Source organism: Castor canadensis, chromosome X (genome assembly GCF_047511655.1).
Source record: "Castor canadensis chromosome X, mCasCan1.hap1v2, whole genome shotgun sequence".
Classification (NCBI taxonomy): domain Eukaryota; kingdom Metazoa; phylum Chordata; class Mammalia; order Rodentia; family Castoridae; genus Castor; species Castor canadensis.
Window position 1 is genome coordinate 99416213 of NC_133405.1, and position 122335 is coordinate 99538547.

At 43.6% G+C, this 122335-nt stretch overlaps 2 protein-coding genes across 4 annotated transcripts; one reads left to right on the forward strand and one right to left on the reverse strand.

Annotated features, from left to right (window-relative positions):
- The first annotated feature begins 2866 nt into the window (after window positions 1–2866).
- On the forward strand, window positions 2867–57086 carry Znf41 (zinc finger protein 41). Of its 3 annotated transcripts, XM_074062844.1 has the most exons (6): window positions 3099–3226; window positions 28191–28294; window positions 30041–30273; window positions 40392–40518; window positions 40762–40857; window positions 44539–57086. In XM_074062844.1, the coding sequence occupies exons 3-6, from the start codon at window positions 30229–30231 to the stop codon at window positions 46587–46589; spliced, it is 2319 nt and encodes a 772-aa protein (XP_073918945.1). In that variant the 5' UTR covers window positions 3099–3226; window positions 28191–28294; window positions 30041–30228; the 3' UTR covers window positions 46590–57086. The 3 variants fall into 3 exon arrangements, with proteins under 3 accessions (XP_073918944.1, XP_073918946.1, XP_073918945.1); XM_074062845.1 differs by lacking the exon at window positions 28191–28294 and having other exon boundaries at window positions 3092–3226; XM_074062843.1 differs by lacking the exons at window positions 28191–28294; window positions 30041–30273 and having other exon boundaries at window positions 2867–3226.
- A 17520-nt stretch (window positions 57087–74606) lies between these two features.
- Znf157 (zinc finger protein 157) lies at window positions 74607–117016 on the reverse strand. Its single transcript, XM_074062860.1, is given in 6 exon segments — window positions 74607–76513; window positions 76515–76704; window positions 78039–78131; window positions 78408–78534; window positions 114596–114774; window positions 116630–117016. Coding segments are annotated over 5 exon segments (1515 nt in total). The 5' UTR covers window positions 114668–114774; window positions 116630–117016; the 3' UTR covers window positions 74607–75480.
- Between the last annotated feature and the right edge of the window lie 5319 nt (window positions 117017–122335).

Genomic DNA, 122335 nt, shown 5'->3' on the forward strand with positions numbered 1-122335 from the left:
GCACACATCTGTCATCCCAGCTACTCAGAAAGCAGAATTAGGAGGATTGTAGTACAGGCCAACCTGGGCATAAACTCAAAACTCTACTTGGAAAAATAACTAAAAGCAAAAAGAGCTGTGGGTATGGCTTAAGTGGTAGAGAGCTTGCCTGGCAAGTGCAAGGCCCTGAGCTCAAACCCCAATACCGCTCCCCCCCAAAAATTAAAATATTCAAATAAATGTTAAATCTATCTTTCCAGTACTATCTGGAATAAGGAAGGGTGATCATGCAAGACAGGATAGAGAGAAGCCGTAAGAGAAAGCTTAGACATTTCTGATCATTGTTCTAATTATATATTAAATATATCTATAAAACTCAAAGAACAAAAAATAGATATAGCCAAATTTCTTCCCCCTCCAGAGGCTGTAACCTTTCCTAATCCCACTGTTATTAAACCCAAATGTATTTACTGGCCACTTGAAAAGGGGCCCAGTGAATGGTGGACAAGTTGTTGGGGCAAGGAAAAAGATTTAGTTGGTAAACCAGCAGAACTGGATAGATTGTGAATTAGTAACCTAAAAACAAAAAAAAGACAACATCTTGCAGGGCATGGTGGCAAGGGCCTGCAATTCCCACTCTCAGGAGGCAGGAGGATCTGGAGTTCAAGGCTAGCCTAGACTACAAAGGGAGATTTATCTCCCTCCCCACCCCTGGAAAAAGAACCATTTTAACTCAGCATGAAGTTCAAACTTTCATTTTTACACAACAGGGAAAGAAGGACTTAGCTTAGAGAAGAATTGGTAACTGGGGACTGCTAGGTGCTGCTCAGGCTCCAGTGGTATGGAAGGGTACTTTGTGAAACCTGGGGGTTGCCCCCTGTGAACCTTGAAAATATCTTAGTTATCCTCATCTTGGTGTCATGAGTACAGAAGGAGAAGAAGAGCTGGGCGCTGGTGGCTCACGCCTGTAACCTAGCTACTCAGGAGGCAGAGATCCAGAGGCTCACAGTTCGAGGCCAGCCTGAGCAAATAGTTCATGAGACCCTATCTTGAAAATACCCAACACAAAAAAGGGCTGTTGGAGTGGCTCAAGTGGTAGAGTGCCTGCCTTGCAAGCTCAAGGCCCTGGGTTCAAATCCCAGTACACCCCAAAAAGGAGGGGGGCAGTTTCAGATCCGTTAGTTTTGTAATACCAGCCCAGAGAAACTCTTCGCATACATGTTCACATATAGAGTTGAGCAGAAACGGTCTGACCCAAGGGTTAAAGATAGATACAACATGAAGGCAGAGATGTCAGGAGTTTTCACCCTGCTTTAGTTCTCCCATCAGACACTGCACAGGTGCAGTGAAGAGTCAGTGCTTTTGACAAGTCCCAGAAAAGTAACAAGGTAACCATTATCACCATCACCCACACATCTGAGCTGTTCCCTGCAGCAAAGCTAGTGGGAGACTACTAATATATTGCTAAGCCGTGTGACCTCCAAAATTAGTGATTTTGAAAGTTCATTGAAAGCAAGTAACTAAGAGCAAGTGAAGCTAGAGGGCTTAGTTTTTCTGTTTCACCACCAGCAAAATGTGAGTTCAGAAGGCAAATTCCCTCCAGCCCTGGATGTTGGTGTTGTCTTTAATTTTCACCATTCGGAGGGCTACTGATGTTTAATGACCTTAATTTGCATTTTTTGCATCTTTTCCCTGTTTTTTGGCCATTTCCTCTTCATGTCTTTTGTCCAGTTTTCTTTGGATTTGTCTTTTTCATATCAGTTTCTAGAAGGTCTTTGTACATTGTCATATTAACCCTCTGTCAGTTACATTGCAGTATTTCCGCCTTACTTCCTGCATTGAATAAAACCCTCTCTCTCTTTCTCTGCCTCTCTCTTTCTCCATGGTTAACAAGCAGAAGAAAATCATAAGGAAAGATACACGTATTTTTGTGAGGCTGAGGGTGGAACCCAGGGCCTTGCACATGCTAGGCAAATGCTGTACCTCTGAACTGCATCCCTAGTCCTTGGTTTTTTGAGATGGGCACAGGATTAACATTTTAACTTTTTATTCCTTTTGGGACATGAAGCCTGGTGTCATAAGTGTAACGTTTTCTGTGTTCCCTCTATATTCTTTCTTTGAGACTTGGATTCTGAGAACAGAACGTGAGGGATTGAGCTGGGTGAAATGGCAACATTGCCACCTGGGACCAAAGGCCACCGAACATGTCCGCATAAGCCACCTTGGTTTCCTTCCCCTAGAATAAAACCCTGATCATCCCCTACGTTCCAGGAGGCTCCGATTAACACTCGAAATAAAAAGCACCCATTCCCTTGCCTTTGAGTCTTGGAGCATTTTTGCAAATTTGATAATGAACTTCAAAGTAATTCGGGGCTCAAGGAGTGGAAGGTGGGGGGGTTGGCTGAAAAATTAGCCCTCGAAACCAAGCACAAAGGCACATCAAAGAAGTGCAAATTAATACAACCAATCCAAATTCGGATATTCCGAAGAGGACTTTAGCCTTAACGCTACTAAAGGTGCAAGGTCCCAAGAAAGGCTAATATCTGCAGTTTGCAAGTGAGCTAAGGTGCTGCACCTCTGATGGCACCCACACCCATGACTCCTCCACGGACCCTAGTCCCCGCGCCCACAGAGGTTAAACTGTCGCGGTCGGCGGCTTCCACTTCCTGGCCTACGTCTGACACATATACGTCCCCCTCTCCCGCCCCCGCCTCCTAGGCAAGTGCACAGGTTCGGTGACAGCGGAGACGCCCAGCGAAGTGCGAAGGGGGCGTGGCGGGGCTGAGGAGGGGGCGTGGCGGGGCTGAGGAGAGGGCGTGGCGGGGGCGTGGTGGGGCTGGGGAGAGGGCGTGGCGTGGCGAAGCTGGGTCCTCCTCCGGCCCGCTGGGGGAGGTTGTGGGAGACATTTAAACGAGCCGCGGCTCCCTAAGGGAGGCGACCCAAGGCCTCAGCCCCCCACCCCCCAGGCTGGGAAGCAAAGCGCCCCGCCCACCTGCGCCTCGGAGGTCACTGAGTTCCCAGAGCTGAGGCGGAGGGAGGGTGCTTCTGTCCCCAGAGAAATGCCACTGAGGACGATGGGGTGGGGAACCGCGGGCCGCAAGGGTGAGGTGACCATCCTTCCAAGATGGCGGCTCCCGTAGAGACACTGGCAAGGTGCCAGCTGTGTTCCTTGCCTGACAGAGTCACCGAGGAAAATCGGAAAGCCCGCGTCTCCGCCGGCTCACGCACGCGCACGCAGCGAGACCGTGTAAGTGCACCAGGTGTGACGGGGGCGAGGCCGCGCTCCCTGTCGCCGACAAACCAAGGGTTCCTTCCAGCGCTTGGGGACCTGGGGCTCTGCGGGTGACTTGAACTGGCAGATTTAGGACAGTGAGTCACTGACATGAGATAAGACGGGGTGATGGGACTCTGGGGTGAGTGACGGAGCTGCTCTGAGGTCACTTACGGGGAGAGGCAGGTGCAGACTGGGCTTGTGGGTGAAATGATGGGGACCTTGGGGAAAGCGAAGGAGGTCTGAGGGACACGTGACGAGAACCTTGCAGTAAGGGATGCAGGGTTGCCAGGGTAGGTGGCGGGCTGTCTGAGAAGTGAGCGTTGCCGAGTCGGGGGTGTCCCTGTGGGACGAGGTGTGACATTGGGCTTATTGGGTGGTCCGGGGTTTCTGCGGGGTAGGGGATGCGTTTATTGGGGGCTAGTGAAGGGTCTGTGGAATCAGATCCGCAGCTTCTTGCGGTCGGGGCAGCTTCTTGGGGTCAGGGATAGGGGGTCCTTTTTTCAAAACCTACTTATTTCAAAACCTACTTTTAACCTGGTGGGTCCCTCTGTACCTCTGCTTTCTCATTAATATCTGCCTTGACTTCAGTCTTTCTTTTCCTTGTTTTTTCCCTTCTTTTTATTTTATTTTTCTTAATTTTCATTTATTTTACGGTGCTGGGGATTGAACCCAGGGCCTCGTGCATGCTAGGTGAGTGCGCTCCTTCTGGGCTATATCCTGTTCACGTTTACCTCATTACTATTCAGTCATTTGCTTTTATAACATAAGCATTAAGTTTATGATTTTTCTCTAAGAACACCGCAGCCACTGCTTACTTCTATTGTGTTGGAATTTCTGTTGCGATTTTTCTTCGTGACTCCTGCATTATTTAGGTAGGAGATTTGGAGTTCCCAGGTGTTGAGAATTTTGTTACTGGTTTCTAATTTGTGGTCAGAGACTGCCATGTGCGTGATCATTACGTCTAGGGATGGATATTTTCCTACTTCTTTTTTCAGTGGTACTGAGGTTTGAACTCAGGGCCTCACGCTTGCTAGGCAGGCGCTCTATAAGTTAAGCCACTCCTCCAGCCCGGGACGGATATTTTTAAGTTCAATACATACCACCAAATCATTTTCCAAAAGTTTTGTGAAATTGAAATTCCCACCAGCAATATATAAAAGGGCTCATTCCAAAATCCTCTCACACTGAATGTTGTTTTTATTTTCCCATTCCGAGGGCCAGATAAAATGCTAGCTAGTTTGCTTTGATGTTCACTTTCCTGACTAGTGATCAAATATTTTCCATATTTATCAGCCATTGAAATATATTTTAATTTTTTTCATATCTTTTACTCTTCATTCCTTTAAGTGGTTTGTCTTTCTTACTAATTTGTGAATATTAACCTTCTGTTATTTATTCTGTCTTCCTTCCTTCTTCCTTTCTTCTTCCTTCCTTCCTTCTCTTCTCCCTTTCCTGCTGCCTCCCTCCCTTTCTTCCTCTTTCCCTCTTTCCATAGGGTTTCACTTTGTAGCCCAGGCTGGCCTCTACTGTTTGATCCTCCTGCTTTTACTTTCCAAGTGCTGAAATTACAGTTGTGTACCGCCATTCATGCCTGTAACTATATATATTTTTTATCTTTCTATCTTTAATTTTTAAAGGTGTCATATACAATTAGAAAAATTGTAGACTTGATTTGAATAGCTATATCTGTCTTTCCAGGTTCTGGTTCCTCATTTCATATCTTTTCTAGTGAATTCTCATTTCATGCTTAAATAAATATATGCCTTAAATTTATTTTAATCTTCTTAAAGTTAAACTTTAATCCAACTAGAATGAACTCTGGTGTGTGGAAAGAAATGAGACCACTTTGTATTTTCCTTTTAGACAGCCAGTTTGCCAGTATCAGTTGTTGAATGAATATCCTTTTCTAATTCAATAAGTGTCACTTCTGTCACACAAATCCCCAAATGTATATTGTTTTATTTGTGAGCTATAATTTGTTCTTCTGACAGCTGTATCTACTTCCTTTAAACATTACATTGACTTTGGAAATAATTTTAATATCAGGCACTATGTTTCTTCCTCACTGTTTTTTTTGCTCATAAGAATATTAAAACCATTTTATCTAGTTTCAAAAATAACTCTTACAACCATAATAATTTATACTGTTCTTATTGTAGGCTCAGCATCTTTTGAAACAGTTCATTCATAGTACTAGGATTTGAACCCAGGGCTCTGTACTTGTGAGGCTGGTGCTCTATCACTTAAGCCACACCTCCAGCCCCCAAAATAGCTCCCTCTTAGATATCTTACTTTTGTTTTTGTCATCATTGTGGATAGCATATTTTTTCTATTTTCAAAGAGAAAATCTATTGATTTTCATAATTTTATTTCTTACCCGATCTAATTGTCAAATTCTCATATGAAAGGGAGTTGCTTTTCATAGCCTCTTTTCCTAGATATCATATCACATCCAATTAAAAGGACTCGACCTTCCTTTCAAATATTTATTCTAGAAAATTTATTCATTTTCTTTGCATTCGCAGAATGTCAAGCACAGCGTTGAATGGTACTTGATAGACCATCTTGTTGCTGATGTTAATGAAAACAACTTGAGCGTGCATTTTTTTTGTTGTTTGTTTGTTTGTACTGGGGTTTGGACTCAGCTTGCTATGCAAATGCTCTACGTTATTCCCATTTCTGTGCTTTGGATGTGGGTTTGTTTGTTTGTTTGGTGCACTGGGGCTTGAACTCAGGGCCTCACACTTGAGCCACTCCATCGGCCCTTTTTGTGTTAGTTATTTTTCAGGTTTTTTCCTGGGCCTGGCCTCAGATCATGATCCTCCTATGTACGGCCTCCCACATGACTGTGGGACAACAGGCACATGCCACCATGCCCAGTTTATTGATTGAGATGGAGTCTCACTAACTTTTTGCTCGGTCTGGTCTCAAAGCAGGATCCACCTGATCTCTGCCTCCTGAGTGGCTGGGATTACATGTGTGAGCCACAGGCCTGAGATACTGCTTGGCATACTTAAACATTTGTTAGTTGAAAGTACAAACATTTCTTGAGTACCTACCCCAAGGCAGATACTGGGTTTGGCTCAAGTGGCAGAGTGCCTGCCTAGCAAGCATGAGGCCCTGAGTTCAAATCCTGGTGCCACCAAAAACAAGAAAACAAAACAAATCAAAAGGAAAAGGTTACATTGTATGCATTAGAAGGCATTCCCCACTCCCACTCTTACCCCAGCATGGTAGCCACTAACCTACCTTCTGTCCAAGACATTTTATATAAGTGGAATCATAAAATATGTGGTCTTTTATGACTGTCTTCTTTCACTCAGCAAATGTTTTCAAGGTTCCTCTTATAGCATAGATCAGTACTTTAGTCCTTTCATTAATTTTTATTGTAGAACACTCAACCTAGGGTTTGTCCTTAACTAATTTTTACATGCACTAGACAGTATTGTTCACTGCAGGCCCAGTGTCATACAGCAGTCTCTAGAGTTTATTCTTCTTGTATAAGTGAAACCTTGTCCCCATTTCTGTGCTTTGGGTATAGGTTGGTTTGTTTGGCAGTACTGGGATTTGAACTCAGGGTCTCACACTTGCTAGGCAGGGGCTTTTACTACTTGAGCCAGTCCGCCAGCTCTGGATGTGGTTTTGATGTGTCCCCACACATTTCATGTGTTGGAAGCTTGGTCCCCAGTGTGGTGGTGGAACCTTTAAGAAGTGGGGCCAACACGAATAGCCAAGGTAATACTCAGTCAAAAGAACAATGCAGGAGGTATCACAATACCTGACTTCAAACTATATTACAAAGCAATAACAATAAAAACAGCATGGTACTGGCACAAAAACAGACATGAAGACCAGTGGAACAGAATAGAGGATCCAGATATGAAGCCACACAACTATAAGCAACTTATCTTTGACAAAGGAGCTAAAAATATACGATGGAGAAATAGCAGCCTCTTCAACAAAAACTGCTGGGAAAACTGGTTAGCAGTCTGCAAAAAACTGAAACTAGATCCATGTATATCACCCTATACCAAGATTAACTCAAAATGGATCAAGGATCTTAATATCAGACCCCAAACTCTTAAGTTGATACAAGAAAGAGTAGGAAATACTCTGGAGTTAGTAGGTATAGGTAAGAACTTTCTCAATGAAACCCCAGCAGCACAGCAACTAAGAGATAGCATAGATAAATGGGACCTCATAAAACTAAAAAGCTTCTGTTCATCAAAAGAAATGGTCTCTAAACTGAAGAGAACACCCACAGAGTGGGAGAAAATATTTGCCAACTATACATCAGACAAAGGACTGATAACCAGAATATACAGAGAACTTAAAAAACTAAATTCTCCCAAAACTAGTGAACCAATAAAGAAATGGGCACGTGAACTAAACAGAACTTTCTCAAAAGAAGAAATTCAAATGGCCAGAAAACACATGAAAAAATGCTCACCATCTCTAGCAATAAAGGAAATGCAAATTAAAACCACGCTAAGATTCCACCTTACCCCTGTTAGAATAGCCATCATCAGCAACACCACCACCGACAGGTGTTGGCGAGGATGCGGGGGAAAAAGGAACCCTCTTACACTGTTGGTGGGAATGTAGACTAGTACAACCACTCTGGAAAAAAATTTGGAGGCTACTTAAAAAGCTGGACATCGATTTACCATTTGATCCAGCAATACCACTCTTGGGGATATACCCAAAAGACTGTTACTCCAGAGGCACCTGCACATCCATGTTTATTGCAGCACTATTCACAATAGCCAAGTTATGGAAACAGCCAAGATGCCCCAGCACTGACAAATGGATTAAGAAAATGTGGTATCTATACACAATGGAATTTTATGCAGCCATGAAGAAGAACGAAATGTTATCATTCGCTGGTAAATGGATGGAATTGGAGAACATCATTCTGAGTGAGGTTAGCCTGGCTCAAAAAACCAAAAATCGTATGTTCTCCCTCATATGTGGACATTAGATCAAGGGCAAACACAACAAGGGGATTGGACTATGAGCACATGATAAAAGCGAGAGCACACAAGGGAGGGGTGAGGATAGGTAAGACACCTAAAAAACTAGCTAGCATCTGTTGCCCTTAACGCAGACAAACTAAAGCAGATACCTTAAAGCAACTGAGGCCAATAGGAAAAGGGGACCAGGAACTAGAGAAAAGGTGAGATCAAAAAGAATTAACCTAGAAGGTAACACCCACGCACAGGAAATCAATGTGAGTCAATGCCCTGTATAGCTATCCTTATCTCAATCAGCAAAAACCCTTGTTCCTTCCTATTATTGCTTATACTCTCTCTACAACAAAATTAGAAATAAGGGCAAAGTAGTTTCTGCTGGGTATTGAGGGGGAGGAGAGGGAGGGGGCGGAGTAGGTGGTAAGGGAGGGGGTGGGGGCAGGGGGGAGAAATGAACCAAGCCTTGTATGCACATATGAATAATAAAAGAAAAATGAAAAAAAAAAAAAAGAAGTGGGGCCAAGTGAGAGGTAGTTGTCACTGGGGCAGCCACCCTTAATATAGTTCTGCAGGGACCTCAGTTAGCTCCCATGAGAGAGAGTTATAAAAGAACAAGCCTGCCTCCTGATTCCCTCTGACTTCCTGCCTCACCATGTGGTCTCTTCTGCATGCACTCCCACCATGGTGATGCCTTCTGCCATGAGGCTCTCACCAGAGACTTTCAGCCTCCAAAACTGTGAGCTGAATAAACCTGTTGTTTTTACATTACTCATTCCCAGGAATTTTGTTATGGCAACAGAAATTGGACTAAGACATCTGTTGAACAGCAGCTCCCCATTTCCCCTTCTTCTTAGTCCTTGGCAGCCACGGTACCACTAGATGTCTTCATGATTGACTGTTTTACAAGTAAAGTTCCAAAAACTCTCAAAGATACCAAAATCTACAAATGCTCAAGTCCCTATATAAAATGTCATTCTATTTGCCTATAACCTCTTCCATATATTTTAAATCATCTTTATATTATACTCAATATGAAGCAAATGCTATATAAATAGTTACTATATTGTAGTGTTTAGAAAATAATGACAAGGAAAAAGTGTGTCCATGTTCAGAAACTTTCCAAATCTTTTCAATCTGTAGTGGTTGAATTTACAGATGGGGATAATTATACTTCATTCCTTTTTATTCCTGTGTAATATTTCATACCACATGTTGGTATGAAATTTATCAGTTGATAGACAGTTGAGTTATTTCTACTTCTTAGCCATTGTGACCAATGCTGCTCTCAGCATTTGTGTACAAATTGTATAGATAGACATTTTCTCTTGGGTGGATATCCAGGAATGAACTTGTTGGTATGGGGAAGTGAGACAGAATTTTACCTCTCCTCTTGTAGGGTTTTTGGGGGCTGGGCCTGAGAAATTGAGGTAAGAGAGATCAATAGGAAGAAAGCATACAAATTTGTTTGATATAAATTTTAAAAGCCTTCATAAAGAAGTGAGAGCTGGGCTTGGTGGTACACGGCTATAATTCCAGCACTTGGGAGGTAGAGGCCAGCCTCGGCTCTATCATGAGCACCCATCACAAAAACTAAAAAGAAGAAAGAAAAAGGAAAGAAATGAAGTCCTGGGCTGGGAATGTGGCTCAGTGGTACAGCACTTGTCTAGCACGCATAAGACCCTGGCTTCCATCCCCAGCACTGCAAGAAAAATAAAAACAAAAAACCCAGAGAAGTAGAGCCAGTCACTTACAGTAAGTTGTAAAACAGCAACTCAATTGTGTGAGGAGTCTTAAAAACACAAGAGTTATTTTATAAAATGTGTGCAAAATTTCCTGAGTCACAACTTCCGTCCTTGGCGGATGCTGTTGGTTTAGGAAGAATGCCTTTCACATGGAAATTTCACCTGCTCTTAAGAAACAGAAGGTAGGTCAGAATGATGTTGTACCTGTGGGGTTTTGTTGTTGTTTTGGCAGCAGTGGTATTTGAACTCAGGACCTTCACTTGCTAGGCAGGTGTTCTACCACTTGAGCCACTCCACCAGCCCTTTTTACTTTAGTTATTTTTATTTACTTTTTGGTGGGATTGGGGTTTGAACTCAAGGCTTAGCACTTGCAAAGCAGGTGCTCTACCACTTGAGCCACACCTCCAGTCCATTTTGCTCTGGTTATTTTGAAGATGGGGTCCATCAAACTATTTGCCCAGGCTGACCTCAAACTGCAGTCATCCTGATCTCAGCGTCCCAAGTAACTAGGATTACAGGTGTGAGCCGCTGGTGCCTGACACTTTAGTTATTTTTGAATAGGGTCTCACATTTATGCCTGGGCCAGCCTGGACCACAATCCTCCTGTTTATACCCCCACACATACCTGGGATGATAGGTACACACCACCACGCCCAGTTTTTATTGATTGAAGGGCTCTCTAGAACTTTTTGCCTAGGCTGGCCTCAAATTGTGATCCTCCTGATCTCTACCTCCTGAGTAGCTAGGATTACAGGCATGAGCCACCTCGCCTGGCTATACCTATTGTTTTTCAAGTGCTTTTAATTCAAAATAGTCACTGTGTCAAGAGCGGTGTATTTTTAACTCCATCACTGGATCACATGATACCTTTATATTTAACATTTGAAGAACTGTCAAACTGTTTTCCAAAATGGTTGTACTTCTTGCTATCCCACCAGCAGTGTACGAGGGTTCCAATCCTTGCTAACCCTTGTTACAATTCTTTTTTTAAAAAAACCTCTTGCCATCCTAGTAGGGGTGAGGTGATATCTCATCATAGTTTTTGTTTTTGCTTTGTATTGCTGGGGATTGAAACCAGGGCCTCATATATGCTAGGCAAATACTCTACCACTGAGCTACAACCCCAGCCTCCAGCTTTGATTTGCATTTCCCTAATGACTGCTGATGCTTGAGCATCTTTTCCTGTACTTACGGGATTTTAATATTGCCTTTGGATAAATATCTATTCAAATCCTTGTCTATTTTTTGAGAGAGTCTCCATATGTAGGCTGGGCTAGCCTAGAACTCATTCTGTAGCTCAAATTGACCTCAAACTTGCAATTCTCCTGCCTCTACTTCACAGAGGGCTGGGATTATAGGTATGTACCACAATACTGGGCCCTTTGTATATTTTTTAATTGTTTGTCTTTGTATGATTGAATTTGAAGAGTTCTTTTTTTTTTCAACACTGGAGTTTGAACTCAGGGCCTCACTCTTGCTAGACAGGTGTGCTTGTCACTTGAGCCACTCTACCAGCCCTGGAAGAATTCTTTATATATTCTGGATACAAGTCCCTTATCAATACATGATTTGCACGTATTCTCTCCCATTCTGTAGCTTTTTACTTTCTTAATGGTATCCTTGTGGCTTTCATATGTTCCTATTTTAATTTGTATTTTTGTTAGGAATGATGCCTGAGTTGTGTCAGAGGCTTTTGGACGTTATGGCCTTATGGTGTTACTGCCTTAATTATATACATATATAACGTGGATCCATCTTTGTCTTCCTAGAATAATTCTGTGTAGTGGAAGGCAATTCTTACTGTGACTTACACTTGAATTTGCACTAGCAATAACTAGTTAGTAATATTTAATTTTTTACCATTAATCCCCACTCCCAGTCATCTGCTGTACTGGAGATCAACTCTGAGCCTTTAAAACTAGGCAAGTGCTCTCCCACTGGGCTATTCCCCGTGAGTCTCACTATGTAGCCTGGGCTGGCCTCGAACTTACTATATAGCCCAGGCTGGCTTTCAACTCATGATGTTCATGCCTCTGCTCTTCCCCATTCCCCACGCTTGGATTACTGTCATACACCACCATGCCCAGCTCCTTTTTGTTTGTTTCTTTTTCAGACAAGATCTTATTTTGGGGCCCAAGCTGGCTTCCAATTTGCCATCTTTCTATTTTAGCCTCCCCAGGGGTGAGATTATAGGTGTGCACCACCACACCTGGCTGCCTGTGCTCTTTTTTGTTTTGTGATGTATTTAACAAGTGTTGGTATTAAGGTTATGCCATTTTAAAAAGGAATTCAGGAGTTTCTATCTTATGTGTTAAAGTGGTATAGATATAATCTTTAAAAATGATAAAATAAAAAATGTATAGATATCTTTAAAGTTCAGCTATACATACATTTAGAACTAGTGTTTTTTAAAATTGTAAATTTTAATGATTTTTTTCTGATTACTGGTCTTTGAAGATTTCTATTTTGGGAGGAATTCATTTGGGTAGTTTACATTTGCTCGGGATTTTATATTTTCATGGAGCTTTCACGTAGTATTTCATTAACTTATTTCGATCACTTGTGTGCCTGGGCAATAGATCCTTTTTCATTTCTGAAATTGTGTGAACGTGGGTGTGCTGTGTGTGTTTTATCTATCTTTTCCTTTCTATTTTACCTTATCATGTTGCTTGTGAATATTTTGTCTTTTTCTAACTTCTTAGTTTTAACACCTAATTTATTTATCTTTGACTTTTTAAGTATTAAAGACATCTGAGACTAATGGATTTTTAAATATAGCTTTTAGCTATGTCTCAAAATTTGGTATGAGGTTTATAATTTTGTTGTCAGATTTCATCTTCAATCTAGACATGTTCAGAGAGTATTTCCTTTACTTTTCTTTGGTGCTGGGGATCAAACCCAGTGCCTTTCACATACTAGACAAGCACCCTACCATTGAGCTATATCCCGAGCCCTATTTCTTAAACGAGATCTGGATTTTGCAGTTTGGTTATCTTTTTATTGTATATTTCTGATTTTATAGGATTACAGTTAATATTGCCTGCCAAATTTCTAATTTTATAAGATACCAAGTTTTTTTTCTTTGAGTCTAAGTCACAAAAAATTTTAAAGATGCTTGTAAATGATACTAGGAGTATAAGAGAAGAGAGTACAATTGTCCCTCTTCATGCAGGAGGGATTGTTTCTAGGACCCCCTACAAATACCCAAAGCTGTGATGCTCAAGACCCTTCAATAAAAGGGTGACATATTTGTGCAAAGCCTATGCAATCTTCCCTGTACTTTCACTGGCCCCCAGATTACTGGCAATACCCCATACAGTGTATCGGCAAATAGTTGTATACTCTGTTGTTTAGGGAATGGTGATAAGAAAAAAGTGTACATGTTCAGTATAGATGCAACCATGGCTGTCTCTGGAGATCAAATTCAGGACCTCATACATGCTAGCAAGTGCCATACCACTGAGCTATGTCCTCATTTTATTTTTTTGGCGGCACTGGGTTTGAACTCATGGCCTCACACTTGCTAGGCAGGTGGTCTAGCACTTGAGCCACTCTGCCAATGAGCTATATCCTCAGCCCTGAAGAGTGCTTTTGACAGGCCCAGAAGACCAAAATTCGTATGTTCTCCCTCATATGTGGACATTAGATCAAGGGCAAACACAACAAGGGGATTGGACTATGAGCACATGATAAAGTGAGAGCACACAAGGGAGGTATGAGGATAGGTAGGTAACCCAAAAAAACAAGATAGCATTTGAAGTCCTCAATGCAAAGGAACTAATGCAGAAACTTTAAAGCAACAGAGGCCAAGAGGAGAAGGGGACCAGGATCTAGAGAAAAGGTTAGTTTAAGAAGCATCAACTTAGAAAGTAACACATATGTACGTGGAAGCAATACTAGGAATCTCCCTGTATAGCTATCCTTACCTCAACTAGCAAAACCCCTGGTCCTCCTTATTAATGTTCACACTCTCTCTTCAACAAAATTAGAGATAAGGGCAAAACAGTTCCTGCTTGGAAGTGAGGGGGTGGGAGTGTGAGGGAGGGGGTGGGGGGAAAGGCGGGGGGGAAGGGGAGTAATGACCCAATCATTGTATGCACATATGAATAAAGGAAATTAAAAAAATAAAGAGTGCTTTTGAGTCTATGAATACAGAGGGATGACTGCATAGTCATTAGGCACAATAAAGCTCTGTGTCTTGAATTTAGCCTATTGATTATGTATTGAACCCAGGTCTACCTGATCCGTCATGTTACAGGAAAGATACAACAGTCTTCCAGCATAATTATGACTCTGAGACATTTTGTGGTTGCTGTTACAGTGCTAGAACTCAAACTGTACCATTAAACTTTTTACATTGAAATAAGTATAGGTTCATGGTACAGAGAGGTTCTGTGTACCCTTCACCTAGTTTTCTAATGGTTGCATCTTAATAAAATCATAATATAACATAAAAATTTAGTATTTGACACTGGTACAAGGTATGTCCATAGTGCTATGTCATTTTGTCATGTGTGTAGATTCACTTAACCTCCACAATAAAGAAACAGAACTAGCCAGGCATGGTGACACAAGCCTGTAATCCTAGCTTCTCAGGAAGTGGAGATCAGGAGGATTGCAGTTCGAGGCCAGTGCAGGCAAAAAGTTCACAAGACCCCATGTCAACCAATGGCTGGGCGTGCAGCTGTCATCCTATCTATTCAGGAAATGAAAATCACAGTCCATGCCAGCCTGGACAAAAATAAGAACCTATCTCAAAAATAAGGAATGCAAAAAGAGCTGGTGGAATAGCTCAAGTGGTAGAGCACTTGCTTAGCAAGCACAAGGCCGAGTTCAAACCCTAGTACTTCCAGAAAATGATACAGAACTATTACGCTTTTATAGTCTTTATCCCTGTACCACCTACTCTAACCCCTGGCAACCAATTGTCTGTTTCCTAGCTCTATAATTTTGTCATTTTGAGAATGTTATATAAATGGAAGGATACAGCGTCTGACCTTGTGAGATTTAGGGGGTTTTCACCTAGTAGAGTTCTTACAAATCACCCACGTTGCTGCCGGTAACAATAGTTCCTTTCTTTTTACTGCTCAGCAGTGTTCTATTTTACAGATAAACTAGTGTGTTAAATATTGAGGCTCACTGTGACCATTTCCAGTTTGGGGATATTACAACGGTCTTGGACAGGTCTTTGTGTACACATAAGATTTCATTTCTCTGGCTGAATGTTAGGTCATATGATGATTATTTTAGGTTTTAAAGAAACTGCTAACCTATTTTTGAGAGTGGCTGTACCACTTTACGTTCCCCCTGGCAATGTATGGGAGATCCAGTTTCTCTGGATCCTCTCCAGTATTTGTTAAAGAGCAGTAATCACAGAGAAGAGAATAGTTGAAATTTACCATTTTAAAAAGGCACCAGTTCTAAGTGTGTTTACAGCTGAACTTTATAGAAGGGGCCTATGTCATTTTAACACATAAAAGGTAGAAATTTTCTGAACTTCTTTTAAAAGCTAGCATAACCTTAATACCAACATTTTGTTAAATACAGTGAAAAACAACTATAATTTTTAGGGGTTTCTATGCATTTGTATTGGTTTTGTTTGTATATGTTGAATGACCCTAAAGGCTTTTGCAAGTTAATACTTCTTTATTATTTTATTATTAAAAGCAGTCTCCCCTTTTTTGTTAATCTGTTGAGTGCTTTGGTTCTTAATTTCCACCTCAATAATTACACGTCCAGACCCACTTTCATTTTTTTTCATTTGCCTGGCATATTGGTTATTTTAAAATCCTTTTTGCAATATAACATCGTGCAGGAGGGGGTACACTATGCATGCTTAGCTTGGTTTTTAACAGACCGAACAAACATGCCTACCCACCACTGAGATAAAGAAATATGCATTACTCACTCTCTAGAGGCCCCCTGGTGCTCTTTTGCAGTCACCAGCCTCCTCCTAAGGAGTACCGAAGGAATCCTAGCATCTGCTAGTGTAGATTAATTTCATGTTTTGGACATTTATATAAATGTAATCACACAGCAGTGTTCATTACTGTGGTTTCTTTGGCTTGATACAATGTTTGTGAAATGAGATCCATGCATACTGTGTGTAGCAATTTGTTCTTTCTCATTGCTAAATAGTATTCTCTCATATAAATACAGTCACGTAAAGCGTAATGACATTTTGGTTAACAGTAGACTGCATATATGACAGTGTATACCATATAGCCCAAGTGTGTGCTATATCCCTTGTAGGTTTGTGCAAGTGCACTCTATGGTGTTTGAACAATGACAAAATCAACTAAACGTGGTTCTCAGAACAGTCTCCATTGTTAAGTAACATCACTACAGCACAACTCATTTATACTGGTTTATTCATTCTGCTGTTGGTGGGCATTTGAATAATTTCTAGTTTTGAATAAAGCTACTATGAACATTTTTGTTCTTGTTGCTCTTTTTTTTGGTGGTACTGGGGATTGTACGCAGGCCTTGCACATGCGAGAGAGGCCCTCTGTCATTTGAACCATGCTCCAGCCCTTTTTTGGCTTTAGTTATTTTTTAGATAGGGATTCATATTTTTCTTAAGGACAGCCTCAGACCACAGTCCTTCTACTGTACCTCCCAGTAGCTAGAATCAAAAGAAAAGTTCCATCACATACAGCCTGTTGATAGAGATGGGGTCTTGCTAACTTTTACCCAGGCTGGCCTTGAACCTTGATCCTCTGAATCTCTGCCTCCTGAGTTGCTGGGATTATAGGAATATACCACCATACCTGGCCCTACACTTTCATTTGGTAAACGTAAGTTCACATTTCTCTTGGGTGCATACCTAGGAATTAAAACCTTCCATGATAAACAAAAACTAAAGCAATTCATAATGACTAAACCAGCACTAAAGAAGATACTCAAAGAATTCTACACACAGAAGAGGAAGATAATACAACCATGAAAAAAATAAATCTCACCAGATGAATAGATAAACAAACGAGGACTAGAGAAGATCAACACTACAAAAACAACAGAATGACAGGAATTACTACACACCTTTAATAATAACTCTGAATGTTAATGGCCCAATTCCTAATCCAAAGACACAGATTGGCAAACTGCATTAAAAAACAAGAGCCAACCATTTGTTGCCTACAAGAAACATACCTCACTGACACAGATAATCACAAGCTTAAAGTGGAAAGATGAAAAAAGATTTTCTAAGCAAACACAGTCCCCAAACAAGCAGGAATATCTATACTCATTGTTAGACTGAAAGAGGCACAGGATAGATAGGCGGGAGGCAGCACAAATGCCAGCGCAAACACAGGGTTTATTATTCCGGAAGAAACCCTGCAGAAGGGATCCCCAGCAAGAGAACTGGAGCCTACCCTGGCTTACAGACTGGGAGTAGATATAGGAGAGGGGTCTGGAGGGGAAATTTTGCTGGGTGGGAAAATTTTTCCTGAGTTAATGATTGCTAGGGGAAGCTAGAGGAGGTAAGTGGTAATAAGGTAGATAGGTTGCTGACCAGCTCTGGACCTCCTGGCGAGGTGAGAGTTTGTCATTTCGTTGAGACTAGGTATGGTCCTTCCAGTAGGTGGTGGGTGTTTCCAGTAAGCTGCCCTACAAGGGTAGGGGTTCTGATCCTAACATGGCTTCCCTTTGTTCACTCTAACATTCCTGCCTTTTGAAATACATCTATAAAAGGGAACGGATTGGGGTATTCCTCTACCTACTTCCTGCTGAACGAGGATGTTGAGGTCTCTTAAAGGGCGGGAGTATTGGCTGGGTCTTCTTGCTTTAGGCAACTCTAGTGGGCCTGTTGGAGGAATAATCTGATTATGGGTAGTATCCTCGACAAATGCTTGGAGCCTCTGGGAAACAAAGCAAGAAAGCATTTGAAAAAGACAAGGTCACAATGAGGAAAGAAATAAGGGGTCCCAGCAGAGGGAGGACCCATGGCGCTCACTTAGCCCAGGAAGGCCACTGTCCCCAGCTGTCCATTGTTTGTTGTTGGAGGTTGGCAGCTTGTTCCTGAAGTGTCTTAACAGCATTGCAAATGACCCTGGACTCGTTGACATAAAAGCAACATTCTTCCTGTAAAAAGAGGCAGGTTTCCACCTTTTCAGCAGTTAGGAGGTCAAGAGCCACAACAGTTTGGGAGGACTACTCCTGCCAAGGCATCAAGTTGGTTTTTGGAGGGTGGAGATGGGCTGACTTAATTCATCTAGGGTGTTGGTGAAACTACTTGAGAGTTGTTGAAAGTAGAGCAAGGAAGTAGTTACTCCTGCTATCCTGGTCCCCAGGAGGCAGAGATTCCCAGGCCAACAAGGAGAGGGATGATCTGTATGGCTCTTTTGGCTCAGGCCCCTGAGGGTAGGGAGGTTAAAAGGGGAGCTGACTGACTGATTATTAGGCAGTGTGCCTGTATCAGGGGTCTGGCGTATGAGAGCACAGGTGCTGAACGAGTTAGCAGGTAAACAGAGAGAGAATGAAGTTTCACATAGGAAAAAGAAGCCTGGTGTGCACAGACAGAAGTCATAAGTGAACGTTGCCAGCAAAGAGCGTGTCTCTTTGCCCTTGTCCTGTGTGCCCCAGAGGGGAAGTTTTTGTCTGATTCCCAGATTGAGAAAGAGCTAGACAGCACGGCCCCTGTGAGAGGTTTGTATTGGGCCTTTCGATCAATTCCTATTTTGGGGGTTAGATCAATAAAAGTGTTTTTAGGGGGTGGGAGCTGTTGAAGAAAGTAAAGGTAAGTAGGTTTTTCAGGGTTGGGCTCTGTTTTGGGAACAACCAAAACACTGCTGGCAGCATGTGGGAGAAGGCCTATGTAAAGGAATGTCGCCTTTGGGAGATAAAGTGAGACATGCCCTTAAATACACATGGGCCAACGGTTAGCAGCATGAGAAGGAAAACTAAGGGATCCTGGGGTGCAGACATTGGCTATAGGTTTAAGTAGACAAAAGAACTGGGGGCAGGGGACAAAGGTATGTATACTTAAACAGTCCCAGCCACAGGTAAGACTGGGTTGGTCATTGTCTCAGTTCTGGTTTTGGGAGAGGTTCCAGAATTTTTATCTGGAGGGTGCTCCATCCTGAGCACAGTCTGTTGTTGGCGGTAGTTTCAGTCCCTTGTCATAAAGATGTTATCAGTCATTTCTGTCCTTTCTTGATTTCAAGAAGGCTGCAGGAGAGAATGGTTCAGAACAAAGAGATACAAAATGGAGAGATGCCATGCTTTTTCCTGCTTTTAGTTAATCTGTGGGCCCAAGTAAGGAGTCAGTGCTTTTCAGCAAAAGTAGTTTAAGTACCTCTTATAATCTTTTATGTTTGAACATTTTTAATTTTGAGGGAATTGGGGTTTCTTGGCCAGTAATAAATCAGTACAGAGGACAGGGACATATAGCTGGTAGCTAAGTCAAAAGTACTTGTTATTTTAAGTCTAAAACTAGAAACACTTTTGTAAAGTAGAATACAGAGTAAGTAAAAGTCAGAAGACTCCCAGTTAAATAGACTGTGTAGGGGAACCGATTTTAAAATAACCCCATGAGCATAGACAAGGTACATCTGGAGCCAGCGAAAAATAGTCATTTTTATCTTTACTTAAATAGAAGGCCTTGGCCAAAAATATGAGTTTGCCTTCTGTCAGAGGTGACTGCAAGGGCTTGAATGTCTAGTAGCCCTGCATAAGATCACTTCTTTGAAGCCTCTTGGCTTTAGTAATCTTTTGTGAGGTCTGGCACAGGTGACTTCATCTGAATTATGACAGCTTTCCCCTCTTGTCTCCAAACCGTTTGTCTCTGAACAGTCTTCTCTGAAGAGTTTGTCAATTAACCATTTTTGTTAATGAAAGTCCCTTGTTGCCAGGAATAGCTTTTCCCAGATATTTTGATCAGGTCCCACGTTGGAGGGGGAGGCATCAAGCAGGTCAGGTGGTAATCAGTGCCAATTAAGACTCGTTTGACCAAATTATAAGCAACAAAAGAGGTTTACAAGAAGTGGGCTTACCTGGGATCCATTCTGAGTTCTGTCTTGGACTATCGATGATATCCTGACATCTTAAAAATTCTGCAGAATGTCAGCAGACAACAGTTAAGTTTTACAAGGAGAATACAAAAGCCGACAAAAGCAAATATCTAAAAGGCTGACTCAGTTGAAAAATAAGTGCTTGTTTGAGTCATTTTTGTGGTTTGATTGCAAATGCTTCAGAGAAGAACCTAAATTCTGAATAAAAAGGCTTAGAATATCCATGATTAAAATACTGAAAAGTAGTTTAGGAATTGTCAGAACATTTAGTTATTTCCATTGCAGACAGCATTTTAGGAAAATAATTATGACTGACAGCATTAAAACAGCCACACTAAGTGCTCCTTGTTACAATTAGGAACATATGGACACAAGCCTGCAAAAGTCTAGCATTAATAAAATTTGAATTTGGAGAACATCTATATGGTAAAGGTTTGTTCCTAAGAAGGCTTATATGTTTGGAGAGTATAAATGCATTACAAAGGAGTCAACAACAATTAGCACCCCAGCTACATGGATGTCATATATACATATTAATTTAGTTTTTTCCCTTGGGGTAAAATTTAGAAATTTTGGCTAGAAAAGATAATAGGTGCAAATGACACTGACAAAAGTCAAAACTTTAGTAGATCCCTTACAAGGTAGGGGGACAGTGCCCATAATCCCAAATAGCCTTATTTTCTACTGCACAAGGACATTTTATATACATGGTAATATTTACTTGGCTGAGACAAACATAGGCCAGGTTTTAAATAGCAGGATTGCCCAAATGGCAGGGTTTTTCTGAATGTTACTGATTACAAACAACAGAACTGCCAAACGTTTCATTAACCATTTTATGCTAAAGGTTTAGATGGAATCCTTTTGGGTAAAAGAGAGCTTCAGCTGGTCATTTTACATATGCTAAATGGATACACTTTTAACTCTGCAAATTTTGTACTATATTTAGATAAAGTCTAGACATACAGCTCTACTTACTGTTAGTCACAAATCTATAGTGTACTAATTGTGTTAGAATTGCCTGAAATAATAGTTGTTTCATCACAGTTATAAAGTGGTCATTTAAGAGACCTTTATATGAGCAAATACTTTAATGAACTCTGATTTAGTTAAGGTTTAGTTTCTTAAGTATTTAAAAACTTGACAAGATCAACAGAAAACATGAGTTAATTATTTTGATAAACTCTTTCTTTACTGCAGTTTTTTACAGATGTTACTCAGAGCAGAACAGTATTAAGGTAGCCTTGTTTTATGGACAGAGAATCAGGTTCTAGTTTAACATGACTCTAGAAAATCTTTTCGGCAACTCTTAGATTATAGTCAACTTTAATAAAAATCTTTTCCCAGTAAAACAAAATACTCTATTAGCCTTATATTTTTAATATATAGACCCAGGAAGAAAGGCAATCTTAAGCCATTTCTCAACAGTAATTTACAAGAATACATTTGTTAATAGATCCAACTGTAAAAGAGAGTTGAATGTAAATTACACGTATGACAGGATGAAACAGATGGAGGTTACTGTCCATAAAATAATACCTATATTTTAGTTAGACCTGGTTGACATAAAACCCTTGAAAAACTCATTTTTCTTAAAAGTAGCAGTGGAAGAGGTGGAGGAGAGAAAAGAACAGAAGTCTTTCATTTTTTTACATTAACTGAAGATGTTCAAACACACGCATATGCAAAAAGTTTTAAATTAGGCATGCCATAACAAAACAAAAACTTAGATGGAGAATTGAAATTTCCTCCTTGGTCCCTCCAGTTGTGTGCATGTCAGACTGAGGGCATGGGTCCATAACCCTGACTGCATGGTGCCTTAGCCAGAAGAGCAGACAGGCCATTCCAGGGTCACCTGGTTATGACCTGATCCTTCTCCTGGTCTTGACATGTCTGCAATGCGAAAATGGTCTATCTCAAAAGCAAGACTTAAAGAAAACTGTTAGTAGAGTGTTTAAGCAGATTTAGAAGCTTAGTTTTACATGGAAAATATTCAGGAGGTTGGGACAGAAAGCAGCTCCAATCCTCAGCCACATCTCATTTAGATTTCCAATTGATTTTATGTTTATAGTCCAGGAACCATGTGAGTCACTCAGGAGGCTGAAAGAACTGACAATGTGACTTGAGCAGGACTTTTCTTTTCCTTTCTCCTCGTCCATTTTTGTCTCTGTTGTCCTCACTCAGATGGCCAGTCTGGGAGAGGAGACAGGAGCAGGCTATGGAGTAGGAGGGGGTGAAAGAAACCTCCATCATGGCTGAGACAGATTTAGAAAGAAAATTTTCAAAGTTAAACCCTTTATATATCTTGTGAGATGAGAGAAGAGGAAAGGATGGCAGAGAGTTGGGTTGAAGTCAGAGGAGGAGGGAGTTTTTTAATGGAAGACAGAGAAACCCGAGAGGAATTTTCCATTAGGAGGAGAATATGATAAGGTGATCAAGACTGACAGAGTCTAGAGCAGAGATAAACAAAGGCTTAGATATAGGGGGACCTTGGACCATGTCCCAAGTATTGCAGGTTTTTGAGATTGTGCTGAAAACTGCCCTGTTTGGGTCAATGGTTGTTGGGTCCAGACTGGGTTACAGTAGACAATTTCAGTTAGAGCCAAGGTCTGAAGGTTTTGGAGGACACATCCCAGGAGACTGTCCTTCAGGGGTTTGGATGATTCTGGTCCATTTTTGTGGAAAAGGTGGTGAGTAATCCCCACAGTGGTCCTACCTGGTAAGACAGACATATCAGAGGGCAGGAATGTCCTCACTGCTAACTGATAGTCTATGATATGCAGTGCACCTGGATTTTTTCTAAGTGTCCTTGGAAAATATCAGGTGAGTCCACCTAGTTGGTGGATGGAGGGAGTCTCTTGCCTAGCTGGGGCTTTGCTGTGGTCTACAGTAGTCCATAGTAAGTTAGGCAATTAGGGAGAAACCTGGACGGAGGGGAAACTCACCAAAATTAGAAGACCGGTGTTGGATGGAAGTCCAGCAATGGTGAAGTGGCCCCTGGCAGAGCCATCAAAGAAAGGAAGAGAAGAAAAGGGTGGGAGAGATCCAGTGATGAAAGGCAGCAGTGGATGGGGGAGGATGGTTCTAGCCTCTGTTTAGGATCTGGGAGTGAGCCTGAGAAGAGCTACGGCTTGTCCATTGCTTCCCAAGTTGCAAGAGTGGAGAGCTGAAAGCCCAGTCTACAAACTCCATCCTGGGTTTTGGCACCATCTGTTAGACTGAAAGAGGTGCAGAATGGATAGGCAGAGAGACAGCTCAAACACCAGCACAAGGTTCATAATGGAAGAAACCCTACGTAAGGGGTCCCCAGCAAGAGAGCTGGAGCCCACCCCTGCTTACAAACTGGGAATAGATAGATATAGGGGAGTGGTCTGAAGAGAAATTTTGCTGGGCGGGAAAATTTTTCCAGAGTTAATGATTGCTAGGGGAAGCTAGAGAAGGTAAGTGGTAATAAGGTGGGTAGGTTGCTGGCCAGCTCCAGACCCCCTGGCTTGGTGAAAGTTTGTCATTCCCTTGAGGTTAGGTATGGTCCTTCCAGTAGGTGGTGGGTGTTTCCAGTAAGCTGCCTGCAAGGGTGAGGGGTCTGATCCTAACATGGTTTCCCTTTTGTTCACTCTAACATTCATATCTGACAAAGCAGACTTCAAACTAAAATTATTCAGAAGAGACAAAGGTCACTTCATTTTGATAAAGGAACAATCCATCAGGTGTTTTTAACAATTATAAATACATATGCACCAAATGTTGGCAAACCCAATTTAATAAAGGAAACACTACTGGACATTAAAACTCAGATAGACCTCAACATGAATCTAATACCCCACTCTCACCAATATATAGGGCACCCAGACAAAAAATCATCAAGAAAACTTCAGAATTAATCAGCACTTATAGATCAAATAGACTTAATAGACATCTACAGAAAATTCCATGCAACAGCTGCAGAATACATTCTTCTCAGCAGCCCATGGAACTTTCTCCAAATGATAATATTTTAGAATATAAAGCAAGTCTTAATAAACATAAGAACTGAAATACCTTCCTGTATTTTATCAGGCCACAATGTAATAAAACTAGAAATTAATAACAAGAAACTACAGAGAATGTTCTAACACATGAAGCCTGAACAATTCACTTTCAAACAGTGAGTCATTAGAAGAAATAAAAAATTTCCTAGAATCAGATGAAAATGAAAACACAAACTTACCAGAATCTTTGGGACATAGCAAAAACAGTGCTAAGAGGAAAGTTTATAGCTATGAATGCCTACACTAAAAAATAAGATTTCAAATAAATAACCTAATTGTGCATCTCAAGCTCTTAGAAAGACAAGAACTAGCCAAACCCAAACGCAGTAGATGGGAACAAATACTAAAGACTAGGGAAGAAGTGACTGAAATGGAGACTAAAACCAATACAAAGAATCAATGAAACAAAAACTTGTTTCTTTGAAAAGATAAACAACTTTAGCCAAACTCTCCAACAGAAAGAGAGAGAAGACTCAAATTAATAGAGATAAGAAAAGGGACATTACAACGGATACAATGAAATCCAAAGGATCATTAGGGAATACTTCAGAAACCTATATTGCAATAGACTGGAAAATATAGAAGAAATGGATAAATTTCTAAGTGCATTTGACCAACAAAATTGAGTCAAGAGGATATAAACAGCCAAACAGATTTATAACAAGCGATAAAATTGAAGCAGTAATAGTCTCCCAACAAAGAAAAGGCTAAAACTAAATGGATTCACTGCTGAATTCTATGAGACCTTTAAAGATCTAACACCAATGCTCCTTAAGCTACTCCTTAAAATAGAAAGGGTAGGAGCACTACCAGACTTATTCTCTGAAGCCAGATAAAGACACAACAAAAAAGAAAATTACAGACCTATCTCCCTGATGAACATAGATGTAAAAATTCTCAATAAAATACTCACAAACCAAATTCAACAACCCAATAAAAAGATCATACACTATGATTAAGTTGGTTTCATTTCAGGAATGTGAGGATGGTTCAACATACACAAAACAATTAATGTAATACAGGATATAAACAGAACCAAGGGCAAAAATCACATGATAATCTCAATAGATGTAGAAAAAGAATTTGACAAAATTTAGCATCCCTGGGCTGGCAGAGGGAAGTGGTAGAGCGCCTGCCTATCAATCACGAAGTCCTAAGTTCAAACCCCAGTATCACCAAAAGAAAAGAAAAAAAAAAATCAACATCACTTTATGATTAAAACCTTGAAGAAAGTAGGAATAGAAGGAGCATGCCTCAACATAATAAAGGCTTTATATGATAAACCTTTAGCCAACAACATATTAAATTCAGAAAAACTGAAACCATTTCCTCTAAAGTCAGAAATGAGACAAGGGTGTTCACTCTCTCTACTCTTATTCAATATAGTGCTTGAGTTCTTAGCCAGCACAAAAAGGCAAGACAAAGAAATAAAAAGGATACAAATAAGAAAGGAGGAAGTCAAAATATCCCTGTTTACAGATGATAAAATCCTATACTTAAAAGACCCTGAAGACTCCAATGAAAACTCTTGGATCTGATAAACACTTTCAGCAAAGTAGTGGGATACAAAATAAACATAAAAATTCAGTAGCTTTTCTATATACCAATAATGAACAGGCTGAGAAAGAAATCAGGAAAAACAATCCTATTCACAATAGCCTCAAAAAATTACATACCCAGTAATAAACCTAACTAAGGGTGTGAAAGACCTCCATAATGAAAACCATAAAACATCAAAGAAGAAATTGAAGAAGACACTAGAAGATAGAAAGACTTCCCATGTTCATGGATTAGCAGAATTAATATCATGAAAATGACTATACTGCTAAAAGCAATCTACAGATTCAATGCAATACCCATCAAAATTCCAATGTCATTCTTCACAGAAATAGATAAAATTCATTCTAAAATTCATTGGGAAGCACAAATGACCCTGAATAACCAAAGCAATCCTACGCAAAAAAAGCAATGCTGAAAGTATCACAATACCTGACTTCAAATTATACTGCAAGCATTAGTAACAAAAACAGCATGGTACTAGCACCAAAACAAGCATGCAAATCAAAGGAATGGAATAGAAGATCCAGAAGCCCACACAGCTACAGCCAAATGTCTGAATTTTGACAAAGGCACCAAACACCTACATTGTAGAAAAAAACACTCTTCAACAAATGGTGTTGGAAAAACTGTATATTCACATGTAGAAGCCTGAAGCTAGACCCCTATCTCTCACTGCACAAACATTAATAAAAAATGGATTAAAGATTTTAATATAAGACCTGAAGCTTTAAAACTACTAGAGGAAAACATAGGGAAAACCCTTGGAAATATAGGCATAGGTAATACTTTCTGAATAAGACTCCAATAACTCAGGAAATAAGACCAAGAATTGACAAATGGGATTGCATCAAATCAAAAAACTTCCATACAGCAAAGGAAACAATTTCCAGGGTCAAAAGACAACTTACAGAATGGGAGAAAATCTTTACCAGTTATTCATCAGATAAAAGATTAATATCCAGAGTATATAAAGAGCTCAAAAAATGAAACAACAAAAGAACAAAGAATTCAATTAAATTAGCAAATGAATTAGACAATTTTCAAAAGAAGCAGTACAAATTGCTAATAAGTACATAAAAAATGTTCAACATCCGCAGCTGTAAAGGAAATGTAATTCAGAATGTCATCTCCCCCAGTCAGGATAACAACCATCAAGAGAACAAACAAGACCCAAGCATTGTATGCACATATGAATAATAAAAAAATAAAATAAAATAAAAAAGCAAACAACAACAAATGCCGACCAGGATGTGGAGGAAAAAGGAACACATTATTGGTGGGAATGTAAGCTAGTGAACCCAGTATGGAAGTTCCTTAAAAAAACTAAAAGTAGAGCTATCATACAATCCTGTTGCACCACTCTTGAGCGTATATCCAAAGGAAAGGAAGAGAGCATACAGTCGAGATACCTGTACACCCATGTTTATAGCAGCATTATCCAAAAAGTCAAAATATGGAATCAGTCTAGGCATGAATGGCTGAAGCAAATGTGGAATGTATACATAATCGAGTAGTATTTTGCCATAAAGAAGAATGAAATTATGTCATTTATAGGAAAATAGATGGAAATAGAGGTAATCATGTTAAGCAAAATAAATCTGACTGAGAATGACAAATATTGCATGTTCTCCCTTCTATGTGAAATCTAGTCCTTAAAAACGAATGACAGGAATGTGAAACAGGAACATTTTGGGGGTGAATGCAGGGGGAGGTGAAAAGAGAGGGTGAAGTGGGGATGAATATGATCAAAGTGCTTATACACGTGTGCTAGAGTAACGCAACCTATTAAAATTACGTTTAAAAGGGGGGAGGGGGATGAGAAGGTAACAGGAGTGAATTTGTAGGCATGTGTGGGAATATCACAGGGAAATCCCTTTGTGTAGCTAATGTATGCTAATAAAAAAGATCATGGGTTGTGCTTTTGTGTGTGTATATGCACACACTTACATACACAGAGTATTTGTCCATTTGCAACAGCATAGATGAACCTCTAGCGAATCCTGGGCATTGTGCTCGTCTAGACCATTACGCTAAGTGAAGCACCCCAAGATGAGTTTTCCACTTAGTCATAGCCTTACTTACTCTAAATGCCCCATTGCATTACCTTTATTTACATTACCTTTATTTACATATAATTATATACCAATTGCAAGAGTCATTTTTCAAAACTCTTCCTCCATTTTGAAGTTTCTACTACTATTCAGTTTATAATTGTTTAGACATTCCCCTGAGTATTTTGAGCTATGAATGTTTAAACATGAAATTCTTTCATGTTTAAAATTGTGTTTCTTTTGCTCTGACAGAAGAATGATGTGTAGGCAGTGTGAGGTTCAAATTCTGGAGTCTTCCGTTCTTTCTCTCAATTTGTAGATATTTTCTTCTAATAGATTTTATTTATTATTTTATTCTTTTTTTTGGTGGGACTGGGGTTTGAACTCTACTGCTTGAGGCACACCTCCAGTCCATTTTGTTCTGGTTATTTTTAAGATGTGATCTCAAGAACTATTTGCCTGGGCTGGCCTTGGACTGTGATCCTCCGCATCTCAGCCTCCCAAGTAGCTGTCTTGCCACTGGCGCCTGGCAAGACAGCAGTTTTTTGTTTGTTTGTTTGTTTTGTTTTGCAGTACTGGAGTTTGAACTCAGTGCCTTGTAGCTGCTAAACAAGCGTTCTACACTTGAGCCATAGCCCAGCCCCTGTTTTCTTCGAATATAGCTTCTGTTATTGCAAGTAAGTTTTCGTGGCATTATGATCCCTTTTTATTGAAAATGACATGTTGCTTCTGCCTGGAACTGTTTTAAATTTTCTTTTTGTCCTTTAAATTCAATGCCAAACCAAATTTGAAGTTGATTTGGTTCCTCTGGGAGTCAAGGATTGGGGGGATTTGTGTGGGGAGGATCAGTGATCCAGTAGGACTAGATAATCTAGGGCTTCTATCTGTCATTCTGGTGGAAGCTGTGAGTGACGATTTGGGGGAATCCTTGAAGGAAAATAATTGAACATATTTGTGGGGAAGTGATCGGGACCTCTGAAGAAATTCTTGAGGTTTCATAGGAGTTGGAGAGGTGAGTATCTGAGGTCAGTGATGTGGTCTATGTGAGTCTGTTGATGGGGCACTAAGGTGGTGAGTGAGTGATTGCAAGCCTGGGATCACTGAGGAGTCACAAGTCTTTGCAAGTCAGTTTTGAGGGCCAGTCAGAGTCATGGATTGGTTGATGGGTATTTGTTATTGCAAGACTGTGTAATTTGGTACGTGATGGGCTGGAAGGTCCATTCCTGAGGGGTTTAAGGGTCACTTATTCTATGTGTGGGTTGGAGTTATGGGGTCCTATAGGAGGTTAGCTTTGACCCCCAAAGTCTCAACTATTTTGTCTCCTGAAGCAGATTGATGTTAGTTTCCTATTGAGAGTGTTACCTACATTGATGATTAGTTGGGGAGCCTGTGGAAACCAACTGACAGCACCATTTGTGACAGTTTTTGTCAAATTTTGTCTAATTATTTAGGACCCTGTGTAGACCTTCTCATTTTCACAGCTCAGATTGGAGTTGCTAGGGAGGGAGAAGGGTACATTTAAGTTTTCATCTTTGATAGGAGAGTGGGCTGTGTAAGCTACCCAGAATGTACACTGAATTTTCTACATGTGACATTGCTATCCCTCAGCCCGAGCACTTTAAAGGCAACACGGCACAGAAATGTTTATTGGGACTCTGCCACATACAGAATACCAAGGCATTTTGTAGTCAGGCATAGCTGGGCTTGAGTCTGTCTTCTCCGAGTCCTGGTAATCTGGGTGACTATATGACCAGCTCTGTTTGATGGTGTGTGGGAATAATAATCGTAGTAGTGCCACGTTCTTAGCATGAGTGTGAAAATTAAATAAAGAACTAATAAAATTCATCTTGCACTGTGTGACAATTGCAACATTTAATACTAAGTGTGTATTCTGGGGCCCACATAGGTGTTAGCACTTCAAATGCATTGTTTCATGTAACTCTGAAAACCCTATGAGATTAGATATTTTCATGGTGGGCTTTTTTTTTGGTGGGACTCGGGTTTGAACTCAGGACTTCATACTTGCAAAGCAGGCACTCTGCCACTTGAGCCACACCTCAAGTCCATTTTGGTCTGGTTATTTTGGAGATGGAGTTTCATGAAACATTTGCCTGGGCTGGCCTTGAACCGCAATCTTCCTCATCTCTGCCTTCCGAGTAGCCAGGATTACAGGCGTGAGCCACTGGCTCCTGGTTTCATCATGATTTGAGATGAAGAAACTCAGTTTAGAGTGACTTGCCAAGATTCCAGCTAAGAAGAGCTATATATCTAACCACCATTCATCTTACACCAAATCTCATGACTTTTCACCACATTCTATGCCAATACTGGCATTAGTTTTACTGGACTTATATCCAGCACTGCAAGCTGCCCCTTCTTGCCCATTGCAAGCATAGCTAACCATATGCACACTGTCTTTGCAGCTTTCTTGGTGCTTCAGCAGAGTTGGGGGCCAGACCCCTTAGTGGAGACTGGAAAATCTTCCTGCCAATCCAGGTCTCCTGCACCAGCAGCCCCAGTGAGTCCACAGATGCCAGCCCAGCTTTAAGTTCCTGGGAAGGGCCGAGACGTCAGCAGGAGAGTCTGAGGCCAAGACCCAGCGGGCACATACATGCCAACCAACGGGGCCGCAAAGGGACATGGCAGCTCACGTGAGGTGAGAGGGAGAGGGCGCCGGGAACAGGAATTCACTCAGTGAGGAGACACGCTTGACCAGTCACAGATTCTGGCCTTTCTGACTCTGAAACAGATCAGAATCCTCCCACCAAGAGTGAAACAGATCAGAGTCCTCCCACCAAGAGTGAAACAAATCAGTTTGGCCCCACAACCTGGGGGAGGGAACGGGTAGCTCCTGCAGGCTGTCTGAGGCTGGGGTGGGACCTGACACTGGACATGGACTGGGAGACAACCCCCACCCCAGCACAGCCCGTCCTTCTCCATAGGTTCTTTGTATATCTTCAGCTGGTCTCCACCGTACTCTTACTCCCCCTGAACTCTGGGGAGCTGCTGATTTCTCCTCTATTCTTTTAAAGTGCAGAAAAATCCTTTCGCTTGAAACTTGCAGACTGGCAGGGTGTTAGGACGACCATAGTCTCTAGGGCCTGCCAGGCCTCCCTCATTTTCAAACAAGAACAAAATGGCCTGTGGAGGTGTGTGATTAGCCCAGGCTCTGAGGTTGGCAGTGACAACACTGGCTTGGAGCCAGGTCCTCCGACTGTGTCCCGCCCTCTCACAACACTGCAGCAGAGACCAAGTTTCCCACCCAGAATCCCTTTGAGGTCATGTGAGCAGAGGAAGGCCACAAGGGAGCCAGACCCGGCCTGTAGCTCTCTCCTTCAGACCTTCTCCTGGATGCTGTCACCTGGGGGAAGGGTTTACTGCCACAGGGGCTCAGGGTCCTGTGGCCACTCGGTTAATATTAAACTTTTAAAAAATTACTTTGACTTTTGTCATTTCATGATAAAAGCTTAGGAATTACAGGGTAGCAAAAAGAGAATGGAAAATTACTTGCACCTCCAGCATTAGCCAAAGTTACATCAACACTGAGCCACATTTCCCTTTGATTGTTTTTTCCTTTGCATGTGCACGTGTGCATATGCGTGGGTATATGTGTAGGGCTGTGAGTGTGCGTGCCTACCACACACATATACAGGCTGAAAAACGGAATCATATTATTTGGCTACCTCTTGGGGATTGAACTCAGGTCCTGGTGCATGCTAAGCAGGCACTCTACCACTGAGCCCCTAGTCTCACAGTCACCTCCTTTGTCACTCAGCAGTATACATAAGTTTCTAGGTGGCAAATATTTTTCTCCATACACATAAGATATTCATAAATTAACCATAACACTATTTGTTAAGTTTATTTATGGTGTACAATGTGATATTTTGAGATGTCACACACATCATATGGTATTATTAAATCAAGCTATTGAACATATCTATCATTTCACAATCTTACCTTTCTGCAGTGTGGACATTTAAAATCTGCTCTTTATCAATTTTGAAATACAGCAGTCTCCTCTTACTCTTGACAGATACATTCCAAGACCTCCAGTGGATACCTGGAACCTCAGACAGTACCAAACCCTACATATACAGTCATGTGCCACATAATGACATTTCAGTCAGCAGTGGACCACATATGCCACAGTGGTCTCATAAGTTTGTGTCGCCTAGTGATGTCATAGCTGTCTTTATACAAGTACACTCTGTAATGTTTGCACAGTGGCAAAATTGCCTAACAATGAATTTCTCAGCATATGTTCCTATCATTAAGCAACACTAAGTGTACTATGTTTTTTCCTATACATACTTACCTATGATAAAGGTGGATTTTTCTGAGACAGGGCCTTATGTAGCCCAGGCTGGCCTTGAATGCTCATCCTTCTGCCTCAACTTCCCAAATTCTGGAACTACAGACGTATGCCACCACTCTTGGCTTTATAAATTAGGGTACAGTAAGAGATTACGAACAACAATAATAAAACTGAACAATTATAACAATATATTTGTGATAATCCTTTTTGAATGTGGCTTTCTCTCTCTCTCAAAATGTGGAATTTTCCACTTACTATTTTTGGATTGAAGTTGACCATGGGAAACTGAGACCATGGCAAGGGAAACCACAGATGGGGGAGGAGAGTACAATATATATTACATTATTACTGACTGTAGTCACCATGCCATGCAGTCAGTCTCAAAAACTTGATTCCTTCTGTCTAATAAAAGCTTTGTATGCCTTGGCCAACATCTCCCAATCCCCTCCACAACCAGTCTACTGGTTTTTTTGTTTTTTGTTTTTTTGGAGTCCTGGGAATCAAACCCAGGGCCTTACACATGCCAGGCAAGCACTGTGCCAGCGAGCTTCACTCCCAGTCCCTAGTCTACTATTAACATGCATTTAGTGTGTTTCTGGTTTTCTAATGTGAGTAAAACTGCTAAGGTAAAATTCCTACATTTAAATCGTTTTGCCCAAGTTATTAAAATTATACTTTTGAGTCAAAAGTATAGGAGCATTAGCTGGTAAGTAAATGAACACTTCACAGTAGTACACTTTCACCTCATCTTAGCTCTGCTCAGTTGAGAATCACTGGCCACACATTGGGGCCACAAAAATATGGCTATCCCCTGTTCTGCCGATGGCCTCTTAACAGACAGTGTGTAGGGATTTCTAGATGAATGGTTCTGGGCTCTGCAAGGCACATTCTCCATTTATCTTTTCTCTTCCAACCACAGATCATTTGTCCTTCTCAAGAAGAGATAAAAATGGCCAAATCTCTGGTGAAATATTAGTTATTTACTTGCTTATTAGATTCTCAATTTTATTCATTAGATTCTTGATTTTTTTCATTAGATACCAGGGAGCAGGATATATGCAGAGATACTAAGAAACCATTAAAAATGCTCCCTGTTGGACCAAGATATAGTGACTGAAGCCGAGGTGAAGCAAAGAGGTCAGGAAGAAAAGGAGGACACATAGGTTTAGAAGGAAGAAGAGACAGCTGGAGGGAGCATGGAGCACTTACTGGAGATGGAGCACAGCCCAGGGCTCCAGGTGGAACAGAGGGCATGGGAAACATGAGCCAGCCATTGGGTAGTAGCCAGAGACCACAAACCAGTTGTTGAGAATGGAGAAGTAGTCAAGTCATCGTTGGGGAACAGGGAAGAGCAGGAAGAACAGTCAGAAGGATCTTGAAATAGGAGGGAAACAGGAAGTGGATAGCAGTCCCTTGAGGGTCCAGCAACTTCCAGCGGAACCAAGGAACAGTTCCTAGGTTCAGAGGACACTTTAAGGGTGTGGGGGGGGGAGGGGGAAGGCAGCAGAGATACCGGGAAATAAAGAATGGCAAGAAATGGGGACTGTGACCCTGAGAATGGGTAGCAGGTGGAGAGACCAGGAGACAACTGTGGAGGGACCAGAGAAAGGCCAGAGCCTGTGGAAGAGTGGGAAAGAACAGAAGAGCTTTCAAGACTGTGGAATCACCCAGGTTATCAGAGTTCCGTGCAGTATTCACTGACATTAAGGAGCAGGAAAGAAGCCAGGGAGAGACTGGGGAGTAGCCAGAGTTCCCAGAAGTAGGGTGAGCAACCATCCTTGCTACCTGTGACTAAGGGGACATGGGACTTTGAGTGCTAAAATAGCAAAATTCCTGGGCAAATCAGAACAATTGGTCATCCTAGCCCAGAAACAACCAGAGGAACCAGTCGGTAGTCCAAGGTAACATGAATAATGGAAATGGTGGAAGGAGAGAATTCAGTCATGGCATAGAACACACAGAAGCAGTGGGCTTCAGCAGTTCAGAGCCTAGGCTAAGGAGCCAGCCAGCCTGGCACTACTCAAAGCATGCTCCATGGACCAGATGCATGAGCATCACAGGAGACTGTGTGTTATGATTTGAGCTTTTTTTTTTTTTGACAGTACTGGGGTTTGAACTCAGGGCCTCATGCTTGCTAGGCAGGCGCTCTACCACTTGAGCCCCTCCACCAGCCCCATGTGCTATGATTTGAACAAAAAATGTCCCTCACAGGCTCATGTGTTGAAGGCTTGGTCCCCAGCTGGTGGCACCGTTTTTGGAGGTGGTGGAAATTTTGGGAGATGGGGCCTCGATGTAGGTCACTGGGGGTGGTACCTGGTCTCTTCCTGCCTCTCTGTTTGCCTTCGGGCCATCCTGAAGTCAACAACCTCCTCCACATGCTCCCACCACCACAATATACTGCCTTCCTCAGGCCCAAAGTCACAGAGCCATGCAACCATGAGCTGAAGCCTCTGAAACCGTGAGCCAAAATAAATCGTTCCTCCCTTAAATTGTTTTCTCAGGTGTTTGTCACTCTCTTTGACTGACACAGCATGTTAGAGATGTATGTAAGGAACTGTCCAAGGACCCAGAGAAGAATCGAGAAACTGAAGAACAGTCATAGGAATCCAACAGGAAGAATAAGTAGAGCTCTTAGGCACCAGAGAACAACGAGGTGGCCTAGGGCGGCATTGGATGATTGGTGCCACAGAACAGGATGTGCTGTAGGGACAGGTGTCTGAGAGAACACAGGGCAGTGAGACACAACAGGAAACAGGAGACGTGGTCAGTTAGAGGGACCTAGGTAGAACCAAGGAAGTGATAAATAAGAGAACAGAACAAGAAACACCTAGAGGGAAGAGTAAACAGAGGGACCAAGGAAGACTCAGGAAAAGAAATAGTCAGAGTGGGGCCGCTGAGAGGGGGCAAGGGCCGGCAGAGGGAACAAGGAGAAATCTGGGGAAAGACTGAGAGCCAGAGGGAGGGGGGACCAGCTGCAGGGGAGCAGGATCAGCCAGAGGGAGCAAACTGTGCAGAAGACATACTGGCTACCAGCTTGTCAGAGCCAGGTGCCACAGAGCTCCCTGGCACACATGGGACAGGTTTATTACTTACAGACAGCAGGAAGGGACAACAGAAGCCTGGGATTCATTGTGAGCTGGCCCTCCAAGGCTGGAGAAAGCTTCCCAGAGTGAGTGGAGTGGAGTCTAGTATCCACTGCATGCACCCAACTTGCACCCCAGCTGAGGGCCTCCAGAAAGTAACTCACTCTGGGTTTTATAACCTGGGGCAACCCCCAATTCACTGGGCATTGAAGGACATCCCGTTCTAGGGGGGACTGGAACAGAGCCCAGACTGTGCCAGGCTGTCCATTCCTGTCTCATGATGTTGTATTTCCAGCACACTCTACACTTTTTTTTTTTGCAGTACTGAGGTTTGAACTCAGGGCCTGAGACTTTCTAGGCAGGTGCTCTACCACTTGAGCCACTCCACCAGCCCTTTTTTATGTTGGTTTTTTTTGAGATAGTGTCTTGCGAACTATTAGCCTGGGGCTGGTTTAGAACTGAAATCCTCCTGATCTCTGCCTCCTGAGTAGCTAGGATTACAGGTGGGAGCCACCTGCACCTGACTCCAGTTATTGTTGAGAACTACAAGTGAGAGAGGGAGGGAGAGTTGGATCAGTGCAAGACCACCCAGAACACTGGGTGCAAAAAACCAGGGCATCCACATTCAGGGGGTACCCAGTCCTAGCTGAGGGAACAGTGAGCCAGGCCCTCACTGTGTATTTCCAGCTAGGCCTGAAAGCACCCTGGAGACCTCTCTGCTAGGCCTGGGGCTGAGTGGTGTGGTAGGGCAGGGTCTCACCATGGAGGTGATGTAGAAGTGTCCTGGGGCAGGAGGCCTGAGTCTCTAGCCAGCTGCAGGGTGGGCCAGAGCAAGTGACCAGGGGATCGAGGACCAGGGCAGTAAGTGGCCGGGGAGGTACAAAATGTGCTGGAACTGAGATGACCCTGGAGGGAGACATTGCTGTGTGACTGGAGGGCAGTGAGGAGCCGGGGCTGGGGGATGACGTATGTGCATGTAGGGACACTCCATCGTAGAAACTACCCAGACAAATGAAACTTTTTCGTATGTAGCAGGTGAGGCTGGAATCTGGGTGTCTGTGCTATCAACTTCAGACCCCAAACCTCTCCAAAGCCCTTCCCACCATCCCACATCTGCTTTCCTGGCCTTGGTGGGCTCCCAAGCTTCTATCTTGGTGGGAAACGGGATCAAACCCTGGCACCCACGGGCAGTGTACTTTACCAATATTCTTCTTGCCCCTGTCAATGTTTATAATGCCTGACATGGTTTGTGAACACGTTCCCTGTACATGTAGCCTTGGTGGCTTCCAGGGAAGGAGGGACAAGTGAGTCTGTCACCTGCCAGCTGGGTCAACAGGCAGGCAGCAGCAATTGCTAAAATACTGAACAGTACAGTTAGTAAGTGTTAATCAAAGTTAAATCTAAAAAGGAGAAAAAATGTTTACACAGTCAGACATTAAAATATGTTAATAATGCATGTGGATTGGTGAATAGCCACTTCTCCCCTAGCCACTGAGGCTCCTCCCCCATGGCACCCACACCAGCAAGGAGGGTGTCCCCAGAATGAGTGCTCCTGGGAGCCCTGACCTCCAAGGCTGTCCCTGGATGACTATGTTTGGGTGGTGAGGGGGCACTCAGGTGTGTTGTTGGGGGCCCAGGTCCTGCTCTCAGCAACCTCAGGGCTTGCACTCTGGGGAGCTGGTGGGTGAAAAAGTTGGGGCAGAGCCTCTGGGAGATCCCAGCATGCTCTGTACTCCTCAGTACGCACTGACAAGGGGAGGGCCCTCGGGGCTCTGGAAGGTTCCTCATCTCATTATGCAGATCAATAGAGCTTCTGTTTGCTGCTTAGGTGTCTTTTTACTTGTGTAGGAAATCCTAAATCTCTACCCTAAACTAACATTCACCTGTATTTTCTGAAAGTTTAAAGGTTTAATTGTCACTTCTTTTTGTTTGACAATAGTTTCAAAATTAAAGAGATGTTAAAAGGAATAGCACAAAGACAAGTATATGCCCTTCATGCAGAGTCACCCAGTCCTTAATGTGTGCTTTCATGGGGTTCCCAAGTTATGTTTGCCTGTGTATTGAATAAGTATATGCACGAGATACTTGAACACTTTGATTTTCTGAGGGCCGGGGATAGAGCTCTTGCCTAGCATGGGCAAGGCCCTGGCTTCCATTCTAGCACTGCAAAAATTAAAAATAAATAAATATAAATACATACTTAAATATTTAAATAAGTTAATTAATAATATTTAAATATGTGTTTATTTTTGGAACCATCTGAAAGTAATTTGCAGATGTGAGTCTCCATTACTCCTAAGTACTTTAGTGTGTATCTCTTACAAATAAGAATATTCCAGGTCTGTTGTGGGTGGGTGGGGGGGGGGGGCGGGTGGTGTGGGGCAGCTGCGGGACCAGTGTGACAGCATATCTGTGTCTGCAGCCAGGGCCCACGCGTGGTGCCTGAGCCATGCTGCTCTTCTGCACTGGCTATGGGAATGGGCTGATCATGGACCAAGGACAGCACTGCCACTCTTTCGCCTGTAGCAGCACCTGCCCCTATGTGCACAGCCTCACTTGAAAGGCATCAAGCCACGAGTGTGCGAAGCTGAATGAGGCGGATGAGGTGCTTGGGGGAGCCCAAGCCAGTGACACTTTCCACAAGTGCTGCGGTGCTCAGTGTGGACACTAGTGGAGGGATGAGGGCCCAGCTACTCCAGCGTGTCCTTACCTTGTCCCCCACAGGGCTTCCCAGCAGGGAGTATGAACCGTGTGTCCTGAGGGTCTTTGCTGGTGTAGTGGGAAGCTAACTGTTGGAGTGGAGGACCAGGGCATCAGGAAGTGTGGCATATCCACCAATTGGTGAGTGAAGTCGCTAATGACCAGGGAGTTCGTGTGTGCCTGGGAGACTCAGAAGGAAGTGCACTCTGTTTAAGGGCCTGCTAATTCTTCCCGCTAACTTTGCCAGAGCTAGTCTCAGACCATGATCTTCCTACCTCCACCTCCCAGTAGCTGAGACTACAGACATGCACTACCATTCCCAGCCTCCTATCTCTCATTCCTTTTTGCAGTGCTGGGGATGGAACCCAGGACCTGGTACATGCTAGGCAAGTGCTCTACCACTGAGCTACAGTCCATCCCGTTTGTCATAGTTGTTCCATGATTTCAGCATCCATCAATGGTTCGCCTTTAACAGTGAATTACTATATTGATTTTTTTTATTGTCATTCCATCTACACTTATTAGTTGGTATTTCATCATAAGGAGAAGTATTTCTTGCTCTGACTGCTGAAAGCACAATTTGATATGCCAGGCACAACGAGCACACCTTGATTTTTAAATACCATTTGCCACTAATAGGAACTAATGCTTCCTGGAGAAATAGCTAACTTCAGGGCTAGTACAAAGTACAAAATGATCCTGGAAGAACTTATGATAGAAAGGAAGGAACTGCTCAAGAAATGGGGTCCTCTTCAAAGGACTCTATCACAGCCTGATAGAGTTCGCTGTGGCCAAATGTGGGACGATTTGTATAGCAAAATCAATTTTTTTTGTGGTACTGGGATTTTGAACTCAGGGTCTTGCACTTGCTAGACAAGCATTCTACTCCAGCCCCAAATCAATTTTTTTTGGTGGTACTAGGGTTTGAACTCAAGGTCTATGTGCTTGCTAAGCAGGTGCTCTACCACTTAAGTCACTCTCCCAGCCCTCAAAATCCATTTTTAGAAGATTCAGGGTCTCGCTATGTGGCCCAGGCTGGCCTTGAACTCCTGGGCTCAAGCAAGGACTTCTGCCTCAGCCTCCTGAGTAGTTGGAACTATAGCCATGTACCACTGTACCCAGTTTTGCTAAATCCATTTTATAACATGTTTATCACCTTAAAAAGAAGACCCCACACCCTTTAGCCACCCTCTCCTGTCCTACCCCTTGCCATCTCCCTGAGCCCTAAGCCACCACTAATCTACTTTCTGTCTCTAGAACTTTCTTTATTCTAGGCATACATATGAATGGGATGAAATAATGTGTGGCCTTCTTTCACTTAGCATGTTTCCAAGGGTCATCTATGTGGTGCCATGTATCAGTACACCATTCCTTCTGATGTCTGAGTAATACTCCATTGTCAGGTATGCTACATTTGCTTTATCCATTCGTCAGTTGGTCCACACTTTGAATTGTTTGTGCCTTTTGGCTATTATGAATAGTGTTGTTCTAAACATTCACGTACAAGTTTTGGGTGGACATGTATTTTCCTTTATTCATATGTGGACTCCTAAGAGTACATTGCTGAGTCAGATGGCAACTCTGTTTCATCCTTTGAGGAGGACCAAATGTTTTCCAAAGCTGCTGCGCCATTTTGCACTCCCACCAGCAGGGTCAGAAAGTCCCAGTTTCTCCACATCTTCACCAATACTTGATATTATCTGACTTTTTGTTTTTGTGGTCTGGGACTTGAACTCAGGGTCTTGAGCCTGCTAAGCAGGCACTCGACCACTTGAGCCATGCCTTAGTCCTTTTCTGACTTTTTGATTCTAGCCATTCTATTGAATGTGAAGTAGTGTCCTGTTGTTTACTTATTTATTTGTTTTGAGACAGGGTCTCATTATGCAGCCCAGGCTGGCCTTGAACTCACAATCTTCCATCCTCAGCCTCCCAAGTGCTAGGATTACAGGCATGTGCCACCATGTCTTGCTTCTTGTGGTTTTGAATTGCATTTCTCTGATGAGTAATGCTGTCAAGCATATTTTCATGTGTGTATTGGTCATTAACCCATCATGTCTGAAGGGTCATTTTGCCAGATACAGAATTGGGGGCGGACAGTTCTTGTCACTTTGCACTTGAAAAATGTGCCACTTCCTTTTCTTACGTTCATGGTTTCTGATGAGATAGCCAATGTCACTTCATCTTTTTCTTGTCGGTAATGTGTCCTTTCTTCCTTGCTGATCTTGCGATTTTGTTCTGTCTTTATTTCTGAAGTCTGATTATACTGCATCTGGGAATTTCCTCAGTTTCTTGAGTCTCCAGGCTGACATTTTGCCAAATTGGAGAAATTTTTCAGCCATTATTTCTTCAACTACTGTTTTTTTGTGGTACTGGGGATTGAACTCACAGCCTCGTAAAGAGAACCTCAATTAACTTTTTTTTTAACCAGAAGAGTTAAAGAAGGCCCGCTTAAATCCTCATTTTTGATAAAAGAATGACTAAATGAGTGAATTAGTACACGAGGAATGTCATGATACTTTAATAACATTTTCTCACAAAAATATAAAACTAGCTATTTAGTGAAAATTCCAGATGATACAATAAAAAGCATGAAAAATAACTTCCACCTGTCTTCTTCCATCCTCCTGCCCCCATGCTGACCATGTCGCCTTGAACAGGATTGTGTTGTTACAGGGATCAGTGTCATTTGAAGACGTGACAGTGGACTTCAGCAGGGAAGAGTGGCAGCACTTGGACCCTGCTCAGCGATGCCTGTACTGGGATGTGACACTGGAAAACTACAGCCACCTGCTCTCAGTGGGTAAGCACAGGCACCCTGTGCATCTGCTGGGGACCTCAGTGGCCATTTCCACTCTCAGCTGCAAGTACACTGGGACATCTGAGGTGTGTGACAGTGACAGCCTTGACTGGGGCTGACATTCTATGGTCCCTGTCACCCCTGTGATTATTACTCTGTTCCGGGTGAAGCATGGGTCCTTTCCTGAAGAGCAAATGGAAAGTGTCATCCATCGAAGGCCAATCCTGTCTCATGTCCTGTTAATAGGGTACCAAGTTCCCAAACCAGAGGCCATCTTCAAGTTGGAGCAAGGAGAGGGGCTATGGACGTTGGAAGGGGAAGCCCCACATCAGAGTTCTTCAGGTAAGACAGTGTGACCCAGGCAGATGGGGGACATGGAAGGAAATCTCACTTTTCCTAGAAGAGGCCACTGTCTTTTTTTTTTGTTATGCATATTTTACAATTTTTTCTTTTTTATTATATTCATATGTGCATACAATGTTTGGGTCATTTCTCCCCCCTTCCCCCCCGCCCCCTCCCTTATCCCCCCAACCACTTGCTACCCAGCAGAAACTATTTTGCCCTTATCTCTAATTTTGTTGAAGAGAGAGTATAAGCAATAATAGGAAGGACCAAGGGTTTTTGCTAGTTGAGATAAGGATAGCTATACAGGGAGTTGACTCGCATTGCTTTCCTGTACATGTGTGTTACCTTCTAAATTAATTCTTTTCAAACTAACCTTTTCTCTAGTTCCTGGTCCCCTTCTCCTATTGGCCTCAGTTGCTTTAAAGTATCTGCTTTAGTTTCTCTGCATTTTTGGGTGTTTTACCTATCCTCATACCTTCCTTGTGTGTTCTCGCTTTAACATGTGATCAAAGTCCAATCCCCTTGTTGTGTTTGCCCTTGATCTAATGTCTGCATATGAGGGAGAACATACGATTTTTGGTCTTTTGGGCCAGGCTAACCTCACTCAGAATGATGTTCTCCAGTTCCATCCATTTACCTGCGAATGATAACATTTCATTCTTCTTTTTGGCTGCATAAAATTCCATTGTGTATAGATACCACATTTTCTTAATCCATTTGTCAGTGGTGGGGCATCTTGGCTGTTTCCATAACTTGGCTATTGTGAATAGTGCCGCAATAAACATGGGTGTGCAGGTGCCTCTGAAGTAACCTGTGTCACAGTCTTTTGGGTATATCCCCAAGAGTGGTATTGCTGTATCATATGGTAGATCAATGTATAGATATTTAAGAAGCCTCCAAATTTTTTTCCAGAGTGGTTGTACTAGTTTACATTCCCACCAGCAGTGTAAGAGGGTTCCCTTTTCCCCACATCCTTGCCAACACCTGTTGTTAGTGGTGTTGCTAATGATGGCTATTCTAACAGGGGTGAGGTGGAATCTTAGTGTGATTTTAATTGAGGCCACTGTCTTGTAAACACTCTGAGGATAACCCATCCCGAAGTTTCTAAACTTTTGGAGTTGCTTGGAGATAAGACCCCATCAGCCACTCAGATATTGAAGTGTCATCTCCAAGTATGACTTTGTCACATCTGTTGTCTTCTTTGCTTGGCTGTCTCGATCTCTATTCCATAGATGACATCTCACATCTCACCCCATCTTATCTAGGACTTTTTACTCTTCCTACTCCACTCCTACCCCAAGTTTAGATTCTTCCCCATACGTCCAGCTTTTTGAAAATTTCTTCTCTTTTATTCGAATTCCACATATCCATCCCTTGTGCTTCCCACCATGGCCACTAATGTGTGTGACCCATGACTTTGTGTGATATTCAGTTAAAGCTCATGCAATGGCTTGTGTCAGAAGGAGTGCTGGGGATTGAACTCAGGGTCTCACGTGTGCTAATCACACGCTGTGCCACTGAGCTGCACCCCTTGCAATGGCTCTTAATTACCCCAACACGTAGGGCTTTTTTCCTCATCCTCCATCTCACAGGAACTCAGAGAAAAAGCACAGGATTTTAGATGGCAAGGCAACAGAGGCTTTTACTTCTATGTTTTTAGAAAGTCTCCTGAGTTAAAAGCCTGTTTCTTTTTTCAAAAAACCATTTTTAACTTGACCAAAAAATGATATATATTTATTATATACAACATGGCGTTTTGAAATCTGTTTACATTACGAGCCCATTTGTCATTGCATAACTTAGTATCTGGTCAGGAGAGAGAAACCACACACTGATTTTGGGTAAGTTTAACATAAGGATCTTTAGCTATAGGAGGATTGGAGTAACAAAGTATTAGCTAGCAAAGAGAACCCAAAACAATAAAGGAAAAGCAAATATAAGGCACAGTCAATTCCTCTAGGGCTGTGGGGTAGTCCATTTCCTGTTATGATAATGAAATATGTTAGGGTGGATAACTTACAAAGAGACGACGCGAAGTCCAAGATCAGACTATCTTGTGGATTTAGCCTCTGGTGACGGTCTGGGTCACCACATGGTGGATGACATCGTGGTGAGAGCACATGTAAGAGGGATAGATCACATGGCAGGGCAGAAGCCAGACAGAGACCAACAAGGGATCAAACTTCTTCTTTTATAACAATCCTCTCATGGAGAATGCCTGCCAGGGTCAGTGCCCACAGTGACCCAGTCACTTCCCACTAGGCTCCACCTGTTAAAGGTCTACCACATCTCAACACCACCACACCGAAGACCAAACTTCCAACACAGGAATGCTTAGGGGGTACACTTAAATGACATCTGAACCATAGAAGGCTTCTTTAGGGTACCCAGGGAAGAGGCTCACTTGCTTCCCAGGGATGAGATCCAGACCTTGTTGGTAGGGCACAGTCACAGCTTGTGGCTTGGCAGAAGAGTTGCTCTGGTGCCACAGTGCCAGAACTTGCTGGAAACCTGCCCTCTCAGGTTCCAGAGAAAGCTCTGCATGGGGAGGTGTGTCACTGGAGGTGTTCTACTATACATCACCTGAGAGGGGTAATGGTATTAGGTAGTGGATACTGCTGGCCGCAGTACACTACAGGAGCTTGGAGCTAGAGAAGCTACTAGCAAAGCACAAGCTGGGTGCTGAAGAAGTCGTCCATGTATACTGTAAGAGCTGGGTGCCAAGGGGTGCATCAGGAGCCAGATGGTACAGCAACCTGCATTGCAGGATCCCAGTGCTAAACAAGCTTTCCTGGTTGGAAGACAGCTGGAGGAGCCTGCTGAGCGAGCCCCCAGAGCCACCTCCTCCTGCAGTGCCTGTCCAGCAGCCTCCACTGACACAACTTACCATCTCCTGGGGAAAATCAAATATTTAAGGAGATCCAGATTTAGTTTTGTGGAGCAGATAAGGAAGGGTGAATTTGGAGCTGAGAGGTAATAAATTGATAACTACTTATGTACTCCTCCATTTTCTGAAGTGAAATGTCAGAAATATATAATAAACTTAAATTTGTTAAATTTGGGGAGTTAGCGGTAGGTATTTTATTTCCTTTCAGAAGCATTTTCAAGCATCTGTTCAAATTCAAAAGATTGTACATTCTATTTAGAAAAGGAAGACAACTGCACAGTGTTAATAATCTCAACCTTTGTGTATTAGTTCTTTCTAGTATAACAAACTATGCCAAATAAAGTCTCAATGTGAGTGGTACCATGTCTGCTTTATAAATTCATAGCAAACGTAAACTTCCTGGGGGTGTTCTGAAATTGGAGCTAATATTGAGGATAATACGTTTTATGTATGCATAGAGGAGCAAAACAGCAAGGCAAATCTAAATGTGTATTTTCTCTTATATAAGAATTCTGAGATGAATAGGTCCAATTCAGCACGTTAACTCATGCTTGTGGGTCTTTCAGAGACTGTGTTCCAAGTCACTGCTCTGCCATTTCTTAGGGTACTGTTGTGAGCTACACCATTGATGTCGGGTCACTGTGGGGTCCAGTGGGAAGGGGGAAGAGGGAAGAGAGATTTGCCCACTGTCTTAGTTGTGCCTGGAACAATGCATTTCACTTCTGTTCACATTCTGCTCTTCACTGTTAATTGTTCTTTGTGTCATTTTCATTTTTGCCTTTTCTTTTTAGGTGAGGATATTGGGAAAACTCAACAGCAGGGAATTTCGGGACAAGTTTCATTCCACTGCGAGAGAGTTGGTCAACCCACAGGAAAACATGTATTATGTTCCATTTTAGAAGAACTATGGCAAGAACATGACCAGCTGGAGGGATGTCAGGAAAACCAGATTAGCCCGTTAAGTCATGTCAAAGTACTGATTGAGGACAGGGCCTATGGATGTCAAAACATTGAAAAAATCATTCATGTGACTAGTAAACTTGTTCCTTCAATTAAAAGACTCCATAAGTGTGACACTTTTAGAGTAAGTTTGAACCATACTTTAAACTTATATAATCATAATCAAACCACTACGGCAAAGAACCTTGATAAGCAATTTGGACATGGCAACAATTTTGCCCATAGCTCTTGCCCTACTAAGAACAATACTAACACAGGATCGACTTCCTGTGAATATGACCAATGTGAGAAGCACCTCAGCCATAAGCAAGCTGTCATCTGCCATCAAGAAATTAGTACTGGAGAGAAACTTCCTGCATGTACTGAATACATACAGGGCTTTCCCCAGAAGGTACATCCTTTTGAACATCAGAAAATTCATGTTGGAGTAAGGACCCATAAATGCAACCAAAGTGAGAAACTCTTCACCCAGAAGCCACAAAATGACATACATCAGGGTGTTCACCCAGGAGAGAAACCCCACCTTTGTACTCAGTGTGGGAAGGCCTTTACCCTCAAGTCAAACCTCATTACACATCAGAAAATTCACACTGGGAAGAAACCCTTTAAATGCAGCGAATGTGGAAAAGCCTTTTTCCAGAAATCAGATCTCTTTAGACATCTGAGAATTCACACAGGAGAAAAACCTTATGAATGCAGTGAATGTGGAAAGGGCTTCTCTCAGAATTCAGACCTGAGTATCCATCAGAGAACTCACACTGGAGAGAAACACTACGAATGTGGTGAATGTGGGAAAGCGTTCACAAGGAAATCAGCGCTGCGCATGCATCAGAGAATTCACACAGGAGAGAAACCTTATGTGTGCTCTGAATGTGGGAAGGCCTTCATCCAGAAATCACACTTCAATACGCATCAGAGGATCCACACTGGAGAGAAACCTTATCAGTGCAGTGACTGTGGGAAATCATTTATTAAGAAGTCACAACTTCATGTGCATCAACGGATCCACACAGGAGAGAAACCCTACATATGTACAGAGTGTGGCAAGGTCTTCACTCATAGGACAAACCTCACTACACACCAGAAAACTCATACTGGGGAGAAACCCTATATATGTGCAGAGTGTGGGAAGGCTTTTACTGATCAGTCGAATCTCATCAAACACCAGAAAACTCACACAGGGGAAAAACCCTATAAGTGCAATGGTTGTGGAAAGGCCTTCATATGGAAGTCCCGCCTCAAAATCCACCAGAAATCTCATATTGGAGAGAGACACTATGAATGCAAGGAATGCGGGAAGGCCTTTATCCAGAAGGCAACGCTAAATGTGCATCAGAGAATTCATACTGGAGAGAAACCCTACGTGTGTCCTGAATGTGGGAAAGCCTTCATCCAAAAATCGCATTTCATTGCACATCATAGGATTCACACTGGAGAGAAGCCTTACGGATGCAGCGACTGTGGGAAACGCTTCACTAAGAAGTCCCAGCTTCGTGTGCACCAGAAAATTCACACAGGTGAGAAGCCCTACATATGTGCTGAATGTGGAAAGGCTTTCACTGACCGGTCAAATCTCATAACACACCAGAAAATCCATACTAAGGAGAAGCCCTATAAATGCAGTGACTGTGGAAAAACCTTCACCTGGAAGTCACGCCTCAATATACATCAGAAATCCCATACTGGAGAAAGACACTATGAGTGCAGTAAGTGTGGGAAGGCCTTCATCCAGAAAGCAACACTAAGTATGCATCAGAGAATTCACACGGGAAAGAAACCTTATGATTGCACAGAATGTCAGAAGGCCTTCACTGACAGATCGAATATCATTAAACACCAGAAAATGCATGCTGGAGAAAAATGCTATAAAGCCAGTGACTGAAGCAGCCTTTGCCTGGAACTCACAACTGGTCTGTTTCAGCTAGGTCATCGTGGGGCAGGAATGGCAGATGCTGCAGCCTTCGTACGGGGGAAGCCAAATAGCCTCAGTCAAGTAGAAAGACAAGTTCCAGCCTCACCATGATTTGACACACAGTCATATGCGTAGAGAGACCCTTTATTTTTACTTATTTTTGAGGTGCTGGGGATCAAACCCAGGGCCTCATGTATACTAGGCAAGCACTTTGTCACTGAGCTACATCCTCAGCCCTTAGGGAGACCCTCTGGCTAGAGCATCTGAGCAGGAGCCATGTTTGTTTACCTGATTGATAAGGGGCTCTCAAGCTCCTGAAAACAGTAGAAATAAAGACCTAAGGTTGCTTGCCATCTCTTATGTTTCACCACTTTTTTTGGTGCTACTGAGTATTGAAGTTAGGGCCTCTGGCAAGCGCTCTACCATTTGAGCCGCACCCGGCCCTCTGTCTGACTCTCTGCAAAAGGAGCTTATAAATGCAGCACTGATTAGTTCTTCATATAGTGGGACATAAATGCACTCAATATCGGCCAAAATGGCTTCACATTTCTAGGCTGGGGAGAACAGTTTTCTTTGTCCAAACACTTGCAGTCAAAGCCAAAACTCTCTTTGGGAAAGTCAGTCTATAAGTAGAATCTGAAGTGTTTGTGATCACTGACATTTAAGACGCAACAGATTCGCATGAAAAACTCTTCTTTCTCTTCTCTTTGGGAAGCCACTATGGTATATTTTTTAAGCACAACAGAATTTTTAAACGTAAAATTTGACTTTACGGATGGGGAAAAATACATAGTTCAGCCCATGTTACAGGATCACTTATTAAAGGCTGCATATGCCTGAAGGTGACAGTTATTCCCTTATCAATGTCCTGCATGCCTTCTAACCTCTGTCCCCTAAGCTGTCATTGTAATCTCCAGCCCATAGGCTCCTTGCCCCCTTTTTAACTCTGCCCTTGTACCCTGGATTTTCAGTGCTGTCCACTGACACCTCTGCTTTCCTTGGAATTTCTGTCTGAAAAGATTCTTTGAAAACTGGATTTCAATATATAAAGTTTTGTTTTTCTTTCTATTTTGTTAGGCTGTATTCATTTTCTACATGCACATTAAGGGTGGCTTTGTGTAGATAGCTATGGGTGGGGATGTTGCATTGTGGTTACTTATTCTAAGATGCAGTTTTTATAGTTGGGTAACAGAAGAACTTCTCTACAAAGAAGTTCTTTTTTAAAGAATTGATTTATAAACACTTTCTCATTTAAACGTTTTCCCCAATACTCATGAGAGAAAAGGCTTTCTTTCTCGCATGCAATTTTATTTTACTTTATTTTAAAATCTTTTGTGTGTATGTGGTGCTGGGGATGGAACCCAGGGCCTCAAATATGCTTGGCAAGCACTCTGTCACTGAGCTACATCGCCAGTTCTAAACTCTTTTCATTCAAATATAATGCACACAGCAGATACGCATGTCATGAGCAGGCTCCGTGCATCACAGACTGAGCATGCTCAGATCCTGAGACAGAACAGGACAGCACCCCAGAAGCCCTCCCTGCACTCCCAGGATCCCCCTGCCTCCACGCCAAGGGTAAGTGCTATCCACACTGCGACAACACGGGTTCATTTCACCTGTTTTGTAGTTTATATAAATTGAGTCAATTCTATTTCATAAAATCAGTGATAGAATCTTTATTGTCTTTCTTCTGTCATTTACATTATGAACGTGAGATAACTCATTGTCACCATGTATCCCATTGCTGCTGCAGCTTGGGGCTAGGAACAGTGCTGCTTTCTACTGGGAACATGGGTACGTAAGGTAGAGATGCAGGAGTTGAACTGGCGGGCCATAGTGTATCCTTATGTTCAACTTTATAAAACCAGTTTTCCAAAGTGGCTGTACTAATACGCACTCCCACCAACACAGTAAATGAGTTCTCGTTACACCACATCTTTGCCAACATTTAGTATTTTGCATCTTTTTTGCTGTAGCAATTATGGTGGGGGTATGGTGGTATCTTGGTGCAGCTTGAGTTTTTATTTCTTTGTCCTCCGACCATTGTAGTATCTCCCTGGGACAAACAGATCAGTTCTGACTGAGACCTAAGACCCAGGCATGTTCCTCCGATGGCTACACCATTTTACATTTGCACCATTGATGAAGGAGGGTTTTAGTTTCTCCATATCATTACCAACGCTTGGGGTTTGGTTTTATTTTATTATTATTTTTTGTGGCGCTGGGGTTTGAACTCAGAGCCTCACGCTTGCTAGGCAGGTGCTCTACCGCTTGAGCCACATCCCCAGCCCTTTTTTGTTTTACTAATTTTTTGGGATAGGCTCGCGTCTGTCTCGACCTCTGTCCTCCTGCCTATGCCTCCTGAGTGGCCAGGCTGACATGCTCATGCCACCATGTCTGACTTATTGGTCATGATGAGGTCTCTCTAACTTTTTGCTCCAGCTGGCCTTGAACCATGATCCTCCTTATCTCTGCCACCCAAATAGCTGGGATTACAGACATGAGCCACCAACCTAGCTCAACTCTTGTTTTACCTGTATTTTTAAATATCTTTTCAAATCTTTAATGTCCTCTGTCTATTATTAATTGGGTTTTTTGCTTTCTTACTATTGATCACTGAGAGGTGTTTGTGTGTGTGTGTGGTGCTGGGATGGAACCCAGGGCCTTGAACGTGCTGGGCAGGTGCTCTACCGCTTGAGCCATGTCTCAGCCCTTTAATTTTTGAGATAACTTTCCCTGGGCTGGCCTTAAACTCGTGTCACTTCTTGCCTCTGCCTCCTGAATAGCTGGAATTACAGGAGTGTACTACTGTACCTGGCTGAGAGTTCTTTATATATTCTTGGTATAAGTCCATTATCACCCCATTAATCTTGCAAAGATTTTCTCTCATCTCTGGGTTATCTCTTCATTCTGTCAACACTGTCTTTTGAGGAACGGAGCTACTTATTTTGATGGAGTTGAATTTTTCAATTTGTTCTTTTATGGATTGAGCTTTTGGCATTGATGCTAAGAAGCCTTTGCCTACCAAAGGTCATGAAAGGATATTTTCCCTGTGTTCTCTTCTAGAAGTTTTTGCAGTTTTAGGTTGTATGGCCCATGATCCATTCTGAGTTAATGTTCACATGTGCTGTGGAGATGAGTCCAAGTTCTTTTTGTCTGTTTGTTTTATTTTGGATATGAATATCAAAATGTTTCCACAGCATTTGTTTAAAAGTATTATCCTTTCTCAATATTTTGAGAATATTTTGTCAAAAATTGCTTTTACTAAACTGGGTGTGTGCCACACAACTATAATCCCAGCATAGGAGGCTGAGGTAGGAGAGTTACAAGTTCCAGGCCAACCTGGACTATATCGCAAGACCCTGTCTCACAAAAAAGTCACTTTTCCAGAGATAGATCTTCTGGAATGGTGAAGTCAGGAGCTCATCCTATCTCCTCCCCCAAACGACTGTAAAACTGGAAAAGCAGTTGCCAAAAACAAGCATTGTAGAACACTCTAGAAATTCACCAACGTCAGATCTAATTGGAAAGAGCTTATTGACAGAAAAACCAGCAAACTTTGGTGAGAATGGCAGAGTGTGGCATTTAAACTTGGAGCTGCTTCCCTCCCAAGCTCTATGGCATGCTAGCTGCATCAGTCAGCTTTTGGTTGTGGTGACCAAATACCTTGGAGAAGCAACTTAAAGGAGGAAAGGTTGATTTTGGCTCATGGTTTCATGGGTTTCAGTACGTGCTCATGTGGCCCCATGGCTTGGGCCTGTGACTAGGTAGCACATCATGGACACAGGAGCATGTGGTGGCAGAAGCTGCTCACTTCATGGCAGCCAGGAAACAGAGAAAGGAAAGGATAGTGCCCCAATGTCCCCTTCAAGGGCACATTCTGCTAGGTTCAGTGAGGCTGAAGGGAGCTGACCTGACATGGGGCACCACGGGAAAGCTCCATGTCCAGGGATGTTGTCACAGACATTGCAAGTGTGGTAGCCAGTGTTTGGGGAGGGCCAAACGCACAGCTTCCTGAGGCTTCAGTGTTGTTTGGGTAGGTAGCACACCAGCCAGACAAACACTGGACAAGGAAGTATGGAAACTGAGGCAGCAAAATAGAGCATGGGGAGATGCTCCACATTTCGGGATGTGGAAGGTATGCGTGACCACAAGAGAGGGCCTGCTGTTGGCTCATCTCTGGTTAATACAAGACCTGTACAAGAAGTGAGTGCTAGCACAGACTCACAAACAACTTAAATGTGTGCCCAAGCTCACACACATGCTCCCCTGTGGAAGCCATAGCAATTCAAGGTGTAGACATACAACTTCTGACCAATCACTAGCTGACACTAAACTAGGCTGACCTACCAACGACCCCAACACAACTGGGTATAAAAATGAAAAGAATTGTTTAAAAACTGAGACATCACCCCCCCCCACACACACACACATGCACACACAAATTGTGGGCCTCTAGGGAAAGGGGAAAACAGTTACCAGAAACTTCTCTGAGAATGCCTGTGTGTTACATTTAATAGATACAGACTTCAAACCAGCTATTATAAATTTGTTCAAAGAATTAAAGGAAAGTGTGATGACAATGAATCACCAAATAGACAATATAAGTAAAGGGATTAAACACTTTTTTCTTTTTTCTATTTTTTTGGGGGGTGGAGGGTACTGGGATTTGAACTCAGAGTCTCATGCTTGCTAGGCAGGTGCTCTACCAGTTGAACCATGCCTCCAGTCTTTTTTGCTTTAGTTATTTTTCAGATGGGGTCATGCATTTTTACCTGAGAACAGCCTTGGATTATGATCCTCCTACCTGTGCTCCCAAGTAGCTAAGATTATAGACATAGGCCACCATTCTTGGCTTATTGGTTGAGATGGGGTTCACTAACTTTTTTTTTGGCCTGGTGTAGCCTCAAACCCCAATCTTCCTGATCTCTGCCTCCCAAGTAGCTGGGATTACAGACATGAACCACCTGGCTTTTTTTCTTTAAAACACAAAATAGTAACTCTTACCTTGTAAAGTACAATATATGAAATGTAGATTTCACAAGACGATTGACAGCAGATTTAAATCAGCAGGAGAAAGAACCGGCAAACTTGAAACTAGATTATCCTGGTCAAAGAACAGACAGAATAAAAAACGGAGAAAAAAAAGTCTTTGAGGTCTGAGGATACCATCAGTCATACTAACAACCACAGAGAGGAAGGGAAAAGTGAAAGGGGGCCAAATGATTTTGGAGAAATAATAGCCAAAATACTTTGTAAATCTGAAGCTAGCCAAGCATGGTGATACACACCTGTAATCCCAGCAATCAGGAGGCTGAGGCAGGAGCATTGTGAGTTCAAGGTCAGCCTGGGCTACATAATATCACCCTGTCTCAGAAAGAATAAAAAAAGAAAGAAAAAAACCATGAATCTACACCCAGTGCCCTCTCTGGATCACAAAGGTAGATCTTGGTGTTGCTTTGCCACATGTGCCATTTGTCTTTGATCATTCTTCCCCTTGGGAGAGCAAGAAGGAGAGAATGCAGACTGAGTGGTTAAAAAAATGAGTCCAGAAGCTAAGATGTAGCTTAGTGGTAGAATGCTTGCCTAGCATGAGCAAGGCCCTGGGTTTCATCCCTGAACAGTGAAAAAAGTAAAATAAAATACAAAATAAAATGTTGAAAGAAAAAAAACTATCACCCAATAATTCTGTATCCAGAAAAACTTTAACAATGTAGGTAAAATAAAATTCTCACTGGGCATTGGTGGCTCACTTTTGTAATCCCCAGCTACTCAGGAGGCAGAGATAGGAGGATCTTGGTTCGAAGCTAGCCCTGGGCAAAAAGTTCATGAGACCCTATCTCAAAAATACCCATCACAAAATTATCTGGTGGAGTGGCTCAAGGTGTAGGCCCTGAGTTCAAACCCCAGTACCTCAGAAATAAAGCCATTCTCATAAGAACAAAGGCAAAGATGATTCATTGCTATGTCATCTGCCTTTCAGGAAATAACATTAGAAGGTAACTCAAGTCCACACAAAGAACGTGGGTAAAGGGAAGTACACATGTAATTTAAGAAACAGTAAAATGAATTTTTCCTCTTTTTAAAAAACTAATTTAAAAGACAACTATGTAAGACAATGACTGTGAAATGACTATTGGACTTACATAAAGATGTAATACAATGGTGCAAGGGAAGGGGAGGGAGGAATCAGTACTGGAGAGAAGTTTCTAGACACTATTAGAATCCAGGTTTTTTTTCAAGTCATGATACATACTGTAATCCCCAGTGCAACAACTGTACATCTGTGTGTTTATGTGTGTAATCAAAAGAGGAATTAAATTATACATTATTAAATATCAGTTTGACAGAAAAAAGAAGAGGAACCAAAAAGATATGGGACTTAGGGGAAAAACATGAAAATGGCAGATGTAAATTGAACCATGTCAACAATTATATTGTAAGCAAGTGTGCTAAATGGTCCGATCAAAATACAGGGTCATGCTTATGTGTAGCTCAGTGGTGATATGCTTGCCTCGCACAAGAGGCCCTGGGTTTGATCCCAGCACTGAAAAAAATGGCAGACACTGTCAGATTAGGACAAAGATAGGGTACCACTATATGCTGTCTCCAAAGGGGACACTGTAAGGTGGCTCTCGCCTGTAATCCCAGCTACTCAGGAGGCAGAGATTGGGTGGACATGATTCAAGGCCAGCCTGGGCAAAAAGTTAGAGAGACCCCCATCTTAACCAATAGCTGAGTGTGGTGGTGCACATCTGTCATCCCAGTTATGCAGAAAGCATAAATAGGATGAGTCCAGTCCAGGCCAAACCAGGAAAAAATGTAAGACCCTATCTCAAAAATAACTAAATCAATAAAGGACTGAGGGGATGGCTCAAGTGGTATAGCACCTGCCTAGCAGGTATTAGACTCTGAGTTCAACCCCTGTACCACCAAAAAAAAGGAGCACACTTTAGAATCAATGTTACAAACACTGGAATTAAAATGATAGAAAAATCTAGCATGTGAAGAAAGCCACAGTGGCTATGCAAAATTTATGGCAAAATAGATTTTTGGATGAAAATTGTTACTAAACCACAAAGGGTTATTTTTATAATGATACAATGGGTAATTCATCAGAGAGAGAAAAAAGTTTTTGTGACAGGGTCTGGCTGTGTAGCCAAAGCAGGCCTTGAACTCAAGATCCTCCTGCCTCAGCCTCCCAAGTGCTGGGATTACAGACATGCATTACAACACCTACCTTCCACTAGAGAAATAATTTTTAAAATTATATGTGTATAGACCTCTTAACAATGGAGCCACAACACACATGAAACAAAACTGATAGAAATGAAGAGACAAATTCACAATAACAGGTGGGAGAATTCAATGGCTTAGTCTCAGGAATCGATAGAACTCGTTATAAAATCAGCAGAGATACAGAAGATTTGAACAACACAAGTAAGCAACCTAACTGACATCTGTAGAATACTTCACCCAACAGAAGAATACTTACTGTTTTCAAGTGTGCATAGAACCTTCTCCAGGATAGAGCTAGACAATAAAACATGTCTCAAAAAGTTTAAAGGACTTACATCCTACAAAATATGGGTTTTTTCACTATAACTAGAAATGAACAAGAGAAAGAAATTGGGTGAATCCATTGGGAAATTAAACAACACATTTCAAAATAAGCCGTGAATCCAGAAGAAGTCACAGGAGAAATGAGAAAGTATTTTGAACAGCGTGAAAATGAAACTATCGCATACCAAAATTTAAGACATTCAAATAAACTGGTGCTTAAAGGGAGATTTATGGCTATGCAGTGAGTTCAAGTCCAGCCTGGGCTACTGTAGCAGGGAGGAGGGCCAAAAAAAAAAAAGCAAGTCTGTGTTCTGATAATGTAGCAGGGGGGAAGGGATGGCACAGCAGAGATAAAACCTAAAAATCTAAACGTGAAAAAGGTCACATAGACATGCAACCATAGATGGGTTAAACCTTGCCTTTTGCCTCTGTAACCTGCTTGCAAGGATATATAAGGTGAAACCCCTTTGTTCTTGGGGCTCAACTTTTGGATGTCAATCTGCTGAACCACTGCTGGCACGCTAATAAATATTGGTTCCTGAAAAGCCTTGGTGTCCTGTGTCTATGTGCGAGATTCCCTTAACACTACAAGCAAGACCCTGCCTCAAAAAAATTATAATGGCCAGGCACTGGTGGCTCACAAATATAATCTTAGCTGATCAGGAGGTAGAAATCAGGAGGATCGAGGTTTAATGCCAGTCCTGAGACCCCATCTCGAAAAAATTCATCACAAAGAAAGGGCTAGTGGAGTGGCTCAAGTGGCAGAGTGCCCACCTAGCAAGCATGAGGCCCTGAATTCAAACCCAGCGCCACCAAAACAAATTATAATGATTAAAATGGAAATTATTGCAATAATGATAAAGAAAATAAGTGAAAGCATCTGAGAGTAATATCACAGAGCAGAGAAAGGAGGAAGCCACATGTGGCTCCTGCTGTCACAGCCACTGCAATACAGTGAGAGATTGACAGGAACTGGGCGACTCTGCCTTGCTGAGGAAAAACAGCTAAACAAGGGCAGAAGAGCGCCTAAGAAGCAAGACACAAGAGTGACGCCATTGTAACGTGTTCTGATACATGTCATGACTGAGTAGGGTTACACCAGAGTGGCAAGTCTGCTCCACATTCAAAGGTCAGTCAGTGCAGTTCCCCATCCTGGGGGGCTGTTCCCGGGCACTGTAGTCCTTCATCACCATCTGTCACACCTAAGTGCATGCCATCACCCCACTGGAGACTCTCTGGGCAAGGACATGACCTTTTGAGACCTCAGAACTGTCTTTCCAGTTATGAACCAAGGTGGACAGTGATGAAAGCGAGCAGCAGTTCTGTTGAAGAATGGTCTGTTTGGGGCTCGGTGCAAAGGAAGAAGTGCACATGCTGACGCAGAGACAGGTGAGAATTGGGAAGGCAGCCCAATCACAGTAACACTGGCAACGTGGAAAATGCCTGCATGGCCAACGCTTTCCCTTGAAGGCTTTGAAGTACCACCACTTGTGAAGATATGGTTGACGTGTGGTTCAGGGCTGTGGACAGCACTTAGTAACAGTGGAGGAAAATGTAGAGTCAGAAAATGAAGAGGAGGAGGATGTGAAATACTTAAGCATCTCTGGAAAACCATTTGCCCCTAGGAATTATAGTAAAATTCCACAGAAGCAAAACTTGCTTGGTGTGGTGGTTCATGCCTGTAATCCCAGAACTCTGGAGGATGAGGCAGAAGGATGGAGAGTTTAAGGCCAGCCTGAGCTACATAATGAGACCCTGTCTCAAACAAAAGGACCATGAAGGAAGGAAGAAATGGAAGGAACTAGTTGTGTGTGGTAGTGCATGCTTGTAATCCCAGCTACAAAGGAGGCAGAAGTAGAAGGATCCAATGTCTCTGTCATTTTGGTGTTCACATATATTGTCTCTTATCATTCAATTTGGTATCTTTGTGGTTTGGGGTATGACCCAGTGATTTTCAACTGAAAGCTGAACATCTAAGATATGCTAAGACTTTGGATCTTATTTAAGCCTTAAGCCCCCCCCCCCATTTTCTTTTTTGTTTGTTTTTGATTTTTGAGATAGGATCTCACTATCTGTTCAATCTGGTCCCAAATTCCTGGCCCAATGTCTCAGCCTTCGAGTAGCTCTGGGAGCACAGGTGTGCTCCACTGCTCCCGGCTTAAACCTTCCTTTTAGCTGGCTTTTTCTGACAGGCAGGAAAGGCGAAGAAAGTGCAGACTTGCTAATCCCAGGGGACAAATTCAGGATCTCCACTCAGCCTCTGTTGAGAACAGAGGGGGTGCCTCCCTGCTTCTGTTTGCCTGGGCCTCCATTGACACTTTCCTGTGGGGAGGGGTTGCAGGGCCTTCTTACTGGTCTCCACAGGCCTCCAAAGGCACCATCGTGTGAGGAGGAGGGAGGTGCCTTGGTACTGCCATGTGTGACAGCAGGTCCAGGCTCTCCATGTGGTCTCTATGGCACCGTAAAGGGGAGGACTTGTTACCATCCAGTGGGGGCAAAGTCCCAGCTTTCTAGTCAGACTTTTCTGACAGAGTTTGGTCAGACCTTATAGCCTATCAAGAGTAAAAACAGGGCCAATGGAGTGGCTCAAGTGGTAGAGTGCCTGCCTAGCCAGCGTGAGGCCCTGAGTTCAAGTCCTAGTACTGCCAAAAAAGAAAAAAGAAAAAGAGTAAAAATAAAAGCTCCTACTTGGCGCTTGTGGTATGGGTGGGTGTTGGGATGCATTTTTCCATACTGTTTGCTTGCAATAAAGCAACTATTTTCTAAAAGTGTACTGTCTTTCTGGGCTGCATGCTCCCTGGTCTTTGATTAGAGAGAACACTTTTGTTGGGTTTTTTTTACTTTTTGGCTGGAACCTATCGGCATTTACAGATCTCCAGTTTCTCCAGCATGTAGTCTGTAATAAATGAAGTGAATAGAAAACCCACAGAATGCACTGTCGCATCTTCTTTTGGATGCTGGGGTCTCTGTTCGGTCTACCTTCTTTACTTCACCTTTCAGAGTTGTTGTGGATCTTAAATGGCCACAGAAAGCTCAGTGCTGAAGGCTTGGTCCCCATGCAGGTCAGAGGTGGGCCGTTAGAGAGTGAGTACATGATGAAGGCTGTGAGCTCATGAATGGATTCATAACTTAATGGGCTCTTGGGAGGTGGTGAAAATTTTAGGAGATGGGCCGAGCTGGAGGAAGTAGGTCATTAAAGAGGATGCTTTGTTCTCTCTCTCTCCCTCCCCTTCCTCGCTCTCTTCTTCTCCCTCTCCTCCCCCTTCTCTCCCTCTCTCTTCCACTCCCTCTCCCTCTTTCTCTCCCCCTCCCTCTCTGTCCCATCCCCTTCCCCTCCTTTCTCTCCTCTTTCCCCCTCTCCTTCTCCCTTCCCCTCCCTTGCCCCATGTGGACTGCCAAGGAATGTTCTCCAGTAGGTGAAAATAAATAAATATGTTTACCTGGTATTTTCAGTGTAAAAAAATTCCATAGACAGGAACTTGTAAATTGGATTGTCAATGAGAGACACACCCACTAGTATTAAAAACGGACATTTGTCACCAGCAGCCATCCCTGGGTTTGTACTGAGGGAAGGGGCATTTACAAATATAGATCCTGGCAGTGAATGGCCATCTGTCACGGGTATTGCTGTGGTGTGTGCCAAATTACAGCTAATAGAGATGAAGGTGCCATCCTTTTCATGTCCCTTCCAGTGAAGGATGGCAGCTGTGTGAGGGAGAGTGACTGCTTATAAAAGGACCATAACATGTTTTGTATTGGTTATTGGGGATCCCTTAGTTGTTAAGAAGCCCTGTTCTTTTTATATTTGTCTACTAGAATGGATGATATTGTATGTGTATTTTAGTCTGTATAAATGTTAACTGTCTTGTCTTCTGCCCTTTGTAATGCTCGTGTAAGAGCATACGGTTCTGCCTATTGGTAGGTAGTTGTAGGAGGAAGGCTTTTATTTCTGTTATAGTGTATGTATTGTTATTTGGGTGTCTCTCAACTATTGCTTATGCTGCTCTAGCTGCAGAGGTAAGGGAGGCCTTTATAGAGCTACTGTCTATAAACCAGGTGGGGGCATTGGGTATGGGAGTGTCTAGGATGTGATGAAAGGTTGTAAGTGAGTCATCAGGTGCCTGAATAGTTATGAGCTGGGGGCTCTGGGTTAGGTGGGATGGTTGAGGGTAAGAGGGTAGCAGGGTTTAGTTGCTGACATCGCTGGAAAGTTAGACCAGGTTGTAAGAGAAAGGAGTGTAAGATCTGAACATGAGATGGGGAGGTGGAGTTAAGAGCTTTGTGGCTAATTAAGTCCTGAATATTGTGGGATGACCAGACTGTCATAGGTAAGTTGAAAGTTATTTTTTGGGCTTCTGGTATTAAGAGAGCTGCTGTGGCCAATACTTTTAGGCAGGCTGGCTAGCCTCTGTAAATGGAGTCTAGTTGTTTTGAGAGGTAGGCTATAGGAGCTATTGAATCTACTGTACGTTGGGCCACCAGACCCAAAGCTTGGCCTTTGTCTGAGTGTAGGTATAGATGAATAATTTTATTAGGGTTTGGGATGGGGAGTGCAGATGCCCTTGATAAAGCTTGTTTGAGGAGATTAAAAGGGGTCAGAAGGGCACTGGGGCAAGGTAAAGATTCATCTCATCTGGGTCCCCTCTAGCAGCCTCATATAGTGGTTTGGCTATTATTGAATAATTAGGAATCCAGACCCTAAAATACCCAGTAAGTCTTAGAAAAGAAAGAATGTCCCTTTTTGTCTTAGAAGGAATTTGGAGTATGGCAGTTTTTCAGTTTTGAGGCATTTGATGATATCCTGGAGTTAATAAAAGTCCCATGAGTGAGACTGAAGTTGAGATAAGCTGGGCCTTATTTTTTGATACCTGATATCCCCAGTGTGGTAATGAGTTAAGGAGAATAATGGTGTGGGTTTTACATAAGGATTTTGAGGGACTACATAGAAGGAGGTCATCTATATATTGGATGAGCTTGCTTGGGAAAAGATTGAGGGGACTGAGATCCTACTGTACGCCTTGGCCAAAAAGGTGGAGGAACTCTCTGAATCCCTGGGGGAGGACCATCCAGGTTAATCGTTGGGTGTGATGGGTAATGGGATCTGTCTATGTGAAGGCAAATAAGGGTTGGGAGGAGGGATGTAAGGGAATTTTAAAGAAGATGTCCTTGAGATCCTGGACTGAAAAGAAAGAAGTTTGGGGAAGAATCTGGTAGAGATGAGTATAAGGCTTAGGAACCACAGGACAAATAGGGTTAATGGCTGCACTGATTTTTTCTGAGGTCTTGGACTAGTCTAAAGGAGCCATTGGGTTTTTTAACTGGGAGGATGGGTGTAGAGAGCGGATTATGAGAAGCCTATGAAAACCGGACACAAGAAGGCGAGATGCGGCTCACCTGCTTTTCCGAGACTGGCACAGCCCCGGAAGCAGAACAGTAAGTTGTTTGCGTTCAGAGAAGCAGAAACGCAGGTTTCTCCTGTTACAATGTCTTTGCTCCACCCTGTTTGCCACTGGGTATAAAAAGACCCACTGAAGGGGAACGCGAGACTTTTTGCTTTGGAGGGTTTTGGGGAGCTTTGGTTTGGGCTTTGGCTTGATTCTTTTGCTTTGGGCTTTTTGGTGTGGGAAACTTTTGGAAGGGAAAATAATTACTGGAAGGGAAAATAATTACTGGAAGGGAAAAAATTGCTAAAGGGAAATTGCTGAAGGGAAAAGTATGGCTAAAGAGGGGTTGATAGGGAGAAATGACCCAAACAATGTACGCACATGTGAATAAATGAATAATAAAAAAAAGAATTACTGAAAAAAAGAGGTGTTGATAAAAAGTCTGCACCGAGAACTTTAACATAGGTCTTAGAAAGCTAAGCCAAAGAAAGAACTTTAACATAGGCTTTAGAAGCTAAAGAACAGCCAAAGAGAACATGGGGCAGTGCAAGATAGAGGACTGAGACTTTGCAAGTCTGAGCACTGAGGCTTTAAGAAAGCTGGAGAGAATGATAAAAAAAAAAAAGCTACAAGCCTGGGGGCAAAAGACTTTAAAAGCAATTAAGCTAAAGATAGCTAAAAGCAAACATGGGACAGTGCCAGCCTAAGGGAAGAGGTTTTAAAAGACTTTAGAATCAAGGTTTTAAAGAGCTGCAAGGAGTAAGGCCTTAAAGAATCAAGATAGAGAAAAGAAGCAATTAGGATTGTGCATCTCCAAGGGAGTGCCCAACACATCTGATCCCATTTTCTGTCTGTCTGTCTATCCTGTGTCTTTTCTGAATCTCCACTTTCCTCCTGTTAAGCCCAGTTAGGTTCAGTAATAACCAGGAGCAAGAGAGAAAGCTCGCTCTAACAATGGAGGGAGCGAGAAAACAGTGCCCCCCCCCACCCCGTGCCCAGATGGGAGTGTTGTAAGGAGAGTTAACAGGGATTGAGAGATGAGAGGTTTTTAGTTGAGCTATAATTAATTTTAATCCCATATGTCCCTCCCTGCCCAAGGGATATTGTGGGACGACAATGGGGGTGGAGGTGTCTTTGAGAGTAATTTTAATGGGAGCATGATGTGAAGATATGGAGGGGTGGGATATGTCCCAAACTTGGGGACTGACTTCCTGTAAGAGGTGGGGAGAGGTTCTGGGCTATGGAAGGTCCTGGATAGGGAGAATAAATTGTATGTGCTGGAATAACCAGGAAGAGGTGTGTAAAGGACTTAGATCCAAAAGTCCAGTAGAGAGGGCTGTTATGTTGGGTGTGTGTGGTGTGCCATCTATTCCAACAATAGGGAAGGAGGCCTCTTTAAGGGACCCACATATACGGTTAAAACTGATCTGGATGACCCAGTATCAAGGAAGAAAGAAATATGTTTTCCCAATACCATCCCAGTTACCCATGGATCAGTAGACTCACCAGTGGGGAGCTTTATCCAGGTCCTGTCAGTCTCCCAGCGGAAACATTGGTATTGGATCCTCGGTTGGGAGGACTATTTGGAATTTGAGGCTGTATTCAAGGAAAAAGCTGTTTTCCCTGCAGATAGTCCATTCTCCAGTGTCCCCATTGTCCACATTGTGGGCAAGGTCTTGTTGGTGAACGTGGATTAGGGGAAGATTTTGCCCAGTGTCCATTGTTTCTCCATCGGAAGCAGGCCTCAGAAGGCTGTTGTCAGGTCCCTTGGGTGGGTTTTTTGGGGTGGTATGGGGTGTCTGGTTCTGGTTTTGGAGGATAGAGGCCAACATTTGGTATTTTGTGCAGGTATTTTTGTCCCTTAATTGTTTAGCTTCTTTGTCCCTATTGTTAAAAATCTTAAAAGCTGTATTTATTAAGATTTGTTGGGGGGCCTGGGGGCCCTCTTCAAGTTTTTGGAGCTTTTTTCAGATGTCTGGAGCTGAATGGCTGATAAAGTGGAGATGTAAGAAAATAGTGCCCTCTTGGGAGGTGGGGTTTAAATTAGTGTATTTGACCATTGTCTCCATGAGGTGATTAAGAAAGGGTTTTCATCTGGATTTTGTGTGGTTTTTTTGCTCTTATCCTAGTTGACTTATTTAGGACTATTTTTGTCCATGCCTGCCAGTAGGCAGGAAATCATATGATCGCAGGAATTTGATCCGGGGTCCCTATCTTGATAGCTCCATTGAGGCTCAGTCTTAGATACTGCCTCAGTGGAGGGAGGATGTCTGTTGGGATGCTGTTCATGGAGTTGGTCAGTGTGTTGTTCTGCTGCCTTCCATATTCTCTCCTTTTCATCCTCCATGAGGGTGTCATTAATAACGTTATAAACGTCACTCCATGTGAGGGCATAGGCCCAAGTAAGACAGAGGAATTCCTTACGGTATCTTGTTGGATTGTCTGAAAAGAGCCCAATCATTGTTCGATTTGGGAGATATCTAGCATAGAAAAAGGGACATGGACTCTGACTGTTCCTTCCACTCCTGCCACCTCTTGTAGGGGGAGAATGGGAGCTGGAGGCAGATGTGTAGATGTGGATAGTTGTAGGAATGTGGGAGGGTGCATTTGGGATCGGCTGTGAGGAGGGGACAAAGGAAGGGAAGGGGCTGTGATTGAGGAACGATTTTCTAGGGAAAAAGTGGGGGAAGGGTCTTCCAGAGAGGAGAGGGGACTTGGAGGAGATGGGTTGGGAGGAGGGGGAACCGATAAGGAGGGGGTTCGTCGGTGGGATCTGGATCAAAAGTTGATGGGAGGGGATTAGGAGCAGGAGCTGAGGAGGAGGGGTGAGACTTGGCGGGGGCTGCAGTTTGAACCAAGGGAAGGTTGGGACTTGAGATAAAAGAAAACCTGAAGATAAGGGGCCTCTTGCCATTTACCATTTCTCACAATAAAATTGTCAAGATCTTGGAGAATATTGGGATCCAAAGTGCCAAATTTCGGCCATTTTGAAGATTTATCTAATCTATATTGTGGCCAAATTTGTGTGGAAAAACGGATGAGGTTTGTTTGTTTAAAATCACCTTTTAGGCCTGATTTTGTGAGGTTATGTAGGAGACACCCCAGGGGTGAGTCAGGGGGAATTTTAGAGTGGGTATTGCCCATGGCCGGGTTAGGAAATTTTCTCTAGGGCATCCCTGGAGAAAGCTTACAAAACCAGAAAAATGAATCTGGGGCAGTGGGTAGGCATCTCTAACCTTGTAACCAGGGGTCAGACTCACTGGGAGGCCAAATGGCCAGCTGGAGTGGGGGGGTGGAGATAAGAATACTGAAGGCAAGAATGGCCGGAGTCAGACACACTGAGGCACCACGGAGTGCCAGAAGGAGAGGCCAGGTCTTCCCCATCCCTGTAGAAATTGGAGCCAGTGTTGCATGTGGAGAGTGGAATTGGTGAAGGGTCCTGCAGCAGGTTGCAGAGGAACGGGCAGTTAAGGGCTTATGTATGACTAGAAGGTCAGGCCCCAGAGCAGTGTGGCTATCAGGTAGAAAAAGCTGACTAACAATAACTTTTGGACTCGAGTCCAATCAGAAGGGGCAGTTGCCTCAACCCTATGCCCAAAAGAACTGTCAGTATGATAGGAGGCTTAGCAGAAAGTGTAATTGTGATAGTCACATAGAAGATAGTAAGGAGGGAAGAAGGGAGAAAAAGAGAGATTTGGAGAGAGATTGGGCGGTTTGGGGATGGAGGTGGAGTGGCGTCCCTCTTGGGAGCTTAGGCACCTCTTGGCCATCGTGCGTCTGTATAAGCCCCGGACGGAGACCCCATGGGGTGCACCATTGACCATATGAGGATTGCCATGGAGTTGTGGTAGCTCAAGAAGTGTGTTCCTCCCGCTTGAAACTCTCTCCCACGTTTCAGCACCAAATGAAAGGAAAACGAAGAAGCAAGAGAGAGACTGAGAAAGAATCTGTGACCTTGGCGAGCAGCAGGTCTTTATTATGGAGAGGAGACCTGAGAGGGACCCTCAGCCATCAGAGTAACACTGAGAGGGATGAGAGCACACCTCTCTTACAGGCTGGGGTTTTTAAGCATACTGTGGTGGTTGGAGGGGGATGGGCATTAGAAAAATGACTGCAAAGGGCGAATCGGGGAAGGAGCTGGACGTTATCGGGAAGGTCATTGGGGCTGGGCAGCCAGCCATATGTGTTGTTTTCCTCTGGCTCTCTTATTGAAGGTAGCTGTGGTTGCGTTGTTCCAGTGTTTCTCAATATTCCAGCAGGTATATTGATAAGTGGATATGTGAATGGGGTGCTGTTAGTGGGGTATATACAACAACGAAGGGTATTTATGATGGGTTAATCTGCAAACTGAGCTGGGAAATAGGAGCTGTGCCAGTAGGTGAGTATTTTAGAAATTGTTAGGTCCCTGGCATTCTTGGGGTGGGCAGAAGGTCCCGAGGCTAGCACCAAAACCAGACCCCTGATTTATGACTGCTTGCCAATCTCCCATTTTTGTTTCCCTGCTCTGCTTGCAAAACCTCAGGAACTTCCAGTTTCTCAACTAGCCAGGAACATCAACCTGTTCCATCTGGTGATCACAAATAATCAGAGACCAGAGACTCTCTACCTCCCCCATGGCTTGGCCCCTCCTATAAAGCCCACTACCCATTTTCAGCCAAGCCACTGCACTCTGAACCTGAAAGAGTGACAGTCCTGCGGTCTGGTTCCAATAAATCTTTCCTTTCCACACATGGCGTGGTCTTTATTTGGCACTACCTTACATCTGGTGCTGAAACCCAGGAGAGGTTAACAGGATGCTCCGGCCCAGGGCTGGTACCTTGGCCTTCATGTCCTGCCCTCTCCCAAACCCAGACTGCTGAATTGACCCCATGTGCCTCCGGACTGTGGATTTCAGACCTTACTGCCTTGCCAGCTTTCCCATCCATCATTAGCCTCTCTCTTCCACTGCTCTCCACCTGACCTACTCCTCTCCTCAAACTTTTAAGTGTCACCCTCCTCGGGGATACCTGCTGTGTCTGGTCTGGTAGTCGTAGCACCGTGCCAGCTACGCCTCCTATGCCCACTGGGGGCACCCACCGCTTAGCACAGGGATGCCTGGCTAACCAGTTGGGCATTCTCTATGAATGGCAACCCAGGCCAGGGATGCCCGCCCTTGGGAACCTGTTTGGGTGACACTTTCCCCTCCCTCTCACTCTCACTCTCTCTCTCTCTCTCTCTCTCTCTTGCTGTCCCTCTTTATTTTCCTTTCCTCCACCTAGGGTAAGAGCTTGACAGCCCCTCCAGCTTACTTTGACCAAACGGCAACTGGATGATTCTGCTCTCCTTGCCTGAGTCATGTAAGGGAGGCTAGATCTTAACCTAGCTCTATATTGGCCTGAAGAGTAAACTCACTGAGGCCATCTGCCTCAATCTCTCTCTCTTTCTCTCTCTTGCTTTCCTTCTACATTATGGGGACCTTCCACTCTACATTAGACACGTCCACTGGGATGCCTTCTCCGCACCCTCCCCCTTGATCTCCAAGACGATATAAAACCTAAGCGACTGATTTTCATACACTTCTAGGTCTTGACAATTTCTGCCATTGCAATGGCAAGTGATCCGAAATTCCAATTGTCCAAGCTTTTCTTTCTCTCTGCTCTTGCCCCTCCCTGCTCCAATCTTTTAACACTGTTCAAATCCTCCTTGCCAGTGACAAACCCCCTGTCAAAGTCTGTGTCTCTCCCTCCCACTGAACCCCCTTCAGAAGACTCTTCTCTTACTTGTGACCTCATGGGCTCTGTCTGCACACCTCCCAGCTCCTCCCGCCAGTCCTCTACATCAATCTCTTCTCCCACCTTATCCTCCCATGACTCAGACCCCCCTTCTTCCACCCCTGCTGGCTCTCCCAAACATCCACCACCCTATTCCCCTTCTACAGTGGTCACAATTGACCCTGAGCCATCGGCTCCTCAGGAGCCAACACCGCCAGCTTTTCCCTCAGCCCCTGCTACACCCTCACCCTTCTCCTCCCCACCTGCATCCCATACCTGCTCCCATACCTCCTCCCAAGCACGCTCAGCTCACTTGTACCACTCTGGGAGGTGGCAGGAGCTGACGGCATTATCAGAGTTCATGTGCCCTTTTCCACAACTGACCTCTCTCTCAAATTGAAAACAGACTTAACTCCTTCTCTAATGACAGCCTCCTATATTAAAGAATTTAAATACCTAACCCAAGCATATGATATAACTTGGCATGAGACCCATCTTCCAAGGATGGAATAATTATTCTCAACTCTCATTTTACTTCCTAATCCTTCCCTGATATTCGAAGAAAACTTAAAGAGGCAGGGAATGGCCCTCAAACCCCCCAGGGAGATCTTGTGAAAATGGCATTTAAGGTATTTAATAACTGAGATGAGGCTTGAGACCAGAAAAAGGCCCAGCTCTTGATGGCTGCCCTGAGGCCACCTCCTCCAACTTCCAAATGGGCCGGACAACAACGCACACCTCCAGGGGTCTGCTTTAAGTACAATCAGACAAGACATTGGGCAAAACACTGCCCTTCACCTCGCCTGCCACCAGGACCCTGTCCACAATGTGGCCCAAGTGGACACTGGAGGACGACTGCCCCTCTTTGTCTCTGCAAGGTAGGTCAGTCTCCCACTCCCACTCTCAACAGAGTGAAGTCTTCATGGACCTCTTGGGCCTGGAGGCAGAAGACTAACGCAGCCCTGGGACCTCGGCCCCCTTCAAGATCACCTCGGAGGAGCCCAAGGTAGCCGTCCAAGTAGCAGGTGGGCCTCAATCACCTACCAGACTTCTCGGGTAAGCTTTATCCTTCACAAATCTCCATGGTGGGGGTGGACGGTCCCCTCCACCAGCCAAAAAAGAAAGACAGTTTTACTTAAAATTAAAATTCTTATAAAAGTTAATTTTAAAATACAAGCTACAAAGTAAACAACTAGAAAGGATATAGACGTAAACTTCAATATGTGATAAAGTTAAAGTTGACTATAATCTAAGAATTGCCTAAAAGATTTTTAAGGTCATGTCAAACTAAAATCAAATTCTCTATGTCTATAAAATAACAAGGTTATCTTAATATTGTTCTGCTCTGAGTAACATCTACAGAAAACTATTATAGGGAAACATTTTATCAAAGATATTATTTGTGTTTTCTATTAATCTTGTCAAGATTTAAGTACTACTTAATCAGAGTTCATTTACATATTTGCTCATATGTCTTAAATAACCACCTTGTAACAGTGCTGTGTCTATACTTGATCTAAATATGGTACAAACATTTACAAAATTAAAATGTAGACATATAAAATAATGAGCTAAAGCTCTCTTTTATCCAAAAGTGTTATATTTAACCTGCATCCTGACAGTCAGCCCCTATTTGCCTTTAAAGATTCCACAAACACTTCACAGCAACTGACCTGGACAGTTTTGCCACAAGAATTTAAAAACAGCCCTCATCTTTGTGAACAGACCCTAGCCAGAGACTTATTAGATTGGCACTACCCAGAGGCCACCCTTCTTCAATAGGTTGATGACTTACTTCAATGCAGAGCCACAGAGCCCCTCATCTGCAGGGCGACTGAGTCCTTTTAAAAACTTTCTGGCCTCTGGGGATACAAAGTCTCTAAGGAGAAGGCTCAATTATGTCACCCATAGGTCACCTACCTAGGTATGGTCTTAAAGGGACAGACTCCCTGAAGCCCTTCCCTCTTGAGCCCCTTTTGAAATAATGTATGGCTGCCCATTTCTCTTAGGAAACTTGCCTTCAACAGACCCTGCTCCTCTGGCTGACTTTCTACCTTATCTTAACCTTCTCAGGGAACTTCTCAAAGAGCATACAGACCAGATCCTGCCCCACCCTATAACAATTTCTGTTAAACCAAGGGATCTTGTTCTCCTAAAGGATCTTCTACCCTCTCCGTTGGGACTTTGGTGGACCAGCCCTCATCTGGTCCTCCTTACAACACCCACTACTGTCAAGCTCAATGGGATCCCCTAGTAACAGCACCTTTCAAGGATAAAACATTGCTCACCAACTTCAGACTCTCCCACTACAGCAAAGGATGAGTACTCTTGTGTACCGCTGGGCCTCACGTGGCTACGCCTCTCCTGTAAACTCTCTCCCTCTTCCACTCCTACTTAAGTTCTTAGTCCTCATCTGGCTCTTGATTTTCTGCCATAGGTGGATTTAAAACATGGGTAGGGGCAGTGAGTCTAATTCTGGGAGCATACATACTACTTCCCTGCCCCCTTCCCTTGGTTATACGATCTATCAGGTCCATTATAGAGGCTACTATAGAAAGAGAAACAGCTGCACATGTGATGATGCTATGGAAATGCAAACCCTTAAACCAGAAAAATGCTCTAGATGACCCTAGATGCCTCCAGGATCATTCAGGGAACTCAGCAGACAGACTTCCCACCAGATGCTACTACAACCTTCTCCCAACAACTGGCCTCATCTGCAAATGAAGCCTGGGTTGATTGATTTTTTTCTTTTCTTTTCTATAGGTTATGTAGCCCAGGCTAGCCCAGAACTCACAATCCTCCTGCCTCAGCCTCCTGAGTGCTGGGATTACAGGTGTGCACCAGTATGCCTGACCTTTATGGGCAAATTTTAATTGGGTGATCCATCCCCTAACAGGTTCATGAAGGAAAGATTTTTCAGTGAGTAAGTGGCTAAGAAAAGATAGATTGCCTAACAAGGGTCATAGGTGGGGATGTGTTAGTGGGATATTTATGAATAAGGAGATAGCTCAAAAGTGGTTGTAGCTAGGCAGAATTCTAAGAATAACCCCAGTATCACTTGTTCTTGGATCAACTCCTAGGATGTGAGGAAAGCCTGTGTATCTGATGTCACTCTATTGCCGTCTATAGCACTAGAGATGCTGCAGACCTAATGACAAATACCAACCAGCTGACTGGAAAATAGGGTGGTGATTATTCAGGCAAGCCCAGTCTAAGCATGTGCAGAAGTCATCAAAGAGGAGCTGATGAAATCTCAGAAGGAAAGAGATGAGCTAGAGGCAAAACAAGCAGCTCAGAGGGCTGAGGGCTCCCAAACTCAGGCTCCTCTGATCCCATGGAACCTCACAGAAGGGGAAAAGCCCAGATAGAGTCAAAAGGAAAGACACCAGGCTTTAGAAAGGGCATATACTCTACATGCCTCAGGCTGGTTCCAATCAGAGGAAGGAAAAGTGCTCATCCCTGATGCCAATGAATGGAAAGTCCTAAAAGCCTTCCACCAGGCTTTCCATCTAGGGATAGAAAAAAACTCATGAGATACCCCAAAGGCTTTTCCTGGAGGGGGACCTCTTAAAAACTATCGAACAGGTGATCTGAGCCTGTGAGATCTATCAGCAGAATAACCCTCCTAACCCAAGGGTGCCCTCCCCCCTGCAATCCAGTACACAGGCCACTATTCTGGAGAACACTTGGCAAATGGTCTTAGCCCAACTCTAAGGGGATTAAATACCTCCTGGTAATAATAAGTGGGTAGAGGCCTTCCCCTCCGCACAGAATGGGCAACAGAGGTAATAAAAACATTAGCATATGAAATTATCCCTCCCTTTGGACGCCCAAAGAGCTTACAAAGTGATAATGGCCCCTCCTTCCAGGCAGTTGTCTCACAGAATATCTAAGGCTCTGGGGATACAATACCATCTGCACCGCACCTGGAGGTGCCAGACTTCAGGAAAGGTTTTTTAAAAATGACATTCTCAAAAAAGACACCTTCAAAAATTGTCACAGGTGACTCATCTCCCATGGCCTCTCTACTACCTATGGCCCTAATCTGAATCTGCAGTATCCCCCAAATCTTAGGCCTTAGCCCATATGAGATGGTATATGGGTGCCCCTTTTTGACCAACAACCTTTTATTTGATAGAGAAACTCCTGACTTGGTAAGACATGTACTCTCCCTCTCCGGATTCCAACGGACTTTACAACAGATTACAGAGGCCCTCCAAGAGAGTTATCCCCCCACCCACAATATATAAACCTGAAGACTTAGTGTTAGTGCTAGTGAAATCATTGCCTTAAGTCCTTCCCTAGATCCTTTATGGAAAGGACAGGCTCTGAGCCAAGTCCTGACATCTACAACTGTGAGCCTCTGGAAGAGCTCAAGCTACTCTTCAAGAAGCAGACTCGTACTTCTCCAGATAAGTGATGCTCAGACATTTTTGGCTCTTCATTGGCTTTGGAACAGCTACAATAATTATTAATTATTATTACATAATTATTTTCAAGGTGGGACTATATTCTGTAACCCCCTCCAAATGGGCCGTCCAAGAGAAACTCCCCTTTTGCTTCTCTTTTTATTCTATCTCAACTCTATTCTGGGGTCTCTACATCTGAAACTTCAACATGCTCTCCAACTAAAATGAACTACTCACTCCACCAAATTGAAAAGGAATAGTACTGGTGCCTTTGTAGATCCCAGCCTGGGGTCAATAATGCCATCCACTCTGTAAAGACTTTGCTGCATGGTTGAGCTGACAGCCCTGCTAACAACCTGGTAGCTGAACTTCCTGTGTAGCTAGAGTCATAGCAAGAAACCACAGAGCACCAGCCTACAAGCTGGCAATAAGAAAAAGCTGGTGGTTCTCAAAAGTCGCTACCAGCAGCAAGAACACGCTGAGAATGAGGTGACAAAACCAACCAAGAAGCAGAAGCTCTAAATGCATACTCTGGGGACCAGTGAACTTTGGAGAGAGGGAGAATTAAGGCAGGGAGCTAAGAGAGCAATGAAAGGAGAAACCCAAAGCATTTCAGTGAACTACTGGTTTCTGGGTCCCACTGCTTGTCTCTCTTTTGCTTTGAGGCAATAAAGAAAATTCCTTGTAATTCTGCCAGAGTTCCTTGCTTTCAATTCCTTAAAGCTTAGAGAACAAGAACTCACAGTAGCTGAGTGCCTCTAACCCGTCCATCAAAATAATTTTCCTAACAACTCAGGGTGGCACCTGTTCTCTCCATCCCCATCCCTGGGCAACTACTCTGTCAAAACTCTCCCAGATAACAAACAAGACAGACTGCTGGGTTTGTCCTAAAATAAGATGGGATATTGAGGGCATTCCTTTCATAACTTCACCAGACCCAATTGAAACTCATCTTACCATCCAAGCTAAATACCATGGATTTCATCTTAAACCTAGGACAATTCCAAATCCAGAGTCAACCATAATGGGCAGGTGTAGAGAAACTCCTCAACTAATCAGGCCCTTTGCACAAGTGTCCAGATTAGAGGGCCGACCCTCTTTGTGCTCTCTAATTTGGATGTAGACGGACCTTTCTTGGGTTCCCTCAACACATCCTTTTGCAATTTATACTTTACTCTCTGATGACCGGATCTCAGTCCACAAATCCTCAGACCTGAGATGGACTCTCAGACAAGCAGGCCCCACGGAAGATCCTCGTTACTCTAGGGTAAGCCTCTTCTGGAGTTCACTGCTGTCATGAATTTCCATCCAAACTTATCCCAATGAGTCTTTTTTTCCCTATCACTAGCTCCTTTACAAAAAAAGGAATACATGGGAATCAGCCACTTTACCGTATCACATCATCTTAATCTTACACACTACACGGGTCAAACTAAGGCACCTAAAAACATTATCCAAATGACTTTTAGAAAAATGTTATTCCAACTCTCCAGACACAGTTTAATTGGCATGGTCATCAAGCCTCTCCTGTGTGTGTAAATGCATAGGATACACGTCAAAATTTGAACTAATTATACAGAGAGTACAGGAGAGTGGCCAAGTGGGATGTTGTGCAAGATACTAGAGATCTGTTTACCAAGACACCCTATAAGCAGGCATGGGTACAGGGACCTACAACTGGAGTAGATTTGAGGGGAACACGATTCACCTTTTTATGTGGAAAGTGATACTGGAGTGCTATTCCCAAGTCTGTGCTCTGGCATAGTTGATGATGGAAGATGCAGGACCAGAAGTTGAGTTAAAGCAAGCACAAAGTTTATTGAAAGGTAGCAAAGCACCCTGATAGGTGGGACTTAGTGAAAGGGCTAAGCAAAACAATGCTGAAGTCCAGAAGATGATATAGGGTACTACCTGGCTTAGGTCCAACTATTCCATATTTGTGATTGCTTGGCGCCTAGTCAGCTTCTCATTGAATCCAACCACCTGTCTATCCCTTTCCTTATTGAACTGAGCATTCCAAAAAGGTCTGGTCAGCTCATCCTGGCCTTGGGGCCCACGACCCACATTGTGCAGCTGCATCTTGTTACTTTGGTGAGAGGCTTGTTATTTCTCTCAGAAGCTGCTTGTTTCCCACGTCTCTTTAGATGTCTGCTTTTCCTTCCCGTCTTCTTTATCTAAGACAAAGTTACTTCTGTCATTTGTTTCCTTTACATTCCCAGAGCCGTTTCTATGGTTTATTCCCCATGACTGCTTGTTCCCCTCACAGAAAGGATGTCTATCTTATTCTTCCCAGATTTGGGACCGGTAATTGTGCAATAGTAGCCACCATCCTGGATGTGGACTATTGTGAGATCCATGAAATGGCGTCCTCTGGGGCGATCCCTAACATGGGCTCCTTCTTGGAACAATTCCTCACTCTGTGCAACCTTAGATGCAGAAAACACGGATGCCTTCTCCCACAAGGTGACCTCAATCTTAAAAGACTGGGGTGGCCACAGCCATAATAATGCTATCCTGGAGAATCCCACTGTGGGACATGCTTTTTACAGAGGACACTTCTGGTTCGCCAGAATCCTCATTTTAGAAAAGTCTATATTAAATCTGACTATTACGGTTCGTGAGTCCTGGAAGGCACTGTAAAGGCACTCGAGGCCCAGGAAAAAGGTCTCAACTCCTTGGTAGAAGTAGTTTTGCAAAATCAGAGAGGTTTAGATATTCTCACTGCAGCTGCTGGAGGTCTATACACCATGCTAAACGAAACATGCTGCGTGTATATCAACATATCTGGGACAGTAGAGGAAAATTTGGTAGAAATCAAAGCCAACATATGCTTAATAGATAGACTTAAAGAACAAACTTGAGAGGGAGAGCGATGGTGTTTGCTTTGATGCAATGTCCAGCAATGCCCTGAGCGGTGGTCTGGTGAGGCAGGCTGCTTCTAAATAGCCTGTCTCACTACATTCGTGAGCAGGGACTGTGCAGCTGCAGAGGAAGCTTGGTGGGTTTTCTCAGAAGTCCCCATGTGCAGCAAGAATGAACTAAGAACAGAGGTGACAAAACCACAAGAAGCAGAAGCTCTGTATGCACACTCTGGGGACCAGTGAAATTTGGAGGGAGGGGGAATAAATGGGGGAGCTGAAAAAGCAGTAAAAGAGGAAACCTAAAGCATTTCAGTGGACTACTGGTTTCTGGGTCCCGCTGCTTGTCTCTCCAAGCAGCCTTTACTTTTGCTTTGTGGCAATAAAAACTTCTTTGCTTTCATTCTGCCAGTGTTCCTTGCTTTAATTCATTAAAGTTTAGAGAACAAGAACCCACAGTAGTCAAGTGCCTCGAACCCGTGCATCAAGCTGGGATCACTCATGGCAGCTGGCTCCACGACCTGTTTTCCTCCATAAGTGATGCTTTTTTCCTCCTGAGGCAATAGCCTTCTTGCCTGGATATTCCCTTTCTTGAGCCCCTCATTATAGTTATCCTGCTCCTTATTTTTGGCCCCTGCTTACTTAATTGTAAAACCTGTCTATTCTCATTTATCAGCAATAAAGCTTCAAATAATGAGGAACTCAGAACAACAACTCTCACCACACTTCTCTCAAGGCTCCCTAGATCGACCATTCTTGGAAGAGGAACCGTAGACTGGCTGCCCCAACTTCACCCCCTCTCAGCAGAGAGGCAGTTAGAATGGTTATTGCCCATTTCCCTAACAGCATTTAGAGGTTCGTCTTCATAGCGAGGGATGACAGGAGTTGGCTTGTGATAAGCAGCTAAGATGGGGGCAGAAGAAGCAACAGCCAAAAGATAAAGAGAGCGAGTATGGTAGCACACATTTTTTACAGGAAGATATAGATTCTCTTTGGAGCCTTTACCCTTTCTTTCCTTAATAAAGACTTGTTGCTTTGCAACTACTCCCTATGCAGTCCAAACTCGGTCCACACCCACCACTGGTATCAATACCATGCTGAGGCTCAGGAGGACCAAAGTTACCATACTGGCAGTTACCTGGGGAGCAGTAGACACATCTTGGTGCAAGGATTCTGGGAATGCACTGTGCAGACATAGTGGTGGCCTCTCAAGTAGAGTGCACAGACATTGCAATGACAGCTCAGTGACCCAAATTCATTGTCCCAGTAGCCAATCAGGGATCAGTGAACAAAATGGAGAGGGCCACCATGGGGTCAGCAGACACTGCATTAGGATGGGAGGAAGATGGTAAGACACATGGCTGGGAGCTATTGGGAGGTCAGCCATCACCACGCTGAGTCTTTGGGAGGGTTTAGGACATAACACCCACCTAAGGGAGGCTCATCAAACACTATGTTGGAGGCAAAGGGTGAGGCTAATGGAAGCCAGGAGAAACTGTGCTAAGGTCCCTGGAAGTCAAGTTGAGCTGAAGTTCCTGATTTCTCCTGCTCACCCACACCAGGACTCAGACTTGGGTGACCATGAGAAATCAGGAACCCTGACCACTAGAGTCTTTGAAAACCTGGCAGAGGGATACCCTATTATCTTAAGGCTTCACTGCAGCTTGACTTGACTTCCAGGGACATAAGTACAGTTTGTACCCCATGATATTGTCCAGTGTGTGTCACACTTCATTTCACCAGTTCCTGGCAGTCTTTACACTCCTTTTAGGTCAGGGCACAATGTTTGCTGACCCACCAGAGCCCACAGCAGTTATCTTATCACACCCCTTTGCACCGAAGTCTTCCGACCCTCACAAGCTCATAACGTCATGTCTTACCACTCTCGTTAGCTGTCTTGTCACCCCAATGTGGATAGGTTTTGGGAAGGCAGCATCATGTGAAAATGTCAGCTGCTGAACTTTAACTACAGTGTGTTACCATTTTTGTAAAAGTTAACAGACAGTATAGTATTTAATTATACATTGCAGACTCCATTCTATGCCAAAAAAATCTCTCAGATTAAAATTCTAAATGTTGAAAAGCCCCCAACTCTTGAGGAAAGTATAGGCAAATATTATCACCTTGAAATTGATGATAATTAAAACGTAAAACTTTGGCACAAGAAGAGTTGACAAAAATTAAAGAGCCACCCACAGCCTATGAGAAGATATTACAACACACATGAATGAAAAAAGATTTCTATATTCTCATATATTAAGCAATAGTAGTACATAAACCAGGAAGTAAAAGATGAACAGCCCATTAAGAAACAATGAAGAAACGATAAGAGCAGTCAATGCAAAGTAGAAAAATTTCAGGGCCTGGGATGATACATACTATGATCCCAACTATGTGGGGAAGGGGCACAGATGGGAAAATTGAAGTTCACAGCCAGCTGGGCAAAAGTTAACTATCTCAAAAATAAGATGGGTGTGGTGGTCCATCCCTGTAATCCAAGCTATTCAAGAAGCAAAAGTAAGAGAACCATGGTCTGAGGCTAGCCCTGGGAAGAAGTTTGAGACTGTATCTGAAAAATGAACTAAATTAAAAAGTTGTGGGGTATGGCTCAAGTGGTAGAGTACTTGCATACCAAATACAAGGTCCTGAATTCAAACTCCAGTACTGCCAAAAAAAGGAAGAAGTAGAAAATGCAAATGGTCAGTCAACAGATAATCTCATTCCACATCTGTTCAACTTCACCACTAATTGGGGACATACAAATAAAAACAACAATGAGCTATTCCTTAAGAGGATCAGGACCAAGTTTGATGCCAAACTGTGACAGGTGTACTCTGCATGCTCTGGTGATCAGATGCCCCAAGGGGCTTCATCCAGTTGGGGCAGTGTTTTCAGGGAGGGGCCCTCTCAACAGGGCAAGGCCAGGACCGGCCTGTGTGCATTCTCTGGTGTTCTGTAAGGTGTGCTTTGCGGCAGAAAGCCTTCCCACACTCGTGGCATTCAAAGGGCCTCTCTCCCGTGTGAACACGCTGATGCTCTACAAGGCGCACTCTCACATAGAAAGCATTTCCACACTCACTACACACATAGGGCTTCTCTCCTGAATGAGTTCTTTGATGCTGCTGAAGGGATTTCTTCATGCTGAAGATTTTCCCACATTCGCTGCACTCATAGGGTTTCTCGCCCGAATGCATCCGCTGATGTTCGATGAGGCGTGCTTTCACGTAGAAGGCATTTCCACACTTGCTGCACTCATAAGGCTTCTCTCCTGTGTGAATTCTCTGGTGGATCCCCAGAGATGAATGAACCCTGAAAGACTTCCCACACTGGTTACACTGGTAGGGCTTCTCTCCTGTATGAGTTCTCTGATGATTATTGAGAGTCATCTTCATTCGGAAGAATTTCCCACATTCTCCACATTCATAGGGTTTCTCGCCTGTGTGTATTCTTTGATGTTGATTGAGGGACTTCTTTGCACGGAAGTTTTTCCCACAGTCCCCGCATTCATATGGTTTCTCCCCTGTGTGAGTTCTCTGGTGCTGAGTAAGGGATATCTTAACACGAAATGTTTTCCCACACTCACTACACTGGTAAGGTTTCTCCCCTGTGTGGGTTCTCTGGTGAATCATGAGGGTCGCCTTCTCAGAAAAGGTCTTCCCACACTCGGCGCACTCATAGGGTCTCTCTCCTGTGTGTGTTCTGCCATGTAGGATGAGTTGTGACTTCCTGCCAAAAGATTTCCCACATTCATGGCATTCGAAGGGCCTCTCCCCTGTGTGAGTTTTCTGATGAGCAATGAGGTGTGACCTTGCACTGAAGGTTTTCACACATTTGCCACACTCATAGGGCCTCTCCCCCGTGTGTGTTCTCAGATGCTCAATGAGGTTTGACTTCCTGCAATAGGCTTTCCCACATTCATGACACAAAGCTTTTATCTCCTGTGTGTGTTCGTTTAGGTCTAGCAAAGCCTGTTTCTTCGTGGAAGCCTTTCCCATACCTGTTATAGTCCACACTTTGATTCAAAGCTCGTATCTTCTGATGCTGAAAACGGTTGTTGTCCAGCCCAAGGGTATTACCCCTGATGGCACTGTTGCCACACAGTAGTGACAGAGACCCTTTAAAAATAAATCACAGTATGTGACTCTTTCACACAGAATTCCAAGATGGTTTTTCCTTGTCATGGTATAAAATTAAGCTCCTTGAGGTGTGGGGTTGAAGTGTTGCTCAAGTGGAAGAATGTCTACCCCACAAGCACAAAGCCCTGTGTTCAAACTCGAGTACTATCAAAAATTCGAACTCTTTAATGTAACCTTTAAAACTCTGTAACTCACTGGTCATAGTAGTGTACACCTGTAATCCCAGTAGCAGGAAGCTCAGGCAGAACAGAGAAGTGCAGGCCAGCCTGAGCTATGTAGGGAGACCCTGTCTTTAAAAAAATTAAATTATTTTTTCTGAAAAACTCTATAATTCAGCCTCCTGTTAACAGTGGTTAAATGATACCATCATTTAACATTTTCAGCCTGACGTCTCTCCTTCTCCCAGGATATGTCACTCAGATGAGGCTCAGCACTCAAAGTTCTGTGCCTACAACACCTAACATCTACATGGCTCTGTCCCTCTTGCTTTACAGATGAGCTTGTTTGGAGGTTCTAGCAGGGGAGCACAGCTACTTGTATACCCTTGACCAAGGAATGGTCCTCCTCTATCGGGGATGGTCATCCTCTTCAACTGAGCGCACAGCTTCAGGAGGGATGCACATGGAGTGGTGAGGGAGGAAGGGGACACCTGAGCCAAATCAACCCAGGCGATCAGTGGGGTGACAGATGTCGCAGTCAGATCACCCTCACATCCATCTCTTGCTTTACAAATGTTTGAACACTAACGGCAATCTCACCAAAAAGCCTTCCCTGACCACATGCCCTAAAAGCACACATCACTGGCTATCCTCCTTACCTTACATAGATTTTCTTTTCACTACCAAGTATATTATGCATTTGTTTGTTTCTGGATGGTTCCATCACTAGAATTCAAGCTCCAAGAGAATGGAGAGTACTTTACTCATTGTTGGATGCTTACACCCAGGATGCAACCCACATATACTTGACACTCATTTTAGGTTTGGTGGCTGACTAAATGAACGTATGACTGAATACCTGACATTGGGCAATGGAAAGAAGGAAAAATTAATGTGTAAGAAAGGCAGAGATCAGTAAGTCTAGTGGGGAACTTCCCAGAAATCAGGACAAAAGAGTACTCAAGTATGAGCATGACATTGGGATGTGTGGTTTCTGTGTCTGAAGAGTGTGGACCTTCTGTCCTTATTTTCAAAGAGCTCAGGCCTCTAAAAAGAGATTCCTGGAAAATATGGCTCAAGAATGCCCTTTGACCTGAACTCCTAGGGTCTTACTTCCTTCCCATAGGTTCCAAATACCTGGTCTTGCTCACTCACCTGAGTAAGCGTGGCCTGAGTCCTCCTCTAATATCCACAGCTCCTCTCCTCGCTCCAACTTGAAGATCATCTCTGGCTTGGCCACGCAGAGGCCTGTTAATGGGAAATGGCACAGGACATGGGCCAAGATACCTGAGCTTTGGGGACTCTGGTAGAGGAGGTAGGTGCATCTTCACAAGCTGCACAAGGAAGGGGCCCATTGAAACCTTTCAATGGGCTGCTGAGAGCATACACTGTGCCCAGTGCCCTCAGCCATTCAGTCAGCCATGACCCTTGAATCTGACACTATGATATAATTAAATTATGCAGGGGCCACACACACTCCAGCAATGACATGCTCCCAGGAGTCACACAGGTGGCCGTCCTCACCCACAGAGGCCAGATGGCTATAGGTCTCCAGCATCACGTCCTTGTGCATGGTCCTCTGAGCAGGATCCAGTCTGTGCCACTCCTGTCGGGTGAAATCCACAGCCACATCTTCAAATGACACAGATCCCTGTAATGACAAGCTGCAATGATGAGAATGGGATACATGGGAAAAGATGTGTGGGAATTAATCCTCTCAATGGAGTGTCACTGAGAACCACACTGGGTGCCCAACTCTGTGTCTTACTTGATATTATACTTGTGGGGGACAAGGATCCTGAACAGTTCTGCCACTGTGCTAATGTATTAATTCATGAAGAAAAGATTGCTGGATTACTGAGTCAAGACTATGTGCCTAGACCTGTGAAAGTTTCTAGGAAAATAAAAATGAAGAAGCCACAAGATCTGCATTCAAGACCTATGCTAGATATGGGACAGGAGCATGAGACTCTCACAAAGGATGGGACCAAATTGCATTTGAGGTTGTCTGACAATAGGGAAGTGCACTTCCCTGGGGAAGCAGAGCATTGAGTCATTAAACAAGAATACCTTGCCATCCAACTGTGCTGGGGTACCTGCTCACTCACCTCCCTCTCCACCCTTCCTCACACTTCTTAGCCTCTGCAATCACTATTATACATTCTGACTGACATTTTTTTACAGCATCCACATATGAGAGAATTGTGGAATTTGTTTTTCTACATTTAATTTATTTCACTTAACATAATGTCCTGCTATTCCATCCATTTTGCTGCAAATGATAAGGTATCACTTTTTTTTTTGGTGGTACTGGGGTTTGAACTCAGGACATTGCACTTGCTTGAGCCACTCAACCAACCCAGATATCATTCTTTTCATGGCTGGATAATATTCTATCCCATATATATACTACATATTCTTCATCAGTGATGAATATCACACACTATGTACATGTATCAAATTATCAATTCGGTGTCCCATAAATTTGGCCAATTAAAATAATAAACCTAGCATGAACATAGCCCTGAGTTCAATATATAGCACCACAAATAATAGTCTAAAAGTTAGGCATAGTGGCTCATGTCTGTAATCTCAGCTACTCAGAAGGTGGAGATGGGGAGGATTTCAGTTCAAGGCCAGGTAGAATAAAACATTAATAAGACTCCATCTCAACCAATAAAGGCTGGGCATGGAGGCTCAGGCCTGTCACCCTAGCTACAAGTCCACAATGTTCACTGGAGAACAGCAAGAAGTCTCTCAGGAATAAGAACAGTAGACAGAAAGTCGGTGAGGGTAAGGGAAAACAACACCAGCAGTTGACCAACTGACTCCACAGAACACTCGGAATCCAAGGAAAAGACAGGTCCTCCAAGTGCACATAGAATATTCAACAAGCTAGACCACATCCTGAATCATAATACTACTCTCAATAAACTAAAAAACAAACAGAAACCATTGAAAATATAGTCTTCAGTGGTGGGGATGGGGTTCAGGTGGTAGTGTAACAGGGAGGAGGATCAGATGAAAAACAGACAGGCTGTGTTCTGATAATGAAGCAGGAGGAAAGGATGGCAAAGCAGAGAGATAAAACTTAAAAAATTAAAACATGAAGAAGGTCGCATATCACTGGGGGAATGAAGTAGACAATGAAGTCACATGCAGCCATATGTGGGTTGAGCTTTGTTTTTTGCTTCTGTAACCTGCTTGCAAGGGTAGATAAGGTGAGACCTCTTTGTTCTTGGGGCTCAGCCTTTGGACACGAGTCTGCTGAGTCTGTGCGGGTACAATAAAACATTGCTTCCTGCTAATTGCCTCAGTGTCCTGTATCTCAGCTTGAGATTCCCACAACATTTCTTGGGTGCTCATCCAGGATTGTGGAGATGGTGATTTGTCACCTCCCTTGTTGCTGGTGTACATCCCACCAGATGCCAATGGACAGCTTGATCCGGAGAAGGGACTCGTCTTTCCAGCAAGTCAGGCTGAAGGCCTCGGATGTACAATGGAACCTGATGAGGTGCAGGAACCAGCGAGAGGAGGAGAGCACCACTTGTCAGACTGGTAAGAACCCGGGTTTGAATTCAGGCCTGCCTCAGGAGGCAGAAAGGGAGATTGATCACCTCCCAGCAGCCGCTAGTAACCACTTTTTGGGGTAAAACCATGTCTCTCAGGTTCAGGGAGTGGGGCGGAAGTACTGTGCTATGCAAAAGTGTGTAAGACACCTCTGAGAGTTGGGGGTGGGGGTTGAGCTTTTCCTGGGAAATAACCAAAACCTAGTTCAAGGGATGGGTAATAAAAATTCCAGTTCCAAAGAGGGAGACTCATGAGAAAGAACAGATGCATCATCCAGCATTCCACTGGCTAGCCCTCTGGGTACAATTTAAACGTTTTTTTTTTCTTTTTTTTTTTTGAGCATGTGCTCTAATTTTGTGTGTGTGTGTGTGTGTGAATTTGTTTAAAACACTGGGCAAAATTTAATTGCTCCTGGAATTCCAGTTCATCTTATGCACACTTAAGTTGACATTTTTTCTGGCATACTTAAATTATAAAACTTTTATGTGTGTGTATGTGTAAGCATCCTCAAAATGGTTCTTAAACTGCTGTTATAAGGTTAATGTGATATTCAAGGTAACAAAAAAACCAGGGTTTTTGATTTAAAGATGTCTGTTATAAAATGCTTAAGCTTTTTACATATGAATATGTAAACACCTTGAGGATGATTGTTATTATAGAGTCATTGTAAAAATTATTACTCTGTTCTGCTGCTACTTTTAAGAAAACAGGTTTTCAAACTTATTTCAATCAGGTCTCACAAGGATGTAGGCATTCAGGGGTTAACACTCTGGCTTAGACCAGAAGAGGAAAAAAAAAAAGGGGGGGTGTCGGGGCCAGCTTGGCTATTTTCCTGGGACTTACTGCATCTGATATTCACCTTGGTTTCCCCACTCTGAGTCTACAGGCAGCTTTCTGCTAGCTGTGAAAAGTTGCAAGCCTCCAGCTAGCTCTGCAGTGTTTCCTGTAACTGTGAGCACATTCTGTAGGGGGTTAGGGGACAAACTCTGTAAGTATTTAACCTAGATCCTGACACAGATTGGGGCCCAGGGCTTTGAGAAATTATCTCCCTTGAGTCCACTAGTGTAAAAAACTCCCTGCTTCCTGTGAAAATGGTCTCAGTGACTGTTTCCCACAACATTTCTGGTGCATTGGCTGAGAATTGGAGAGACCAAAGTTGGCATTTTTGCCTCCCTGGCTGTCGGGCTGTGACCCAACTACTGGGGATGCAATCCAGCCAGGGCACCACTGGACACTTAGTCCAGATAGCTAGGGAAGCCTCCCATGAAGACTGAGGCCTCAGGTCTATACACGCCAATGAAACCTGGGTAGAAACCTCAGGAACCAGGAAAATTTGGAGCAGCACCCGTCTGGAACAGGTAGGACCCAGGTCCCTCAGAATAGGCCCTGTCCATGAGAGGACAGATGAGGGGCTTGATCAACCCCTAGGTACCCACCAGTACTCTTGAATTTGGTTCTTTGGTTTTTGTGATTATTCAGGAGGAATCTGGGATACTTTCCAGAATAGGTTTGTTGGGTTGGATGAATGTGTGATGTGCAACTGAGAGCATGAAAGGAGTATGACTTTGGTCACCACATGGTGTGCAGAGTTTGTTTCCAGAATCCAGGGATGTTCTCATTTAGTCTAGGACAGCCCCACTTGGGGCACTAGTCTAGGGTTTATACAGACTTGCTATGGCTAGGAGACATCTGAAATATCTCTGCAAGGAGAATGGCTAGGGATGGATGAAGCAAAAGTTGTCTGTCTTCCCTTTGTGTTGGAAACTGAGGATCCCACACCTCATTTCCAAACTCCCTGATCCTCTTGTACCTTGTCTCAATATGAGTGAGAGCCAAAGTAAATAGACTCCTTTACAATGTATGCTTGACAACTTCAAGAGAGGGTACACAAGTGATTACAGTGTGGTGCTCACACCCCAGAAATTTTGGAAATTCTGTCAAATAGATTGGGTGTCCTTTAAGGTTGGATGGCCTTCCAAGGGATCCCTAGGTTGAGAAACCATTCGCAGAATCTATAAGGTAGTGACAGGGACACCAGGTCATCCTGACCAGTTCCCCTACACAGACATATGGCAGACATTGGCAGCTCATCCTCCTCCTTGGCTTAAGAGATGCTTTAAAGACAATTGTAAGGTTATGATGACAAGGGCAACAAATACTGGGACAAGTGAGGTGTGAGCCTATGCCCATACAGCTTTTCCAAAAGCTGAACCTGCATGGGACCCAAATGAAGCAGAATGCCAAGACAATTTACATAGATATAGAGAGGCTCTGATGGCAGGTCTAAGAGAAGGGGGAAGAAAGGCCATAAATATGAACAAAGTCTCAGAGATCTTACAAAAGCCTGATGAGAGCCCAGCACAGTTCTATGAGAGACTATGTGAAGCATACCGTCTACATTCTCCCTTCAATCCTGAGGCCCCTAAAAATCAGCAAATGATCAATGTCACCTTTGTGGGGGAAGCCCAGAAGGACATTAGAAGAAAGTTACAAAAATTAAAAGTATTTGCATGAATGCATCCCAGCTCCTGAAAGTGGCAACTAAGGTGTTTGTCAACCAAGACCAGGAAGCCCAAAAGGAGGCAGAACAAAAAATGAAGAAAAAAGTAGATCTCCTGGCAGCAGCACTGAATGGACAGGGAGGACACAGTTCCAGTCAGGGTAGAGGCCAAGGAAGAGGCAAAGGGGGACCCCTAGGAAATGCCCCACAAGCACAGTGCCAGTGATCAGAGCCCCTAAAGAAAAATCAATGTGCCTTCTGTCACCAAGAGGAACACTGGAAAAGTGAGTGCCCATAGCTCCAGCCCAGGTGCAGAGAGACAAAAGAGAAAGAGGACTTTGTGGGGCTTGCAGACATTGAGCGGGCCAATGATTAGGGCCAACTGGGCACTTCCCTCCTTGGCCCCCAAGAGCCCATGGTCCATATGTCAGTAGGGGGCCAACCTGTAGATTTCATGGTGGACACTGGCGCTGAACATTCGATGGTGACCTGACAGGTGGCATCAATTTCAAAAAGACACCAGACAATTGTGGGGGTTATGGGGACCCAGACCTGTCGCCCATTTCTCCAGCCCAAAAATGTACTCTGGGAGGGCATCTCATGACTTATGAATTTCTCTATATACCAGAATGTCCAGTGGCACTGATGGGCCAAGACCTGCTAAGGAAGCTGCAGGCCCAAATCAGTTTTCAGGAGGATGGACGAGCAGCTTTGAGCTTTGGCTCAGGACTCCCTAGGGTTTAGCCCTCATCACTCCCCGGGAAGAAGAATGGAGACTACATTCAGTAGAGACTGCCTTCAAGGGGCCAGAGATGCCCTTTGAGGTCCCAGGAATATGAGCAGAAGACAACCCTCCAGGGCTAGCCATCAACATTCCTTCAGTGGTAATAAAGATAAAGCCAGGAGTCACTCCAGTAAGAATGAGACAATACCCAATCCTGATGAGGGCATGAGAAGGGATATCTCATCACCTCCAGAGACTCCTAAACTATGGAATCCTGAGACCTTGTCAATCTGCCTGGAACACTCCCTTGCTGCCAGTTCAGAAGCCAGGCGCCAGTGATTACCAGCCAGTGCAAGATCTCCGGGAAGTCAATCAAGCAGCAATGACTCTGCACCTGGTGGTTCCAAACCTGTTCACTTTGCTGGCCCTGATATCACTAGAAGCAGCCTGCTTCTCATGTTTGGACTTAAAAGATGCATTCTTCTGCATCCGGTTGGCACCTGTGAACCAACCCATCTTTGCTTTCCAATGGGAGGACTCCCCAGACAGGGGGACAACAGCAGTTAATCTGGACTTGTCTCCCATAGGATTTTAAGAACTCCCCAACCATCTTTGGAACTGCCCTGGCTTCAGATTTGTGGGCATATCCAGCAGAGGAAGCTGGCTGCACTCTCTTACAATATGTGGATGGCTTCCTCCTCGCAGCAGCTAACCACCAGGACTGTGTTAAAGGGACAGAGCTCTTACTCTGTCTCTTATGGAAAGCTGGATACAAAGTATCCCAAAAGAAGGCTCAAATCTGCCAAGACCAAGTCAAATATTTGGGGTGCAAAAAGAAAACAAGTTGTCTGCTGGATCCTAACTCCAAGTACAAGAAGACAGATCTGTGAGTTCTTGGGAATGGCTGGGTTCTGCCAGATATGGATACCTAATTTCTCATTGCTAATAAAGCCTCTGTATGAAGCCACAAATTGGGGGACAAAAGGGAACCCCTAATCTGGGAGTCTAAACAACAACAGGTTTTTGTGCCATCAAGGAGGCATTAGTCAGTGCCCCTGCTCTGGGACTCCCAGATGTGAGAAAGCCTTTCTTCTTCTACGTGCATGAGAGAAGAGGCATGGAAATTGGAGTCCTGACCCAATACCTGGGCTCATGGCATCGGCAGGTGGCTTATCTCTCCAAGAAATTGGATTCAATGACAAAGGGATGGCCTCCCTGCCTGCGAGTTCTCACAGCCACAGCTTTGCTGGTATCAGAGGCAGTAAAACTAACACTGGGAGGGGAGATAACTGTCAGGGTCCCACATTCGGTTGTGACTCAATCCTAGAAGATCAGGCACTGGCTCTCGGCACATCAGTGCAAAAAGCTGAGCTCATTGCATTGATGCATGCCCTTCAACTGGCAGCTGATAAACTGTTAATATACACAGACTCTAAATATGCTTTTACTACTCTTCATGTATATGGGGAGATATGTATATCTCTATATATCTATATATAGATATCATACATATATATATATATATATGAGACTAAAAATAACCTGGAACCTTCACACAGCATACCAGCCTCAGAGTTCAGACAAGGTTTAGAGGATGAATCAAACACTAAAAACTCAGATGAGTAAACTCTGTCAGGAGACTCACCTAACTTGGAAACAGATCTTGCCATTACCTTTACTTAGGATCAGGCGCAGCCCCACCAAACAGACTGGGTTCTCGCCCTGTGAGATTCTCTACGGAAGGCCACCCCCACTAGTAGAAGGCATTAAGAGAGATTTAAAAAGTAGAAAATCTAACCTTGCTCCCACAGATGCGCAGTTTGGGAGAAGTGCCAATGTCCTACACCGCCATGTTCCAGAAAAACTCCCTATCAGCTTAACCACTGATATGCATTCCTTTAAACCAGGTGACCAGGTTTGGATAAAGGAGCGAAATCTTCAGCCGCTCCAGCCTTGCTGGAGAGGGCCCTATTCAGTGACCCTGACTACCCCCACTGCAATCAAGGTGGCAAAAATCACCCCGTGGATCCATCACACCCGAGTAAAGAAAGCAGCTCCCGAGTATAGTCAGCTGAACTCTAACAATCGGCTCAAACTACCTCTAAAGAGGGGACCTTCAGCCTTGCTCTAGTCACAAAGTGGAAGCTGACAGTCAACACACGGTGGAAGCTTGAGGAAACAACTAAACAGACAATTAATGGACTATTGTCTCTCATAGTTAGTGTTCTGTAGTGCTACTTAAGTTCTCCCACCCCTTGCCTATCTTTATTCTTGGTATTGTAATCTTGCTTTGCTTTGGTTAGTAGGAATAGCAGTAACTGCCCCAGCAGGATAAAGCAAGATCAAAAGGTTTTCTCTGGCATTTTTCTTTTATTTTTTCTCCTGCTAACAGGATGTGGTATTGTTTTTGGTTGCTTCTATTCTGGGTTCCTTTTGCAATCCTGTATCCCTCGTCCTATGAGTTGTGATTACTACTGACTAAAAATGCCATTAAGCTGGAGAGGTGGCTCAAGTGGTAAAGCACCTACTTAGCAAGTGTGAGGATCTGAGTTCAAACCTTAGCACTGCCAAAAATAAGTAAATATTAAAAATGCCATTAAAAGAAAAAGATTACCCATGTCCCAGTTCAGATTTAAAAAGGATAAAATCTTTATGATTTACTTGATTCTCTATAATAGGAGGATTTGAAACAATGCTTGGGGCTGTATTAATTATGGTGTTGTGCTGTCTTATACTCCCATGCTTGCTGCCACTGGTCATGCAGTCCAAATCAACCTTGAAAGAAGCCATAGTAGAACAAAAAATGGCCACACAATTATATCTATTACAAGGTTACCAAAGAGTAAATCCCATCTCTTCAGATGACACAGATGATGCATTTTGACAAATAAAATGTCAAAGCATCAAAGGGGGGAATATTGGGGCCAGCTTGGCTATTTTCCTGGGACTTACTGTGTCTGGTATTCACCTTGGTTTCCCCTCTCTGAGTCTACAAGCAGCTTTCTGGTTGCTCTGCAAAGTTGCAAGCCTCCAGCGAGCTCTGCAGTGTTTCCTGTAACTGTGAGCACATTCTGTAGGGGATTGGGGGACAAACTCTGTAAGTATTTAACCGAGCTCCTGACACAGACTGGGGCTCGGGGCTTTGAGAAATTATCTCCCCTGAGTCCGCTAGTGTAAAAAACTCCCTGCTTCCTGTGAAAATGGTCTCAGTGACTTGTTTCCCTTGTCGTTTCCCGCAATGGGGGTGGGGGGTGGGGGGTGCGGCACACAGCCTGCAGCAGGAATCTTAAAATTTGGGTAGTTAAAAATGACCTTAGCTTGACTTGTCTTGCAAGCATGAGATCCTGAGTTCAAACCCCAGTACCACCAAAAAAAAAAAGGAAAAAAATGACCTTAGCCTGTTTCATTCTGTCTATTTATTAAATCTGGGATTTAATTATCTCTTATAATACAGGGGTCTATTAACAAACAGGCTTTCTCCCATCCAAGTACTAACCAGGCCTGACCCTGCTTAGCTTACAAATGGGCTTTCTATAATCGTTTTTATACAAAAAATAATTTTAAGGTTGCTTTCTTTCTGTTTTTTTATACAAACATAAGACTCTAAGTTAAAAGGTTTTATGAGTTATTTTCAACAAGTAACATTATATATAATATATATATGATATTAAGGATATGGGTTTTAAAAATAAAAATCAAGTTACATTAAATGTTTTGTAAGGTCAAAATTTAATGTACTAATATTAAACTAAAACTTAATTCTCTAAGCTCATAGTAAGACTATCTTAAAAATATATTGTTCTTAATAACATTTACAAAAACTGTCTTGAAAATGGTTTTTGTTTTGTCAAGGTAACTGTCAGAAATTTTTGGTGCTACAGGTTAATCCACTAATTTGTCAAGACAATAAGGGTTTATTAAAACACGGAGAAGCAAGAGGCAGCTGAGCACAGGGAGTACTGCTGCACTGATATGAGGGTTAAAACAAATTTACTTATGTAAAGCAAAGTAAAACAAAGCCAAAGTACACCCTCCAGATAGGATAAAAAAAAAAAACCTCAAAAAGGAACACTACACTGAAAGTCAAGATCTCCAGTTTTTACTGGACTCAACAGAGTGGAGGTGTTAGTCCCACTCCTTCCACATGTTGAATGGAGGGAATTTTTGCCTTGGGATGGTCAGATTGGGCCTGTTATTTTAGGGGGGGCTCCATTGACTACAGGTTGGTGGGATCCTGCTGTATGTCATGAGCCATGTGTTAATGTCAACAATCTGGGATGTGATCCCTTATCAACATCTGAGCCATGATTCTTGGCCACTATGTTTCCTAACTCCACACTTATTCCCATAAACATTTACCTGTGTTCTCTGGTGATTTTTGTCAGGGTTTTAACTACTAAGGTAACTGAGTCATGTTCATTTAAGAGTTGGTTTATGCTGGGGTTAACAATGAGGACAGCCATGTTAAGACTAGACCCCCTCCCCCTTACAGACGGCTTACCTTTATCTCCCTGGAGAGATGCCAAGGACAGTTGGACAGACAGTGACCTAACTACAACTTATCCTTATTGGTTGCCCAGCAACAGTATCCCTTAGTGACCTTCCTGGTACTTTTCCACTAGCCCCCTATATCTAGCCCAAGCCTGTGTGTGGCAATGGGCTCTAGCTCCCTTGCTGGGGTCTCCCTCCACAGGGATCCTACCTAAACAATAAACCCTACACTGGTGTTTGAGCCATCTCTCTGCCCCTTCCATGCCTCTTATTTTCTAACAGTTTATATAAAACTTTCTAGATGACCTCATGGTTAAACAACTGTTGTCTTGGGTGATTCTAATACAGTGGGTACCCTGTATGTGTCTGTGACTGGCCTATTTGGGTTTACTAAAACTGTTCTTCTCCCAACTGATAAAAATCTAAGGTTTTACTTCAAGAACAACTAAACTAATATGTATATATAACCTCTATAGAGCTGTGATGCTGTTGCTGGTTCCTGTACATTAAGTATATTTAAAATACAAAATTTAGATAAACATGGTAACAAAAGGTTAGTGGTACTGATATACTGTTCTGTTAGTTGATAAATTGTCCATCAAAATTTTAACCACGACTCTTAAGCTTTTGTCATTACAGTTCTGATCCTTCTGGGACATTTACAATCAAGTCCATAAAAAAATGACTCCAATGACTACTTATGTGTCAACCAGGTTAGCTTTTTAAACATCTGCTTTTGTTAGATTTTGTTTTGTATTGTCCTTGTCTAGAAGCCTGCTGCCTCAGAGCCACTCCTTCTAAGCCTCTTTGTTGCTTGAATCTGGCTAAAAGGGTCTAGTTGGCACTGACTCCCACCTGATCTGCTCATTGTTCCCTCCCGATGTGGGACCAAAACCAACCAAACAAACAAAATCCAGGAATGAGCAACCAATCAAGAAAGAGCTTCAGTCTATGTCCCTACCGCCCTGAACGCTCCTGATCTCATCTGATCTCGGAAGCCAAGCAGGGTCGGGCCTGGTTAGTACTTGGATGGGAGACAGATCTTCAGAGGAGACTGCTCAAGAGACAAGCAGTTTGGAGACAAGGGGGAATGCCATCAAAGTTCAAATGGAGTCACTGGTGCCAGACCTCTCAAAAATAACCAAGGCCCAGAGGATTAAAGAAATGGTTCTTATGTGTGTGGCTATCTGGCATTAAAGCCTTTCCAGACAGAAACTCATATTTTTAGACATAGTCTTCTACTTAAATAGAGACAAAATAGCTATTTTTACTGGCTCTAGACATGTCCTTTGATACTTAAAGATGGTGGTTTTAACTTTTTTAAAACAACACATTTTCTTGGACATAAATACTGATAATATATTGTTGCCATGATAATTCTACTCAGCTAAAAAAAAGACATTGTCTAGATAAAAAAATATATATAAAGCATCCACCCATTAAAACCCCATTGGAGAGGCCCTTTTGTTGTTATCTTGTCCACTCCCACCGCAGTTAAAGTAGCAGTGATTTCTCCTTGGATCCACCACAACCGAGTCAAGCCAGCTTCTCTCGAGTGGAAGCGCATCCCTGATCCGGCTTCACCATGTAGGATCACCCTCCGGAACCTGAGCACCCTCCCTCAGCAGGACTCCACTTCCCAGGAAACAACAGGGGACCAAAAAAGGTAATTCTCACCATAATCTTTGCCATAGGCCTGGCAGAAACCACTCCTGCTGATTGGACACATGGTGAAAGGTTTTTATTTGCTTTCTTCTATCTCTTTTGAGAATTACTGTTTATTGGTACTGATCTGATTTCCCTTCGTAGCCTCAGAGCCCTCCTCCTGTGACCTATGTATGAGTACTACTCGGGCAGGAAGTGTTGTCACTAGGACTTTGCTTTTCCATACTCACTATTCCTGTACAGGCTCTGTCATCGGGTCATGCAGTCACAACCACACCACCTATCTAGTGTGCTCCCATGGGAATCAGCATATCTGCTTCAACCCCACTTAATGCCCTCGGGAGCAATGGTTAGAGATTAGGAGCGTCCGCAACCCTGGGAACCTCGTCAGCTGCACCCACGAGTATAGCCCTGATAAACCCCTGTCAATGTTCTTTGATGCATGTGCAGCCTAGACAAGGGTGGATATAGAGGTACAGGCTGTGGCTGTGGGGCCTAGCTTGGGAAAGAGCCTATACGTCGAATGTGCCAGGGAGACAACTCTTGGCCATGTGATCACGTGGGTTCTTATTATTGTCCTTGTTGGAGTTGTGTTTCATGGGCCACATGACAGAGATCTAACCATGAAGCCCTCCTTCACAAGGGGAAAGCTGCCCCTGACTGCACCCACAGCACCTGTAACCCTATAAATTTCACTGTACTTAAGCCGTCTGATTGGACACAGTGAGCCTTACAAACTGGCAATTAAAAAGATAACAAATGGCCTCCTGAGCAAATCATCCAGTACTGTGGTCCTGCCACCTGGGCAGAAGATGTGTCCTGGGGCTATCGCACCCCTATATATATGCTCAACCACATCATCAGGCTGCTGGCTATTGTTAAAATTATAACTAATAAAACTACAAAAACTCTCAATTTGCTGGCAAAACAAAACACTAAGATGCGCAATGCCGTCTATGAAAACCCTTTGGCCTTAGACTATTTGTTGGCCTCTGACAAAAGAGTTTATAAAAAAATTTAACTTAAGCAACTGCTGCTTACAGATTGATGATTTAAAAGATTGATGATCACATCCGTAATAAAAAAGCTTGCCCATGTCCCCGTCCAGACTTGGAGAGGATGGGATCCCAATGACCTGTTTAGAGGATGGTTCTCTGCCTTGGGTGGATTCAACACTCTGATAGGGGCAATGGGCCTAATCCTAGGAGCGTGCTTAATGTCTCCCTGTCTGACTCCCCTGTTGCTATGGCCTATCAAGACTATTACAGAGGCCATTATATATACTTAAAAAAAAAACAGCCACACATGTATGATGCTATAAAAATACAAATCCCTAGATCAAGGTGATGCTCTTTGACCCTGAGTGGGTCCAAGCATCAAACGGGGGAATAATGTAACAAGAAAGGGGAGACCAGAAAAGAAACAGACAGGGTGGTGTTCTGACAGTGAGACAGGGGGAGGGGATGGCAAAGCAGAGAGACAAAACTTAAAAAATTAAAATACGAAGGTCACATAGCACGGGAAAATGAAATAGCCAATGAAGTCACATGCAGCCATATGTGGGTTGAGCTTTGCTTTCTGCTTCTGTAACCTGCTTGCAAGGGTCTATAAGGGGAGACCTCTTTGTTCTTGGGCTCAGCCTTTGGACACAAGTCTGCTGAGTCTGTGTCAGCACAATAAAACGTTCCTTCCTGCTAATCTGCCTCAGAGTCCATATCTCAGCTCATAATTTCCTGCAACACTACCTCAGTGAAATTTCCAGGGTGCAGTGTCGGGAAAGTTGAGAGAACCTTTTAACATGAAAGATAAGTTATTGCATCTGGCCCTATAACCAAAAAAGAGGCATGGTGCCTAGCGGGCCTCTCGATTTTGGACTTGATACATCTCTCACTTGAGTGTGCTACACTGGCTCATTTACCAAGTGACCCCAAAAGCTGCTAGTATTGAGTGGGGTCCTGAGGAGAAGGCTCTGCCACAGGTCCAGGCCATGCAGGCTGCTCTGCCACTTGGGCCATATGACCCAGCAGATCCCATGAGCCTGAGGCGTCCGTGGCAGATAGGGGTGCTGTGTGGAGATTTTCTTGGGCCCCCAAGGGTGCCATCTTCTACAGATAACTACAGTAAGGCCATCTTATTCGTGGATTTATTACATGCAGTTTGGACAAAGTGCTGTTGAAAAATAATAAATAAATCTAAAGCAATTTCAAAACCCAAAACTGAAATTCTTGGACATGCGTTGCGCAGCTCAGTTGACGCAGAGCTGAGTCCCGTTTTCCTCAGTTGTGTTGAAATTTCGTATGCTCTGCTGAGTGTTTCCCCGCCCTTCATTTTGTGCGAGTCTGCCTCCCAGAAAGCAAGGGAAACACGAAGGTGCGTAATTTGAGTGCTCACGTGAAAACGAGACTGGGTGAAAGCGGCGCGGCTTCAGCGGAATTTGGCAGCGTAATGGGGAAAATGAGTGAGGCTGCTGCAGTGAGCACTGCACGCTGTGCATTCCGGGCATGTGCAGTTGCTCCCCAGTGGCCAGCTCCTTGGAACCACAGACCTGAAGATGTCAAAGGTCTACTGTACTCTCTCCTTTTGAAGACAGCTCTTAGACTGCTACTGGGCCTCAGTAGAGATTGAGCACTTAACTATGGGCCACCAAGTCACCATGCCACCTGAGCTGCCATTACAAACTGGGCCTGGTGACCTACCAGGCCATAAAGCCAGGCACACACAGCAGCACCCCATTATCAAATGGAGGTGATCTATATAAGACAGAGATTGAGCAGGTCCTAAAGGCACAAGTCAGTGAGTTACACGAGAAAAGACCAGGTGTCCACTGTCCCCACCCCTGCTACACTGTCTCCTCTCTTGCACCCTGCACTTGCAGCTTCCCTGGGGAGCTCACTATGATCAGGAAGAAAAACTGAGGCCTGGTTTCCAGATGGTTCCGCATGACAGCTGCAGCTATACAACCCTGCTCTGGGATGTCCCTGCAGGACAGTGGTGAAGGGACACTCTCCCAGTGGGCAGAATTTCAAGAAGCTCCCGGGATTCTCAGTGTTCATGGAAGGAAGAATGGCCAGATGGCTGGCACTGGTCCATGGGCTGTGGGGGATGGTTCATGTGCATGGCTGGGGACTTGGGAAATCGGTGACAAGGAAGTTTGGGAAGAGGTACATCTGTAGACCTCTCTGAATAGAGAAAAAAGATACTTGTGTCCCAAAGGGTGACCTCAGCAGAGGATTTTAAAAATCAAGGGCAGATCCCCTCATTCTGTGGGCACCAGTGAGCCTCTACCCCCAGCCGCTCCTGTCATTGTCTAGTGGGCATGTGAACACAGTGGACATCGTGGCAGAGACGGAGATGCATGGGCCCAGCAACACAGAGCTGGCTACAGTCTCAACAGAGCGGCCGTTCCGCCAGCAGTAGAGAGCAACACTGCGCTCCCAATGTGGCACTACTCCCTACTCCTTCATGTAAGGGACAGCACAATACCCTTACCGAAAGTGACAACTCCTGTCAGTATTGGGCATGGATTTATCTTCCCTGCACACGTTACTCCTGCCAAAGCTGCCATCCATGGACTTACACAGTGCTCATCCACCATCATGGCATCTGACATGGCACTCCATCCATCCAAGGATTCGCTTCGCAGTCAGAGAAGTGGCAAAGGGCCTGTGTGAGTGGAATTCACTGGTATTAGCACATTCCCCACCATCCTGAATCCTGAAGTAGCTGGCTTGACAGAGCAGTCAAATGCCCTCTTGAAGATTCAGTGCCAACTGGTGACAATACCTTGCAGGGCTGGGAACTGCATATTATTTAAATTAGCCTCTAACATATGCTGTTATTTCTCCTATAGCCAGGACTCCTAGGGTGGGAATGCAAGTGGCGCCATTCACTACTCACCCTAGACTCCACCAGAAAAAGTTCTACTTTCTGTCCCTGTGACCTTATGTTTGCTGGTGTAGAGGTCTCAGTTCTAACAGGAAGAATGCTGCCATCAGGAGAGACAACAGTGATTCTGCTGAACTGGAAGTTCAGACTGCCACCAGGCCACTTTGGCCTCTTGTGAGTTAACAAGGCAGACACACCAGGTATGGTGATACACTCTTGTAATATTAGCCAGCATTCAGGAGGTTGAGGTAGTATTGTGAGTTCGAGGTCAACCTGGGATATATAGCAAGTTCGAGGCCAGCCTGGGCTAAATAGTGAGTCCTTGCCTCAAAAAACAAAAACAAATAACAGAGGAAGGGACATACTGTGCTGATTATGATCCTGACAACCAAGGGGAAATGTGTCACTCTTCCACAGTGAAAGTAAGGAAGAATACATAGTCTGTACTCAAGAAGACCCCTGTTACACACAGTCAAAGGCTTGTGGTGAGGCAGGCTGGATTAGTGAAAACGAGGCAAGGAAATCAAAAGCCAGGAACTAAGAAAGTCACCATATTAATAAATTACGAAATTAGGAGTATACACGTCTTTCTCTTTGGCTTCACCCTCCCTCACAGAGCCATAGCCTACAGCACAAAGCACCCCGTGACCCCTCCGATGATCATTGTGCCATGCAAAGCAAGCAAGCATATCTTAAAGAAAGACACTTATCCAGGAGAAAAAATCTGGTAAACTGAGTCCTTGATCACAAAAATGTTTACAAAAGGAAAATACTTGTCTTAAGGAAGGTCGCCTGTCTTAAAAGGAACATCTGGTGAAACTCATCCTTTGTTTAAAGGGACATTCAATGAAAAAACACACATCATTGTCACAATGACCCAAATTTAGTAAACCAACCAGACTTAATATGTCTGGGCCTGATTGATAATGTCAAACATTGTAATGACGAAAGTATTTAAGTATATCAGGTGCCGAAAGCAAAGGGGAACACTAACTAAAGGAATGTTTAGCCGGGTGCCAGTGGCTCATGCCTATAATCTCAACTACTCAGGAGGCAGAATTCAGGAGGATTACAGTTCGAAGCCAGCCCGGATGTATAGTTTGTGAGACCCTATCTCAAAAATACCCAACATAAAACAGGGCTGGTGGAGAGTCTCAAGCAGTAGAGTGTCTAACTAGCAAGCGTGAGAGCCTGAGTCCAAACCCCAGTACCACCAAAAGAAAAAGGAATGTTTAAACTAAATCTCCCCCACCCTGTTTTTACCCAGTGTAAGTGTATCTCAGGTTAGAGCACTCAGCGCATCCTCTTTCATGTGCCCACACCCAAGTCTGGGTGTGTACTGTCCTTTGCTTTGTTTTGCTAATAAACTTCCCTAGTCTCTATCTCAGTGTGTTCTAAAATTCTTTTCTGTGACAGTGTCACAAACCTGGTACCCAGGTTCAAAAGAGCTGAGAACTTCTCCCTCTGGAGACCTCCTTGGCCCACCTTGGTCCTGGTGACAGTGCATTGAAGGCCTGGTCCCCAATGCCACAGTTTCAGAGGTGGAGTTTGGGAAGTGACTAGATCATAAGGGCTGTGACCCAATCAGTGGATTAATCCATTGATGGGTTCATCGTTTGATGGGCTTTTGGATGTCGATCCAAATTTAAGAGGTGGGACCTAGTTGAAGTGGTGTGCCCTTTGGGGGCTATATCTTGTCCCTGGTCCCTTTCTCTTCTTCTCTTGCTTCCTGGCTACCATGAAGGGGGCAGCCTCCACCATTGCCTCAGGCCCAAAGCAATGGTGCCATGGACTGAAATCTCTGAAACTGTGAGCCAAATAAACCTTTCCTCCTTTAAGTTGGTTTTCTTAGGTGTTTTATCACCGCAACAAAAAGTTGACCAATACAATCTGTTAAAGCATTGACCATGCTCTGTGATTAAAGTCATTGGAAAAACTACAAGAAGCCAATTCAGGCAGGACGACGATAGCCCAGGCTCTGCAGGAAGGAAGGCTTGGGTCACCCCACCAAACAAAAGCCACGACAAGCAGAGGTTGCTGCCCAGGGCAAGGGGAATGTGGCATGGGTAATGGAGGAAGGTCGTTATAAATGCCTGACTATGACCATGTGACCTGCTGCAGAAACTACACGCTGTAATTCTTACGAGGATCTTTCTTATTTTGTTATGAATGTATGTGTAGACATAGTGCATATTAATATTTTTGTTTTCCTCTCTCTCTTATCATCTAGCACGAAATTTGTTAATAATCACGAACTTTGCTTAGTCACTTAAGTTACAGGATATTGTGGAGAAGTGTGATATCATCCAATGACTTTGTATCCTCTTCTGAGGAAACAGCCTGTTTCTGTTGTGCAGATGACAATTTTAACATGTAAGGCAGAAGGGTAACCTTGCCTTTCTCTTTAATTGGTGATCAAGTAGGATTTAAGGAGACATGTATGGGTGCCAGGTTGGCAAGGGGTGAACCACAGTGGTCAGTCTTATGGGTCCATTGACAGGCCCAGCTAGTAATCAAATACTAGTTAGTTGTTGCTGTTGAAGGTATTTCATAGGCGTGATTACCACCTACAATTAGCTGAGTTTAGCAGATGAGCGGATCCTTGATAATACAGGTGGGTTTAACTGAAACCACTGAAAGATCTAGGAGCAAAACTGAGACTTTCCTGAGGGAGAAGAAATTTTGTCAGCTCCTGCTACAGAGTTCCCAGCCTGTCCTTCCTCATAGCCTGCTCCTCCCCCTTTGATGGTACTGGAGATTGAACTCAGGGCCTCTACCACTTGAGCCACCTGCCCTTCTTCACAGCCTTCACTGTGGATCTCAGATTTGCCTAGCCAACCTGCACAATTGCTTGATCCAATTCCTTGCAAGAAATCTTTTTTATGTGTGGTACTGGGGTTTGAACTCAGGGTTTGCACTTGCTAGCAGGTGCTCTAACCACTTGAGCCCTCCCGCCATCCCCCTTGCAATAAATCTTAATATATACACAGATGCACCACAAGTTACAGTGAGGTAATGTTTAATAAACCCATCGTAGTTGAAAATATCTTAAGTCAAAAATGCATTTAAGCTGGGTATGGTGGTGCCCACCTGTCATCCCAGCACTTAGGAGGCTGAGGCAGGAGGATCATGAGTTTAGGGTTAGCCTGGGCACCTAGTAAGTTCCAGGCCAACTTGAACTACATAACAAGATCTTGTCTCAAAAACAAAAAAAGCATTTAATACACCTAAACTATCAAACCTCATAGCTTAACAACCCAGTACACTATAGAGCATTAGCTGTTTGGTCAACTGAGGTCTGTGGCTCACTACTGCTGCCCAGCACTACAAAACAGTATCATACTACATATCACTAGCCTAAGAGAAGATCAGAATCCAAAGTACGGTTTCACCTGAGTGTGTATCATATCACTCCATCGTAAAGTCAAATATTTGTAGGTCAAAAACATCAGAAGTCAAGACTCTATATAAATACACATACACATGGTTCTTAGAGAACCCTGGCTGACACAGAGTACCCAGTTGGACCCTTAATCCAATGACAAGTGTCCCTATCAGAAATAAATGAGATGAACACAGAGTAGATGAAGGCAGAGACTGTAGAACTGCCAGAATTCAGAAAAGGAACAAAGGATTCCCTGTGGAGCACTCGGAGGCAGCATGGCCACGTCAACACCATTATTTCAGACTTCTGGCCTCCAGAACTGTGAGAGAAAAAAATTTGGGTTGTCTCAAACCACCAAGTTTGTGTCCTTAATTCTTACCAGGAAGTGGGATATGGCTGTAACAAATACCCAAAAATGTGCAAGTGGCTTTAGAATGGAACAATATGTGGAGACTGGAAGAATTTTGAGGGGTGACAGAAAAAGCCTGCATTATGACCGCTGGCAGAAATATGGGCATTAAAGTCACTCCTGGAGAGGGCTGGGAAGTGAGGAACACAGTTAAGAATGTTACTACCGAGATTCCAAGATGGCGGCTAGAGGGAGGAAGCACAAAGTGTGCCTCCTAAAGTAAAATCTTGGAGAGATGCTGGAGACACACCTTACAGGAAAAACCACCAAGAAGAGGCAAAACTTTGACTCCTCCACACCTCCAGCCTGCGCAGAGCATCTCCACTTCACGTTAAACAGAGAAAGCAGGAGGGCTCCCGCACCGCTGCCAGATGCTAGCGCCCAGATGAATTGGGAAGACGCAGACCACAAGGGGAGCTAAGCGGCACGTGATACTCCCACAGACAGCCCTGGGCCAGATCAGCATAGCCCCTGGACAAACCGACCCCCATCCAGGGAAAAAAGAAAAACTGAGTAATAAGCAATAACAGCAAAAAAGACACATGCAAAGAGGGCAGGGCGCCCTGAGCACCAAAGAGGGAGGGAGGGGAATCCCTCACAACAAGCCAGCTGGAGAAGGCAGGAGTGGTGGCACAAGCCCAGCAACCAGGAGCAGGAAAGCTTGTAAAAGTGGTGGTGGGAGGAAAACTTCACAGGAGAGGGGGGAAGACCCACTTCCCATGTGAAATGTAAATAAACAAGCTAGCCTGAGAAAGCAGGTGCAGTGTCACCTCCCCCAGTGTGCTTGGAAAGGGGAAAGCTTGTAGCAGTGGCTCCTGCACAGGAGAACTCTGAGTAAACAAAGCCTGCAGGGCCAGGAGAATGCTAAGCTCACCCCTGAGATCTGCATAAATAATGCCTCCAGCAACAGCAGGCTGACAGCAGTGGGCAGGCAAGCCACAGCTGCAGATACCATTTCCAGAACTGTCTCCAGACTCTGTTTTTTCTCTCCCTACCTTTGATGAGACAACAACCAAACTACACCTGCATGCTGAAAAACTTACTGAAACTGTATTGCATTTGAACTTGGGACACTTTGTGAGTTTTTTTTGTTTTGTTTTGTGTTATTTTGTTTTGTTTTTAGTTTTTTTCCCCTTTGATGAGACACCATCTCCAGGATGGGAGGCTGAGGAACTAACACCAAAATTATTAAGACTGAAACTTTGAACTTGGAGATTTTTTTTCCATTTATTTATTTATTTATTTAATTTTCAATCCTCTCTCTGTCTCTCTAATTCCTGTTCAGCTTATGGTTGATTAGTACACTATCTCTCCCTGTTTATATCTTTGAAACTTTTGTTTGTTTGTTTTGTTTCTTCTACTTGTTTGTTTGTTTTTCCCTTTTTTGTTAACTTCTTTGCTTTCCATTTCCTCTCACCCTTCCATTCTAAATATTACCATTGTTATTATTACAAGCTAGAAAATACTTAATTACACACAGTACAGGGACAGTAATAACACCAAGGGCAATGACAGGAAGACAGAAAAAACAGGGAAACCAGTTTCCCCACAGCAAAAAATTAGTACAGGAACCAGAGGCAAAGGAAGAAAACAGATACTCAGATCCAGACTCCAACAAAATGAAGATAAACTATGCCAAAGAACCCAATGAAGCCCACAACAAAAATCTAAAAGAAGAAATCCTACAGGTACTCAATGAGAATTTTATAGAGATGATACTGGATATGGTCAACCAAACTGTACAGGAGACACTCAAGAAATTCCAAGACAACAAAAATAGAGAATTTGAAAAAGCAAAAGAAGAAATAAAGGAAACCATAGAAGCACTGTATAAACACCAAAGTGAAACAAAGAACACGATTAATAAAGAGATAAATGAACTCAGGACAAAAATAGACAACATTAAAGAAGAAACCACCCAGGATATGGAAAACCTCAGATAAAAGAACGAAACAGAACTGTAAAACAAAACGGAAGGCCAATCCAGCAGAATAGAACAAACAGAAGACAGAATCTCAGAACTCAAAGATGAAATGGTAATTAAAGGAAAAACTGAAGAACTATTAGTTAAACAACTCAAAACCTGTGAAAAGAAAATGCAAGAACTCACCGACTCCATCAAAAGACCAAACCTGAGAATCAAGGGCATTGAAGAAGGAGAAGAGGTGCAAGCAAAGGGAATGCGTAATATATTCAACAAAATAATAACAGAAAATTTCCCAAATCTAGTCCCATACAGATGCAAGAGGCCTCCAGAACACCAAACAGACCAGATCAAAATAGAACTACCCCACGGCATATTATCATTAAAACAACAAGTACAGAAACTAGAGAAAGAATACTGAAGGCTGAAAGAGAGAAAAAACAAATAACATACAAAGGTAAACCCATCAAAATCACAGCAGAGTTCTCAACAGAAACATTAAAAGCAAGAAGAGTGTGGGGTGAGATCTTCTGGGCACTGAATAAAAATAACTTCAACCCCAGGATACTCGACCCAGCAAAACTATCATTCAAAATAGATGGAGCAATAAAAGTCTTCCATGATAAGCAGAAACTAAAACAATATGTGACCACAAAGCCACCACTACAAAAGATTCTGCAAGGGATTCTGCACACAGAAAATGAAACCCAACATAACCATGAAAGGGCAGGCAGCACCAAACTACAGGAAAAGAAAAAGCAAGAAAGTAGAGAGTAACATCGATCTATGTACACACAATCAAACCTTCAAACAACTAAGACAACTAAATGACAGGAATCACCACATACCTATCAGTACTAAAACTTAATGTTAACGGACTTAATTCACCCATCAAAAGGCACCACTTGACGAAATGGATTAAAAAGGAAGATCCAACAATTTGTTGCTTACAGGAGACCCATCTCACCGACAGAAATAAGCATAGGCTTAGGATGAAAGGTTGGAAGAAGATTTACCAAGCCAATGGCCCCCGAAAACAGGCAGAAGTAGCAATACTTATCTCTGACAAAGTAGACTTCAAACTACATTGATCAAATGAGATAAAGAAGGACATTCCATACTAATAAAAGGGGAACTAGACCAAAAGGAAATAATAATCATCAACCTATGTGCACCCAATGTCAACACACCCAATTTCATCAAACATACCCTGAAGGACCTAAAAGCGTATATTAACTCCAACACAGTGGTTGTGGGAGACTTTAACACCCCATTATCATCAATAGATAGGTCATCCAAACAAAAAATCAATAAAGAAATCCTAGATCTAAAATATACCATAGACCAAAAGGACCTAGTCAATATCTACAGAACATTTCATCCAACTTCTACCCGATATACATTCTTCTCAGCAGCCCATGGAACCTTCTCCAAAATAGATCATATCCTAGGGCACAAAGCAAGCCTCAGCAAATATAAGAAAACAGAAATTATACCATGCATACTATCTGATCACAATGCAATAAAACTAGAACTCAACAACAAAAATACAGACAAAAAACATGCAAACAGCTGGAAACTAAATAACTCATTACTTAATGATCAATGGGTCACTGATGAAACAAAAGAGGAAATTAAAAAGTTCCTGGAAGTCAATGAAAATGAAAACACAAACTACCAGAACCTATGGGGCACAGCAAAGGCAGTCCTGAGAGGAAAGTTTATAGCCATGAGTGCATATATTAAAAAGACTGAAAGATCTCAAATCAATGACCTAATGATACATCTCAAACTCCTAGAAAAACAAGAACAAGCAAATCCCAAAACAAATAGGAGAGAAATAATAAAAATAAGAGCTGAAATCAAGGAAATAGAAACCAAAAAAACCATACAAAGAATTAATGAAACAAAAATCGACAGACCCCTGGCAAACCTGACTAAAATGAGGAGAGAAAAAACCCAAATTAGTAGAATCAGGAATGCAAAAGGGGAGATAACAAGAAACACCATGGAAGTCCAGGAAATCATCAGAGACTACTTTAAGAACCTATATTCAAATAAATTTGAAAATCTTAAAGAAATGAACAGATTTCTAGATACATACGATCATCCAAAACTGAATCAAGAGGAAATTAATCACCTGAATAGATCTATAACACAAAATGAAATTGAAGCAGCAATCAAGAGTCTCCCCAAAAAGAAAAGTCCAGGACCTGATGGATTCTGTGATAGATTCTATCAGACCTTTAAAGAAGAACTGATACCAACCCTCCTTAAACTGTTCCATGAAATAGAAAGGGAAGGAAAACTGCCAAACACATTTTATGAAGCCAGTATTACACTTATCCCAAAACCAGGCAAAGACACCTCCAAAAAGGAGAACTATAGGCCAATCTCCTTAATGAACATTGATGTAAAAATCCTCAACAAAATAATGGCAAACCGAATTCAACAACACATCAAAAAGATCATTCACCACGACCAAATAGGCTTCATCCCAGGAATGCAGGGGTGGTTCAACATACAGAACATCAATAAATGCAATGAACTACATTAACAGAAGCAAAGACAAAAACCACTTGATCATCTCAATAGATGCAGAAAAAGCCTTTGATAAGATCCAACACCATTTCATGATAAAAGCTCTAAGAAAACTAGGAATAGAAGGAAAGTACCTCAACATTATAAAAGCCATACATGACAAACCTACAGCCAGCAGTATACTTAACAGAGAAAAACTGAAACTATTCCTTCTAAAATCAGGAACCAGACAAGGATGCCCACTATCTCCACTCCTATTCAACATAGTACTGGAATTCCTAGCCAGAGCAATTAGGCAAGAAGAAGGAATAAAAGGAATACAAATAGGTAAAGAAACTGTCAAAATATCCCTATTTGCAGACGACATGATCCTATACCTTAAAGACCCAAAAAACTCTACTCAAAAGCTCCTAGACATCATCAATAGCTACAGCAAGGTAGCAGGATATAAAATCAGCATAGAAAAATCATTAGCATTTCTATACACTAATAATGAACAAACTGAAAAAGAATATATGAAAACAATTCCATTTACAATATCCTCAAAAAAATCAAATACCTAGGTGTAAACCTAACAAAGGATGTGAACCACCTCTACAAGGAAAACTATACACTTCTGAAGAAAGAGATTAAGGAAGACTATAGAAAGTGGAGAGATCTCCCATGCTCATGGATTGGTAGAATCAACATAGTAAAAATGTCTATACTCCCAAAAGTAATCTACATGTTTAATGCAATTCCCATCAAAATTCCAATGACATTCATTAAAGAGATTGAAAAATCTACCGTGAAATTTATATGGAAACACAAGAGGCCACGAATAGCCAAGGCAATACTCAGTCAAAAGAACAATGCAGGAGGTATCACAATACCTGACTTCAAACTATATTACAAAGCAATAACAATAAAAACAGCATGGTACTGGCACAAAAACACACATGAAGACCAGTGGAACAGAATAGAGGACCCAGATATGAACCCACACAACTATAACCAACTTGTCTTTGACAAGGGAGCTAAAAATATACAATGGAGAAATAGCAACCTCTTCAACAAAAACTGCTGGGAAAACTGGTTAGCAGTCTGCAAAAAACTGAAACTAGATCCATGTATATCACCCTATACCAATATTAACTCAAAATGGATCTAGGATCTTAATATCAGACCCCAAACTCTAAAGTTGATACAGGAAAGAGTAGGAAATACTCTGGAATTAATAGGTATAGTTAAGAACTTTCTCAATGGAACCCCAGCAGCACAGCAACTAAGAGATAGCATAGATAAATGGGACTTCATAAAACTAAAAAGCTTCTGCTCAACAAAAGAAATGGTCTCTAAACTGAAGAGAACACCCACAGAGTGGGAGAAAATATTTGCCAGCTACACATCAGACAAAGGACTGATAACCAGAATATATAGGGAACTTAAAAAACTAAATTCTCCCAAAACTAATGAAGCAATGAAGAAATGGGCAACTGAACTAAACAGAACTTTCTCAAAGGAAGAAATTCAAATGGTCAAAAAACACATGAAAAAATGCTCACCATCTCTAGCAATAAAGGAAATGCAAATTAAAAACACACTAAGATTCCACCTCACCCCTGTTAGAATAGCCATCATTAGCAACACCACTAACAACAGGTGTTGGCGAGGATTCGGGGAAAAAGGAACCCTCTTACACTGTTGGTGGGAATGTAGACTAGTACAACCACTCTGGAAAAAAATTTGGAGGCTACTTAAAAAGGTAAACATTGATACCATTTGATCCAGCAATACCACTCTTGGGGATATACCCAAAAGACTGTGACACAGGTTACTCCAGAGGCACCTGCACACCCATGTTTATTGCAGCACTATTCACAATAGCCAAGCTATGGAAACAGCCAAGATGCCCTACTACTGACGAATGGATTAAGAAAATGTGGTATCTATACACAATGGAATTTTAAGCAGCCATGAAGAAGAATGAAATGTTATCATTCACTGGTAAATGGATGGAATTGGAGAACATCATTCTGAGTGAGGTTAGCTTGGCCCAAAAGACCAAAAATCGTATGTTCTCCCTCATATGTGGACATTAGATCAAGGGCAAACACAAGGGGATTGGACTTTGAGCACATGAAAAAGCGAGAGCACACAAGGGAGATATGAGGATAGGTAAGACACCTAAAAACTTAGTTAGCATTTGTTGCCCTCAACGCAGAGAAACTAAAGCAGATACCTTAAAAGCAACGGAGGTCAATAGGAAAAGGGGACCAGGAACTAGAGAAAAGGTTAGATCAAAAAGAATTAACCTAGAAGGTAACACACACTCACAGGAAATTAATGTGAGTCAACTCCCTGTATGGCTATCCTTATCTCAACTAGCAAAAACCCTTGTTCCTTCCTATTATGGCTTATACTCTCTCTTCAACAAAATTAGAGATAAGGGCAAAATAGTTTCTGCCAGGTATCGAGGGGGTTGAGGGGAGAGAGAGGGGGAGAAATGACCCAAACATTGTATGCACATATGAATTAAAAAAAAATAATGTTACTACCAAGCCAGGCACCAGTGGGTTACCTCTGTAATCCTAGCTACTCAGGAGGCAGAGATCAGGAGGATTGCAGTCTGAAGCCAGTCCAGGCAAATAGTTCACAAGACCCTATCTCAAAAAATACCCAACACAAAAAAGGGCTGGTGGAGTGGCTCAAGGTGTAGGCTCTGAGTTCAAACCTCAGTACTGCAAAAATAAACAAATAAATAAAATAGCATTTCTTTAAAAGACAGAGAAAGAGGACAAAAGAAAGTTGCTACCAAGCTGGGCATCAGTGGATCACTCCTGTAACACTAATTACTTGGGAGGCTAAGATCTAAAGGATCACAGTTCCAGGCCAGTTAGCAAGACCCTTGTCTCAACCAATAGCTGGGCAAGGTGACACATGCCTGTCATCCCAGGTATGAGGAAGGATGAGAGCGGGAGGACCGTGGTTCCAGGCCAGCCCTGGCAAAGAAAAAGAAAAGTTCCCAAGACCCCATCTCAGTTGGAAAAAAAGCCAGGCATGAAGGCATGCCCTCATCATCCCAGCAACTTCAGGAAGCTTAAAATAGGAAGACTGTGGGCCAAGCTGACTTGGGTAAAAATGAAACCCTATCTCCAAGTAACCAGAGCAAAAGGGCTGGAAGTGTGGCTCGTGCAATAGAGCACCTGACCAGCAAGTGCAAAGCCCTGAGTTCAAACAGCAGTACCACCAAAAAAAAGTTGCTATCACTGACAGAACACACACACCACTGTGCATAACATGTTACTATGAATACGAACACTGAAGATGCATCTATGACAGCTCAGAAAGAAATGAGGAAGAAAGACTATCTGTTAAAGAGTGGTAGAAAAGCTGGAAGAACCATCTTACACAACTGTGTGTAAAGTAAAACTTGTAAGCAATGAACTTGGATATTAATGTAGTTGAGAACTTTCCAAGCAATGTACTGAAGGTGTGACCTGGTTTTGTCCTACTGCTTATAGTAAAATGTAGGAGAAAATGAGGTATGTTGAATAAGGAATCTTTAAGCAAAAAGGAACCAGCACTCAATTTTTTGGGAGAGCCTCAGCCTATCCAGATTATGAAAGGCACTAAAATTAGACGATGCGCTCCCTTCCTTGCGTAGTGATTTAGAGGCAGGAGGAGCCCAAAGTAGCCAGCTGGCAGTCTTAGCTTCCACTTCAATGGAATCACTGTTGTGTCACCTGGTAGAAGCATGCCTTCCTTTGGAACTAAGAGCTCTAGACTAGCAGAGTATAAGATCAGGGAGACAGGCAGCTCTTCTTTTCTTAAAAGATTAGGTAAGTGACTCAGGGCTCCACTGAACCGTCTTAGGCAGAAACAAGGAAAAGAGCTGGGATCATGCAGGAAAAATCTGTGGAGGATTCTTTTGACTAATGGGGACATCACTAGGAAAGCCACAATGCTTCTGAGAATGTTTTATTAGTACAAACTCTGCCAGCTTAAATTTATTACAGAGACGACAAAATGACAGAAAGCTGTTGGACTCCCAAAATTTCACAGGTGAGAAACACACAATTCAAACTACCTGGGTGCCTGACGCCGGCAGCTCAGGCCTATAATCCTAGCTACTTGGGAGGCTGAGATCAGGAGGATTATGGTTTGAGGCCAGCCCAAGCAAATAGTTTGTGAGACCCCCCCCATCTCCAAAAAATAACAAGAACAAAATGGACTGGAGGTGTGGCTCAAGCGGTAGAGTGTCTGCTTTTCAAGTGTGAAGCCCTGAGTTCAAACCCTGGTCCCACCAAAAAACAAAATACACTATGTATAAATCAAAAAGGAATCGTGAGGAATGTTTACATCAACCAGGTACAGGGGCACACGCCTGTGATCCCAGCACTCAGGAGGCTGAGGCAGGAGGATCTGGAGTTCAAGGTCAGCCTGGGCTACGCAGGGAGACACTGTCTCAGAAAAAAAAAGTTCAAGTAGCAGACAGGAAGATGGGGGAGGGGAAGCAAACAGAGAGCATACATTCTGATCTGCCATGTGGTGTGTGTGTGCATTTGGGCGGCTTCCAGCCAGAGGTCTATCCAGCACCCTCTCCTGTGTCTCCAGGTCCACCCAGTCTCTTCCTTTCTCCTGGCCTCTGATGGAATCACCACCCAGATACAAACTTTAGGGCTGGGTGTAGCTCAGTGGTAGATCGTTTGCCTAGCATGCGAGAGGCCCTGGATTCCATCCCAGCACTACAAAAAAAAGAGACAAAAATGCAAACTTTTATAAAAATCCTTACAGGAAAAGAAGGAAGGATGGAGGGAGGGAGGAAGGGAGGGAGGAAGAACTCTCGAGGTTGAACCCTCACATACAATAGAAGACATAAAGGTCAAGACACAGGAAAAGGAGGAATGCCTCCAGCTCAGCAAGCAATTGGAAGATAAACATACTTCCCGTGACTACAGCATTCAAAAGGAGTCCACATTCATCCTGCGTTGAGACCTTGTGGAGTCCTAAGGGAGAAAAAAGAAGTCTTATACCAACCCCAAGAAGAATAAGAGGAAGACAGCCAAGCTAGGCATGGTGGATCACAACTGTAATCTCAGCACTCAAGAGGAAGAGGCAGAATTGCCAGTTCAAAGCTAGGCTGGGATACATAATAAGTTCCAGGCCAGTCTGGGCTCTGAGATCCTGTCTCAAAAAAGCAAAAAAGAAGGTCAAATTGGCTGCCCTGAAACCCTATAAGGAGGGTTATAAGGGCTCCACCTTCATGGATGGACTAATGCCACTACCACCAGAGCAGGCTCATCACTGAAGGGCTGGCTTCAGCCCTTCCTGCTCCCTCCCTGCTCATCCACCTTCCCGCCCCATGATGCCCTCCACCGAGTTACGACGCAGCCTGAAGGCCCTCACCAGAGGCTGGCACCTTGATCTTGAATTTCCCAGCCTCCAGAACTGTGAGCCAATACATTTCTGTTCATTACAAATTACCCAGCCTCAAGTATTCAGTTAGAGAGTACCTGGACTAAGACAAGAGGGGAACATGTAATTAGAAAGGCCAACCAGGAGCCGGGCGTCGGTGCCTCCCGCCTGTAATCCTAGCTACTCAGGAGGCAGAGATCAGGAGGATCACAGTTCGAAGCCAGCCCGGGCAAATAATTCTTGAGACCCTATCTCAAAAATACCCATCATAAAAAAGAGCTGGCAGCATGGCTCAAGCAGAAGAGCACCTCCTAGCAAGCATGAGGCCAAGTTCAAACCCCAGCACTGCCAGAAAAAAAAAAGAAGAAAAAAGAAGACAGGAAGAAAACTATAAAACTATAGAGTAATATCTATTAGGCAAAAATTCTTTTTATTTATTTATTTTTTTTTGCCATACTGGGGTTTGAACTCAGGGCCTACACCTTGAGCCACTCCACCTTGAGCTAGGATTACAAGCGTGAGCCACTGGTACCCAGCTAAATTTTTTAATTTTTTTTATTGTGGTACTGAGTTTTCATTTTTTAATTATTTTGTAGTGGTACTGGGAACTCAGGGCGTCATGCTTGCAAGGCAGGCACCCTACCCAGTTCCTGTAAAAATTCTTAAGGTATTAGCGAATAGAATTGAATAATACATTAAAAGAATTCTCTATCATGACCAAGTCAGATTTTTCCAGGTGTGAGACCAGGTCAATATTCAAGAAGGAATCCATGTAATCCACATTAATAGGATGGAGAAAAGTCACATGACCACATCGCCTTAATCCATTGGTTTTTGGAGGGTTGTTTTTTGTTTTGTTTTGTTTTTATGAGACAGGGTCTTGCTATGTAGCCAAGGCTGGCCTCGAACTCTCTATCCTCTTGCCTCAGCCTCCGGAGTGCTGTGATTACAGGTGTGCACCACCATGTCCAGCTCCTCTTAGTCTGTTTTGTGTTGCTATATCAGAATATCAAAAACTGGATAATTTATAAAGAGCAGAAATCTGGGGCTGGAGGTGTGGCTCAAGTGGTAGAGCATTTGCCTACCAAACACAAGGCCTTGACTTCAAATCCTAGCACCGGTACCATCAGGGAAAAAAAATGAAAAACAGAAATGCTTTTCTCTTAGAGTTCCAGAGGCTGGGTCGGCTAAGAGCAGGTCAGCCTCTGGTTCCCAGATGGTGCCTCATTGTTGTGTCCTTTACCGTGTCTTCATGTGGCAGAACAGAAGAGAGAGAGCCCACTCCAACAAGACTCTTTTATAGTGGCTTTAATCCATGCATGAGGGCAAAACGCTCACACCCGAAGCACCTTGAGTTAGGCCTCATCTCTCAGTACTGCTGCATTGGGGACTAGATTGCTAACACATAAATTTGGGGGACTCATTCAGACCATAGCACATATCCATCAAGAAGTATTTGACAGGGGCTGGAGGCGTGGCTCAAGTAGTAGAGTGCCGGCCTAGCAAGCACTAGGCCCTGAGTTCAAATCCCCAGTACCACAAAGTAATTTTCTGACAGAATCCAGAAAAAATAGGAATAGAGGGGGTCTTCCACTCTATCCCTTAATTATATATGCAAAAATAGCTAGTAGAGGATTCTGAATGCTCTCAATACAATGCCAGTTATGTTAGTAATGACAAATATGTCAATTACCCCGATCAGATCACTGCATATTGTACACATTTATTAAAATAACCACTCTGGCTGGGCACCAGTGGCTCATGCCTGTAATCCTAGTTACTTGGGAGGCTGAGATTGGGAGGATGGAGAAAGGAAAAAGCATCTTTCTCCTCACAGATGCTCAAGTCCTTATAGAAAATGGTATGGTATTTGCATAAATTCTGTACACACCTCCTGTACACTTGCGGTGCTGGGGGTGCAACCCAGGGCCTCGAACACACTAGGCAAGCACTCCACCCCTGAGCTATAATCTCCAGCCCTTCCTATATACTTTAAATCACCTCTAGATTCTTACAGCACCAAATCCAGTGTAACTGCTGTGTAAATACTTACTATGCTGTGCTGTTTAAGGAATAAGAAAAAAATCTGTACATGTTTAGTACAAGTGAAATTTTCCCCCACAATTTCAGCACGGAAAATTCCACGTGTGACTCCATAGATGTGGTGTGCAGAGGACTGACTCATGTCTGCGTTCTCCCCTCAACCCCAGGCCCCGGTGGCCACGTTAAGCAAACCTGTGGGGACACCTACTTGCTGACTACTCACCTTCTAACGCTGAATGCATGCTTCTGTGGGCACCGCTGCACCCCTCTAATGCCCACAGGGATTTGCAGAGGGCCTTGCGTTGTTTAGGCCAGTGTTCCATTGCCCTTCTGCCTGACCACACCGCCACGTGTGACCCACTGCCCATGGGTCAGTAAAAACTCAAACACGGGAGCTTTAATATGGCTCAAATCTTCCATCACTGCCAGGGAGTGAGCAAGCAATTCGCCCCACTCGGTGGACTGGCTTCTACTTTCCTCAGTCACACTGGTGGCCTTGTGAGCCTCGGAAGGAGGTAACTCTTCATTGGTCATTGCAAGCTAGGCCACTGTCCGGGTAACAATAGGCTGCTGCCCCCTCAGGTAGCAGTCCCAGGGCCGGATAGATGGGGAACATGAGGCCTGAGAAACAGACACAGCGGCCAGGGGCTCACAGATAACACTATACTGCTGAATAGCCTCCTTCAAAGCACATAAACACTGCTGTCTTTGATTTAAACTTCACTCTTCCTCATTAGCTGCAACATAAAAGTTTCAAAAATAAAAAGCAGCTCTCTCCCTCTCTCTGCCCGCTTGTCCAGATGACTAGGGCACTCTGGGAACACAGCAAGGACGCTTATCTTGGGAAAAACACTTGGGAAAATGACTCCTCTGTGCACAAAAAGCATTTGCAAAGGAAAATATTTATCACAAGTATGGACACCTGTCCTGAAGGGAGCATGTGGCAGGACCCATCCTCTGTCTGACGGGATGCTTAAACAGCTATGTCACAGTGACCCAAATTTAATAAGCGGACCAACCTTGGTATCTCTGGGCCCAACTGATAAAACAATGGAACAGCAAGAGTGACTAAATATACCAGGTGTCCAAAACAAAAGGGAACACTGATTCTAGGACAAATTTGCACCAAATCCCCAATCTGCTTTTTCACCCTGATGTAAGAGTGCACACTGCACTTGTTATCTATCAATCAGATGAGTACTAGCATTTCTTTGTTTTTATTTATAAACCTTCTTGGTCTCTACTTAGATGTCTCCGAAAATTCTTTTTGTGACGTCACAAACTTGTTATCCACAGGCCAGGTAGAGGCCTCCTCCCTTTTGGAGACCTCCTTTCAGGGGCCTCACTCGTTCCATTAGCAGTCCCAGGAAAAAAAAGTCTCCTAAAAAACCCTAACTCTGAATTCTTCTGGTAGCATATCCTTGTACAAACCTCTTCCATTTTGTTATAGAACCTCTCTGTGCTCTGCCCTCCACGTTAGAGCACTTCTCTATCAGCCACGACATCATGGGTATTTTGGTTTCAAAATTATTTTATGTCCTTCAATCATAGGAGCCGTTTCAATTAATATTTAATATCAAGCTAGTAATTACCTGTCAAATGGAAATTCTCTAGGCCAAAAATCCTAGCAGTTGCCACTAGGCGGCGCTCATGGGCTTTTGCCATAGGCTATTGTACAGAGAATCAGCCTGCACCAGGACTGCAGGTTCTATTCTGGACTGTGTGCGCTTGACCAGTCCCACTGGCTCCCAGGGAGCATGGACAAGTATTATTGCTTGAAGGGTGGATTTACAATACTAGGGAGGGGAAAGCATTCCACAGTCAGACACAAAGTCCATCTCCAGAACATTCAGGTAAAAAAGCGGCAACCACTCCTCGGTGTGCCTGCTCAAACACACCAATTTCCCCAAACTCCCACCTTCATCGCATCAAGCCTTCCATTCCTTACTAAAGCCTCCATCAGCGTTTCTTCAACAGCTTTGGGTTTCAGATTATTGAGAAGGGGAAGTGTTCCTGGGTCAGAAATAATAGCCATGCCCACAGAACAGTCAGATAAAGGCCAATTAAACTTGTCAGTTTTCATCTTCGCGTCCTTGAGTCCCTAACTTCCTGCCCACCCCTCACCTCCCACCACTTCACTAACTTCAAGGGAAAAGGCTTTGGGTCACTACTGAGGGGTGGAATCAGGGAACTCTTGCCATGGGGTCAATTTTGATTTTGATTAATTTGTCCCAGGAGTGAAGGGTGGGGTTCTTGTGATCACAGCCTTCCCACGTTTATTTTCTTGGCAGTGGCTGGGGATGGAACCCAGGGCCCACTTGCAATGCTGGGCAAGTGCTCTACCACTCACTGAACAATACCCCCAGCCCACACCTTCAGTTTTTTTTAATTCTTCCAACCTGAAATAATTAGAGCACACTTATTTGGGGCCTTTTAGTGCTTGGGGACCAGCAGGAAGTCCCTTTGATGAAAACAATCATCAAGCCAGGTGCCAATGGCTCCCACCTGTAATCCTAGCTACTCAGGAAGCAGAGATTAGGAGGATCTCGGTTCACAGCCAGCCTGGGCAAATAGTTCTCAAGATCCCATCTCGAAAAACCCATCACAGAAAAGGGCTGGTGGAGTGGCTAAAGCAATGGAGCTCCTGCCTAGCAAGTGTGAGGACCTGAGTTCAAACTCCAGGTCCACAAAAAAACCCAAAAGTAAGACTTTATTTCCAACTCCACCAATGCCTTTTTTTTTAACTCCCATGTCTTAACCATCTAACGATTTCTGCCCCATAGGTGCATTTGACTCTACCCCCGCATCAATCCATTTTCTTATTAATTAACTTCATGTTCTATTAGCATTTGAAGGCCAAAAAGGGATGCTGAGACCGCAAATTAAATAAGACTTTTGTTGCTCCATTTTGCAGCAGTGAGGTTGCATGAGGTGTTCGTGCAAATGGAGCCCCCTTAATCATCACATTTACCGGAGCTGGGTAATGGGCACAGAGGGGTGACTACCTGAGTATGACAAAGCCAGTCCCTCTTGGCTTGCTTGTGGAGCTGTCCAGCTGCTAATCTGAGGCGGTCCACTTGGCTTTTTGTGGGGGAGGGGGAAGGGGGAGTCTGGGGTTTGAACTCAGGGCTTCACGCTTGCAAAGCAGGCACTGTACTGCTTAAGTCACACCTCCAGTCCATTTTGCTCGGGTTATTTTGGAGATGGGGTGGTCTCTCAAATTGGTCTTGAACTGGGCCTCCCGATCTCAGCCTCCCAAGTAGCTAGGATTAAAGGTGTGAGCCACCAGTACCCAGGTGGCTTTTTTTTTTTTTTTTTGAGACAGGCTGACCTGAAACTCATGATTCTCTTGTCTCACCCTCTCAAATTCTGGGATTACAGGCATATACCACCACCCCTACTAGGGGACAAGTTTTTAAATACAACACCAAAACTATGATCCATGAAAGGAAAAATTGTTGAGCTGGACCTTATTAAAATTAAATATTTCTGCTCTGTGAAAGACAGTGTTAAGAGAATGAAGAGTTGAAGCACAAGTTGAGAAAAAATATTTTTAAAACACTTATCTGATAAAGGACTTGTACCCAAACTATTTAAAGAACAAACTCAACAGTAAGAAAGTGAAAAATGCTGGGTGTGGTGGTGCACACCTGTAATTCCAGCACTCAGGAGGCACAGGCAGAAGGAGCTCAAGTTCCAGGCCAGCCTGGACTACATAGTGAGACCCAACTCATAAAAAACAAAAACAGGAAAGGGGGCCAGGAGTGGAGAAGAGGGAGAAAGGAAGTGAGGAAGGAAACAAGCCAACTAAAAACGAGCAAGCTGGGTGATCCAGGATCCAGGCCAGCCCATACAAAAAAAAAAAGTTTGCAAGACCCCATCTCAACCGAAAAAAGCCAGGCACAGTGGTGTGCGGCAATCATCCCAGCTACAGCAAGAAGCATAAATAAGAGGATTGGGGTCCAAAATAACCGGAGCAAAAAGGACTTAAGGTAGAACACCTGCCTAGCAAGTATTAAGCCCTAAGTTCAAACCCCAGCACTGCCAAAAGAAAGCAAAAAAATCAGTGGTTGCCAGAGGTTTGAGAGGAAGGAAAGGATGACAAATGAAACTACAATGGTGGGCATATGTCATTTAACCATTTGTCAAAACCTACAGGGCTGGCAGAGTGGCTCAAGCGGTAAGACCACCTGCCTAACAAGCATGAGGCCCTGGGTTCAAACTCCAGTGCCACCACAAAAAAAAATGATAGAAATGGTCCGGGGATGTAGCTCAGTGGTAGAGCACCTGTCTAGCATGCATGACACATGAAACCCTGGAGTTGAGCTCCAGCACCTGCAAAAAAAAAGACCAAACAAAGACCCTTACAACTGTAAACTTTAAATTAATAAGAACACATCATTCCTGGTTCATTCATTCTAACAAAATTACCACACTAATACACCACATTAATGATAGGAGGACAAACTGCTCCAGAGGTGGGAAAAGGAACACTGCATGGAACTGCGTATATGATCTTCTCAGTTTGTCTGTTAGTCCAAAACTGTACTAAAGACGTTTAAGTCTAGATAATTCAATTCCAAATGTGCCTTAGCAATTGCACTCTCATTGGGCTTTTATCCCACACAAAAACCTTATAAAAACAATCATAGCATCTTTATTCATGATAGCCAAAAGCTAGAAACAACCAAGATGGCCTTCAAGCAGCAAATGGCTAAACGATTACATTCACATCATGGAATACTATTCAGCCATAAAAAGGGACTATTGTTATACACAACAACGTGGATGAATCTCCAGAGAATTAGGCTGAGTGAAAATAGTCAGTCCCGAAAAGATAGATACTTACTGCATGATTCCATTCATATAACATTCTTGGGGGTCAGTACTGGGGTTTGAACTCAGGGCTTTGCGCTTGCTAGGCTCAACTCTACTACTTGAGCCACTCCATCAGCCCATATTAAATTCTTGAAATGAGAAAATCATTATGTTGTATTACAGAACAGATGAGTGGTTGCCCAGGGCTAAGGAGGGAGTGGGAGGGAAATGGTCTCGACTGTGGCTCAGAGGTAGAGCACTGGCCTAGCATTCATGGGGGCCCTAAGTTCGATCCCCCGGCACTACAAATAAGAAGAGGAAGAAAAGAAAAATAGAAAAAAGCAGGCTGGTCCTCCTTACCTCAAAAGATCTGCCAGGGTCTTCTGCAATCAGGGCAGGGAACTTCTGGGGTGATGTCCCATTAGCTGGCATGTTCACCCTGGGCCTCGGCCCCCGCCTTCTAGAGCTGGAGGAGTGTCTGTATTTGCAGCCTCTGGGAAGGCAGAAGTTGGGTGGCTCCACAGAAGTACCAAAAAATCCTAAAATGACAGTATCCATGTTACCAGCATCATTTAGCATTCACCCCAGAAAGTGCAACTATTCTGCTCTCACTATTACTCAGGGTGGATCATAGTTTTCCCTTTATTTTTGGAAAAGATCATAATATTTGAGTCAAATTAATGGGCTTGGAGCCCATTACTCTGGGGTGGCTCGGCGGGGCACTTCCCACCCTACCCAGCCAATCTACCCATTCAATCCAGATCTGGGTTTGGAGGGAGGGTGGGCAAGGCAGGGACTTGGCAAGTTATCTGAATAACCAGTCTCTTCTGCTATCTTTAGTTATTTTCCATTTTAAAGTGAAAAATACCCCTCTTAAATTGTTCTATAAGGAAGGCACTGGCTTCTTCTTTCCAGAAGATGGTTCAACATTAATGTTATTATTTATTACATTAACAATGTAGGGGCCAGTTGCCAGTGGCTCACGCCTGTAATTCTAGCTACTCAGGACACAGAGATCAGAAGGATCTCGGTTCAAAGCCAGCCCCGGCAAATAGTTTACAAGACCCTATCTCAAAAACACCCTTCGCAAAATAGGGCTGGCAGAGTGGCTCAAGGTATAGCTCTGAGTTCAAATCCCAGTACAGAAAAGGAAAAAAATACAATTTAGGGAGGAAAACATGTTGCTATTAACTTACATCAAAAAGCAATTCAACTGCCATTACTAATAAAAGCTCAAACTAAAATTAGGGAAGAAGTAAATCACTTAAATGTCACAAAAGTCATTTGTGAAACATAGCCCTGAAATACCATGACAAAAAGTAGAGTGATAAGGTTATTGCCATTGAAATTAGTAAAAAGGGCTGGGGGGTAGCTCAGTTAGCAGACACAAGGCCCTGGGTTTGATCCCCAGCAACACACACACACACACACACACACACACCCCACTAGGAAAAAGACAGAGATGTCCACTGTAACTCAAAATTGTTTTCTAGGCTCTAGATGAAATAGTCAATACTGGAAAGAAATGAAAAATGTAGGTTTCTTTTATATATAGGAAGCCTACAGACTAAAGGTAGGTTTTAACAACAACAACAAAAAGAAACCTACCAGACTTTGCTGAAAGGTTGCTAGAATTCATAAATTATGCTGATAAGGGGCTGGATGCAAAATATTATAAAAGCAAGAGAGTTTTCCCCTATCATAGAAATGGAAGAAAAATTCATTAATAAGAGAGGTGAGAAATACATAAAATATATAAGAAGAAACTTGCTAGAGGACCTTAACCTGTACAATTAATGAACTTTTAAAAAAAGGCGGGGTGTGGTGTTTCATGCCTGTAATTCCAACACTTGGGAAGCAGAGGCAGAAGGATTATGAGTTCGAGGCCAGCCTGGACTACTCAGGGGTACCTTGTCTCAAAAAAATCAAAAGTCAAAACGAAGGAAAACAGAACAAAGGTACATCAGAGAAGATTAACAAGGCCAAAAGTTGGCACCTTTTTGAAACGACTAATAAAATTAGCACGCCTCCAGGGAGACTGATCAAGGAAAAATCCAAGGAACACTGACAAGATGCTAAAACGTGACAGCCCCAGAGGACCCCAACGCTAACTCCCACACTCGTATTCACTAGATTCTTTAATTCACCACCAACTGACACAAAAAACTGTCAATTTATCATCCCCAAAATGCAACAAAGCCATCGCTTGAAAATAAGCCACGCGACTGTCACACCACAAAGCCTCGTGCGCTAGCTTTAGCGCCCCGCGCCAACAAGGCTCAAAAGGCCTTTGAAGGCAATTTCCGTTTCCTGTCCTCACCCCTGACACTGCACCTTCTAGGGCTTTTGATTTTGCACGCAATCATAAGCGCTGAGAGGTTGCAGTCTACTCACACTGAACAAGATGCTGTTAGGGATCTGCAGAGACTTTGACCATGAGCAGCGGTTTCAGGAGATCAACATGGCCGCGTCCACGCGTTTCTCGGTGAGGGCCGCCATCTTGATGCCTGTTCCGTACAGTGGGCTGTTCCACAGACGGAGGGGGCAATAGGGGTGTTCGGAGATAGAGGCCTACCGAAGGCAAGCTTCCGGGAGAAGCTGGCGTTTGGAACTGAATTCTGTAGATCTGTGTATGTACAAAATTTATCGAAGCAAAAGTGTCCCTCCCTATCTTGATTTCCAAGAGAGAGACATTCAGCAGGAGGGGTGAGGAGTCCGGGTGGTGCAATCCACTCCTTGGAGATACCATTGGGGCGGGGGGAGAAGTCAGGTGGATACAGAACAGGTCCTCCAGGGCTATACCACTGGAGAAGAGGGGGAAAGGAGTCACGGTGATACTGACCTCTCTTAATGTGTCAGAATTGATATGGAGGAGACTTGAATGCCCTTCAATCTCCACAACCCCAATAAACGATAATAATAGCCTCCGATGTGAGCAACTAATGTTTTTTCAGCACACTGTCAATAGAAAAATGTTTAGAAAACTACATTATAAGCTTACTTTTGATGAAAATGAATCTCAAGAAGTGTCCCCAGCTCTTGCGGCCGATCAGATGACGGACACTTAGCCTTTTTTATGGTACAAATTCAGGAGCTGCTACTGACTCTTGGGAGAGAAGGAAGAATGATGTATATTCCTCGTGAACACGTATACATTCTTCAAAACCCAGTTCAAAAATATACCGCTCCAGGAAGCCTTCTCTGAAAAGAGCTGGAGCGATTTTTCCCTAGCAGAGGCGTTCTTAGCTTGGGCATGGATTGCCAAGAACTCTAAAGACATTTGAGTCGTCTCTCTGGGTCTCAGATCAGCATTACTTACCCCATTTGCTTTGTGCTCCCCCTCCCCACAGTATTTCTGAATTGAGTGGAAGACAGAATGGTATCTGTTAGAATCTTGCTATAACACGTACACTTCGTCAAATTTCCCCAAACTTTTTATTCTTAGGACTTCTACTCACCATCTCAAATCCTAGACTCTGTTAACTCCCCCCACCCCTTCCCTCCATACATGGGGATCAATCCCAGGGCCTTGTGCATGCTAGGCAAACACTTAACCACTGAACTACATTCTCAGATCCTTCTGTTAACTGTTGATGACTCTTTGATCCTCCTCCCCTCTCCTTTTTTTCTTTTTTGGTCTTTTGAAACAGGGTCTTGCTATGTAGCCCATGCTGGCTTGAAACTCAGGATCCTCAAGTGTCTCAGCCTCTGGAGAACTGGGATTACAAACCTGCAATGACCACATCCAGCTACCAAAGTCCTTTTGATTATATGTCCAAACAGACCTCTTACTAGATGCCTGGGTTCACGATCAAACCAGACTTGTTCTTACACTCTTATGTCAGAAGAATCAAAGGCACATTTCACAGGAAAAAGACCCTTTATTGCTGTGCTCTGGTGAAAGGGAAGAAGCATGTTAGAATGTTCCAATGCTATTCCAAGTAAGAGAAAAAGGAGCAAAGGTTTTATGCTGTTTCCCAGGTGTACAGGGACCTGGCTCCTCAGTGTCCTAGCATGTAGAGGCGAGGTTCCCGTTACCACTGTCCTTCATGCATCCCAAGGCTCATCACAATGGGTGTGATTTTCACCTTTATAATAAGGTAAAGGTGACAAGTGCTCTAATCCCAGCTCTTAGTGTTGTAAACAGAGACAGAGCCTGAGGGGCACCAAAGCTTTCAGGAAGCAAGTTTATTAAGCAAGTCGGCGGCGACTCAGCGGACTCATGTCCAAAGGCTGAGCCCCGAGAACAAAGGGGGCTTTCCATATGTACCATTTAGAGCAGGTTACAGAAATGGAGGTACAGCTTGTCCCATGCAAACTCACATGTCATTTCATTGGCTGCTTTAACCTCTGGGGAGAGGTGACCCTTCTCTGGTCTCCAGGAAACATTCCCCAACTCCGGTTTTCCTTTGTTTCACTGTAGCACTCATTAATCTCTCTTCCCCCTCCCTGCCTTCCTGCCACATTCCGCCCCTGTGATGCTTGGACCCTCTTCTAGGTCAAAGAGCATCATCTTGATAAAGACCATAGTACCAGAGGATTAGGCAGGGTGACATCAGGCATGCTCCTAAAACAAGGAACGTTGACCCTATTAAGCTCTTGAACCCACCTAGGGCTGAGAACCAGCCCCCAATAGGTCATTGGGATTTACCCCTTTCAGGTCTGCTTTTTCCTTGGTAAAAAACAAAAGGAAATTTTATATATTGTTGGTAATCTCTCTAATTACCTTTTCCTCATCATCAATCTGTAAACATCAGCTACTCAGATTGAGATTATTCCAGGCTATTGCAAGTTTAGGGAAGTTAGCCAGCGGGTGAGGTGGGGGCTCCGTGTGATTGGGAGCCCCCCACCACTGAGTCTCCTGAGTAGCATCCTTGTAAAACTTTTATCCCGAGTGGATCAAGTCCCCTACCGGGGTGGAGAACTAATGGGCCGTTTGGACAGGAGATAGAGTAATTTCAATAATAGAGGTTTGTAGGAGCCAAATGCTCTCCCGTGACTGGGGGAGTGGCTTCATTAAAGGGCTCTTGTGGGTTCAGCTCTTTTGCCTCCCAGGGCCAATGGTCTCTCACGTTCATTCCTCCACAAGCATCAGCTAGTGAGAGGAACAGGTTTTTGGTCGTAACTGCGATGGAAACTCACTTTGTATCTCCTCGTAAAAGGAGTGAAAAGCCTCCTATGAGGAGCTCTTGAGTCGAAAATGTAGCAAAGTACTGCGGTCTGTTTTTGTTTTTTTTAAGATTAGAATGTCAAACTTTTTCCCAACTTCCCAGCCTGTTTCATTGAGGTTGAAAATAGTGAAATTTACAGGGTGACAGCCACCAAGAGTGCAGTCGGGGGTTGCTTTCCTTTGTGTAAAAGAGCAGCAGTTCCACGTGAGGTATGGGCCTCCCCTCCAAGCCAAGTTGCCCGCCTTTCACACCCCCAGGAAGGGCAGTACAGTTGTTCATAGGACGCACAACTGGATGTCCCACTGTTATCTTTTGGGCATGTATTTGTCATTTAACCCGTAGGTTCTTTCCCAGGCTAGCCCCCACAGTTGCCCAAGGCCCGGTGTTTTAGCTGTTGCACGCGCAGCACAGGGTACGGACACAGGCGTGGTCAATGAGCTTCCGGTGCTGGTGAAGCTTTGCACCGCTAGCCATCGCTCCCGAGGGCGACAGATGGGGTTAAACGGACACACTGACCATCATGGAAGCACACTGAGTGGGTGGTACGGCTGTGGGTGCATGACCCAACGATGGTGCCTGCACAGAATAATAAGTGTGGAAAGCCAGAGTTTCGGCAACAGCACTCCCTGCTTGGGCAGTGTACATACGTGAGTGACAGTCCAAAGCCTGGAGTCCCCCAGGTAGAGAGCTGACCAAGACTAGCAAGAAGAAAACATGGAAGCGACTCAGTCCTCAAAGGTGAGATGGGCGACGACTCCAGCTTCCACCGTGCATAGACCAGCCAGCGTCTGGAATGACAAGAACAGGCAGACACCTCCTTGTCCATGGCTCCTGCTTTCTCCTGGGAAGCAGGGTCCCGTTGGGGAAGGGCACAGGCATTCTGAAGGGTGATTTTGTATGGTGAGACTGGGTCAGGGTGCACTCCCACTCGAGGGAAGATGGCCTCACTCGGCTGTGGTGGATCCAGGGAATGACACCACCTCAACTGTGGTGGGGGTGGACAAAACAACAACAAAAGGGCCTCTCCAGTGGGCTTTAGGGGTTGAACATTCCATTTCTTTACCCAAACAGCATCCCCTGTTTATAAGGGTGTGTGGGAGTTGTCAGGTTAACAGAGCGTCTCTCTCTTACCCAGTCATTGAGAGAGTCAACCCAAGGGCCTGTATCTGCTGTCTCAGGGTGAGGTCACTTCTTCCCTTAAGGTCCCCTTGCAGGCCCTTGACTAAAGGTGGTGGACACCCAAAAAGAATTTCAAAAAGGGTGAGACCCATTCATTTGGTGGGGCTTGACCTAATCCTGAGGAAGCCTATGGGGGCAACAATTGATCCCACTGTAGGTAGGTCTCCTGGCATAGTTTTTCTAATTGTAATTTTAGAGTCCTATTTATACGTTTTATTTTCCCTGAACTCTGGGTGATGGTAGGCTTTGTGTAGCTTTTAAATTATTTCTAATCCCTTAGCCATCAACTGTACCACCTCAGCCACAAAGGCCAGCCCATTGTTTCAACCAACAGACACAGGAGACCTGTCTGTCCTGAGTGAGTTCCTTCATGAAACTGCTTCACAAATGTGGGAGCCAGTGACTCAGGTATGGCAATGCAACCATTAGTAAACTTCCACCATCCGTTTTGTAGAAAATTTCCTCCTTCAGTCTCAAACCAAGCCTGTTCTTGTGAAGTATACTGTGTGTCTCATTTAAATATGGGGCATGGGAACAAAGCAGCTACCAGTGAGGTGGAGGTTTGTCCTCTTGTGAGAGCTGCTCGCTTGGCTTCCCATCAGCCTTTCAGTTTCCCCCAACAGCTGTTGTCTCACACTTCTGGTGACCTCGGCAGTGCATGACCGTTACTTGCTTAGGCGCCCATACAGATTCTAGTAATTTTAGAATTTTTGTCCATATTTAACACTTTTTTTTCTGAGTTAGAGGTCCTTACTGGCAGTGGTCATGCTTCAATGACAGCATCCAAGGTCACTACTGTGTATCTGACAAAACGTGTGTCCTCCCAGACAAAGCTGGTGCCATCTGTGAAATACTCAACATCCAGATGACTAATGAGCTGGTCGCTCAAGTCTGGCTGGCTGGAGAACACCTCATCCATAATCTCTGAACAGTTATGCTCTGGTGGGCCTGAATAATAGGGTGGCTGGGTTTAGAGTCTTAACAACCTCTAGGCAGACATGCGGGTTTTCACATAACATATTTTGATATTTGACAGTTTGGGAGTTTGCTAACCAATAATTTTTTTTATATTCCATGAGAGTCAAAACAGAGTGGGGAACTTGGACTGTGAGTTCTTTTCCCAAAGTAAGTTTGTCTGCTTCAGCCATCAAGATGGCAGTAACCACCAGGGTGCACAGGCAGGCAGCCAGCCTCAGGAAACTGCATCAAGTTGCTTTGATAAATAGGCCATCAGGCAGTGCCAGGAACCTAGCAGCTGGGTCGAGACTCCTATAGCTCTCAGTCTGTCATGTACATATAGGAAGAAGGGCTTCCTCACATCTGGCAGGCCCAGAGCAGGGGCGTTTGTGAGTGCCCTCTTAATTGCTTTAAATGCCTTTTCTTGCTCCTCTCCCCATATCATGGGTTCCCACTCTTCCCCCTTTGTGGCTTCATAAAGGGGTTTTGCCAAGAGAGAGTAATTGGGGATCCAGATCCAGCAGAAACTTGCAGCTCCTAAAAATTCTCTCATCTGTACAATGACACATAAGGGGGTGGGGACTCCTCAGGGTCCCCCACTAATGCGAGTTTCTCTGGCTTTTTACATTTTCCCCTGTACTTGGAAGCTGCTGCTGCCCTGGTTATCATAATACTACATGCTTTCTCTAGGTGCAGCTTTAGCCAGCAGTCAATATAAGGAAACATCTGGGTGTTCCAGGCTCCCTTAAAACCACTTTAAAAACTCCATTGACTATGACCTTATCTAATGACC

Bases quoted from the DNA above. Each gene is read 5' to 3' on its own strand.
- Znf41 (XM_074062843.1), top strand. From the start codon at position 3,104: ATGGCGGCTCCCGTAGAGACACTGGCAAGGTGCCAGCTGTGTTCCTTG. The intron at 40,519-40,761 runs GTAAGCACAGGC...TCCTGTTAATAG, and splicing joins CAGCCACCTGCTCTCAGTGG to GGTACCAAGTTCCCAAACCA. The intron at 40,858-44,538 runs GTAAGACAGTGT...TTTTCTTTTTAG, and splicing joins CCCACATCAGAGTTCTTCAG to GTGAGGATATTGGGAAAACT.